A 144,179-nucleotide genomic window follows, 5' to 3' on the forward strand; every position below is an offset into this window, starting at 1 on the left:
GCTGCTCTAGAGGGCGCCCAAATGTTCCCTACGAGCTCGTACCCCATCAGTATAAGGGTTACGCCAGAGAAAGTGTCCGCCGGTCGTCTCCTCTCCAATAAAGCCACATTCGTCCTCGTGACTCCAATATTCCTGAACAACTTGTTCAGGATACCCCCATATGGCATGATCACTTGATGGCCAATCATCTTGGCCATCATCCAACGGATAATCAAACTCGGCAGGTCCAACTTCTTCAGAGCAAAGAGGCACCACATAATAAAGCAGTCTAAAAAGGAGATGTGCACTCTAGATCCCGCCTTGGGCAGGACATTGTATGTGATTAGATGGTGCACGACCTTAGCCTCTAAACTGAACTGTCTGTACTGGGGAGGATGGTTCTGGCTAGCAGTGCCAGGGTCAGACATGGTCAGGTTGGCGAATGTGGCTACGGTAAAGTCCTACTCAAGGATCCAGGAGTTACCCACATCAGGGCACTCAAATTCACCACGGCCAATGTCGAGGACGTCAGATATATATTGTGCATCAAAACGCACATCTGTCCTCAGAACACGAGAGAAATACCCGTTCTCATCATTTCCAAGGTTGGCATAGAACATCCTAATGAAGGTCGGGTAATGTCCCCCAGGCTGGTAGGAGATAAAGGATCTCCACCCCTGATACTCAAACATATCCAAAATATTCTGAAAATACTGGCTCATAAATACTAAGTCGAGTATCTTACCTAGTATAGCCTCCTTGGGAGGGAACTCCCATATGTACCGCATCTTGCACCTATCTGAGAGAAAGTACTCATCCTTTGCGTGAGCAAGATCATGGGCTTCAATGTGAGCCATGGCAATGAAGATTGTGAGGCTGGGATTGATGGAAATGCAAAGAGGGAATGGAAGGTCTCTCAAGAATCTGGCGCAAATGAGCTGAAAACAAGGAAAAACCATATATATATCGCAGCACGGTCGACCAGAACTTGATACGGTCGATCGACGCTTGAGATTTCCTAGGCACCGACACATTTCGGTCGACCGAGGCGAAAATGAACTAGAATGGCCGATCGACCATAGGGGTGTATTGTGCCATGTTTCGGTCAACCATGAAGAAACCGAAAATGTCGGTCGACCGGGGAGAATGTGCTTACTAGGGTTCAGTCGACCGATTGGTCAAAGTCAACATGTCCTGGTCAACTAGGGCACTTTATAACAACAGTGCTCGGTCGACCGAGCATAGTGGATTTTCCCAGTTTTTCTTGATTTTTGATCCAAAGTTCTCCCTAAAGTCCAGATTTGATATGTTATAGTATAGGCATGATTCTTAGGGATTCTTGGTGGAAAGATGTCGCTCAAATGAGGTGCGTATCGAGAATTGACTCATCGACCTATTTTAGGTACCGGGCACTACGGAGTATGAGGCTTTTCTTAACTTGTGCTCTATGGTGATTGGAGAGTATCCTGCAGAGATGATGGCATAGAGGAGCAAGGATGTGGACCAATGAACGAGTGAAAAACTCACCAAGTATGATCGTGGTTTTGGTGAAGACTCCTTATGAAGAGGATAGGTGAGTGCGTATACCAAGATTGTCACTATAAGCAACGACCATTTTTCAATCATATCGTCATCACAACCTCTTAAACTTAACCCTTGGAACTAAGGAAATATATCAAGGATGTATTTTCGAATTGAATTTGTCTTTCCTTAAGTCCTACGAGGTTTGCTTCACTGATTATCCATCTCATTTCCTTTTCTAGTCCTTTCACACTTCTTAGTAAGCAATTAAACCACGTATACCACATAGTTTTGCAAAATAAGCAGGTATAGAATATACGTGAAGGATTGTGCTTATTTATTCCATCTTTCTTTAGTGAGACTAGACTATTGGTTCTATGTAAGCAACCCGAACCCTTTTTGAAATGAGTTTTCTCTTTAGATCCGAAGGGTTTATTATGATTATTCATATCTTTCTTAGTCTCAAGAGCAATTTTTGAATAATCATCTGTTTCTTCATCCAAGCATGCAATATTCAATATCTTCTCAACCTTTTTCTTTTCAAGAATAGCATGAAAATTTTTTAGCCCCTTTAATTGTTTTGCTATTCTTTTGTTCTCATTCTTTAGACGTATTTCATGCTTGGAGATTTTAACTAGAAACTTGTGCATTTTCAATAAAGTCTTTTCTAGTTCTTCATGTGATAGCATGCTTTTAATATTCAAATCAGCACATGATTCACCAAGAGAATTATCATAGCAGTTTTCATACGAATCATTGCATGCATGCTCAATAGGGCTATCATGAAGTACAAGGGATGATTCATTCCATAATATACTGCAATATTCAATATATGAATCATCACAAACATCATTATCAAAACTATTATGATATTCAACAGTTGGTCCAGCATTTGATATGTCACAAAAATAAACATATGATTCATCACAAGATTTTTCATGGTAAACATCGCATGAACCATTTACAGCATTATCAGCAGATGATTCAGTGTATGACCCAACACAGTATTCATCATCAAATGGGCTAGAGTGAGAATCATATACCTCGTCGTTGATGTTTAGCTCATGAATTACCTCCTCTTGATCATTTAAGCTTGGAGCATCTGGAGGAGTTACCATCTCCGTTTCCTGGGATTTTCCGTATTGCTTTTCTAGTTCATCCTAGATTTCCTGTGCAGTCTGATATGCCACAAACTCAACAAAGAGATCAGAATCTAACGCAATATATAACATGTCTATGGCATTAGAATTAATCATATTAAAATCAGTCTCATTTATTTGTGCACATCTTCCTTTGGCAGTGACAAGCCAGACCTTCCAGTCCATAGATTTCAAGAATATGATCATTTTAATTTTCCACATGGTGTAGTCGACACCACAAAATACTGGAGGACTGGAAAGTGACTGTCCCTCACCAAATGGGGATACACCAATGTGAGCCATTGCGATCTTTTGCAAAAAAAAAATGTTTAAGTCAAGTGCAATGAGGCTCTGATACCAATTGTTAGAATTGGTGTATTCCTAAAAGGGGGGTGAATTGGAATTTAAAATTTATCGCTTAGGTTAAACCAGATAAATAGCAGTATGTACACAACCTAGGGTCAATCTATGCAATTTCCAAATGCGTAGATAAATATAATGAGGAAATTAAGACATACGCATCATTCACCCATAACATACATGTGTGGTAAATATAAAATACGGAAATATAAATGAACACACGAAATGTTATCGGGGTTCGTCCAACTGTGCCTACGTCCCCGCCTCAAGCTCGCAAGCTTAAGGATTCCACTAATAGCTCACTTAAGGGTGGAGCGACACCGTTTATAACCAGGTCAAATTAACACAGGGCTGACCTCAACCTTAACCAGGTCAATTAGTGGGGTTGACCTCAACCTACACGCCTTAACAGGACGACGCACCTAGCTTTCTTAACCGGGTCTAAGCCAATCCGGGACTATTCCAGGGCTAGTCTCCCTCTTCAGGCCCATGCCTGGAAATACAACAGTATTTTAAATACAATCAAATGGTACAATGAATAAGCTTTCAAGTAAAGCAGATGTGTACCCAAATACGCGCAATTACAAACACCACAGTATGATTCAATATGTAAGCTCAATGTGGTCAAAATGGTTCAACTCTCAAAGGTATTTTCTATCAGCGCAATGCGTACGTGAGAGTGACAAACGGACAATCTTTGTATCACTAGATATGTTCAATAAATAAGTTCACATAAAGATGTCATGTCTCCAGTATTTCAATCAGCAATATATCTCAAGCATGTGAGTATTTAAATGATGTATATGCTTGGTTTGTAGAAGGTGTGTAATCTTTGTATTCAGCTAATAATATATGAGTGAAAGAATATGGCAACTAAGATCACAATCGCACAAACAAATATCTCTTCAAAATATTTTGCAAGATAAAAGTACAATAGATATTTGGAAGTGTTTAAAAAAAATTTGCAAACAAAAACAAATACACTCTTCTCAAGATCTTGCAATGAAGGTGCAAGCTTGGAAGATCTCACAAAGTTTTCTTAGGAAAGGCTTATTAGCAAAAGCCCCCTAAGAATACTTAGGTTTGGCTCTCAAAAAAATCGTGTCAAACAAGTAGCATAAGGAGAGCAAACCTATTTTACCAAAACACTCAATTAACTTACAAAATATGTAGGCAATGATAGAAGGCAAGTATGAGTGGTTTGAGTAGGAAAATGAGTAGTATAGGGCTTTTATTTTTCAGAGAAATTTTCTCTAATCAAAGTGGCTAATCAATCTTAATTTTCTCAAATGAACTCATATATATAGGCAAGGGAGAAAATATGACCGTTGGGGACCTATTGGGTATTATTAGAAAAGTTTAATGATGTTTAAAGCATTTTAATCCTGTTTAAAAATATTAACTGCGGTAAAAAAATCAGGGCAACCCGAGAGGTCCGGTCAACCAGAAATGGTTCGGTCGACCAAGACTCAAATGGCTCGGTCGACCAGGGGACTTTTGAACTGAAAGGCTCGATCGACCGGGGAAGGAGATTTCCCAAACTTCTGAGGTTCGGTCGATAGGCCCTTTTTGAACTGCATGGTTCGGTCGACCAGACCACTAGGAATTCTCCCGAGGACCCTCCGGTCGACCAGGTAGATGGAGTACAAAAGTGGTCGGTCGACCAGGAGGTCAAAATGTTGACTCCTAGGTGGTTCGATCGACTAGGATCAAATGAACTACGGGGTCTCGGTCTACCAGGACCTTGGTCAACGGTTGACCAAGTTATGGTTCGGTCGACCAGGCCAAAATGAATTGATTTAGCCGGTCGACCGAAAGTGCACCAAGTGTGCATTTCGATCTCGTCTTGACACAATCAAGCCCCATTTAAGTGCCTAACAAATATATGTGAAAGTGTGAGTGTCCTAGGGGCACTTGGGTCCAAACTAGAGACACCAAAAAAGTTCGGTGTAGGTCGACCGTAGGGTACACCCTAAGGTCTTTCTAAGGTCCTTTCTTATTCATGGTTTGTTTGAGCTTAAGTAGTAAATCATACATGTGATGTGTGTGAACTTATTACAAACCAAGTACCTACTTACTATTACAGACCAATTAAATATATTACAATATGGAATAAAACTTTGGTCTTCGGGCTTTACTTGACTTTGTGCACATCTTTATTTTAACACCCTTAGTTCCTACACAAAACCTCAAACACTCATTAGATACAATTAGTATTTATCATAATCAAAACCGGGCGTGACCAATAAGGTCAACAGAGAGACGCAGTGTTCCCTGGCAGACCCAGGTTGGGGTGTTACATATGGCTTCTTCGAGGTCATTGTAGGTGGAGAAGAGATTGTGGAGGTTCTTGATGGTAGTATCCCATCCAAGGCCACGAATGAAGAGTTTGTGCTGGGTAGGGTCCCGATCAGCAATGGATCGGACAACGTCGAGTACGTCTAGGTGTTGGATGGCGGCATTTCAGACGATTTCAATTGAGCCAATGCATCGACCTTTAACTATTTAATGTAGTCATGATCAAGGATTGAAAGAGAAAATCTTTCAAGAAGTTCCCATAGACGGTGCCAATTATTGCAGATGAAAATTGAACGACCTTCACAATCCCTGATCACGACCACCTGAAAAGAGATAAATAAGCAAAGCTTGGAGGACCCGGGGTGTACTCCGGGGGATCTCTCCATGCCTAAGTCAAGGATTGGCTTGAGAGGTTTTTTATGTAACAGTAAAGTAGAGCTTAGAATGAGATATCTTAACCTCTTCTCCAAATCCCTATTTATAGTGACGGAAGTTTACCCAAGGGTGTAATGCCATTTATCGGCGAGTTATGGTGCAGGCGTGAATCGCTCCGGTTCTTACCTCGTTGGCGTGAATCACTTTATTTATTATAAGGCCGACGTCAATTGCTCTGGTTGGGGGGTTGATTTGGGTGGTAACTACCCTCATAATGTTGCACTCTGGTCTCCTCTACATAGGTGATATATTTGGGGTATATCAGGAGTGTAAGATGCTTTTCCTTGCTTCCAAAATATATGTCCACTTAAATGTTCTAATAAGTTTCATATAATAAAAAAAATAGAAAAATGTTAATATAATAAGGTTCTTATTTGGCAATGAATGAAAAATAAGTTAAACTAAATGACAATGTGTGTATACCATTGGCAAAAAAGTAATCCTTTGTGAGACAACAACTTGGTACATCAATAGGTATTTGATTATTTAATTGTTATTAGATTTTTGTTGTTTGATAGTTATTTTGAGCAAATTTGAATATCCTGAAACTTATAATTGTTAGGGCTATGATGATGAATGTCAAAAAAAAAAAACAAGCCTTCATTATGTCGCAACATTTTGGAGAAGGATTAGAAATGGCGATGGGTAATAATAATATTAGTTTGATGGAGTCACCACCAACTTGTTATTTACCTAAGTGCAGTTAGTTCACCTAATTACTACTTGTTGATTGGTCTTTATACTAATCCTAAAGCCAAGGAATCAGTGGTCTCAGTCTACATTTACTATAGTTGGGATCGGAGGTTCAGTTATGCGATGGGAAGGTACTAGCACCCCCTACACACCTGTTCTACGAACCGTACTTAATTAACTATGAATTATCACTAAATTGAATTTAATGGTCTATAATTAACTCCTTAATAAATAAAAATATTTAATTTTATAAAATAAAATATAAAATAAAGTACAATTTAGGAATATCTAACAAAATCTCCAAAAAAGGGGATCTAATTAGATAAACTCTCCTAAGAATTAATATAAGTGAGGTTTGAAACACCTCTTTACCCTTTGGTTTAATCATTGGGACACATGCATATTAAAATAGAATATGTATATATATATATATATATATAGAAACGCACACACACGCAAATAATAATTAAACAAATTCATCAAATTTGAGCAAAAAGAGTCTTTAAAACATTCCCAAGTTTTTCAAAATTTTTCCAAAAATATTTCAATATTTTTCTACAAATATTGAGAATTTTTTAAAGATTTTTTTTCCATTTTATTTATTTTTGCTATTTTTAATTTTCCATTTTTTGTTATCTAGGTCAAAATGGCTCAAATATTGTAATTTATTTTTTCTTGATTTTTATTTTTTTTCTTTGATTTTTTACTATTTTTTCCCAATTTTAAAAAATTTTAAATAAAATTTTAAATTAAAAAAATGAGTCGACAATTCAGGATGGGTCAAATCGATTTGGTCTGAACCAAGTCAACGAGTCAATGGATCGGTACCTAAGTCAAACTAGAATCTATGATTCTACTGCCAACTTTGTTGCCCTAATTTCAATTGAGGAACGAGTGGAGCATGGAATTTGGATTGGAAAATTCCATAATGTAGCAGTGGACCCAGCTCAAAAGGGGTTAAGAAAGAGAAGTGGAAGTTTAGATGGTGGACAGCCAAGGAAGCCAATGGAATATCAAGAGGAATAGGGGGTGCGACATGAGCCAAGAAAGCAATATGTCGTTAGTGCTATCACGCCCCTGGTAGCTTCTAGCACGCCTATAATGCCCCGAAAAGGCACACACACATAAATTACATAAAATTTGTAAATTATATCCACATCATTCAATACCACATGCCCTGATACCACATTTGTAAATTTTCAAGGACTTAGTGGGGTCCAAAATATCACCATCCATAATTTAATTAATAAACAACGGAAGCAAAGTATTTTTCTACAACCATAACTACTAGAGTACTAACCCATCCTGAAAAATATACAAGTCACGAAATAAACATATGTACACCCCAAAATATAAACATCCAACATAAACAAAATGGTATCCTGTCCATGTAAGGACTCGAACCCGAGTGGGTTTGTAACACCCCAACCCCGAGGGGCCGGGGATATTAACTTTTTACTACTAATTTACAGCGGAAGCAAAATAAACTCAATTGTTATTAAACCAGAGCACTAATTATCCATATTACAATTATTTATTTCAAAAGAAGAAAAATTTCACAAGCATAAATATCTAACATCATACTTAATATTTCTAAACAAATCTTTATTTTTCTATCCCCACCCGCATGCTTGCTAAGCCTGATTTCCAACATACTCTTCAGAGTTATCTGAAATAAAAATATGATTGGAGTGAGACGACGCTCAGTAAGTAAATAAGATTATTATTAGTGTGTGGCCAAAATGAGCTTTTTAAAAATTTCTTAAAACAATATTTAATATTATAACTTCAAAACTGTCTCTAAAATAAATATAAATTTAAAAATTTCTGCATAAAACTTTTACCATCAACTATAACAGTAAAATTTTATAATCATAAACTACAACTGTTAAATTATAATCAGAGCTCTTCGATGAGGAGCTTCTGTTACTCAGCGACGAAATGCAGAGGCTCGTCGATGAGGAGAAGCCAAGAGGTTTCGAGAAAATGGGAATCTCAAGCTTGTCGATGAGGTCACCGTCTCGTCAACAAATTATCTTCAGTACCTTGTTGATGAAGATGCCATCTTGTCAACGAGGGCGATCAAGTCAAAGGGCTATAAATATCCATTTTCATTACTTAACAGCTAAGATATGTCAAAATCTCTCTCTATCTCTCTAGGAACTTAAAACACACACACTCTTTCTCTCTCTTTCTCTCTCTAGATTTCTTCATCGTACGTTGCAAAAATCATTGATCCGATGTTACCACAAGGATCAAGGAAGAATTCTTTATAGGATCTACGGATCAGATCTTCATTTCGAGCATTTTGAGGTTTTGGCTCGAAATCGAGGCAAGGCTCGATTTTTAATTCTGATCTGGTAATTATGTAGGAAATAGGATTGTGAGTATCTTCTGAACTGTGCTTTATATGTTTTGGAAACTCGGTTCACTGTTTAGGGGCTGTAGAGTTCGGGATTGGTCGTTGGGGAAAGGTAAGGGGAATTATGTTTATGTCGATTATTTTTGAAATCGTACTCAGTGGAACTATGCTCCGCGGTCCTGTGTGCATTTTGGTTACTCATTTGGGGAAATCTAAGGGGTAAAATTATGGGTTTTTCATGTTACAGTTTTGGGGAAAAGGGGGTATTGGGTTGCATCCCTGGTTTTGTTGGAAAACCGTAAATATATTGTGATATATATTGTGTTATAGGGATGGTCGTACCTTGACTTGTTTAAACTATATATGTTTGGAAAATCATGATTTTAGATTACCAAATGGGTGTGGAATTGTTTGGTTATGTGAACATGCACGAATTGTGTTTTGATGAAATGAAATAGGAACAGGGTTTCGAATTGTTCCAGGTTTTGAAATTCGGCTTTTGCCAAAGTGTGCACAATACGACTAGATCGGCCGACTTTTTCCGAAGGGTGTGAAAACATCATATCTGCACCAGTTCAACATTGTGGGCTGATGCTATGCCAGGTTACCGGGGCATCAGCGTTTGCCGAAGGGTGTGAAATATCACCATGCTATCGACATTTACTGAAGGCTGTGAGATATCACCATATCGCTGGTTTTTGTTGAAGGGTCTGAAATACCACAAGACAATCTGGCTTCGAGCCGAAGGGTATGACACCACCAGATTGTATAGCTTGTTTTGTGTAAATGCTAGAACTGATTTAAACTGTTTTGACTGTGGAACTATGCATATTAGTATGTCATGATAACACTCATATACCACACATAACCTGATTTTTCCTTACTGAGAGGTGTCTCACCCCTGCTGTATGTACATATTTTACAGGTCCTTCGAGTAACCGGAACTAGCATCTTGGTGTGGGAGCGTAGTGGTCGGTGTACTGCGAGTGGTACTTGGGGTAAGTACTAGGACTGTACTGGGTTGTCTTTTGTGGTTTTGGCGGACACCCGGGAATTTGTTGTATATTATAGAACCTGGTTTCCTTTTGTATAGACTCTGGTATGGTGTGAAGTATATATAGAATGACTTTTTTTCTTCTGTGTATATGGTTTGTATATGGACGTGTATAGGGTGCCTGGGAACCCCACGGGGACAGGTTAGCTTACTAGTTCACCCTTGGGTCCCATTTTCGAGTTCGGGGCGTGACATTTCTAGTAGAGTGGCATGAAGAAGGAGATTGCCGAGTTTATGTAGCAGTGCCTGACGTGTTAGCGGGTTAAAGCTGAGCACTAGAGATCGGAGGGTCAGTTGCAACGATTTTATATCCCAGAGTGGAAGTGGGATCATATTTCGATGGATCTTGTGACGGGTTTATCGCCGGCGCAGCAAGGATAAAATGTTATTTGGGTTGTCGTTGATCGACTGACAAAGACCACTCACTTTATCCCTATCAAGGTCTACTACTCCATGGACAGACTGGCAGAATTATATATTCAGGAGATGTACGATCACATGGAGTGCCAGTGTCTATTGTATCAAATAGAGACCCACGTTTCATGTCACGGTTTTAGAGGAGCTTGCAGGAGGCTCTAAGGTGTCAGTTATCTTTCAGTACGACGTTTCATCCTCAGACGAACGGGTAGGCTGAGAGGACAATTCAGATATTAAAGGATATGCTTCAAGTATACGTGCGGGATTTTGGGGGTAGTTGGACCCAGTATATGCCACTGGTAGAGTTTGCATACAATAACAACTATCAGGCCAGCATTGGCATGGCACCTTATGAGGCGCTCTGGGAGATGTCGTTCTCCTCTTTACTGGGATGAAATTGGTGAGAGGCAAGTTTTGGGACTAGAAATTGTGCAGCAGGCGTACAATAAAGTCCGGCTTATTAGAGAAAAAATCAATGCAGCTTAGAGGCAACAAAAAAGCTACGCAGATAATTGCCATCGAGAATTGGAATTTGAAGTGGGTGACCATGTGTTTTTAAAAATAGCACCGCTGAAAGGAGTCATGACGTTTAGGAGGAAGGGTAAGTTGAGCCCTAGGTTTGTTGGCCTATTTGAGATACTTGAGAAGGTTGGGTTAGTTACCTATCAGCTTGCTTTACCACCAGTTTTGTTCAGAATACATGACATATATTATGTTTCTATGTTAATAAAGTACATCCCAGATCCCTCCCACGTGGTCGGTTATGCATAGTTAGAGTACAGAGATTCACTACCTTATGAAGAGATACCAGTGCAGATACTGGACAGGGAGGACCAAGAATTGCGCAGCAAGAAAATACAACTAGTAAAAGTCCTATGGAGAAATCATAAGTGTTGACCTTACGTGTTACACCCTGTTTTGATTATGACAAATACTCAAGTATTTAATGATTGCCAAGTTGATGTGTAGGTTTATCTTGGCAGTATCCTATGATAGCACTCGGAGACCCGGAGGAAAACGAAGACCTTGAAGACCCTTGATATAATTGATTTGTTGTAATTTATATTCGGGTCTGTAATATTTAAGTAGGAAATGTCTGTAATAGTATTTAGGGCATTCGGGTTGTAATAAGCTCACACACACATCACATGCATGATTTAATCTGTAAGCTCAAACCGAACCATAGAAAGACCTTAGGGTGAACCCTCGGTCGACCTTCGGTCGACCGACACCGGACTTTTTCGGTGATTTCAAATTAGACCCCAAGTGACCTTAGGACACACACATATGCACATATGTTTATTAGGCACTTGAAATAGACTTATTTGGGTCAATTTGGGACCGAATTGCACACTTTGTGCACCTTCGGTCGACCGACCATTTCAGTTCAAATTGGTCCGATCGACCGAAACCGGTCCGGGTCAACTATTTGACCCTGGCCCGGTCGACCGAGCCCTTATAGGTCATTTGACCTCGGTCAACCGAACCACCTGGGAGTCAACCGTTTGACCTCCCGGTCGACCGACCACTCTTGTACTCCAACTACCTGGTCGACCGAAGGGTCTTGGGAGAATTCCCAGCGGTCTGGTCGACCGAGCATTTCAGTTCAAAAGTCCCCCGGTCGACCGAACCTCGGAAGTTTGGGAAATTTCCCTTTCCGGTCGACCGAGCCATGTAGTTCAAAAAGTGTCCGGTCGACCGAACCTCAGAATATTGAAAAATTGCCCCTGCCCGGTCGACCGATCCCTTAGTTCAAAATGCCCCCGGTCAACCGAGCTATTTGAGCCCCGGTCGACCGAACCACTTTTGGTCGACCGGACCTCTCGGGTTGTTCCCATTTTTACCGTGGTTAGTATTTTTTTAAACAGGGTTAAAATGCATTAAACTCCATTAAACTTTTCTAATAATACCCTAGAGGTCCCCAACGGTCATATTTTCTCCCTTGCCTATATATATGTCTTCATTTGCAAAGATTAGAGGCATTAGCCACTTTGATTAGGGAAAATCCTTTGAAAAACCAAAACCCTATAATACTCATTTCCAAGCCCTATTCACTTATGCTTACCTTCTTCGATCTCTTAAACCCTCTGTAAGTCGATTGAGTGTGTTTATTTAGTAAGGTTTGCTCTCCCATTCATATTTGATTGTTGTATTATCTTTGAGAGCTAAACCCTAAGTATTCTTAGGGGACTTTATTAATAAGTCTATCCTAAGAATACTTTGATAGATCTTCTAAGATTTGCACCTCCATTGCAACATCTTAAGAAGATTGTATTTGTATTTTGGTTGCAAAACATTTTCAAATATCTACTGTGTTATTAATCTTGAAAATATTTGATGAGATATTTGCTTGTGTGATAAAATCTTTGTTGCAATACTCGTTAACTCATATATCTCTTGCTGAATACAAAGATTGAATATCCTTTTGCAAACCAAACTTATACGTTGCTAGAGCTTCATATACATATGTGTATTGAGAAAACTTGTTGATTGAAATATATGAAGTTTGGATGATATCTTTGTTTGAGCACTTAGATTGAATATCCTGTGATACAAAGATCATTTAGGTTTGCACTCTCACATACGCATTACACTGATAGTAAATCTATTTAAGAGTTGACATCTTAGACCACACTGAGCTTACAAATTATTTCATATTTGTGGTGTATATTATTGCGCGAATTTGGGTACATATCTGCTTTACTTGAAAGCATAATCACTGTACCATTTCATTGTAATACACTTTGGTTGTATTTCCAGGCACGGGCCTGAAGAGGGAGACTAGCCCTGGTTCCCGGATTGGCTTAGACCCGGTTAGGAAAGCTAGGTGCGTCGTCCTGTTAAGGCGTGTAGGTTGAGGTCAGCCCCGCTAATTGACCTGGTTAAGGTTGAGGTCAGCCCTGTGTTAATTTGACCTGGTTAAGGTTGAGGTCAGCCCTGTGTTAATTTGACCTGGTTAAGGTTGAGGTCAACCCTGTGTTAATTTGACCTGGTTGTAAACGGTGCCGCTCCACCCTTAAGTGAGCTATTAGTGGAATCCACTAGCTTGCGAGCTTGAGGCGGGGACGTAGGCGCGGTTGGCCGAACCCCGATAACATATCGTGTGTTCATTTATATTTTCGCACTTTATATTTACCGCACATGTATGTTATGGGTGAATGATGCGTATGACTTAAATTTCACATTATACTTATCTATGCATTTGGAAATTGAATAGGCATACCCTAGGTTGTGTATATACTGCTATTTATCCAGTTCAACCTAGGTGATAAATTTTAAAATTCCAATTCACCCCCCCTCTTGGGAATACACAAATTCTAACAATAAGGTGGAAGAAGCTTCTTGGGAGCTTGAGGAAGAGATACAACAGAAATACCTGCATCTGTTCAACGGGGAATAGCAGTAATCAGGAAGAGATATAAGTAAATATGTAATATTTCTATTTGTAAGTTAGTCAGTGCATGTAATGGTCTCTTTGATAGTAGATAGTATTTTGGTTGAGGGAGAATTTTATTTTATGTGTATTTGTTATCTCTTAGAACCCTGAATGTAACCACGGTATTTCTCCGCCATAAGTGAGGGTAAGTAATAAAATAAGTAGAGCTCATTTTCTTTAAAGGATGGTGAATCGCTCAAATAGTAAATTTCGAGGACAAAATTTTTATGAGAGGAGAATGCAAAGACCCAAAGAATTATAGAAATTAAATAATAAAAGAGGGAGAAAAATGAAATTTTAAAAGGGGTCACAGCTTCGCATTCGTCGATGAAGCAGCTTATTGGAATCGTCGACGAGGACACATGTCTAGTCGACGAGGAATTACCGAGAGGGTTATTTCAGGGCCTGAAATTCATTGATGAAGGTTATAAGTTTGTCGACGAACTCCCTTCTTGGCCTCGTCAACGAAGTGATGTGTCTCGTTGATGAAGCCAGGGGTATAAATAGCTCAAACTCGCGTTTTCAGCAAGAATCCTACATGCAACCCTTTTCTTTCTCTCTACATTCCGTCCTCCACCCCTTCTCTCTAGATTTTTGGGCCAGTTTTTTGCTAGTTCAATGATACAAAGCCACCACGCTACTCTTGGGAAGATTCTCTTTGCATCTACTAAAGTAGATCATTGGTTGGGCTAGCTTGGGCGTTATCCCAAAATTTGGGTAAGTTAGTTAATTTCAGTGTCATTGGGTATTTGGTGTTTCTGTACTAAGGAGAATATGTTAGGAAAGATAATACTGAAATTTTGTTGGGGAAATGTTACTTTCAGGGTATTGTGTTGGGAACACTGCAGGTGTAGGAATTGGGGATTTTTTGGGTTTCTCAGTAAGACGGGTGAGGGGATAAACTAAGTCAAAAATTTTTATGAAATTATTTATTCTTTTACAACATTAAATTTCAGGAAAATATGCATATTATAGAATTATGTTTGGGAAATACTTTTATGAACAGGGATATGATTTAAACGTGTTTGACAGAAATTATGATTTTTAGAGCAGATTTTACATTCAGAATGTTACCCATTTCTATGTGGGTGTCCGACTGAGCTACCGTGTCAGAAGGGTGAGTTGTTGAGTTAGGGTTAGATTTATTTTTGGGAAGTGGCCCTAGGTTAATTTTTGATCTTTTGATGGATGATATAAAGAGCCACAGTGATTGAGAGTGGCATATAAGGAGATGTTGCGGCACAGAGTCAGAGGAAAAGGCTTGCGCCTCCAGATTTTCAGGTAGGGTTCAGCCGGGGCCTGTGAAGGAGGTAGGGTAGGAGATGAGGTAAGAGATAGGGGATGGGAGGTTGAATGGTACAAGATAGACCGATGCCCCCTCCTTGTCCTAGATGCTACTGGAGACACCCGGGGGAGTGCCGAGTGTGGGAGATTGTCTATTGTCGGTTCTATCAGTCTGGACATATTTTGAGAAATTGTCAGGCCCCACCAGCGATAGCAGCTGTTCCTCAACCATATAGAGGAGGCTATAGAGCACCTCAAAGAGGATAGCAGATGAATACTGCTCTAACGTAAGTTTATGCACTGACGCTGGGAGATACTGAGGCGGCAAGAGACATGGTGATAGGTAGTAAAGTTATAATTTCAGTTAAAGTTATTGTTTTATGTGGTTTAGAAGCAATGTATTCATTTATTTAATGGGAATATATTCTACTGTGTAAGATGGAAACTTAATTGTTCAACATCAAAATATTTGTAGCCACACCAATAAGAACAATGGTAAAATGTAGAAGGGTGTTTAAGGATTGTCCAGCGGATATTCAGGGAAGGATATTGTCTGCTAGTCTTGTAGTGCTTTATAGGCACTAGTTTATTTTGATCTTGGCAATGGACTAGTCAGCTGTCCGTTAGGTCAATATTAACTATTATTAGAAAGAGGTAGTGTTCGGACCTCCAAGAAGACAATAGTATAGATTTGTGGGGCCATGTGTGCGCACCTCACCACAATTGTTATCCGCCATTTAGGCAAGGAGGTTGTTGTTAGAGGGTTGTCAAGGATTTGTCGCCTGTGTGAAGGAAGTATTAGAAGAGGAGTTGAGGGTTGAGGATATCCCGGTAGTGAGGGATTTTTATACTATATTTTCGAGGATTTGGCGAGACTGCCTCTTGAACGTGAGGTAGAATTTGCTATTGATCTGGTTCTGGGGACAGCGTTGTACAGAATGGCACCAGTAGAGCTGAAAGAATTGAAAGAATAGTTGAAGAAACTGTTGGATAAGGGGTTTCTCAAGCCCAGCATGTCATCCTAGGGAGCTCTAGTATTGTTTATGAGGAAGGAAGATGGGTCGATGAGAGTGTGCATCGACTACATATTTTCACATTTCCATAAGTCGGCCAAAATAGTGGGGACAGTGTAATCCTAAAATTAAGATGCCCATAATGATGTAAGATACTAAGTGGCCAACAATTTGACTTTTATGTTCTGTGGAAATTCTTTATTCCATGGGAAATGATGCTATCACCATAAGCTGAAAACAAACCTGAGAATAAGATGTCATGGACATCACATTGCCAAGTGACCTAAAGGATCCTGTGAATCAAATAACACCTAACAGAATCATCTTATCAACTTACTTAGAAGAAAAATCATAATGATACTCAGATCTTTAACAATCTTCTATCCAGAAGGAAAACCATGTATGCTAGGACCTAGAGTTTTATTTTTCGCTCTATCCGTGCGAATCCTACTTAGCAATAGGACACCAATTTAATCGCTTATGCAATGGCTCGGTTGGGATTTAACTTGTATACAACCTTATGTGAAATCTTCTGTAATTATCTGCATTTGATTATGGCTTTTGAAGTCATCTTCATAATTTAATCCTTCTACCATTAGCAACTTTTTAGTACAAATAAATGTCACCCTTTCCTTCCTAGTCCATTTCACATAAGATTTAGGCTGCCAGATAATGTTCAATCATTGATCATAGCTGACTAAACTACTTCATTAGTATTGTATTCTGTACCAAACCAAGGTATGTGTTTATTTCATATTTGTCCAGTCACTGGTGCAAGGTAATGGTTGACTTGAAGTCAGTATACCAGGACTTAGACTTGCCATAAGTGCAATCCCTATTTTTCATTAAGGATATTTTTCAACTAAATTTTAATATTCAACGTATGCCAACATAAGCTAGAAGTGGAATCTTAAAACTATTGGAAGCAAGAAAAATCTAGGAACCAATTTAGTAGGAAAATGATACCTTACCTTGATTTAAAAGTGTAAGTCTGTGTATTAGTTTGGCATTGAAAAGGAATTTGATGATTAGAATTCTAGGGAATGTTTAGAAGCTTATATAATTTTTACTTAAACAAATTACAAAGTAATGATGAGAGTTTTGAAGTGCCTTTTATACATTTAATCTGACAGGCAAATGATTACATATCCTGGTCTGAGATATCCCAGCAGGTTTGGTCCTTTATGAGTATGAGTCATCATTGCAAGTTCTCTATTTAAAATAAGACTAACCATTGGTGGTTATCTAGTTATCATACACCTAGTTGTCCATTTTCAAAAGAAAGTAGTACTCAAAAATCCAAATGGAATGATGATTTCCTTCCAACTAACAAGCTTTCATATTTGACATCTTGAGTGCTTATGGAAGGATAGAATTTAGGCACATGTCTGGGGTTGTAACAGAAATGAAAGAAATATACGAGTTAACGAATCCCAAACTTCTTTACCCATAGGTGATGAATTTTTAGATATTCTTTTCAGATGACTTATAGGGACTACCTTCAAGAGGAGATTGAATTTAATATTGATTTGGTCCTAGGAGCGGAGCCTATGTCAATTGCTTCCTATAGAATGACATCAACTGAACTAAGGCAACTTAAGGTGCAACTAGAAGATTTCCTTAACAAGAAATCTGTTCGACCTAGTATATCATTATAGGTTGCACTTGTGTTATTCACTAAGAGACATAATGGGGCCTTGAGGTTATGCATTAATCATTGGAAGTTATATCACGTTATAGTAGGAATTGGTATCGATTTCTAAGGATTGGGGGATTATTGGAATAATTGATAAATCCCAAAATTTTTGAAGATCGATTTGCAATTAAATTATCACTAATTAAGAATTGGAAATTATACATCCCAAAGATAGGATTGAGTACACAGTAAGATCACTATAAGTTTCTGGTATTACTAATTGAGGGTTATCAATGCACCTTACATTTTCATAGATATAATAAATCAAGTCATTCAACCATACTTGGATCAATGTATTGTAATTTTTATGGATGATTTTTGGGGTATTCAAAGACTCAAGAAGAGCATGAACAACATTTGTGATTAATTTTACAAACACTATGAGAGCATTAGTTATATGCTAAATAGGAAATGTGGGTTCTGGACAACTAATACGAAAATTTTGGGTCATATCTTAATCAAAGGATAGTTATCTATTGATTCTTCTAAGGTTATGTTAGTGTTAGATTTTTGAAAGACAAGATGTATACCCATCAATTTATGTTAGTTACCAATTCTAATAGGGTGGTTTACAAGATTAACTCAAAAACTTTTTAGGTTAACGATGGATTGTATTTGGGGTTGTATTCAACAAATTTCGAGGATGAAATTTTTGTAAGGAGAGGAGAATGTAATGACCCCAAAATTTGTATGCATAGAAATGTAAAAAAAAATAAAATAATAATAGTTAATTTAATTTAATTTAATTTAATATAATAATATAATAATATAATATTATAATAATATATATAGCTTAATCGTGAAGGATCCTAAGATCCTTCAAGCACGCAACAACAGAGAGAGGTTTCTCTCACTCCGTCTCACTCTCCGATTACCCCTCCTCACTCTCCTCAATTTCTTCTCCAATATTCGGCTAATCAAAAATCCAAAGATACTGTTGGGTTCCTACCTCTGTCACCGACATTTCTACTAGAGCGGATTTGTCATAAGAGCGACGTAGGCATATCTCCTGGGGTAAGTCCAATTCTCACTTTTACCTCAATTTCTCATAAATCTTAGGCCCAATTGATGATCAGACACCACTACGAGAATCTAGGGTTGATGCTCTACAAGTCTAGCGGAATAAATTTCTCGTGGGGTCGTCGTAGGCATAACCACAAAATTCGGCTAAGGGGGTTATTAAGGGGCTAATTATTATTTAATTATTGTAGATTTGGAAATGTTAAATATTAGGCATTTTGGGGTTGAATTAGGGTTATTGAATTCAGGGCTCGGATAAGCGCCGCAGGTGTAATTTCGGGACCCTGCGGGCATAGTTTAGGAAAACCAAGGTAATTTGATCATTTTGGAGTTTAATAATTTATTTAGGTTATTGGGAGCCTAAGAAATATTTTATGGAAATTATGTTGGAATTTTGTTGAATGTTATGGGGAAATGGAAATTGTAGATTTTGTGCTGGAAATGCCACGGGCTCAGGATTGAACTGTGTGGGCATCTCAGTAAGTCAGGTAAAGGGATAAACTAATTCAGTTTTTTTTCATAAAATTAATCATTATTTTATAGCATTTAATTTCACACAAATATGTATTGTTGACTCTACGAGTCTAATCCGATTTTGATAATGAGAAATCACTTGGTATTTGATATGTGCATTGAGTTTGTGAATAAAACTTATATTAAGCATGCACAGAAGGATAACGAGTCATGGAAGCCTTAAAGTAAAGCTTACATATCTTGGCAAGATCCATGGAACTCAAAGAATACGAGAATCAAGATTCAAGCGGCAAATTTGAAGCACATCTTGGGAATGGGTACTTAGACCTCATGTATTTACATTTTCGTATGATTTAATTTGAGGCTCAACATATACCTTAGAATGATTTTAGGACTCATGCATTTCATGAACATTATTAGGGGACATTCATGGACTTAGAAATAATGTCAAAACCCTGGAAATTGCTTTTATAAAAGAGTCAAGAAAGAAAGCAAAATAGATCTTTGAACCGAAAAGAAAATATGCAAAAATTGGGAACTTCAGATGACTGAACTTTAAGTTCAATTGACTAAAGAATTTCCTCAGATGTCTGAAGAATAAGCTCAGTCGTCTAAAATTTTATGGGTGAAAAACAGAAACTGGCAAAAGCACCTCAGATGACTGAACTTGACACTTCGGTTGTCTGAACTTGACACTTTAGTCGTCTGACCCTTGACCTCGGTCGTCTAACCCTGTGTCCAAACTATTTTTTCAAAGGATAAAATAACTTCAGTCGTCTGGGCTCTTGACCTCAGTTGTCTGAACTTGTGGGAAAACTTAAAAATTTAATTTTTATTAATAGAACTCGCGAGCTATCTCATTAATCCAACGGTTGAGATCAATTCTAAGGGTAAGACACTATATATACTGAATATCTAAACCCTAGTACGTTAGCTAAACACAAGAAGATCAACGTAAAGCGAAGAACACATCTTGTTGAAAAGAAAACTGAGATACTTGAGCTGATTGATGTATGTTTGTCTGCGCTCTAGTTTCTACACATCGTCTTTAGGCAAATCACCTCAGAAAATCTAAAGGGATCTCTATTATACATTTTGTGCTTCAACTTGGTTTGACGTTTGGTTATTACATTTAGTTTTGTTAGAGAATCTTATATCACCATCTATTTTGATAGTTTTAGAAAAGCTTGATATTGAGTTTTTGCATTCATATAAGGATCGTTTTTGACAAACTCAATACTTGAGAAAGTTTTGTATTTGACCATTGATTAAAGTTTCTTTATTCAAGTGTATTCTTAGTTTAAGGCTGATATTTTTGAATAGATATAAACTATTTGAATATACATATATCCTTAGAAGTGCATAACTATCTATATACATATTGAAGGATATTTTCTAAAAATCAAATATTAAGTTTGTTGATCTTTGGCATTATCATCTTAGAGATACATATATACATTAAGTCAATATTATCAAGATCACATTGAGTTTGAAATATTTAGAGAAATATTGTTTGTTTGAAAAAGTGTGTTTAGCATCTTTGCAATCTACAAAGTTATCTTTATATTCAAAGATCTAACCTAAGATCTCCAAAGCATTGTTTTTATACAAACATTTTTGGGAGAATTGATAAAAAGGGGTTTGTGTGTTAAAGCATATCATACATATACGATTATATCATTTCATACATTCTGAGCTTTAGATTTTATCATATGTTAGTGTATTAGAAAATTGAATTGTACTCACGAGCTTTTTTTTGGAAGCATTTTTTAGTGTTTTTACAGATTCTATTGTATTCATGGTTCGGTGTGTGAATCGGTGTTTGAGTAGAGAGTTGTATCTCTTGTAAGCAGTGGAGTAGGAGGGAGTTGTACCTCTTGTATGCAGTGGATTGTAAGGGAAGTTCTATCCCAATTTAAGGAGCAGGAATTTTAGTGAAATCCTTGAGTGGTTGCTCAAGGCGAGGACGTAGGCCGAGTTGGCTAAACCTCGTAAAAACCACGTTTGTCTTCTCTCTTCCCTTTACTCTTTACTTCCAGCACTACATTTAAATTGTTCATCTTGCATGTGTAGGTTAAATAACATTGCACACAATTAATTGGATAATAAGAACTCATTGCTAAATATACAAGTAGGGATTAAGTGGAAAATAGATTCAATGAATTTTAAAATACCCAATTCACCCCCCCCCCTCTTGGGATTACACTTAATTCAACAATGTATACTATATAATTATGTTTGGAAAATACCGCAATTAAATAGAGATATGATTTTAATGGGTTACCAGAGAATATGATTTTAGAACAGGTTTTATGTTTCGGATATTACCCATTTTTGTGTGGCATAATTATTATTTATCATGAAAATTATGTTAATGGAATATCACGTCTTCCCAGAATTATCATGTATTTTCAATTTTCAAGAAAATTATTAAATAGTACAGGAACCATGAATTTATGAATATTACGTAAAATATTGCAAGAAATTCATGTTTTGTATATTACGATATGCCGACACAGATATCGTGATTCATGTTGGTGCAGATGCCATTTTTATGTATGATATTATAGAATTCATGAAATATTATCATGTCAGATATTATTATAAAAAACATGAAACAGTTATGTTCAATATATGAAACATATTATATATTATCATAACCCGGATGGTATGGTATAGTTCAATTTTCAGGAGCACGGTATCATAGCTATATGTGCAGAATTATGATAGTGCTACCACACGACCAGTAGTGTGGGAGATGACAGTTGATGTGGCTTCAGTGTAGAGTGGTGATGTTCCCCTAGAAGTCCGAGACCAGGTGGGGTAGCCCCATCGTACTTACAGACTTATGTTTGATCTAGCATGGTCAGCCAGTCATTGCTAGGTCCCGCCTTCGGGCCACACAACCTAGTCATGTGGGGGTAAGACATGATATCAGCTAACTATCCATCCTGGGTATTATTTCAGTATAGTACATTTATATAAGATGTTTTCTATGTACAGTATGCAGTATGTTATATTATAAATTTACAAATCATGTTTTACTCAGTTTAGTACAGTTAGACTTTTCCAATTATATTTTATAAATTATTTATATGTATAACACGAAAATACTCATGTTGCCACACACTGATATTAGTTTATTTCCCTTACTAAGAGGTGTCTCACCCTAGCTATATAAACATTTCAGGAAATCCAGGTAGAGGAGCAATTAGAGCTCCACAATAGTAGAGTCTGACTGAGCTACCCTGTCAAAAGGGTGAGTTGTTGAGCTAAACTTGGATTTATTTTTGGGAAGTGACCCTAGGCTACTTTTAGTTTTTTGTGGATGATTGTATATATATAATAGTTTTAGTAGGACTCTGGTATTGTGGTTAGTTGTATGATATGTTTGTAAATTATGTTTCCTGCTGCTTAGGTATCAGAGTTGTATTTCAGGCATACCCCTGGTACCCATAGGTCCAGGTTGATTATATTTTAATAGCTGAACAGGATAACAGGATTATTATATTAAATGATATTATGAAAAAAAAAATTATTATTATGGTAAATAGGCAGGTTGTTACATTGTATATATATAAATAACAGTTTTAGTAGGACTCTGGTATTGTGGTTGGTTGTATGATATGTTTGTAAATTACGTTTCCTACTGCTTAGGTATCAAAGTTGTATTTTGGTATATCCTTGGTACCCATGGATCCAGGTTGATTATGTTTTAACAGCTGAACAGGATTGTTATATTAAATGATATTATAAATAAAAAAAAATGGCAAAATAGGCTGGTTGTTACACATATATTAATAGTGAATGTCTTACATTTTTCTCAATGTATCTACATGATATTCACACAAGGTTCACTCGTGATGAGCAAAATGCAGACTTTCATGGTAATGTTGAAGAAGAACCCATTAGCTCTGTATTTTGAGCAAATGTTTGGCCGTTGGGTGGACAGGTACATGATTTCATTGATATGGAGGGCCTAGCAAAGACACATTTTTATGTCCTTAATAATTGTGATGAAGTTGGTCCATATATCGAGTACGTAATTTCTTAATCCATACTTTACATTGTGTATATATATATTGTTAACTTTTGAGTCCTATCCCATTTTAATAATGACAAATCACATTGATAGTTATGGTGCGATCCCAAGAGGGGGTGAATTGGGTTTTAAAAATTTTAGGCAAATTAAACTTGCGCCGATTCACCACGTTATATCCCAATTAAAACATAATATGTGTATGTAAAATAATTTGAATAATGAATGCAAGCATACATGTGCAAAAATTTAAAGCGCGAAAATACAAACAAGATAAGGAGAGAGAGAGAGAGAGAGAGAGAGAGAGAGAGAGAGAGAGAGACACACACACACACACACACACACACACACACAAAACATTTTAATGAGGTTCGGTCAGTCCTGCCTACGTCCTCGCCTTGGGCAAACCCCCTAAGGATTTTACTAACCCTGCTCACTTAATCGGGTAGAGCAGAAACCGTTTACACTCCTTACTAGGTGGAACCCCCTTAACTCCCTTAACTCGGCGGAGCCAAGCGGTTACACACTACTTACCGGGTGGAGTCCCCCTAGCTCACTTAACTGGGCGGAGTCAAACCGTTACACACTCCTTACAGGGTGGAGCCTCCCTAGCTCACTTAACAAGGCAAAGCTAAACATCTCCAAGTGATGTACCCTCACTTGGCCACGGTTCACAACCCGAACCGAGAAGGGTTTGTTTTGAAAAATAAATTTTTCGTACAATTACAATGCTTCTCAAAAATTGATTTGTACAATATGAAGATCTTAATGCACTCTCATATGATTTAAACATGAAGCTTAGTAGAGTAATGTTTTTCTCTCAAAAATTATTTTTCAAGTAAAACATGAGAGTATGTATATTTCTCTCTCAAGAATATTTTGCAAATAAAGTAGGAGAGTATGGAAAATGATTTTTACTAATATTGACCTTCAAACATGAGTAGTCTTTCAAGCAAATATATATGAATAAATAAGTTGCTCAAGGCTCTCTTTGAATACCCAAAATAAATTCTCCAACAAATATATTTCAAGATAAGAGTAGGAGAACACTAGGATCTTATCTTAATATGATTGACCTTTTAAAAGTAAATGTTAAAAGGCTCGCAAGCAAAGTTTATGAGTGTAAATTAATGTTCTAACCTTTTTCAAGAAGCTTTTCAAGCAAGTATATATCAAGGAATATATGCTCAAAGCTATCTTGTATAACTCAAAATTTTCCCCAAAAATATTTTTCAAAATGAAGAGTAAGGGAGAAATTTGATCTTAGAAAATTACAATAAAAAGGCTCTCAAGCAATGTATATGGATGGAATATAAGCTCAAACCGTTTTCAAGAACCTCCTCAAAAATTTTCTCCAAAATATATTTTCACAAAGAAAGAGAGGAGAAATTTAATCTTTGAAAAAAAATAGTAAGAAGTCTTACAAGCAATTTATATGAATTGATATATGCTCAAAAATTTTCAAGAATAACCCAAAATAATTTCTCCAAAAATGTTTTCAAAAAGAAGTGAAGGAGAAATATTACCTTTGAAAAACTTCAAGAATAAAAAGGCTCTCAACCAAATATATGAGTGGATATGAGCTCAAGCCTTTTTAAGAAACCCAAAAAAAAATTCTCCAAAAAGGATCTTCAAGACGAGTAGGAGAAATGAGAATTTTAAGTTCAAAATGGATTTAAAATATGGGAGAGAATCAAATAATATTTAACTAAACTTTCCACATGATTCTCTAACATTTTTCAAGTGTTTTAGCTTATATTTATAGGCCAAAACACCAATATAGTCGTTACATGGCCATTTGAGAGGGGGGGGGGGGTTAAATATTATTATATTTTGAAAACTAGTCGTTTTTCAGCCGTTGGGGCACTTTCCTCAGAGGGCCAGTCGACTAGGGTCAAGCTTTGGTCGGCTGGGGCTTCAAATATGCGAGGTTCGATCGACTAGAGTGAAGATTCGATTGGTTGGACTCGGGTTTTTTGTGTAGACACCTTTTAGTGTTTTGACTATAACTTTTTATATACAACTCCAAATAGGACTTTCTTAGTATCAATAGAGAGCTAAGAAAAAATTTCACAGCTTTCATGTTAAACACTTTTGAGGATAAGAAGTTATGAATTGATAAAAACGTCCATCAATGAGACGGAAGTAACATGAAGGGAATTTTCTACTATGGACACCTTTCAGTATTTTGGGCATTACATTTTCTAAAAAACTCCAAATGAGGCGTTCTTGGTATCAAAAGAAAGCTAAAAGAAAATGCCATAATTTTTATTTTGAACATATTTTAAGATGAGAACTAATTATTTGATAAAATCACTCATTTCTACTGTCCGATTGACTAGGCTTTAACAGCCGGTCGACCAATGCCTTTAATTTGTAAAAATTAGTTTTTACCTTATTTTAACTTAAAAACCATTTTAAATCTTTTGGTATAAGTTTAACTTTGAATAAAAAGGTTTTTCATGAAATATTGTGGTTCCTAAGGTCAATCTAAGGTCAGGTAGAGCTTCAATTTAAATCATGCGATACGCATGCACATTCAACCCTAATTGCTATTACAATTTGAAAAATAAATAAATTTTTCATGCTTTGCTCCTTTACAATCCCATGGAATACGCTGGGGTATGCTCATTTAGGTGCTCTTATGGCTTCCATTATACATCTGTCACTTGTGCTCCCAGAAACATAAACATGTTCCAACACTCAATACACAAGTGATGTCGTAATCAAAACAGGGATCGAACTCAAAAAGTCAACAATCTCCTCATTTTTTATAATAAAAAAGACATGAGCAAAATTTGGTTTGCCTGACAAGGCTCCCCCTCACAATATGTATAAATTAAAAGATATTCAATATAAACAGGCATATGCAAACATAAAGACTTCAGTATTTGTGAAACTAAGCATTTAAGTTCAGTGGTTCATTGTGCAGACTATGTATTAAAGCTTTCTTTTAAAAATATCCAATAAAGAATATTTATCATTTTCCATTTTGAATAACAAAAGTACAGGGAGATATCAAATTTTGCTCATCAATCTTCTCCCCCTTTTGTCATCAGCAAAAGGGGCAAAAAAATCTTTTTAGTTAATAATCTACCCCTTTTGCTTTTGAATTTTGAAACTTTATGACAAAAAGAATTTAAGAAAAATATAAAAACACATCTCATGAAATTCTTTTAAGCACGCAAGCAAGACATGAGATTTATCTATTATAAGTTCATTTCTTGCATTAAAAATAATTTAAAAATAATTTCCCCTTATGATATTACTAAGAAATTCTGGGTATTGTGCTTGCTAAAAAAGAAACTTTAATATAAAGTTCAAGCAAGTTATGTTTTTCTGGTGAGCAATTAAGAACATAGCATAAATTAACCAGAAAAACCAACCATATAGATACTTAAAATATCAGAAAATTTTAAAACAAGGATCACATGGCAAAACCAAAGAACTTGTGGCTAAGCAGTATATTTTCATTCAAGAAAATAATTACACTTTAATGCACGGAAGCCATAGAAGATTTCTAATCTAAGCTATAATGTTGGTGAGCATAACAAGAAAGAAATTTATTTTTAGATGCTCCCCATATCAATTTGAATATGTGCTTAGATTCTATTAACTACTTATACTGATACTAATTGTAAAAATTCATTAAGAGTTTAAACAGTATAAGTACTGTTTTCATTCTTAAACAAATTTTACTGGATATATGTTAAACCATTTGTATTTCACCAGTAAAACTATTCGTAGAACACACATGCACTAGAAATCTAATATTAAGTCATGTGCAAGGTGTTCATATGCCCCAAGAACAATCCATATCAAATATTGATTCAATAAGCGTAGGATATGATGTTCATAATATTTAAAAAAAAAAAACTTCAAACTCATAAACAATAAAAATAAGAGTCCATGGGACATGTGATTTTAATCCTTTTCTTAAGGATGGGACTTATGCTCCCCTGTATATTTGCATGCTCGGATACTTGCAATTATTTCAAGGATGGTGTTCATTTACACGCACTCATCATATATTCATCCTTCAAAAGATTAAGCATTCAGCACGTAGCATGACATATTGCATTTCAAGTTAAAACACGATAGCCAATCAAGGCTATGCTCAAGATTATGCAATAAGTATTCAGTTGGGGCTTTAAAGGGGGATAACACAACTCAAAAGAGTCTTTGTGAAGTGAAAACTACCACAATGTCCTGCATTTACACCAGTTACATGGACTTGAATTTTATAACATGATTATTAATCATTTGGGTCCTACATGAAGTTTATAACCCAAGGATTAGGGACAAATGGAGTCCATGAACTAGATTTTCCTTGACTTAGAGAATGTGTATGATTTAGATTATTCTAGGAAAATTCAATGGATCTTCAAAGATTGTGCATGTTTTCAATTTAGTACATAGCATTTAAAATTCAATACACACAAGCCTATTCAAATACTTTGCATGCTTTATGATATTCATTAAGTTCAACCAGCATGCAACAGTCAAAGTGACAACTTAAAATTAAAACACGAATTTAAGCAAGGTCATTATACTAATACTACATAAGACTTATATAAGAATTTAGAATTTTAAAAAAATAAGTCTTATGGAGTCATGATTTTGGTTAACTAGTTAGCATGTATGACTGAAGATAATTATTTGATTTCAACATGCAGAGGCCTAGTCAACTACCAGCATGCATTTCAAAAAATTTGTATTATGCAGATAGCATTCAAATTAAGCATGCAGATCAAATAACAGATCATGCTAAAAGATATCCATTCATCATATAATATAAGAATTAAATAAAAATGGACATTTAGAATTCAGTTCAAATAGTGTGTGATCTATTAAAGCTCAAATAATAGCTTATGTTATAAATTATCCATCCATAATATAGACATTAACCAAAGATGGATATTAGCATTTAGCTCACACAAAATCATCCAATAAAAACAATAAGATATTTTTAAAAGTAAGCACAATTCAATTAATTGTTTATTGGATGAAATCTTTTCAAATATGCTGCTCCTCCTCAGTTATGCAGCCCAAGCATCAAGCCATTTTCACCTTTTTATGTTTCAAAACCTTAGTGAAGGCACTAGGTTTTCAATAATTTTACTTTGGCTTTAAATATTGGGCAAAACGGACCAATTCTACTTAGGCCATTCAACTGAGGTTGTTGGGGTTGACTAGAAGGCACACAAAATGCCTTGGCTTCTGGTCCGGTCTGCTGGGGGGAAACCGGCAAGGTTATCTGAGCATACAAAGAGCACCGGTCGACTGGGGCATTTGGACCGGACGACTGGGGCTGCATTTTACACTGTGCCCAGAGGGGGGCGGTCGACTTGACAGTAAGGTCTGGTCGACTGGGCTTCTCAAATTCTGAAATTTAAGCCCCTTTTCCACCCATTTTTGCATCTAACTCTTTTGTCAAAACATTTTATTTTCAATGAGCATAATTTGGCATTTTGTACTTAGATTATATTGATAAAAAATTTTAAATAATATTTCTTCAAATAATATGCCTTCAATTTAAATAACTATATTTTCATTAAGTGAAGGGCATAACTACGTTCTTCGAGCCAAGAGAATTAAAATTTTCAATAAGACACATGGCTTTTAATTCATAGACAATATTAACAAAAAAAAATTTAAACAATATTTTTCTAATTATGTACAATAGACAAACTGTGTTATACTTTAGAAATTCACATTTAAGCATAAGTAAAGCATATAGACTTATTTGACTAATAAAAACAACTTTGTCTATATGAGGGGGATATTATGCAATAGCCAATATTATTATATAATAATCAATCATAATGATATATATATATATATATATATATATATATATATATATATAAGCGAATAGATTGGATATTATCACTAAAACTTTCATATTGGCTAGCTTTTCTAATGTTCGTATTATAACAATAGTGTATTCTAAGGTTTGGAAGGTTAAGCACAGACTAAGCATTTAAGTATTACTACCCCTTATATGTTATATCCTAAAATCTTATAAGTATTAAAAAATATTTCTTTGAAATGCACCTCATAAGATAACATGATATTATTACAAATTACATCATGATTCATAAAAGATTCAACAAAAAAAAAAATATCACATGAATCATGGCATGAAATATTTAATTAAAGTAAAAAGAGAAAAGATATACCTTTTCAAATTACTCCTTAGTCGTTTAAGCTCAGAGTGGCGTTCTCCTCTCTCTCAATTTCTCTATACCTCTTATGGTTCCCAAATATTCCTTAGTACTACTACAAGACATAATTATTTTCAAAATTATTAGTAACTAAGGCACAATATGAAATTGTTGACACTCGAAATGATATGCATTGAATTCATGTCATGCTCATTTAAATCATTTTCAAGTATGGGAAACTTTGGATTTTAAAATCATTTTCATTGGGATAAAAATTATTTTGAAAAACACTTTCCAAATCCACCAATCGATTGATTTTACAAAAAAAAAAAATCATTTTCAATTTTAAAACGGTAAAATATATACAATAAAAACAGTGGAGGATTTGCAAAGCGATGACCCACTCAAAATAGGGATACACTGATATGGGCCCTTGCAATCTTTATGCAAATACGGTTAAACTAATTATAACTGGGCTTTGATACCAATTGATAGTTATGGTGTGATGCCAAGAGGGGGGTGAACTAGGTTTTAAAAACTTTAGGCTAATTAAACTTGCACTGATTCACCGCATTATATCCCAATTAAAACATAATGTGTGTATAAAATAATTTGAGTAATGAATGCAAATATACACGTGTGGAAATTTAAAGTGTGGAAATATAAACACTATACGGAGAGAGAGAGAGAGAGAGAGAGAGAGAGAGAGAGAGAGACACACACACACACACACACACACACACATAGAATTTTAACCAAGTTCGGCCAATCCTACCTACATCCTCGCCTTGGGCAACCCCCCCCCCCAAAGGATTTCACTAATCTTGCTTACTTAACCGAGTGGAGCAGAAACCGTTTACACTCCTTACATAGTGGAGCCCCCTAGCTCCCTTAACAGGGCAGAGTCAAGCCGTTACACACTCCTTATAGGGTGGAGTCCCCCTAGCTCACTTAATCGGGTAAAGCCAAACCGTTACACGCTTCTTACAGGGTGGAGCCTCCCTAACTCACTTAATCAGGCAAAGCCAAACCTCTTCAAGTGATGTACCCTCACTTGGCCACGATTCATAACCCAATCCAGGAAGAGTCTGTTTCGAAAAATAAATTTTTCGTACAATTATAATGCTTCTCAAAAGCTGATTTGTATAATATGAAAATCTAAATGCACTCTTATATGATTTAAACATGAAGCTCAGTAAAGTAATGTTTTTCTCTCAAAAATTATTTTTCAAATAAAACATGAAAGTATGTATATTTCTCTCTTAAGAATATTTTGCAAATGAAGTAGGAGAGTATGGAAAATGATTTTTACTGATATTGACCTTCAAACATGAGTAGCCTTTCAAGCAAAATATATGAATGAATAAGTTGCTCAAGGCTCTCTTTGAATACCCCAAATAAATTCTCCAACAAATATATTTCAAGATAAGAGTAAGAGAACACTAGGATCTTATCTTAATATGATTGACCTTTTAAAAATAAATGTGAAAAGGCTTGCAAACAAAGTATATGAGTGTAATTCAATGCTCTAGCCTTTCTTAGGAAATTTTTCAAGCAAGTATATATCAAGGAATATATGCTCAAAGCTATCTTGTATAACTCAAAAACTTCCCTAAAAATATTTTTCAAAATGAAGAGTAAGGGAAAATTTTGATCTTAGAAAATTACAATAAAAAGGCTCTCAAGCAATATATATGAATGGAATATAAGCTCAAGCCTTTTTCAAGAACCATCTTAAAAATTTTGTTAATCCTGTGGGTCATACCCTATTTTGATTATAACAAATACTCAGGTATTTAATGTCTCCCGATTTGATGTGCAGGTTTATCTTGGTAATATCATATGATGGAACTCGCAGACCCAGAGGAAAATGAAGACCCTAGTTGAATATTCATTATTGTAATATTAATTTTAATTCGGGTCTGTAATAATAAATAGGAAAAAGGTCTGTAATATTTAATGCATATCATGCATGTAGGAACTACGAAGCTCAAAGACCTTAGAACGACTCTAGGTCCCTACACAAAATCAAGACCATAGATGGGAGCTTAGGGAACACCCTTCGATCAACCTTCGATCGACCAACACCATATTTTTTCGGTGTCCTAAAGAAGACCTAGAATGACCCTATGACACTCATACACGCACATATATATATATATGGCCAAATGGAATGAGTGATTACATACGTGAAGAGAACCGAAATGCACTTAAGTTGCATGTTCGATCGAATGTACTGCTCAAGTAAAAATTCCCTCGGTCAACCAAACCGGTGTTGGGTCAACAGTTTGACCACGGCCCAGTCGACCAAACTCCCTCAAAGTCAACATATTGACCGTAAGGTCGATCGTGCCCAAATTGCATGCCAACACCCTGGTCGACCGAGTTCCCACGTGTGGAACTCAACGGCCTAGTCAACCAAACTACGTAGTTCAAATCTTCCCGATTGACCGAATCGCGCTAAAAAGGAAAATCGCCCTGGAACCTCTTTGCTCGGTCGACCGAACTGTTAGTTCTTTTCTTACTTGGTCAACCGAACTCAGCACAGCTCAGTCAACCGAGCTTCCTTCGGTCGATCGGTGCTCTCGGGTTGCCCCATTATTTTGACCGTGGTTAAAATGGTTTAGAACAATATTAATAATACCCTATATGTACTAACGGCTATAATATTTCCTATCTCTATATGTAGGCCCTCATTTTCAAAAATTAAGACAAGATTAGGGAGATTGATTAAGAAGAATTTTCTTTAAATTTTTGAGTTCCCTTTCTTCATACACATCCCATATACTCATCCTTTTATCATTCTCTTACCAAATCTTTTTGAGTGAGTATATCTTAAGAGATCCTACAAAGCTATAACTCTCATTACAGTTGTTGATATTTGATTTTCATATTGAGAGTTAAGCAAAGATTTTTCCACTAATTTAATTTGATAAATCTTTGTGTGGGAAAAATTTTATAGCTAAGTGAGTCTTTGCATTGTTATTGCAAGACTCATTTGGGCTTATATTTTTTAGTGCAAAAATATTTGACAAACTTATTTTTTGAATATCTCCTTGTGCTTGAATATTGAGAAAATATTGTTTTGAGATATTTAGAATACTCTTGGTAGACATTTTGAAACCCTAGACTTATGATTGAGATATATTGAAATATAGTTTCAAAGATAGTTATAGTATACACTCTTGTGCTTATTTGAGAACACACATTATAGTGAGTGTAGATTGCACACATTCACATCGCTAAGCTTATAGTTCTTATTGTGTTGATGTGCATTGTTTAGTGACTGTGCGTAGTGGTACAAATATGCTTGTTGGAGAAGCACTTAAATTGTACACAAAATTTATATTGTAAATCTGTTGTATTCCAGGCGTGGCTTGAGGGGGCGGTAATCCAGTCCAGTAAGGATTGTGTAAAGGTTGGGGTCAGCCTTGTGAATTTGACTTAGGGTCTTCTCCACCCCGCAAAGAGAATTTGTAAAGGTTTAGGTCAGCCCTGTGCTAATTGATCTGGTTATAATCGGTGCCGCTCCACCCATTAGGTGAACATTAGTAGAATCCTCGGGCTTGAGAGTTAAAGGTGGGGACGTAAGCACAATTGGCTGAAACCCGATAACATATCATGTGCGCATTTTATTCTTCCGTAATTTATTTATCGCACATGTATGTTATATTGTGAATGTTGCGCATGATTTAATTTCTAAACGTTATATTTATCTGCGCACTTGGAACTGCATAGACAAACCCTAGGTTGTGAATGTACTGCTGCTATTTATATCAAACCTAGGAAAAAAATTTTAAATTCCAATTCAATCCCCCCCCCCTTTCTTGGGAATACACCAAAGCTAACAAATTTTCTCCAAAAGATATTTTCGCAAAGAAAGAGAGGAGAAATTTAATCTTTGAAAAACAATAGTAAGAAGTCTTACAAGCAATATATATGAATTGATATATACTCAAAACTTTTCAAGAATAACCCAAACTAATTTCTCCAAAACTGTTTTCAAAAAGCAATGAAGGAGAAATATTACCTTTGAAAAACTTCAAGAATAAAAAGGCTCTCAAGCAAATACATGAGTGAATATGAGCACAAGCCTTTGTAAGAAACCCAAAAAAAAATTTCTCCAAAAAGAATCTTCAAGAAGAGTAGGAGAAATGAGAATTTGAAGCTCAAAATGGGTTTAAAATATGGGAGAGAAAAAAATAATATTTAAATAAGTTTTCCACATGATTCTCTAACATTTTTCAAGTGTTTTAGCTTGTATTTATAGGCCAAAAACTTAATATAGTCATTATATGGCCATTAGGGGGGTTAAACTATTATTATATTTCAAAAACTAGCCTTTTTTCGGCCGTTGGAACCCTTTTCCGAGAGGGCCGATCGACTGGGTCCAAACTCTAGTTAGCTAAGGCTTCAAATACGCAAGGTCTGGTCAACTGGAGTGAAGAGCCGATCGACTGGGCTCGGGTTTTCTATGAGAACACTTTTCAGTGTTTTGGCCATAACGTTTTCTACACAACTTCAAATTAGACGATCTTGGTATCAACAGAAATTTAAGAGAAAATCCCACAACTTACATGTTGAGCACTTTTTAGGATAAGAAGTTATGGATTGAGAAAAACGACCATAAATGAGACGAAAGAAACATGAAGGGAATTTTCTACTACAGACACCTTTCAGTATATTGGGCATTAATTTTTCTTGGTATGAAATAAAATCTAAGGGAAAATGCCAAAATTGTCATGTTGAACACATTTTAAGATGATAATGAATTGATTGAGAAAATTGCTCATTTCTACTATCCGGTCGACTAGGCTTTAACAGCCGGTCGACCGATCCCTTTGTAAAAATTAGTTTTTTCCTTCTTTTAACTTAAAAATCATTTTAAACCTTTTGGTATAAGTTTAATTTTGAATAAAATTCTTTTCATGAAAGATCGTGATTCCTAAGGTCAATCTAAGGTCAGGTAGGGCTTCAATTTAAATCATGTGATATGCATGCACATTCAACCCTAATTACTATTACAACTTGAAAAATAAATAAAATTTTGTTGACCCTATGGGTCATTCCCAGTTTTGATAATGACAAATACTCTGGTATTTAATGGTTGTCAAGTTTGTGTGTAGGTTCTTATTGGCAAGTTTATATAATGGCATGCGGAAACCTGAAGAGAAGTGAAAACCCGGCATATTTATTGTTGTATTTTTTATCATTGGGTTTGTAATAATTTCAATTTAAATGGGTCTGTAATAATCTTTGCATGTCATGCATGTAGGAAGTAAGCTCAGCAAATGATCATACACAAACCATTGAAAGACCTTAGGGATCACCATTTGACCGACCAAAGGCCGACCGACGCAGAATTTTTTCGGTGTCTTCAAAACGACATTAGTTGGACTTTAGGTACCTACACATAGTGCACTATGTCCCCAACATCACTTAACATATCAGGAGAATTAATTGAAGTAAAAATGAACATAAACGTCAAATCTGTGAGAGGTCGGCGACCAAACCCATGGCATTCAAAATGCCTCGAGCGACCGAACCATGGATAGGTCAACTTGTTGACTTTTGTTTGGCAGACCGAACCATATTATACACATCTTCCTCGATCAACCAAACCCCTGTCAGAGCACTTTTCACAAACCTGGGCGCCCGAACCTTAGCGTTCAAAATAGCCTCGGGCGACCAAACTTGTGAGTTCGGTCAACCGAATGTTGGATCGAGCACCCGAACTGTGGTGTTTTTGTGGAATCGCCTCGGTCAGCAAACCGAGCCCATTTTCTAGCACCCGAACCTCGAACAACTCCTTTTTTGCATTGTGTCTCTTCGGGCACTCAAACCTTGGGTCGGGCACCCGAAAACTCTCGAGTTGTTTATTTTTTTTTTTTTACCAAGGTTAAAGTGGTTGATTGGGGTTAATTTTCCTAAACACAATTAAAACATTTTGTAAAATTCCCTGCATGTCCCCCAACGGTTATTTTTCCCTCATTTCTATATATACCCAATCATTTGTCAAAATTAGTGGAGAATTAGCAAAAAGATTAGGGCAAAAATTCTCTAAAAATTCGTAACCTTATTTTGCCCATACTACCTCCAAATACTCACATATACTCCTCTCCTTGATCATCCATCTATTGTGAGTAATCCAAGGGTGACTATGGTAAATCCTAAGATTACTAAATACTCTCTTTTGTGCTTATTGTTTGTGCTTGATTTTTTAGAGTTAAGCAAGGGTGTTTCCCACCAATTTTAATTGATAAATTTTGTGTGGGAAAACTCATTGGCCTTAGGATCTTTGCATTTTCGTTGCAAGATTCTTTGTGCTACATTTTTGTGTGTGCAAAAACCCATTTTCCAAAGCTTATTTTTCAAACAAATTTTGTGCCTTTTACATCGAAGAAAATATTGTTAAGATTGTTTGAATATTCTGATTGGCATCTCTGAAACCCTAAGCTTGCATTGAGATATTTTATATTGTGTTTCAAAGAAAACCTTGTTTATACACTCTTGTGCATATTTGAGATTATCCATAATACTGAGTGTTGATTGCACATAGTCACATCACTAAGCTTACATTTCCTATATTGTTGATGTGTGTTGATTGATTGTCATTTGTTACATATCTGCTTGATTAGGAAGCACAATCACTATACCCAGTTTGGGTTGTACTGTATTGGTTGTATTCCAGACGTGGGCCTAAAGAGGGAGACTAGTCTGTTGAATAGTCCCAGATTGGCTTAGACCCAATTAGGAAAGCTAGGTGTACCATCTTGGTAAGGTGTAGGTTGAGGTCAGCCCCGCTAATTGACCTGGTTGTAACCGGTGCCTCTCCACCCATTAAGTGAGCATTAGTGGAATCCTTGGGCTTACAAGCTAGAGACCGGGACGTAGGCACAGTTGGCTGAACTCTGATAACATATCGTGTGTGCACTTTACTTTTCTGTAATTTATTTTCTACACGTGTATGTTATTTTATGAATGTCGCGCATGATTTAATTTCCGCACATTATCTGTGCATTTGGGTTTATGTGTATATAGATAGACCCTAGGTTGTGAAATACTTCTGTTGGATTAGCTAAACCTATAATAAATTTTAAATACCCAATTCACCCCCCCTCCCTCTTGGGAATACACCAAAGCTAACAATTTTTTATGCTTTACTCCTTTGCAATCCCATAGAATACATCGGATTATCCTCATTTAGGTGCTCTTACGGCTTTCATTATACATGTAACGACCTGCTAAATTAACTGATTTTTTTTTTATAATAATAATTATTGTGAAATTCCATTTCTCTTATACCTTCCTATATAAAATTAGTCATCCACCTAAGCAACAAGAAGCTAAAATCACACAACCACCACCATATATAAATATGTACAATACCAGAGAGTTACAACGTTCCCAAACTATACATATATGACTGTTTCCCAAAATACCCTCAACTGGGCTAGGGCTATATAGAAATACTCCCAAAAATACTCACTCTACTGACAGGGAAGTACTAAAGCCCCACTACCTGCGAGCCTGATCTGCTCGCCTGGCTGGATCACCTGAAAAATATTAATTTAATGGGATGAGATGACGCTCAGTAAGACGAAATATGTTATTACTCGTGTGTAGAAAATGAGTTACACTACTATGAAAATGTGTTTCTATATAATTATGTATAACTGAATCTGTAAATGCAGTACAAGTAATATAAACCACCACCTTCTTCCATGTTGCTTAACATATCTGTATTTTAGGTTTCTATACATAATACTTTTAATATCTATAAGTATATTCCCTGTTTCTGTAAAACTGTACATACATAATAATAACTGAAAACTTCCCTGGATGGATAATTGTATGTCGTGATTTAACCCCCCATGACAGGGTTGTGTGGCCCGTAGGCAGGATCTATCACTGGTTGGCCTACCAGGATAAACCACTATACTCCGTCAATTCAATCGGCCCTCCTCAACCCATATCTGATGGGGAGCCTGTCCACCCGTGGGCACGATCAACTTATCTACCACGTATTATCTAAATAGGTGGTTACACTTTATGCTGTATATAGTAAAGGTACCGTGCTCTGTAAATTTTATCTTTAATGGTCCATCAGGGTCTGATACTATAAAATACATCTATATATACAACTATTTGTGTTTCCATGATTCTATAATAATTGTATTAACCATGACGTTGTAGTAAACTGTATCTGTATCAATTGTGTTTCTAAGATTAACTGTAAACATGTATGTCATGGTATTGTAAAACTGTATAATCATGGTATTCTGAAAATGTTATAAAACATATTCACTGTCTGTATATTCTATATAACATAACTCTGAAAAAAACTGTAAAACATGTTTCTGTACTATATCTATATTTCCAAACCACATAGTAATTTAAAACATATTAAACATACTTGATAAACTGTATAAATTTTTGCTGTGAATAATAATCTAGTAATATCGCATAATTTATACTGAAAACATACTAGAATTGTCTAGCATAGCATATTTCCTTTACCTGATTCCTGCTAAAATCCCCTACTGTGACGGAGCTTACACCTGCAGGACTCTCCACTCAACACCTTGAAAACCATATATCCCATAACAAAATATTACTATTTCTACGTCTATAGTATTTCCTACAACTGCTGGAAAGTCAAATTTCAACAAAAATGTCTTACCCTAAATTTGGGATGAAATCCAACTTCGTCCCACCGACGAACCGCTCCGGCAGACTTAGGGAGAACTTCCCCAAGAGCGTCATGGCGGCCTTAGATCGTCGATCTGGCTGTCGACGGGGCCGAAATGGAAGAAAGAAGGAGGAGGAACTGTAGGAGAGAAGAGAGAGTGTGTCGGTGAATTTTCTGCGTAAAAACCTTCATTTAACACTATTTATATTGCGAGCTTCGTCGACGAGCCACGTCACCTCGTTGACGAAGCCAAGAAGAAGGTTCGTCGATGAACACCATCATCTCGTCAATGAAATTTAGAACTTGAACACAATCTCTCGGTATCTTCTCGTCGACGAAACTTGTCTTCGTCGATGAGGCCCTCTTGTACCCTTATTGATGAATCCCCTATGTTTGTCGACGAGGACCTGATAAATTTTCTTTGGTCATTGCATTCCAAAGTGCAATGTCGTCGACAAACGAAGTTGGCTGCCTCCTTTTGTTACTGTTTCCATTTCCCTCCCTCTTTATTATTTAAATATCATTATTATTCGGTTCATTACAATACATCTATCACTTGTGCTTTCGAAAACATAAACATGTTCCAACACTCAATACACAAGTGAGATGTTGTGGTTTGTCATAATCAAAATGGGTATCAGACTCAAAAAGTCAACACACAACATCTCAATTTGTGCGCTAAAGTTTATGAACAAGTTTATCTTTCAAAAAGCACAAATTATGAATGTAGAATGGAAGCCATGAAGCAATTAATCAAACTCATACCCTGGCGTATTCCATGGAAATCGAAGAGTCAAAGCTTGAAGACTTATGTTGTTTTTCAGTTGGAATAGCAATTAGGTTTTCAATTGTGCATGCATGATCACTTGATTTAAATTGAAGCTTATCACCTGACCTTAGATTGACCTTAGGACCAGATTTACATGAAAAACCTTTTTATTTAAAATGTCTAAAATTACACAAAAGGTTTTGAAATGGTTTTGAAATCAAAACAATGGCCTAAAATCATTTGGACAAGTTTAAATCCCCATTAGACTTGATGTAATTCATATACACTTGTCCTAGCATGGGGTTAGCTCATTTAAAGCGCATTGGCATGGAAAAACAGAGCAATCGTCAACTAATGCATTGCACTCATCGACTAGTGTTAGTAGCCTTATCGAGTTTCTGCCTAGGTCAATCGTCGACCAATGGCAATGACTCATTGACGACTGGGCATGACTCTTCGACGAATGGTTTTTGGCTCATTGACAAAAAACTCCAGTAGATTTATAAGTTTTTCAGCCCGGTGACTCATCAACAAAACAGGGTGACTCGTCAACGTCTGGAATCCACTCATCGATGATTCATATCAGGAACAGAACTCCAACAGGTGAAAACTACTAGTTTTTCAAAATAAAATATCATATCTACCCCCAACGGCCATATAACAGTTAGTTTTGGGTTCAACATATAAATACAAACTTAAACAACTTACAAATGGTCAGAAAAACATATTGGGAGCATACTTGCAATATCTTTGATTCTTGTTCTTATTTCAAACTCTTTTTGAGCATCAAATCTTATTTCTCCTACTCCTCATTTTGAAATCTCTTTGGAGAAAATCTTTTGAGATTTTACAAGCAAGGCTTGAGCATATATTCATTTTCATATATTTTGCTTGAAAGTCTTCTTGCATTCAAAAGATCAATCTTGAAGAAATATTTTTCTCCTACTCTTCTTTTGAAAACATTTTTGGAGAAAATATTTTGAGTTACACAAGCAAGGTTTGAGCATATATTAACACTCAAATATATTGCTCGAAAGCCTTCTTGTTCTTGAGGTAGTATTGAAAGCTTTGAGTAAAATTACTTTCATATTTATTTCATCAAAGCATTTCTACTCTCGGTATTTCAAAGATCATTTTTGAGAAAATCGTTTCCATCACAAACTCTAATGAGCTTTAAATTGCAAATCATTTGAGAGTGCATATTGATTATTTTCATTGTACAAATCATCTTTTGTAGAAGCATTTCTTTGTAGGAAAATTATTTTTCAAATCATTTGCCTTTGCGATTCGGGTTGTGAACCATGGCTAAGTGAGGGGATATCACTTGGAGAGGTAGCTCCGTCTAGAAGGAGTGCCGAGTGAAGGGATATTGCTCAGAGAGGTGACTCCATCTATAAAGAGTGGATCGAGCGTGGGGTATTGCTTGGAGAGATTGGTTCGCCTATAAGAACTGTTGTAAGTGGTTTGCCCCGCCCGGTTAAAGGAGTAGTATAATGGAATCCTTGAGTGGTTTGTTCAAGGCGAGGACGTAAGCGGGTATAACCAAACCTCGTTAAAAATCTCGATCTCATTCTTTCTCTTCCCTTATCTCATTTAATTTTCAGAACTTGTATGTTTTTGTTTATATTGTTGTGATTGATTTTCATACACGCTTTATTTTGATTAGGATATTATAGTTTGTGAATCGGTTAAATTACCAGTATCAATTTTAGTAGGACATGGTATCAAAATGAACCTTTTGTGTTAACAACGCAAGCAGAACAAGTGTTCTACCCTAAGGACACGAAGGGTGAATGGCATATGGCACAAAAAAATTTAGCCCAGAAGTTTGTATGATATTACAAAAGTCCCAGATCGGGAGAAGAATGTCATCGAGGATGCTTTCCAATAAGTTGAGTCATCTATCAGTACAATAACTCAATATGATTCGAATGTGGCATTGCACGGTGACAATTATGTTGCTAAGGAAGGAGATGATCTCATACCATTGAATAAGGTTGGTGTCATGGCAAAACATGTGAGGACTGCTGACATGGGAATTGATGATGTACATGTTGACTTTATTAACAATGATGAAGCTAATATCAAGGATGAAACAATGGTGGATTACTGTACTGAGGACAGAGAGAAACAATGAGGCAGAGTGTGCTTTGCGATAATTGTGATCGCACCCTACTCTCTTATAATTTCTTTCACTTCCCTTTGATTTAAGCATGATTTAAGCAATTTTTTTGTAAGTCTATGTGTATAAAATTATACGCTTAGAAGCGAAGTTAGTAGATTTAGTTGATTTTAAGATGATGGAATATTTTGAATGACCAAAGGATTAAAAAAAATTAAATTAAATTAGCAACTTAGAGGGACGACTGCCCATTCCAGGCCCCAACCTCCACATGTTAATTTCTATACTCCAATTCATAATCATTAAATTTATTTATATGATAACTTTAATTGAATAAAATTAATAAATATAAGTTCTTAATTGTATGAATTAAAAATATAAAAATAAAATAAATTTCAACTAATGGTATATTGATTTTCTTTTATTATTTCACTCGAAATAAAAAATAGATAAAACCCAAAAAAATATGAATGATAAATAATTGGAGTGTGTTGTATCACTAATAATTCAACATTAACATTAATATAGTTCAAGAAAAAATTAAGGATACATAGAGTGCAAAAAAGGTCCTAAAATTCAATATAAAGTAAATTATAAGGGTCTAAACTGAGAATCATAATGACATAGAGAATATTAAGTAAAACAGACAAATAAAAAGAATTAAAAAGTAGAATTAAGGGATGATTTCAAAGTTGCCCAAGAAAGCATCAGAAAAATTAAATAATAATAGTAGTAATATTAATATATAATGTTAAATATATGATACCGATAAGATTGTCGTGATAATGTCACCCTTAGAGGAATATGTTGCGGAAGTATTCTTTTTTCTAAATTAGATAAAAATAGCAAAGACACGAATAAATAATTAAAAATCCAAAATTTAATTCTTATGCTTTGCGCAATAATGTTTAAAAGATTCATACTATTTTTTTTATTAAAAAAAAGTAATAATAATTAAAACAATGACAAAAAATGAGAAATAATAAATTTAAAACAAACTAATGATTAAAATGATACAGAAAATGGAGAATAGAGGAATATGTAGAATTAGATAAATGAACAAAATAAAGTTGGAGGTTAAAATAACATAAAAAATGAAATGATAAAATGATAATGTAAGTTCGTAAAAAAAGGTTTTTCTGTATGGTACAATTTATTAAAAAATGATAGAGATACGAAAATATTTAAAATTCTAAAGATTCCACGAAAAATAATTTATTAGTCTAATGAAATACTTAAAAAAAATTTATTTGCACTTATATTGACTAATACTTTGATTTTATCTTTCATTCACTTTTATTTTGAAATATTAATGGAGTCATTTTCATGTTTTATAAGGAGGATGGATCACAAGGGGCACTCAATAACAAAACGGGAGGAGGAAGAGATGAAGGGGAGGGTTTGTGGGAGGGGAGGATTTGAGTTGCATGTTTCTAGAAATACTCCCGCCTTACAAGAAGTTGAACTTTAGATATGTTTGGTTTATGGAATGGAATGTGATAGGAAATGAATGCAATAAAAACTTGAATGGAGAGTGTTACAAAATCAAGCGAGGAATTCAATTCCATTCCTCTCGGTTTTCTATACCTATATACCAAACTTGTCTTTAATGCTTTATTTATCTTATAAAAGTTTTTTACAAATTCTGTTATTTCCTATTAATTAATTTTTATTGTTTTGCCTTTTTTTAATTTTTATTTTTTTTCATTTTAGCATCTTTCACACAATTTTGGAAGTATCTCTAATGATTTCTACAAATGTTTCCGACTGCATACATGCGAATCACCATTATTTTGTATCAAATATATACATCATTACAAATATATATATATATATATATATATATATATATAATATTTGCTTATATATAGTAAACAAAAATTTCAAGTCTATATTTGCTAACACAAATTATAATTTTCTTATGAATTTTGTTTAAATTAATATGGGCCGCAGCATTAGTTTAAATATGTGATATGTTGTGATATATCAGTTCTCATAAGTCATATGCGTGCATTTCTACATGCATTCTCTATTTGTTAAAAAATTCTTTACTAGTTTGATAGAGAAATTATTCTCTTTTTTTATTACAAAATAAATAAATGAGGGACACAAACAAAAGCATAAAGAAAAATGAATATTGACATTCTGAAATTGGATGAAGCTATGGGGAATACCCAATCCAGCATGTTTTTCAGTCCAACTTCATGAAGCTGGAAATTGGGGTTGTAGCAGTCGATTCAAAGAGAGACAAAAGGGCATTCATTGAATGATCTTCATAACAAATTGTGAACAGTTGACAGAAACTGTGCTAAGAAAAAAATATTATAAATTACATGATGTAATTGAAGGTCCAAGTATGCTTTCATTCTCAGAAGTTATAAACAAACATTCTTAACATGGGAATCAGTAGAACCATCACATGATGGGTGTTAAACTAAGCTAGCAGCAGTGTTAAGGGGAGATTAAAAGGTTACAAAGAAAAAAAGATAAACAGTACAAATCCATGTAGCATGCTACATGTATATCCATCCAAGACATCATTTGGAAGAGAAGTGGGGACACAAGGTTATGAAGCACAGAGATCCGGAAACTCTTCAAAATGTGATAAGCTCGCAAGTGGCTTGAATAACTGAAACCAGTTGATGATGCCGATGATGGTGGTAGTGGCCTAGTGAGAGTGGAGGCCTATTGGTTCTTCAGGGAATCTTCTACCCGTCCACATAAAATTAAACGGATGTCATTTGACTGGATAAAAAATGGGCAGTGCTAAGGGCATTTTCTCTGAATATAAGCAGCCCCATGCTCTTCGTACCTGACATTTAGACATGCATTAATGAAACTAATTGCAATAAGTTTTACAAGAAACTTCTTCCATTTTCATGTTTGAGTATAAAAACATGACATTTTATTTTCCTCGAGTCTCGGTGATGGGGGTCAGTTTTCTTTCCCCATTTTTTTTTTTTTTTTTTTTTTTTTTTTGGTAAGTGTAGAACAAACACCTAGCACAGAAAGGGGGACTTCTTACTCAGCCTTGGAGAACCACATTTGCTGGAATGAGCCAAGAGACGCCAATATACTTCCTCCTATCCAAACACTGTAAAAAGACTTGTTAGGAGCAGGAAAATATTGGGAGGAAAGGTTGTGAACTGCTGTTCACACACGCAAACAAGTTTCAAATAACTGAAAGGCACTCTTCAACTAAAGTACACGACAGTTAAAAGAACAACCCCAACAAAAAGAGCAAGATTTGCCTTGCTAAATTATAAGTTGAACTATATATAATGCAACCTATTGATTATGTTGATCAGAAATGGAAATTGACCAAATAACCCTTTGCTCAGAACATTATCCATCCTACGCAGGCTAGAAGCCAAGCAATTTCTGACACCTCAACCCTCCTCCATTCTGGTTAAGGGTTCGTACGTTGAGTCCAATATAGAAGCATTATCTAGAATACATGAGGGAGCGAGTATGGTGATGCAAAGACGAAGGACAATTTTTCAAACAAAGGACAATTTTTCAATGTCGTGCAGTCCCATGAGGAAAACCATCAATGCCACAACCCTGAGACATAATTATTCTCACCAAAAAAAAAAACAGTTAAATGGGAAAAATAAGAACAGTGAATGCAGCAAAACTACATATCAGAGATATTGCATGTTCACACGTGCATGTGTGTGACAGATAGGGAGAGGGTTCAACAGTAAAACAGAACATATGCCACCTGAATCTTCTTTCTGTTGAATTGCCACTTGCCAAAACTTTAACTCTAGCAGCTTGAGGTGACTCCTACACATTGTGGATAAAAAAAACTTCAGGATATATTTAAGTTCATAAAAAAGGAGGCAAAAAAGGATTTTTTTTCCTCTAATAGCAGAAATTCTGTTTCCTAATTGAGCACACAATCAAATGCCCAACCAAAAGAGTTCAATCTCAAACTGTTCTGACCATATTTAATATTTTTACAAAATAAAATTATGTAACATGAGTATTAATTGGAATAAAATTCAATAAAATGTTCATCTTCCAGGCATTCCTCCATTCCAATCACCCAGGCTAACAAATAGATAGATAGAGGGAGTGAGATCAATGAGATTGAATTAAGAGAGAGCTAAGGATCATCATAGATCATTTCATATGGTTTTTTTTTTTTTTTTGGGTTGGGGGAGGTTGGGATTGTAGGAGCTAGGAGATTTGTGGCTGTGGAAAACAAGTTGTTTGCTTGGGTTAGGGAGAGAACGGGTGCTTGTGGGTGGGGGGTGGGGGGGTGGGGGATGCAGTTAGAATTTCAGCAAATGGAAAAAAAAAAAAAAAACTTTAGAGTCTTGATTTATCTGGATGCTGAAGAGCTTACGGCTGCTTCAGATACAGGGGAACTTTAGTGGTCCAGGGAGGATGAATCATGGTTGGGAAAGCTTCAAAAAGGGGATAGAAATCCAATTCTTGCTGAAGAGAGAAATGCGAAGGCATCCTTGAACTCATGGAGGTCATGATTTGCAATAAAGGCCATTACACAGCATAACGACTGTTATATAATGGAAAATAAAGGAGTGGTGCCATTACAGAAGACAATGGTCCTGCAACAGGGCAAGGGGTTAAATTTCACTGGTGAAGCGCATTATGCTGCTGCAATGGTCCAATACGGCTGCTACAGTCCTGTAATGGGCCATCAAAGTGGTGCTTTTTGATAGAAAAAGAAATTATTAAGAGACAAAAGGGCAAGGGGTCCTCGAACTAGAAGTAAAAGAAAATTAAAAAAATGAAAAGAAAAACCTAAACCAACTAATCTAGGAAGCCCCTTTGCAAACCTTCCCCATGTTGAACACTTCAAATTAGTTAATTCTCTTAGAAGCAGACAACCATTGAGAAGCAATATCCTTTAAACTAACCTCCTTGGGAAAAAAAGAGGGGGGTAAACAAAATACAATTCCTAATTAAGAGCCAAAGCCTGCTTCTGCCATTTCCAGTAACTCCGTCTTCAAATATGGTAACCCCTTCCAACTCAGCTGAAGGAATCTCTGAAAATGGATGCACATTCAACATCAACCAAAAAGTCTCAATTCGCCACCGTTCAATAATAAACTGCTGTCACGCCCAAAATCACTGGCAAACTCATTCTCCTCTCCTGACTCATCACCCATTTCCTTTTGCCCAAAGAAAATTCACCATTGATTTTTCTCTGTAGAACTTTTCCTAGATTCCATTGGCTTGTCCACGAGAGAGTAATTCCAGGTAAATGATCAGAATCCCCGACTACTTTAGCCTTATTTGAGTTCCGGCATTGCCAGACCCTACAAAGTCAGTCAAGATACCTACGCTAAAATGAGACTTCTGACAATTCCAAGCCTTGTCCTCCACATCTCAGTTTTCAAGATCTCTCCCTGAAGATGCCACCCGAACAGACATGTAAAGGCTTCTTGTTTCCGTTAAAATTCAGTTTCCATTGCATCCCAGCTGATATTCACTGCTGGCGGCAGCATGCATCTCCATCTGTTTTAAATAAAAAACAGACCTCTGATTGTTAGGCACCTTATACTCATCTTCTACTGGCTCTTCCTGCAGAGAAACCAGACCGTCACCATTGCCATAGGGGATTCCCCACTTCTTCCTCATTGAAGTTAATATTGTGCGCCTCTATCTCACTATCACCAGAGCTCCGCATGATCCTCCCAGCCCTAATGTCTGCTTGGACTAAATTGCAGTCATGGGGATAAAATTTGGGCCAACCATTAGGTGGAGCAGCTAAGCAGCCTGAGCTGTCCATCTTGGCCCATTACAAGATCAGTAAAACTTTGTTACTGTACACCAGATTTGGGCAATACAGAACACCTAAGAAAACCACTAGCCCAGGTCAAAAAGAAGATTAACAGTAGCCCTTCTCCACTCCAAATGTAGGTTTAGGCCCCAGAGCCCAGAATCTTCACCTTCCTGGCCTATATGCATAGAAAGCCCTAGCTGATGAGCACCAACTGGATCCTAGTTTTTTCTCCATGCCAGAACACCACCCTCATTAATATGACGTCCACCTTTACCATTACTCTTCAGACTCTTTCAACAGATCAATCCATCTCCCACCATTGCAAACCTGATTCTTACCAATACCAAGGGAATCTGAAGCATTGACACTTACCACACCCTCAAGAACATCATTGAAGTTCCTGCATTTTCCATATTGCATCCAACAGGATGACCCCCATAGCGCTTCCTCCTTGGGCAAATGCCCACTTCAAGAAATCATGCCCTTTAGTTTTGGGAAGCTCTCAACCCATGAAGAAAAATGCCAAATTTCTTAACTTCTGGCAACTTTCTGTAGTCCATCGCCACCAAGAAGAATCAGACATCCAAATTTCCACTGAAGCCAAGATCCTAATCCATCTACACGCAACCTGTCCTTTCTGCACTAAAAGCACATACCCAGCTTCCTGCACATAACTTTTTCTCTTCTAACTTCCTTCCATTGAATGGATTTGTAAGGATAAACTTTCCTCGTATCTTAAACGATCAATGAGCAAAGGCAGAGAGGACAAATACTGGGTTGATGTTATAGATAACTTAAAACACTACAACTCTTGATCATTATGCATCTCCCCTAATTCCATGCACCCATTACCAAGGTTAGGTAACTGCCAGCAACATATAAAATGCAGAACTTGGCTGATTTTCTCTGCAATTTTATGCTTTGAACCCTCTTCTATGCCCCACCAACTTATACTCACTTTCAGCTTCAAAGCTTATAAGATGATGGTACTAATGGATGTCAATGGGTCAATTTGGACACTCAAAAGCTAGAATCAAGGCAATGAATCCTATTGTCTAAACGAGAAAAAATGCAAGGCAACCTAAAATTATTAGTAAAATCTAGAATGATTTTAAGAAGCAAACCAGAAAATGTAATACCTCTGATGCACTCAATACCCTAATATTTTCACACAAAGCTGGTCTCAAGCCTGGGTAAAGGAGTGTTGCGTTAAGCAGCTGACAGCTAATGTAAAACTTGTCAAATCACTATGACATGAATCCTTACCAATTATTCACCGAGGCGTCTCCTACAAGTGATGCATTGCACTTATGCCACCCGAGTGTAGTGAAAAGTGGACGAGGGTGGGCTAAGTTGTCGCCCCAAAGCAACACAGAGTGTCGGCACCCAGGTATGTTGTCAAACATGTGAAGCTTCCCGCATCATTCTGCATGTGGGTGGGTTAAAAGTTAGTTTAGGAGACTAAGATTAAATTAACAACTTGGAATATAAGGGCACTCATGGGTAAAAGCATGGAGATAGTGGACAATGATTAGAAGAAAATCTAATCTATCTTCAAGAATCTTAGTGGGTAGAGAGAGAGCTAGAAAATTTGAAAAAACAAGATTCAAACTTTGGTGCACTATAAAAGAAAAACTTTAAGAATGGGGTAGGAATCATTATAGACAAAGACTTAAAAGATATTGTTGTAGATGCCAACAGAGTAAGGAATAAAATCATAATAATTAAAAAGATCTTAGGTCAAGAGATAATAAATGTCATTAGTACTTATGCTCCTTAATTAGGCTTCGTAGAAAACCTCCAAAGACAATTTTGGGAAGATATGGAGAGTATTATACAAGGGATAACAAGGGTTGAGAAAATATTTATAAGAGCTAATTTGAATGGACACATTGGAAAAGATAACAGAAGTTATGAGAGGATATATGGAGGACACAGATATGGGGATAAAAATGAGGCTAGAGATATGATCTTAGACTTTGCCATGTCATCTGATTTTGTTACAATGCATACTTGCTTAGGAAGAGAGAAGAACAAATAATAACCTTCTAGATTGGACAAAATAAAAGTCAAATAGATTTTTTCTTAACTAGGAGGATAGATCGTTACTTATGTAAGGATTGGAAAGTTATCTCAAATAAAAGCTTAACTACACAACATAGAGTTTTAGTGTTAGATATATGCATTAAAAAATGAAATAAAAATGATAATATGAACCAATGCAAGAGAACTAGGTGGTGGAAGCTAAAGGGAGAAAATATGATAAAATTTAAAGATAAAAGGACCAAAGATGGTGATTGGACAATAGAGGCTAGTGTAAACACAAACACTCTTTGAAGTAAGATAGCTAGCTCAAGTAATAAGATAGCCAAAGAAATTTCAGGTGAATCGAGAGACAGATTATTGGATAGCAAAAAAAGTTGGTAGTGGGATCAAGATGCCCAAAAAATTGTAAAGACAAAAAGGATTTGGTGTAGAACATGGAAAAAATGTAAAAACATGGAAAATTATGAAAAGTACAAAAGAGATGAAAAAAGATGCAAGAAAAGTCATTAGTGAAGCTAAACATAGATCACTTAATAATTTATATGTCAGATTAGATACAAAAAAAGGCAAAAGAGACGCATTTAAACTTTCCAAAGCTAAAGAAAGAAAGAGCGAGGACTTAGATAATGTAAAATGTACAAGAAGTGAGGATGATATTGTCTTGGTTAAGGAAGAAGACAAAAGAAAGGTGGCAAAATTACTTAAGCTATTTAATGAAAACCAAGTAGAAGACTTAAATTTAGAACTGACAAATGAGGAAAAGGCTAAAAATATGAGATTTATTAGCAAAATTAGAGTTAATGAAGTTAAGTTTGCATTAAAAAAAAATAGAAAGAAAACAAAAAAAAAAAGTTAATCTCAAAAAAATAAAATAAAATCCTAGAGTCGATCTAGAAAGACCATACACCCAAGACACCCACCATTGATCCCAACCTTTCATTTCTAACAAAACAGAGAGTAGAGAGAAAAAAACCAACTAGATTATCCAATCCAGAGATAGAACGAGTGTCCTACAATACAATAATCCCACTCGCCCAACCTCGAGAAGGTACAAAAAGTACAATCCTTACAACAACCTTCCCAAATCACTTTAACAACCTCCTAAAAATCAATACCTGCCTTAGTCTCCTCAACCAAAACAATATCATGGGAATTTCTAAGCAAAACCTCCCTCACCACATTCCTCTTCCTGAAGTCCCCTAGACTTAACAATCTTCATAATCTAAACGTTTACCACGTTTTCCTACACCTTTTTCCCACCTTTGTAATTAATGGAAGAAGCCAAATCCTTAACTCTTTCTAAAAATTCTTCTTTTCCACTCATAAATTGTTGGGCTCAAACCTAACCTCACCTCACCTCCAACATGACTGACTAATTTCAATCCCAAGTCATCTAGGAGCTTGTTTGGGTCTCTACAGTCTCCCTCACTACCTCCAAGACCAAAAATAGAAGCACTCCCCTCTACAGATTCCTCCCTGTGGCATAAAGCATCAAAAGAAGATAAGGACTTGACAAGAAGTGGAAGAATACCTTTTCAAGCAACAGATGAGTTTGGATCGGCCAAAGGAACGATTGCCTCTACATCATTACCCCTTCCATTATTAGAAGGAAAATCAACAAAGTCAACCATGTCAATAATAGGCTCGGGAACAGCGGACAAAGACCCATTATCAATCAATTCTTTTGTCTGATCTGAGTTGTGCTTAAACGTATCTACATCCCTTTGCCAAATGACGGAGAATAGTTGAACACACTCTTTCCCAAACTGTTGTATGTCTCTGAGTTATTAATGCTCCAACTCAACAATTCCTCTTCTTTGTTCACATAAAGTCCCTTTGTAAATTCTGCCAATAGATCCACTCCTTCCAATTCTAAGTCAGCTCCCAACTGATCAACTAACAATCCCTTCTCAAAGCTGCAGAAGTTAGTCAAATCATCTTCCAAATTTGAACTCTCCTCATCACTCCATTATCCCCACCACTGTATGCTCCCCCAAAATCAAGCAGTAAAGGCAAAAAACATTGTGAATCATGCAATCCTCTCCCTTACTACAAGATGGAATATCTCCCAAAGGGGTGTAAGTACCCCTCTAATACAAAGACATAAGTGGTTGAACGTCCTTCCCATCCCTCTTCGACAAATCCTCTAAATTATACCTACCAATCCCTTTTGCTAAGACACCTATCCCTTCCCCTGAACTCGATGCAATATCATCGACCACTGTCCTCTTTTCCCTTGGTATAATATCCTCTTGAAGCTTCTCATTGTAACAGTTCCCCCTTGAACTGCCTTCAGCCTTTTGTGATGCAAACTCATTCACAACATCCATATGTCCCTCCCTTTCCTTTCCAAATGTGTTATCGTTGCCCTCTGGGCTCTATATAATCAATTTCATCATCTTAAGTACAAGAAATAATGGGTCAGCCTCTTGAATTGGGCTAGACCCACTTAACCCCTTCCCTTTAACAACCCATTTCATGTTTACTTTGGCCAGCCCACTAAATAAAAGCCCATTCCCCCTCTCTTGAGCCCAAATGTATATTTAGAAACAAACTCAAAAAGCTGACCTTGAATAAGGAAAGAATCTTTTGCCCCTATAAAGTGGCAAACACTCTTTCTGTAGATACTCCTCCTAGTCAATGCAAACCTAATGACAACTGCAAAAGAATGATTCTCTAATAGCCTCGAGACACAATTTGCTTCATCAATTGCTTCTCAAATCAAGTAAGGTTTAACAATCCACACTCTGTGCATCTTAGTCAAAGGTTTGCCGTACCTTCTTTGTGTTCCTTCAAAAGCTACAATAGGACTTCAAAGAAACTCATCCATTCTTTGTTCTTCTTTCCCTTTGGAATGCAAATGACCTACCTTCCTCCACCTTCGAATCCCTTCTCTAGACATAGGGACTTTCCTTTCCCATTAAGTCACAACTTGATGGAGACCTAGTCTCCTCCATTTCTAAAAAATAAGCCCCCTTGCCTCCTCGCTTCCGCTTCACAATCCCATTTGCATATCACCCCAAAATATTTAATGAACCACACAAACTCCTCTATTTCCAATAAAATACGAGAACAGGACCTTCCCGCAAACATGAAAATTCTAAAATATGATGCGTTTGATTCAATTCACAATGAAGATTTTATGCTCCACCCTAGTTGTCAAATGAACTCCCATTTCCAACTCCTCCCACCACAAAAGATTACCCGTCCTACCTTAACAAAACTCTATTTATCAGTATCAAATGATGAGAATCACTGAAAATCATCACAAAGAATTTCAGTTGTTAGAACTAAATGAAAACAACTCTCCAATGAGACATCATAGATGACTACACTTGCCAGAGAAGATTAATGGCCTTTTGTCACTTTTCTCCATTCCCTTTTACCACTATAAGAGAAGTTTTGGCTGTGCAATTTTATGCCACTCCTTTCAAAGAACAATTTTACTACTTAGCAACTGGTAATAAAAATGTGTTTTCACACATAAAAATCTTAACCTAGACTATATCTACTACAAAAATAGAAGAGAAGATGAGAGAAGGATTTGTTGTAACCATGATCTTAAATTTCCATGAAACTTTTGAAATTTCTACTTCCCATGACCATCGTAATCGAAATGGCAATTGATTATTGTCTCAAAAAATTTCCTTCGAAATGTCAACAAATCATTTAAATTTTATTAAAATCTTGAAATTTTGGTGGAACTTGTTGAAATTTTAACTATATAATGAAATTTCCTTGGAATTCAAACGTGAGATTTAGATGCAAAGTGAAATTTCTTTCTTAATTTATCTTAATTTTTTTTATTGAAGCAAAAGATTATTACAAGGGTTTTTGAAATTATATGAAAAATTAAACTTAGATATCAGCAACATTTTATTTAATCATTCGTGCCTAAATTATCTTTATTTGCATAATAAATAATATTTAATTGATTTACGAATTTCATTTATATTAACTAAACAAGTTTAATACAACATTATATTACGAATATGTTTAATACACTATTATATAACAACTACTGCACCTCATACACAACACAGATGTATTTAATTTATAATATATAGTCCTAAAACTTAAAAGTATTATGTCTATTAACCATTTCTAAAGTTTCAAAAAATATACCATGCTTTAGTACTAAATTGCATTGAATTTTTCAGATTGAAATTGAAATCGATATTAAATTTGAAATTTCCATAAAAATTTTTGTGCTTTTAAAACTACGAAAGTTTAGTCAAAATTGAAATTTAAGACCTTGGTTGTAACTTGAGAACCTATTGCAATGTTAGGTCTCCCACTCTATGTATAAATATAATTCATGTACATTAAAAGGACAATAGTACCCTAACTACCGTACGATAACTAACAATACACATGGTAACATGTAAAGAGTCCCCCCTAAAGCTAGTGTGTATATATCAGGTGCTCCTAACTTGTCACAAATAAATTTAACTTGAGCACCACCAAAGACTTAGTAAACAAATCAAATAGTTGATATTTAGACTTCACATGAGTGGTGAGCTTCTACACAAGTTTTTTCTAGATAGATAAGCTTCAATGTTTTTTTTACTCTAATGGCAAAACTGGGTTGGAAGCAATATGTGCTGCAGCTCAAACATGAAAACTCCATAGGCCACAAATGTAGAAAACAAAGATCTTCAAACATCTTCTTTAACCAAAACAATTCATAAATTATATGGTTTACGGCTCTACATTCAGGCTCTACACTTTATCTATCGTGCATCTCTAGATACCAAACTCAATCACCACATCACTAAATTTAACAAACTATGCTCCAGGGAACTACTTCAGACCATACAAAGTGTTTGTTAGGTATGTAACAATCCTAACTTTCCCCAAGCAAGAAACATGGAAAGTTTCTTCACATAAACTTCCCCTAGAAGATCGCCATTTAGAAAGCATTCTCCACATCCAACTAGGGCCAATGACCTATAATAGCTATGAATAGTCATCGACTCCCAGAAAATGGTAGAAAAATGGGGCTTAGTATGGGATATACAGTGCATTGCAAACATATGAGCATTACACTTCAACCAGGTTATTCTATTCCACCTCTAAGAAAGTAAAAGAAAAGTCAAAATAATAGCATCGTGATACGTTTATACTGAACTTCTACTTTAACTCGTGCAATGGAGCCATAAATAGTCTAGCGAAATCCAATCCATGATATAGTTTGATCAAGAGACATCATAACCGTTAGGCATTTGAAGAGGGGGGGGGGGGTGTTGGGGGACTACAAGACAAGTGGACATGAGCTTGGGTAGTGGGGAGAACTGCCTAAATAGTCTAAATAATATGCCTGATTATACCCTTTAACTGCTAGTCTCACTTTCAAGGGTAGCACAACCATCCAGATTTAATATCACAACAAAGACCCACACACACCCAAATCATAGAGGATGTGGCACAAGCTTCCAAGTATCATTCATCTGCAAGGAGGTTCGAAGGCATGAGAACCATTTTCATTCACCTTTATGAACAGCAATAGGAAGGTCATTGGAAACAGTAGAAAAGGGGCTGAAGGCACAACACCAGAATCTGAAGGGTCTCACCTAAAGTCGCTGCTATGCATACACCTGCAAATTAGGACAATCCAGATGACAAGGACTCGAGGGAAATGACGGCTCATGAAGACATACTAGGCAAAGACACAGTCCTAATCAGGAAAGAGGAGGTAGTGGAAAGAAATTATCAAGGTCTCCAGAGTAGACTGAAAGCAACTTACATCAGAAGATATAAAGAAATGAAGGACAGTGGTCTTGATACCCTTTCTGAGTACAAGAATACCCCAAAAAAAAGGCACAAAAGGTAGTAAATAACTCTAAACATTCTTTCATTACATAGAGCCAAGTCATCATTCAACAGTCATCAGAAAAAGAAACAAAATGATGCTTTCTCAACGGACATGACTCACTCTAAGATAGATGCAGAACTTGCTTAAATTTTTCCTAGGAGGGATGACTGGAGCAATGGAAAATTTAAAGCGGTGGTGCAGGATGCAGCAGCACAGGCAATACAAGGAGGAAGCAACTCAAAATAGCAAAATACACCAGCTACATGTCCTCCACCAATTGCCTTTATCATCTTCAAATCTAGAATAACAACAAAATTGAGAAAGAAGGGATTGAATAATTCAATGGTTTTGCATTTTTGCTGACAGACATAAGATTAAGAGTGTAGGAATATTTAGTACAGATGTCCTATTCCCCAACTACAGTGGACCTATTTGCAATGATACCATGAAGTCAGTCATAAGAATAAGGACAAACCCAACACACTCCAAACAAACACAACATTTTTGTTCCATAAGCACCAAGCTACAGGGAAGTGCAGAAATAACTGAGCATGAACTTCATTACTAGCATAACGGATAATGCACAACACAATTTTCAGAATGCATTCATGACATACAAAAATAATTCAAAAATACGCCCAATCATCAAATCCATCAATAGAATCGACACTATTAAAATCTGAAGCCTCCAAGTTTAGAACCTCTATTCAAATGATTATATTTAAATTATAATTTCAGCCATCAAGCAGCTTAAAGAAGTGTGAGGAACGATGGTAGATGTGCACGTTCCTCTTTGGTAGGAGAATCTGGCCTCTTACCCTAGACTGCAACTTCAATTGCTAGCCTACTCAAAGTACTAGTAAGGATCTTTAAAGCATTTTCCGTTATTTGTATCCAACCAACAATAATTCCACATTTGAGACAACTCAATATTGATCACCATGTCACAAGATTTTTTTTGGCAGCTCTCTTTTTGTACTGACCAGACTTAGATGGTATATTAAGGAGAAGTAATCCGGATGCATTTTGGGAAAGGGATGCTGGAACTATTGGAGTTCGCAGGAAACTGAAAAAAGAAGATTGGTACTTTTTTTCTTTTTTCAAAAATAAGGCTCAATGGTAAAGAGAGGAAATAGTAACAAGGCTTTATGCGTACTTGAACCTGGAATAAGAAGAAATAGCAGGCTCTTGTGGGAGATCATGCAGTTGAAAGCAAAGAAACAGCAGGATTTCAATTGAATTTTGGGCGACACCAAAATGGCACAGCATCAAAGAGGGAAAAAAGGAGAGAGAAGAGCAAGAAGAAGATGCAGGCGGAATAAACACATGTAACTTCTCAAATTTCCAATCCACCAAACTTTTTGACATAGCTGCAACACTGATGGACAAAACTAAATACATGAAAACTACCAACAAAAAACTCTAAAGAATTACATTTCCAAACCTCACATGCATAAAATTCTAGCCAATACTTAAACTTAAAACATATGCGCTTCTCCTTTGACCCTATTCCTTGAAATCAGCCTCCAAATGGATCAAGAAGATCCATCCTATAACCGCCTTCCCATCCTACATCACTATGACCCTGCAAATCTTTTCATGCACTTGGGTTGCACATGATTGGTGCTCTTAGTAAACATTTTTTTCTCTTAACTTAAAACAGAAAAATAAAATTAAGATGAAAATTTAATTGCATCATTGACTATTGCACATGATCACAAAATTTAAAAAAAAAAATAGAAAAACAAAAACAAAACAGAAATAATTAGAAATCATAACTAATTTTCCACGTGTTCATAGAAAAAGGAGGAAAAATGAATCAGCAAACATTTAAAAGAAAAGAATCAGTAGATTGAGCTTTATAAAAACTAGACCTCCAGCAAATCTTTCTCCAGACGTTCTTTCAACTGTTGCATTGATGCTGTACCACCAGCAAGCTGTATATAGGAGACAACGGCAAAACATAAAATGGATCAAATCAAAATAATAATACTTGCACAATGAGTTATGAGAATAGAGAATTACTTCATTAGGACAAATATCTAAAATTAACAAAATCATGCACATAATGCTCGTTTTTGCCCAATGGAAGTACAGACCTTCTTAAAGTCAACACATTAACCAAAGAAATTGTGCAACAGTTCTCCATTACAACTGGTGCTGTTGTTGCATAGAATTTAAGACACAAAGCATGTGTAGCAATCAGACAGTAAGATTCCAAACATAGAAATTGACATGTACATAAGCAAATGAAACAGATTGAGGGATACAGATGTTTAATTTGCAGGCACTCCTACTTCTAAACAAAAAATGAATTAGATTCCACCACAATGGGAACAAGAATGAATGCATGATAATGCATAGCAAAATGTTTCAGCAGATTAAGTAAACGCCACCCAATTCTCCTAGTTCCCAGCTTTCAAAAGAAAAAAGGTGGCCTCTACTTGCAGCACAACATCAGAAGTCCTCAATTATGCCTGAAACTCCAACCCAACCACATATTTTCTTGCCTCCTCATAGTTAAAAAAGATTTCCCTATATCTACACTGTTGTCATGCCTTGTACCACTTGCTTTTTGTTTTAGCTAACTTTTCGATGTCCTCACCACCAACTCTCTTCACCAATCTCTTCCTTTCAGTTCAACTAGAACACTTCTATTATATTTCTACTGCAACCAGCCATTTTATTCCACAAAGTGTTTGCCTCTTTGTTATCTGCTACTACTCAATGCTTTTGAAAGCTTTTGTTTTATTGGTAAGATTTGAACCTTGGATCTCCCTTACCACACTCCAAACCTTTGCTTCCTGAGCCAGGTCTCAGGGACAAACTATTCCATGGCTTCTTTTATCATTTTACCTTTAAAGTTTGAAAAATTTTTGAAGTTCCACCACCATTCTTGTATGCATCTTCAGAACCAAACTCTCTTGGACACAAGGTTATTCACAGTGAATTTTGTCTTTCACAAAATAGGTACAGTGCTTTTGCAGGAATTAATAGGACTTACTCCAATCCTAGGACAATTTGTGTCACAAATTCATTGGTTTTTCTTTCCTAACACCCATTATATTTTGGGTGATAGGGAAAGAATCCGTTTCTAGTACAATTAGATTGGGAATATGCCCTTGGCTATTGGTTTCCCTCACTTGTGACCTTTCTCATTTCCCAAGACGGGGGGACTTTTGTGAGATTTTACTTTGGGGGGAACCCAATGAGAGAAATTAATGAGCTTGCTTTGATTATCATGCTGGACTAGCTTCTTGTCCAGGTGGGGGGTGGTATACATGTTTGTAATCTTGATCCCTCCGGGGATTTCTCGTGCAAATCTTCATTCTCTCACTTGATCCATGATCCTAAAGTCAGATCCTTTGGCCTCTATTCTCTAGTCTGGAAAGCTAAAGTTCCTTCAGAGATAAGGCCTTTTCCTGGACTGCTTCTTGAGAGAATCAATGCTAATGATCAACTTCAGAAGCAAATACCCAACAAAGAAAGTCCTTATATTTTTCATCTCTACTACAGGAATGGGAAACCTGCTCTCACCTTTTTTTTTTGTTTCTACTTGTCCCTTCACCTGGGAACTTTTGAATACTTTATTTGGGATATTTAGAGAAAATTGGATTTGCCCAGCTTCTTTGGATCGCTATTGTACTACTGTCTTTGGAGATTTTGGTAAGAGAAAGTAGAGGAAAGTTTTATGTAGGTGTACTGTTCTGGCTGTTATTTAGTGCATCTGGAGGAAAGAAATGCCAGGATTTTTATAGGGGTTGCAACTTCCGGTAAGATGTTTTGGAGCAGAATGATTTTCTAGGCATCTCTTTGGTGTTTGGTTATGGATTCTCCAGCATGTTTCTTTGGAAGACGTGCGACAGAATTGGATGGCTTATCTTGAATTGATGTCTTTATACCTTCTGTATTTACCTCTAGTTTAGTTTCTTTCCCATTGTAAAGGTAGGATATCTCGTCTTCCCTGTTTTTTCTATTTTATTTCATCCTTTTCTGCAATCACAATCTTCATCACACATAAGAGGGATCCACATCCCATATGAAATGTCCTTCAATCTTGTCTGTATAGACTGGAAATCCATCAGCTTTAACATGGCTTATGGGAATTTTGTCTTCAAATGTGACAGGACGAATCATAAGCGACTGGAATATAGGAGGAGTGCTGGACGAAGGAGCCTCTGGCGGTTTAAACACCATCTTTACTTTTCCATCAGAACATCTTTTAAATTTAGCTTCTGAAAGATGGATAGGTTCCTTTTGCTGATGAAGTTGTTCATAGCTAGTAATCCATTCTAGAAAATATATATATATATATAAAACCAGAATCCGACATTCCCAGTTAAACTTTCTCCAAGGGTGATGCGATCCTTACAGACAATCAATCTGCTATCACAGCTAAGAAAATCTTTTATATATATAATGAGTTCATAAGATTCTACCAACTAGAAAAATAATAATTGAATCTCAAAAAAAGGGAACTGAAGTACCTAGCATTTCAAGGGTTAGAATCTATTGCCAAAAAATAATAAGCTATAAGCCTAAAGACAACTTAAATAATATTACCTTTTTTCATGATGTTATTAGTTGCATGCGTAAAGTTTTAAGGATTAGAAGCTGTATTAGATCAACACTAAAAGTAACATAAAATTAATCCCTGTGGTGTGTAGCACTATCGGTGGGAAGAAAGAAAATAAAATTAAAGAGAACCATAGAAAGAAAAATTAAGATTTAAGAGTGTGAAAGGAAGGACTAAGGTTACATTCAGTTTGTGGATTGCCTATTCCAGGGAATACGTTAGTTACAATAAACTAGTAATAGGCTTAGAATTGTCTTTATAAATTTATATAGTTTCCATATAATTTTTAACTCCAATTCACTCCAATCCATTCCATTCCGGTAACAAACACAGGCTTATAGTTTGTTATATAAAAAAATACATTGGTACCACAAAGCAAAAACATTGTGGAACTTGTAATAGTATTAAAAAATTATAAATAGTTATTATGATGAAAGAAATATATTTATAAATAGTAATGTCATAATCAAAATTCACACACACACACACATGGTTGTTAAAATTGTGACCCAGTCCAATTTCACCCCAGTGATCCAACTCGTAAGAAAAATTGGACACCATTAGAATCATTCAGAAATCATTAGAATCATAGAATCAGAATCACAAGTAGAGTCGTACCGATCCTATATTGCTGTCTGGATCGGGTTTTTTCCCTTTTTGGGATTTCAAGATAAGGCACAATATGTCTTTGCTATCCCAAAGGGCCCAAAGTGTTTACGTTTAGCCCAAAATCTTCAAATCTATGGCAAAATAGCTCCCAGCGCCTGACTTCTGTTTGACAACCAGAGAGCCCTTGGGACTTGGGTGTTTGATCAGCATTCAGCAGCAAACCAGCAACCTTTCGATAAGTCCTCTACTCCTGTTCAAACAGTTCTCTACACTTGGAAGCAGCCCTTCAGTGTTTGATCAGTCCTCTACTCCTGCTCGATCAGCAGCAACTCTATGGTGCTGGAGCAGCTTGACTGCTCAATAGCTCTTTGGTGTTCGACTCCCCTCCTCAGTCCTCACTTATCACACCTTAGCCCCCTTCAACCAGGTATGCTTAGAACATATATTCTTCTTGAATCTTGAAAAGCTTCAAGGAATAATCATTCAGCAGTGAGCTACAGCTACTGAGCTCTCTTTTTCTCCTTCTTCCTCTTCTTTTATTGCCATTCTTTTTTTTTTCTTCAAGAAAGAATCAACAATATCCTCAAGTTATTTAAGCATTTAACTTCATTGAAATTTCTGTTTTTGATTGATCATTGCTCTGGTTATTTTTTTTGTAAACTTGACAACTTCTTGTTCTAAGACTTGTGCTGCAGCTGTGCTTACTGCCTACTGCTTACTACCTAAGCTGTGTAAGCACCTACCACTACCATGTCAAAAGAATAAACACAGCTGGTAATAGATCTGATGTTGGATGGGAACATGGTATTGAAGTGGATAATAATCCATAGAAGGTGAAATGTTAGTATTGTGGAGTTACTTGATCTGGTGGTATCTAAAGGCTAAAACACCATCTTGCTAAACTAGGAAAAATGTTGAACCTTGCAGCAAAGTTCCAGAGGATGTGAGGAGAAAATTCCTTGACACTTAGCAAGCCCAATCGCAAGAATCTCGAAGGAGCAAAAAAAAAAATCTACTAATAGCTTAGATGATGAATCTTGTGAAGAGATACAACTAGTAACAAAAGGGGGTAAATTGGATGGTTTTTTCTCCAAATCAAGAAATCAAGCAACATTGAATCAAATTTTCAGGAAAGGAAACTGGGATAAAGTTTATTAGCAAATCACTACATTTTTCTACACTAGTGCCATTTCATTTAATTGTGTGAACACTCCAGAAATCATGGTAATGCTTGACATGGTTGGGAAATATGGTTCTAGACTTAAACCACCTTCTTATCATAAAATTAGGGTGAAATTTCTCAAAAATGAAGTAATGAGGGTTACAAATTGATTGAAGAGTATAAGTTAGATTGAAGAGTACGGGTTGCACAACTTGCACTATTACGTGATGGATGGACTGATACGAGAAGAGGTTCCATTTGTAACTTTTTGGTGATTAGCCCTAAGGGAATGGTCTTCTTGTCATCAATTAACACTTCTGAAATTCCATGAACTGCAGAAAAGGTTTTTGAAATGTTAGATGAGGTTGTAGAAAAGGTTGGAAAAAAAATGTTGTCCAAATAGTGACGGATAATGCTTCAAACTACAAATTAGCTGGTGAGATGCTGATGGAGAAAAGAAAAAAAAAATATTGTTTTGACACCTTGTGCAGCACATTGCATTGTCTTGATATTGGAAGACTTTGAGAAGAAGCTTCAAGTACATCGGTGACTATTGCATAGGGTAGAAGGGTTATGACATATATATACTCTAGGACCAGTTCATTACTTGGTTGAAGGAGTTTACTAAAGGAAGGATCTCATTAGACTAGCTGTGACACGCTTTGCCACTGCATACTTGATTTTATCTTGCCTTAGCGAGCATAACAGAGCCTTAATTTCAATTTTTTTCCCTCAAAAAAAGTGGACCTCTAGTCGGTTCGCAGCCTCGCAAAAAGGGAAGAAGTTTCAAAGAATTGCATCGGACACTAGAGATTTTTGGCCATATGTCACTTCTTGTCTATGGGATGCATTACCACAAATCAAGGTATTGAGGATGGTAGATTCGAATGCAACGCCGGCAATGGGGTTTATTTATGAGCAAATGGATAATGCAAAAGAAAAAATACAATTGAAAACAATGTTCAAGAGAGGTAACTCTTAAGTATCTATTGGTTTGTTTTCAAATTGCTTTTAACAGTTAATATACAACTGGACTACTTTTAAAATGATAAGTATTTTAATCGTTCTTGTTTTAACTTTCGTTGTAGTTATCAACAAATTTGGGACATGGGAGCTTCAACTCCATAGGCCATTACATGTTGCAGCCTACTTTTTGAATACCCACTATCATTATATTACAAATTTTAAGGTAGATTCTGAGGTTAATATTGGCTAGTACAAATGCATGCAAAGAATTGTGCATAATCCTGAAGAAAGAGTCAAAATAGATAAGCAACTTGATAAATTTAGGATTGCTGCTGGACTCTTTGGCATTGAAATGACAAGAAATAGAAAATCTCTGGCTGATTGGTGGGGATCGTATGGTGATGAGTGTCCTAAGTTTAAAAGGCTTGCAATCCGAATATTAAGCTTGACATGCAGACTATGCAGTTCATCTAGATACAAGAGAAACTGGAGTACATTTGAGATGCAGACTATGCAGTTCATCTAGATACAAGAGAAACTGGAGTACATTTGAGATGGTAATAAAGAATGAAAGACTAACTCTCTAAGTCTCTTTGCATTAAAATTTATATAGTATTTAAGATTATGAAACTTTAGAACAATAGACTTGTAACTTAGTAGTATTATGTATTTGTATAGGTGCATACAAAGAGATGAAAGCGTTTACACCAGAATAGGATGAATGATTTGGTTATTGTTATGTACAATTTGAAGCTAAAAAAAAAAAAAGCAAGCTAGGAGGGAGGCTGATGATGATCCTAAAGCTACCAATATGCATTTTGATGATATCCCATCTAATGATGAATGGATGTAACAAAAAGAGGAAGCCCTACTCTCTCACCCAATAGAAGAGTAGAATCTTATGATTCTTGATTTGATTCTACAATCCGATCCTGTAGACCCTCCAACGATCCTATGTAGGCTCCCAGTTCTGACAACCTTGTGTGTGTGTGTGTGTGAATATATGTATAAATTTGGTTTTTGGTTTTTCAATTTGATTTTGGTTAAAAATTGAAACCAAAACTAAAACAGAAAATTTTCATTTTTAAAAAACGCAACCAAAACCAAAAACTGAAAAACCAAACCCAAACTTATTTCAGTCCTGTTTCAGATCGGTTTTTGGTTTCTCAGTAATCTTTGTACACCCCTAATTTCATTCCAACCATGTTCACCCACTGGTCCAACTTAATTGACCTAACTCAAGCTTTAGAGGCTCGATGGTCAAGCTAGTTTTTAACATATTAACTATTTTAATATTTATTTTAAGATGGAAGAATGCACAAAGAGGATGATGAGAAATCCTCAAACAACAAAAGAAAAGAATAAAAATTAAAAGAAGCTAATAAAAAAAGAAAAAAATAGCATTAAGCAAACAAAAAGGGCAGCCCGGTGCACAAAGCACCCGCATATGCGGGGTCTGGGGAAGGGGCGGACCACAATGGGTCTATAGTACGCAGACCTTGCATTTTTGCAAGAGGCTGTTTCCAAGCCTCGAACCCACGACCTCCAGGTCACACGGCGACAACCTTACTCTTTATTAAAAAAAAAAAAAAAACCATAAGATCTATAAAATAAAAAATAAAAAAAGCTAAAAAAAGACACTGACAACAGAGATAGCCGTCCTGCCAAAACACCCTGTAGAGAACACCAACATGGAAGCAAAAACAAAAAATCTAGTCTCAAATCAAGTTTACTAATTCTCAAGTAATATCTTATGGAGAACGTCTGACGTAAAGAGAATGAAGATGGCTTTTATGATGGTAATTTCGCTCTATGTAGACAGTCACTGAAAATTTTTACCACCTCATCATCATCATCATCTTCTTCTTCTTCTTCTTCTTCTTCTTCTTCTTTTTTATACTTCAAACCACTGTTCGCAGCATTTCCACCAAAATCAACTTTAAACATTTTCTTAGCCTTTTGGCCTCTTATTACGCACTGCAGACCATCAAAGCTTGCTGTCCAGAATTCCCCACTGTCCAATTCCTGCAACCATACACTCTTTAATTTACCCCCTCACCAACCCCATCCATCCCCAAAACATACCAAACTTCAATCCACCACAACTCATGCTATGCCATCGGAAAAGAGGATCCATAAATACAATGAGTAGGAGAAAAAAAACTTATAACTAAACAACACATATCAAACAAAAAATTTAGAATGAGCTTACCAATATACTACTAAACAGATCTCTACGGATGTCCACGTCACATTTATTAATGCTCTCTATAACCTGCAGATGCTCAGAATTATTAAAGTATAGAGAATAAAAATACACAACAAAAGTGCATTAGCATGCAACTAAATGCGTGTAATCAAAGAGAACTGAATTCACCATTTGTGGCAGACCACGAACAGATGAAGCAGCTTCTGCGGAACTTTCCATACCAGGAATTTTCTGAGATTTAGACCATGCATACACAGGTCAAATTTACCAAAAGAACACAGTAACTAAATAAGAAAGCAAAATTCTGCAGTTTATAAAAGTTAAGCAGTCATCTTTATAATACATACTAGGTGCACAATTTTAAAATATCATGTGAAATTTCTCTCAACAAATTTAAAACTCAAGATGAAATCTCTCCCCCAAGGCAGAAAGGACAGATAATCAAACACCAAAAGGTACAGCAAACAAAGCTGTAAAGAGGCACAAAGTCAAGAAACCTCAGCCTCGACGATGTATTGAATTTCCCAAAGTAAATGGAGATGTTTTCACCAACACCTGTAAAAGGCTTAGTTGACAGAAGAGTCCATAAAGAGAAACACAATACAACCATCTTTACGCAGAATAAGAACAGAAAGGAAGAGAGGAGGACAGAGAATGTACAGGTGGATAAACTGCCAATCCTCACAGGGTATACCAAGCCCGCTGGCACACAGAACTCAATTATTCATAATTCATCTCCCTGCCTATAACTCTAATAGAGGTGCTCATATATAGACACACCTTGAACAATGAAATAGGGAATTAAATCACAAGCCAAATAGGAAGGCTAATCAAATCCAAACTCAATTCCCAAGAAAACCCAAATAGGAAATTAAAATTAATAAAATCATAATAAAAGCCTAATTTAATTCCCAAGAAAAAAAAATTATAATAAAATTTAGCTTTTAACCTAAGCTTGCATTTATCTATATTATGTAATAAAATTTTCAGCATTAGAATGAACATGGTCTGCTCCAGAACTTCCCATTGCATTAACAGAAAACTAGATGTACAAAGTTAAGCAATACTACCATTCTATAAAGAAAATAAAGAATAAAGAACAAGAAGTGGAAAAAGGCTTCCTGCCACATTGGGGATCTCGGCACGACATTATTTATGCAGTCTTACCTCCAAGTTTAGGTGCAGCACCCTTACCATCAGGTCAAGTTGGGAAGCTTGCTCTCAAATTATAAAGAAATCCAACTTCCTAGGTCAACCATTACAATGTAACAGTGAAGGCTTAAACATGCCAAGACTATAAGAAAGAATGAGATTGGCCCAATCAATAAAAAACAATGGAGTAAAGTTCACTCATGAACAAGGAAAAGGACCCTCCCAAGAAGTTTGCGATTGGAATTTCATATGTTGGGGTCAGGTGAATGCAACATATAATGACAATGAAGAAAGTACAAATACACGAGAAACACAATATGGTGAACCATACAAAGTTCATGTCTTAAAACTAAATATCCATAAATATTTGCAAAGATTATAAAAATTTAGAGCCACCAACCTTAACCAAAGATGGATTGAATAGAACATCTGGAATCTTGAATCTATCAGCTCCAATTTCTATTGTCCTGTGTTTTTAAAAATGAGGAGATATTCAGGGCTAAGTGCATATAAATACAATTAATATCCCTGCAGGGGTTGGGGGATAGTTGGTTGTTGGCATTAGGTAGATACAGATTAATAAAAGCAGGCTGTTCAAAATGATATCATAAAGTCATTAAGCCACAATGACACAGAAAAGGTAACTGCATATAAAGCTAGAGAACACAAGGACAGAGATAATGCAGATACCCAATAAAGACACAAAAAATAGCTAAGAAATGCAGCACAAACTTACTGCCCGTCAGGAAGCTCATATGGTGTCATTGGAATGTTTGAATATCCACTCTCTGTAAATATAGAGGCTATATCAGAATGTTTTTAAACAGTCAATTTGTTAGAGCCTAAAGAAAAAAAAACGGAATTAATAAAGCAGTTAATAAACACAAGGGTGCAACTGATAACATGAGATAAACACTAATACAAAATTAAGATTGCACAAAACCACAATAGTTTTGATGAGAAGAGAATAACATGGAAAAGGATGATCCAATAGATAAAATTTAATTAAATAAATAAAATAAATTACTAAAAAAAACCTAGAGATACATAAATGAAGAATATAGCACTTCAAATAAACAAGGTAAAAAAACACAGTATAGCAATGTCAATAGCCACATCAGTTGATTTAATGTTAACCTGAAATCAGCAATCATAACCATTAAATAAAATAACAAATGTTCCATCAAAATCAAGAGTCTTTTAAGGTAGAAATGGAAGAATAAATTAAAATCTAAAAAATGTCATATACACATGCTTGTCAGATTATTTTGCATCATAATGTTTTAAAGCTTTTGAAAGTAGGAATGTAAAAAAAAAAAATTTGTTGAAAATTTAGAAAATATCAGGACGCTACACATAAATAACTATCATATCAACAACATCCTCCATTCCAGCTTTAAAAAGTAGATATAATAGGAGTCCTCCTAATTTAAAATATAGATGTATAGGGAAAAAATTGAGACTAGGTGGAAGTTCAGAAGGATCAGGACAAGATTCTTTGGGCATTGTTGAAATGTAAAAATTTCAGCCTAAAGAAATTGAAAAGAAAAATTGTTACACACTGCACATGCACACAAGACATTAACAAATTAGTACTAAATGAGATTTCAAATTTGAAAGACACAGCTTCAAAAGAAGTGAATAATAACAAATGAAGTGAACAAACCATCAAATGGGGCATCTGGGGCTCGACACACGCATTCCTTGATATCACTGACAATTACCCTCTGTTGCAAGAGAAAGTTAAGTTCCAAAAAATGGACGAAACATGTGAATAACTACTACGAGATTTTGTGGTCAATCATAAACCTGAGAGTAGAGTTTGTAACTTTCCGTAGTATTGGGAAAATCAACATCCACTGTCTGTCAGATTTCAAAAAATGACAAAGGTTATAAAGGAAAGAGATAATTGAACAAAAGCAATGTACAAATCACACTGACGTCATAAAATATTGCATTGTGCTTCAGGGGGTGAAATATATGTATCATGGTTTAAGTCAAAGAGAGGAGATAAACTTGCCAAAAATATAAATTGTACGTATGCTTTCTTCTCAAGATGACATGGGGGAAAAAAATAGGTGGGGTGTTGGAATTATCTTTAGGTATTTGTCGGTCTCAATTGTCCATGTAAAGCATATGGGGTAAAAACAAGGTGTTCTCTTTGACATACAGCATAATTTTCCCAATCAGACCCCAGCATGTCTTATGCAACAGAAGGTTAATTTGGGTTCCAATGCCATTAAATATAAGGGATAGGCTTTTGATATGTATTGACGAAGAAGAATAAAGAGAACTACAACCTAGGAGAGAACAAACAAAGCCACAAAAGAGGGACGAACAGCCTAAAATGAAATAAAAAAGAAAACCAAGGACAAAGATAACATAATCTAATTAAGAAAACCCATTTTTAAACATCCGCCATCCTAATTCACCGAACATTGCAAGTTTGCTAATTCCTGCTAGCATTTCTTCACCTTCCTTGTGTCACCATCCAGATGAATATCGTTTCCTCCAGGACCTGACATCCACAACCCCAACTCATCCAAAGCTTGTTAGGCTTCTACATCCTTTCCAACAATTTCCTCCACACGAATAGGCAAAATCCCAGCTGGACATTGCTGCTCTTCACCCAATCCATCTTCCTCAAAAAAATACTCAGAAATGGTGGCATTTATGATAGATCCCCAAATACATCAGATGACTCAGACACATAACCATACTGTTCCCAAAATCCATCCAATAACAAACCATCATCACATGCAAACTCATCTGCAACATCACTCTCATCCTTTGAGATATCTCCCCAACTTTTTTTCCCTTACCGTTTTCAGCTGAATCCTTCTATTGACTGTTAAAAATAATAGGCTATTAATCATAAAGAAAGTATATTCAACACACTGATGCAGACTATAATTTTAGCATTGACATTTCCATCAAAATCTTCAACAGTTTGATATATATTTCAAAAATTTTCTAGACATTTTCATTAAGATCAATATCTCCCTTGATATATCCATATATTTTAAACATCAATAGTATGGACAATGTTGATCTTTAATTTTTCTTTAACATGAACGGGCATCTAGCTAAAAAAAATTCAGGAAATTAGCAATCCAAGGTTTTCTAATTAAAACAGTAGGCTAGTCAATTATGAAACCGAATGTGTTTAAATCCATCAAATAATTTTCTTTTATTTTTAAGCTTCTCAAAGCAATTAAACAAATACAAGTCAATTGGCAATGACTAGCAATTTCTAGCGGCTGTACCTGTAATAAAAATTCAAATAAATTTTAACTCCATTATCAAAAATTGACACATGTCAATGTGAATTTCCTTATCATAAGATAATAAGTGCCCTTTCAATAAAATCTATCTTAGGGGGGGGGGGGGGGGAACACATGCAAATGCATGTGCACACTACTAGTAATGTATCAATTATGTCAGCGAAGAATTCAAGAATGATTATAGAAATCATATAAAGGTCATACAAGCATGTGAGGCAAATATTTATATTCATAAAAACCCAAAAAAAAAAAGTCACAAAATATGCCAGTTAAAGTACCACGATATGTCTCCTTTATTCTACAGTAAATAATTCATCCATGAGTTACAAAATATTCCAAATTTAATACAATAAACAAAAGAATGCAAAAGTACCCAGATGCTTTTCTTTCAGAAAACATAACTTAGCTCTTCATTTCATCCAACTTTTATGGACTATGCTACCACGAGGCATGACATGGTCTCTCCCCTCTCCCTTTTCAAAGCCCCTTGTTTCTTACTCATTCTTTTCAACCAAGACTATTGTTCGCCATAAGAAAGGTGGTTCTCTAAGGTCTGTCTAGATCAAAGGAAAATCCTTTAATCAGCAATTTGAGAAGGGTGAAAAGGGTTGTTTTGTTTCTTTGTTGAGAAACCCAGGACGAAATCACTGGGTTAAGATTTCAATGCAGCATGCAAACAAGAACTACTTTAGTTTCCTAATTTTTATTGCATTTTTGTCTCTTTAATTTAGGGTATTTTTATTAGGGTCATATCTTCAAGATCTATTATTATTTAGGAAGCAAGATTCTAGGATATTATCATTTAGGAAACTAGTATTTTGGCTTAACTTGGTTTCTTAATCAGTTTCTTATCTTCCAAGCATTTAAGCCAATAAAAGGCTGCATGGAATTAGTTTTTAGGGAGATTAGAATTGGGGATTGAAGTTGTTGGACATTGATCCTGCATCAAGTGGTGTCAGAGCAGATCCAACAAGCTGATAAGTGTTTTTTTGATATTGTTCACAATCACAACTCAAAATCGCCACGGCTGTCAGTATTTGGCAGGGTTGTTCACCTAAACTCATAGGGTTTGTAATTTAACCTAAATCACTTTGTGCCACTGCCACCACTCAATCCATCTTTCATAACAGCAGAGATCCTTTTGTTGAATTAAACCCTTGCTGCGACCTATCCAACCTTGCTGAATGAAATACCTTCATCTTCTTCGTCGACTATCGAAGGTCAAGCACGGTCGCAAGACCGTGGTCCCTCCATCGGCCCTTCACTGATATGATCCTATTTCAATCTGCAGCCAGCATATTACATAGTTGTTCCTCAAGTATGTCACAATTTAGGTTCTTGATCCTTTGGCTTATTAAAATGCAAGGTCAAATTCTTTCTAATTGAGGAAGAATGATGCAGCATGCAAACAAGAACGATATTCCCAACTTTTATTTAAGGTATTTCTATTAAATCGTGTCCTCAAGATTCTAGTTATCTTATTATTTAGAAAGCAAGACTTTATAGTGTTATCATTCAGGAAACTAGTATTTTGATCTAATTAGGTTCTCAAGTAGTTTCTTTATCTGCAAAGCATTGTAAGCCTATAAAAGGCACCTAGATATTAGGTTTTAGGGAGATTGGAATTGGGAACTTAAGTTGTAGGGCATTGGTCCTGCATCAGGTTTCTTTGGCAGCATTGAGTTGGTTCACAGATGGCTTGTCTTCAGTGTTTGGGTGGTGGGGGAGGTTTTCTAGTAAAACAAGATTTGGAAGGGTTATTATTGGACGGTAATAGGTTGATGAGGAAGGATAAGTTCTTGGATAGGCCGATAGGGTTGGCGGAATCTGAAGAGGTTTTCTATCTTCATCTGAGAAGGTGATTGTGATGATGATTGATGAAGCTTTGGAAGAGATCTTGAACTGTTGGTGGAGGATAAGTTCCTCATGTGGTTAATGGAACTGACGCTACAATGGCGAGAATCTCATTCATGGAAGGAAGATGTGTTGCCAGAGAATGATATTCTCTGTGCAAAGTGCAGCGAGAATTTGCAATGGGATATAATCAGAAATGATGAGAAGCAATCAGATTGATTAGTTGCAGAGAAACGCAACAGGCATACGGCAGAGGTGGCTAGTGTTCACAAGAGGCAATTCAGCACTTGATGATGGGGTGGTTTGGGCCCAGAGATATCACTATTGTGTTAGAACAGTTAGGAGGTTATGAGGCCCACGGTCAGTAGTTAAAAGTGAAAGTAAATTTAAGGCAGAGATTAATCCATCTGAGCCAAAAACAGTTAAGAGTTAAATGGGCCTTCAAATCAGGCCCAAACATCTAACCACTTAATCAAGCTACACAGCCAAGAAAATCTTCGGGACAGAGGGAGGAGCAGCTCTCACTGTATCACAAAAAAGAGTAAACAATAAAGTGGGACTCAAAGGACAGGTTCCAGCTAAATTCTCATCGCAGAGCAAGGAAAACAACAGGCTGGGCCTTCAACGACAGGCTTTGGCCAAGGACAGGAGGGGTTCAGGATGACGGCTCAATCAGGATGCTGCCAATAGTGCAGTTGATTTTTGGGGGGAGGGGGGAGGGGGAATTTTCACAAAGAATCACAAAGGGTGTGTGGATAATGTTAAAAAGAAATTTGATGATGAGGGGGCCAAAGTCTATAGATAAGGGAAGGAATTCCAATGAGGGTGGTGGAGGACTGGGTAAAAGCAGCAGTGTAAGAAGGACATCACTCAATCCTGTAGCTAAGGTTAATGGGAAGGACTTAGAAGCTCAAACTTGATGGATAATATGGGTTTGTGGCCATCTGATCCTGGAGGTGACGAAAAGATCATTTCAAAGTGGGTAAAAGGAAGTAGAAAAAGGGTCAGCAGGAATTAGAAAATTTGAAATGCTCAGTGTAATACGATCGAAGAGTTTAAAGAGCGGTTTCTTATATGAAAATTCATAGCTAGAGCTTTTCATTGTTTTTCCTTTTTGTTTTGCTCTCTTCTTTCTTGATGACTGCTTGCCCTCTTTTAGGTAGTATCCCTTTTTCCTCTCCTAATATGTCTTCTTTTATTATCCAAAAAAGGGCAAAATCACTTAAACATAGGAAAGCTGCAACTGTGAAGACATAAAATTGTGAAACAATACCTGGAACTCTCCTGGCCGATTTTCCTTTCTTTTGAATGAATATCTGGGTTTTATCTGCGAAAACCAAACAAGAAAAATATTTCACAAAGCTTATTCACCTACTTAACAAAAGCACTCAGAGTGGCAGTAAACTAAATAACCACTGCTGTCCATAAATTTTATTTAATCTAGCAACTTACTATGATGCCTTTGCTTTCCAAGCTTTTCATCATGCATTCAGTCAGAAATTCTCCCCCAATAGGAGATGTTGCCACAGCCTATCGCCATAAAAAACAATAACATATTAGGGAAAACAATGATGACCATCAAGATAAGCCAATCCTCAACACTTCTGACATGTTAGACAGGACATCAACTGAAACCAAAAAAAAATTTAATTCCAGTGAAGCTTCTCATAGGTTAAAAATATTTTAGAAATGTCTAGAAGAAAAATATTAATTTCAGCAGCCAATCTATTTACTCTTAATTCATAACTTGGATGCAAGATAAATAAAAATATAATAATATGTCATAAATCCATGAAGGTGCCTAAGAAAAGGTGCCTTTTTTTTTCAAATAAATGCTCATGAATATTAAAAGTTCTCAAATGCGATATTAAACTGCATTGCTAGAACGAAAAGTGCACCACAGTTTCATGTATTCAACACCATAGGAGAAGAAAAATGATCTGACTATATCCCGAGCCCAAAAATTGAAAACAATTACAGACAGTTTGATATGCATATAGAAATACTGAATAAATCTATAGTTCACCTGTCATTCAGAAATAGAAGGAAGACAACAAACTGAATGCTTTAACATCAAATCAGTTCATTGTAATATTTAAAGAAGCTTATGTTGGACAATGGCTGACAAGAATCTCTGACAACTATCAAGCTCTTGCACTACAACTTTAATTAGAAAAAAAAATTTGAATATTTGACCAGCCAACGGATACCTTTTGAAGAACATAACCATCTTGCACTGGTGCAACAGTAGTTGATCCACCCCCACTGAATGAATTTACAGTCAGAAACATACAGTAAATAACTATGATATTAGCAACAATTCCAAGAATTTACAGAAAATTTAATAATTAAAAATACATAGAGGTATGATAAAGACTCTAGTAACAGTTGGAAACTATACGAAGCAATGATCTATAATACACTGTACCAGGTTCAAAGGTACAATCGATAATGTAAAAACACGATGAGATCTTATGATTTTTCAAGTTAATCAGAAAAAAATAGACATTGGCAAAATGTGTTCCAAAAGAGATTGAATGCAACTAAAAGTAGCATTCTACTAAACTGAAAAAGGTATAACCATAGTGCTAAATATTGATAAATATCTAACAAATTAGAGTATTAGACTGATGGATCACCATCCACCAACCCAAGACATAAATACACAGACAACACGGAACTTGTTAAATCTTTAAAGCAATCTCTAAGACCTATAGTTCCATAAATCCTTTAACTTTTTAAAAATATGCAAAAGACACCAAGGTCTTTCCAATGTTGAAGAACTTGCTAGGGGTGACTGGCTGAGAAACCCTCTCTAATCCACTGAGACACTCAAAAATACCTTGAGAATTCAAGTGAATAAATAAAAAGACAAAGCAGGAAGCACTTCCACGTAAGGGTGTAAGAAAATTATCAAAAACTGAACCATAGACGAACAATTTTTCATTTTGTTTTTGATTTTCTCATTTTGGTTTTTTCATTTATTAAAAATCTGTTTTCAGTTCCAGTTTTAAAAGAAAACCAAACCAAACAAACTAAGAAAAACAAAAATATTAAATTGTACAAATTTATTTATTTTTCTCAATTTTGATAAATGCAATCTTCTTTAATTTTATTTTTTTTTTACCATTAACTCAGAAGTCATTTTCACTTATGATTATTATTTATAGTGGTGGCAATTACAACACATACCCATTAACCCACCCATAGCCATCATAAATAAAAGGGTTAAGGTACACCCGTGTAATTATATGGGTATAAATGGGTGACCCATTTAGACCCAAATATTAAATGGGTAAAATAGGCATACCCACTTAACCCATCAATCCATTTGAATTTTCAAACTAATCATAATAGTGATATATTAAATGCAACCTATTTAAACCATAAAACACAATTATGAATGTATGTAAATGGTTTGGTTCAACTATTCAAAACAATTAATATGCATGCATGCATGTAAATAACTACGTAGTTGGTTCGATTTAAATGTGTCCATAATAGTATAGATATGTAATAATAGATTGGTTACAACTATCATTTGAAATTGAACTACATAATTACATAATAAATATTATAATTCAGACATCTATATACATACTTTTATAATTATGGACAACTTGCTCAAATATGTACGTACTTACATAATTATGAGTGTATGCAATAGGTTCAATTTGGTTATGAGTAATTAAGTAATTGGTCGGTTAAGATATGTCCATAATTATATAGATATGTAACTATATTATTAACTACAATTACCATTTGAAATTAAACTATATAATTCAATGAAATCAATATTCTAATTCAAAATCCATACATAATTTTGTAATTATGGACACCTCAGTTTAAATATGTACACAATTATGAATGTAAGCAATTTTGTAATTATGCAATTATGAACGTAAGCAATGGTTGGATTCAGTTATGCAAACCAATTAATATGCATGCATTTATGTATGTTATTACGTAATTGGTTGATTAAGATATGCTCACAATTATATAGATTCCTATGTAGTTATAGTATTGGCTACCTACCTTTTGAAATTAAACTATATATTGAGTTACGAATTCAATACTATAATTCAGAAATCTATATGCATCATTTTGTAATCATGGACACCTGGGATCAAATATATATGTACGTAATTATGCAATTATAAGTGTACACGATTAGTTGGGATCAGTATCCAAACCAATTAGTATGCATGCATGCATGTACGTAATTACGCAATTGGTTGGTTAAGATATGTCCGTAATTTTTTTTTAATCAGCAAAGAGAAAATTATATTAGCAAAGTATCAAGGGGATGCTAACCCGTGGTACAAAATATCAACCACTCTGTAGAGTGTTGCAAACATCCAAGATTACATAACGATCATTAACAATTTTCCCACTACAGCTAGAGACAACAGCAATCCATTGATCTTTGCAAGTCTAAATCGAAGAAGTTCAATATTTGAAGGTTCTCTTATTTCTTTCTTTCCAAGCACACCAGAAGATGGCGAGAGGGATGAGGTTCAAAGCCTTTCACTTCTCCTTGGTGGCTCTGATGCCTTTCCAAGCCCAAATCTCCCCTTCAACTTTGTCATAACCCACCGCTGTCCAATAAGGGAAGAGCAAAATTCGACAAGTTTCTTGTCTAGGGGCAGTGCAAGTGGTTTGACTGATTCTGCATCAACCGTACAAAGAAAACACCTATTTGTGACCATAAGCCCTCTTTTCTGTAGATTATCAAGGATTAAAATATTTCCATGTACGGACTCCCAAACAAAAAGGCAACCTTTGAAGGGGTTGTTGTCCTCCAAATGTGAATCCAAGGGGAGTTGCTGCAATTTTTTCCCAAAAATAAGAGCTTCTTGGAGAAAGATTTATTAGTGAAAAAACCATTTTTGTCCAAAGCCCATTTTGATTCATTGGGGATGTCATGGCAACGGGATTTATAAAGAAATTTGGAGAGTCAGAGAGTGCATGAAGTTCCCAATCTGCCACATTCCTAGTAAAAGGAGTATAACCAAAAATTCTCTGATCATTGATTTGGAGATGATGTCTGTAAGGGCATTTTTGTCACAAGCCAAGTTGTAGATGGAAGGAAAGGCAACTCTAAGATTACTATTCTCACGCCACACATCATGCCAAAAGTAAACATTGGCCCCATTCCCCACTTGAAATGTCACAAATTGGAAAAAAAAAAAAAACCATCCCATCCTTTCCTGAAAAATTTCCAAAATCCCACTTTATAGGGACCCATTCTATTGTGAGTTGTCCAATACTTGAAATGCCACAAATTGGAAAAAAAAAAAAAAAAAAAACATCACATCCTTTCCTGATGAATTTCCAAACTCCCACTCTATAGGGACCCATTCTATTGTGAGTTGTCCAATCATTGTACTCAAGCCCATAATTAGAAATAATAATATCCCACCAAAAGTGATTTTTCTCCTTCATTAACCTCCATAACCACTTCCCAAGGGGGGCTTTATCGGAAGTGAGAAAAGATTTCAACCCCAAACTTCCAAAACAAATGGGTTGTTTGGCCATTCTCCATCTAACAAGGTGATATTTAAACTTCTCCCCATAAGCTTCCCCAAATAAATCTTCTTTGAATTCCCTCCAATTTCCTAGCGACTGAGGCCGGTAAAGGAAGGAGAGACATGAAATAAGTTCGAAGATTTGTCTAAGTGCTCCTAATGAGGGTGAGTTTGCCTCCTTTTGTTAAGAAATTTCTTTTTCACCCTACCAATCCCCTTTCAAACTATTCAATAATAAGGTTTTAGACTCCTTCGAATTTGAATTTGGCTCCGAGGGGAAGACTGACGTAATTAATGGGAAACGTTCCCATCTTGCAACCCAGAAGACCAGCAAGGAAGGTGCTCCTAGTGTTCTCTCCAATCGAAATAAGCTCACTTTACCAAGGTTCACTTTTAACCCTAAGATAGCCAACCCTAACAAAATGCATTAGCCGTTGGGGATATGGAAGGGGTCATCTTCACGATAGTATCATCTATGAAAAGAAGATGAGGAACTTCTATAAGCCTTCCATTTCTGCCCACCTTGAGACTTCTAAAGACCCCTCCTTCAGTAGCTTTCATCAGCATGAGGCCAAGCACCTCCATAACCAAATTAAACAAAAAAGGAGGTAAAGGATCTCCTTATCTCAAGCCTCTCAAGGAGAGAAAGAAATCAAAAGGGCAGCAAATTATAAGAACTGAGAAGCTTAGGGTTTTCATGCATTGAGCAATCTAACTACACCATAGCTCCCAAAGCACATTTTCCTTAAGAGACAAACTAGGAAGCTCCAGTGGGCATTATCAAATGCATCTATCTTCCAACCACAAAAGCATGCTAATATTGACCAATGACTTTCGGTATAGCTTTTTTGAACCTCTTAGCTACTACTTTGGCAATGATTTTAGAAATATTTCCCACCAACCTAATAGGGTAGAAATCCATTATGTTAGCAACCCCAACTTTCTTCAAAACAAGAGTGACAAAAACGAGATTGATGCAACTGATGAATTTTCCACATCTATGAAACTCCTCAAACACGTTTAACATCCGTGCTTAAGGAGGCTTCAATTAGCCTAAAAGAAAGCCAAGGACAAACCATCCGATCCAAAAGCTTTATCCCCATTGCAATTTTTAACAGCATGGACGACTTCTACTTCTTCAAAGGGTCTCTCAAGCCACCCTACAGTTAAAGAACTGAGAGATCTAAAATTGATGCCATCCACTATAGGTCTCCAAATCTCGATTTCATTAGAGATCTTTATAAAAATCACGAGTACCTCTCCTAAAATCTTCTTCCCTAGCTAAGGTGATTTCTCCAATTTCAATGTTGGAAAAGGTGTTACTTCTACGATGAGCGTTTACTGCCCAATGAAAGAATTCTATATTTCAATCCCCCTCCTTGAGCCATAAAGCTTTGGATTTCTGCCTCTACAATATCTCTTCAGGATTAATAACCTCATTCAATTCCTTCTTAAGCATAGCTCTTTTGGCTCTCCAGTCATCATCAAGACCCTAGATTATTTCCTACTCATCAAGCTCTTTGATGCCATTAAGGACAACAATCTTCTTCGCTTGGACATTCCCAAAGGTGTTTCTTTTCCATATCTTTTGCTTTTCTTTTAACAAGCACAAAACTAGCCTTCCCTGTGACCAGAATAGATCCACCAAGTTCTCACTAACTTATCAAAACCATCATGTTTTAACCACATATTCCAAAAGCGAAAGGGGGTTACCTCCCATCTAACTCCCCTATGGCAAGGGAGGCGAGGAAATGATTAGAGATGGGCCTAAGAAGTAGACTCTGAATCACATGAGGAAAATGAAGTTCTAGCTCATCCAAAATTAGGAACCTATTGATCCTTGAAAAGGAGGCTCCCTAGAATTGGACCAAGTGAAGTTGCCGCCAATGAGAGGGAAATCAATACGGGCATCGACTCTGATAAAGTCAAGAAAATCTCTCATGCTACTGGTCTCAAGGCTGCCCCCACTTCTTTCATGCCGATACATAATCATATTAAAATCGCCTCCAATAATCCAAGAAGCATCCCATCTACTCTTGATCTCGAATAGCTCATTCCAAAAAAGATTCTTGAGGGGGTCCTTTCACCTAGGTCATAAACCACTATGAAAATCCACTGAAAGTTATCATTTGTGCTTTTGAGCAAACAAGAGACTAAGAAGTAGTTGATGGAGTGGTCCAACAATTCCACAACACTAGGCTTCCACGAGACTAGTATAACCCCTGAGTTGCCTACTACTCCAAGGGATAGCCAATCACAAGTGTCTCGACCACAGAGGTCATTGATCAAGAGCTAGCTACACCATCTCCACCTTAGTTTCGTGCAAGCACGCCACATCACCCCTCCAATCTTTAAGAAAGGACTTAACTACACTCCTTTTGGATTTGTCATTTGCAACCACACCACATCACCTTTCCAATTTTAAGAAAGGACTTAATTACACTCCTCTTGGATTTGTCATTAAAACCCCTTGCATTCTAGGAAATGAGTTTCCTTAACATGATTTTGTAGGGAATTAACACGAAATTCCCGAATCCTGTGAGAAAACAAAATAGAGAAAACACAACCACCCCAAAGAAAAAACAATCACACGTACAAGACAGTATTTACGTGGTTCAGTAATTTTGCCTACGTCCATGGAGTTGCAGGGATTTCACTATAATCAGGAAGAAAATATAGAGAGCGCGTCGTACAATATTTTCTCTCACTCTCTCTTTCTCTAACCATGACGGCCACACTTAACCCTAATCACCATAATAGTGAATTAATATCCTGCGCACAGCAATAGGCTACAAAATAGACCCAAAATCGGAACAAGTCTTCGCTCCATGGACTAAGTCTTAGGATTAAAATCTCTCATTAAAAACCACACAACATTAATTCGGGTCGGATCATCATCCAAATCAACACAACTAGGCTCCACAAAGCCCAACAGATTTAACACAAGGACTTCTGACTACTGCATGTCTCTGCCATTTCTAAGCATCCTCTTGTTTTTCCATAGTTCATTGTGCATTCATTCCAAGCGATCTAAATTCCCATTGGTATCCAACTTTCTAATGCCATCCAAAGGGTTTTTTCTCATTACTTCCCATCTCCTCTCCTCTTTGTTTCAATATCCTCAAACAATTGCAAGGTTGTGTCCTCAAACCCTTCAAAGGACACACCTATGGTTTTGCTCACCATTTCAACTTCCAACAAACCCAAACAGATACCTAATTCTTGAAGTGAACGTGGTCTAAGTCCGAGTCATTCAAAGTATCAAAAATGGGTTTATCAATCAAATTCTCAAAATCAGAATAGTTGGAATCGACACACATTGTCATAGCCAATGTTTGCGGCTGGAACAAGGGCTGGTCTTCCATTATCATTTAGAGAATTAGGGGTTCTTACTCCAAAATAGTCTCCTCGAGTTGCAGCTTCCTATGAGGGGAGGTATTGTAGGGACAGCCTTCCCAAAGTGGACTAACTTTTTGGCAACTTCAAATGGACCATCATGTAGCTTAAAGGGAGAAAAAAGTTGGGATTGGACTTTGAGTAGTCCAGTGAGATTGCAAGGCTGAAAGAGATCCTCGTATCTATAGCCCCAAGACCTAAGTTAAGGCCCACTTTGACATCCTCAAACGGGATGACGGCTTTGAGCTTGCCTTTATCCTGCTAATAAAAATCCAAAGAGTCGTCTGCGGCACTACTCTTCTCCCCCACAACACACACAAAGGATCACATGAGATTACTCATCTTCCCCACCACTTGTGAGTTGAGTGTCAAGCCACCACTCAAAATAGACTCAAAGGCTTGCCACAATGAAGGCAAGGGCACAAGGGAGCTGATCTAATGAGGATTGGGTTCAAATCCACTAGGAAGGCCATACGCTTCTTCTCCACCTGTTGAACCACCAAAGATTTTGAGCCTTTCTCTGTGGGAGGAAAAATGCGTCGGCCCAGCTCGGCTACCAAAGAGGAGATCCTTGTTCAGCCTTTGGATTCAAACCCCTCTAGAAATGCAAGGGTTCTCCAACCACCACTGTTGGCATAGTAGTCAAAGGCGCAAGGCACACCAAGGCGCATAAGGTAATTGGAGCCGAGGTGCGAGGCGCAAGGCACGAGGCGAAGGTGCACGCCTCACGAAGTTGAGACACAATTATTAAAATTGTGTACAATGTCTAGTTGGTGGGTAATTGATATAAAAACACATCAATGGTTATATTAGAATTTAAAATGCCAAAATATTCAATAGTAATTATGACAACCAAGTACCAAGTGAAACAAACATTGTTCAACATAGGTAATTACGCATGTAAGATTTCAAGCTTCAAATTAGAAATGAAATAGAATTGCCAAGCTGAAGGCCCAAAAGCATCTTCAATATCAAAAGAAAGGAATACAAGAAAACAACAAGTAAATTCAGTAAAAAAAATTGTTATATATTTATATATTTCATAAAAATGTAAAGTATGTACCCTACATTTCCAAACAAATTACAAAATAGCAGCAAAATGCAGTAAAAAATGTTATGTATTAATTATAAAGTATAAACTGCATTAAACTACATAATTAATTTCACATTACATAATATTAACTTAGAGGCTTAATGCAAGTTTATATTCTAAGAAGTAGCTGGCAGGAGGCAACAGGAGTGAAGAACTGAAAGAAGAAGAAGAAGAAGTGACCACTCACGAAGGCTCAAAGGCTGGTAGACAAGCTTGCGAAGGGCCCTTGGTCGTTTGAACGATTGAAGACGAGCCACGAGGGCTTGTGCTGGTTCGAAATGTCGAAAACGAACTCTAGTTCGAAGGCTGGAAGAGAAGCTTTTGCTGCTTCGAAGGCTGGAAGACGAGCTCGCGAAGGGCTCTTGGTGGTTCAAAGGCTCAAAGACGAGCTCAGGAAGGCTCTTGCTGGTTTGAAATGTCAAAGACAAACTCACGCTGCTAGTTTGAAGGCTCACAGATGAACTCGCGAAGGTTCCTGCTAGTTCGGAATGTAGAAGACAAACACTCAAAGGGTAGTGGGGCTTCAAAGGGTCAAAGAAGAAGGGTTTCGTGTTGGCTCCTGATGATTCGAGTCAAATTAGGGCTAAGGCTGCTTCTACTCTGGCTATTTATTTATTTAACAAGTTCAAAAAGTTCAAGGCGCGACTCAAGTCGCTTGGCGCCCCTCTGCGCCTCATCGCACCTCCCGACGACTCTTGCAGGTACCTTCGCCTCACCTGAGATGAGGCGCTGGACTCCTCGCCTCTCTACACCTCGCGCCTAGGGCGCGCTTTTAACTACTATGAATGTTGGTCTCTATAAGGGCAAGGTAGTTCCCAAACTTGTTCGAGTTCAGCTTCAAAGTGAAGGTTCTATCCTTGTTCCTTCTTTGATGAAATCAAGAATGCCTAGGGTATGGATTTTTTCGAAACCCAAAATTCTTCCCAAGATTCAAGGAACCATCTGAATTCTACCATCTCTAGAAATATGGAGATCCTTCTTCCCCTACATTATTCAGTGGTTCTCAGACTAGGTCGAAGGACTTCCTTTTGACCACCATAGTGCACTTCCCATCCCTTGACATCACGTTAGGGCAGACAGCCAACAAACAGAACCAAGCCTATGAGAGAATGAAAGGTCCACATGAGAAAAAGGCTTTCCAGCGAACAGCCAAAGGCCAGCTTTGAACATAAGGAGCTTCCAGTCACCAAAAAACAGTGTGTGCAAACTAGAGAAGCTTGAGAAGCCGGAGAAAGCTTACTAACCAAAGGAACAAAGAGAAGCTTGCAAACCAATCACACAATCAACCAATGGAAAGCAAGCAAGCACCAAAAAATAGAGAGAAAGGTCAAGGAAATAGTTGTGAGGAAGGCCCAGTGTGAGACAAACGGCAACGAAGAGGACTGCTCAAACTAGGGCTTGCGGCAAGAGGAAAAGAAGAGGACTACTCAAGTGAGAGGGGGACTTGAGAAGGGAGTTGAGATCAAATGGGTTAGGTCAAGGAAATAGTCGGAGAGGAAGGCCCAGTGCGTGATAAACAACAACTAAGAGGGCTGCTCGAACTAGGGCTTGCGGCCAAAAAACAAGAAGAAGACTGCTCGAGCGAGAGGCGAGCCGAGGTCGAATGGGTTCTCTAGTTTAGGACGAAACAAAAGAAAAGAACCTCCATTATTATCTACGAAGGGAAGCACCAAGAGTAGTCAACAAGGGGCTCCAACTTCAAGCAGCATTTTATGCTACATATAGATCAATACTCTAAAGCACAGAATGTTAGGATATGTCCGTAATTATATAGATACTTAATTATAGAATTTGCTACAACTACCATTTTAAATTAAACAATATAATTAATTATGTAATTAAAACTATAATTTGTAAATCTATACATAATTTTGTAATTATGGACACCTTAGGTACAAATATGTACATTATTATTCAATTATGAGTATATACAATTTGTCGGGTTCAATTATACAAATCAATTAATATGCATGCATGCATGTACGAAAATAAGTAATTGATTGGTTAAGATATGTCCTTCAGTATATATAGATATGAAATTATAGTATTGGCTAACTACAAACTATTATTTGAAACTAAATTATATAATTAATTACATAATACTATAATTTGGAAATCTATACATAATTCTATGATTATGGACATCTCGGTTCAAATATGTACACAATTATGCAATTATGAGTGTACGCAATTGATTCAATTTGGTTATGCTAACCAATTAATATGCATGCATGCATTTACATAACTACATAACAACAACAACAAAACCAAGCCTTAGTCCCCCTAGGTGAGGTCGGCTATATGAATCATTATCCGCCAATTTATGCAATCATGGACCATTTCTTTTGATAGATTCAAGGATATTAAATCCTTACTATCTCCTCCAAAGTTATTTTAGGTCTACCCCTACCCCTTCTACTACCCCCAACAGTAACTAAGTCACTCTTCCTCACAGGTGCACTATGTGGTCTACGTTGCAAGTGTCCATACCATCTGAGTACATAATTACGTACATAATTACATAACTACATCAATTACATAATTACGTACATATTTATCATTCAAGCAATACATCAAATAACCTTCATTGATTGCAGGAAAATGTGAAAATAATAATGTTTGAAGATAGTTTTAAGTTTAACCTAGTATTCAACAATTGATTTCACATGCTTTAAAATTAAATGGGTAAATGGGCTGACCCATGTCTAAATGGGTAAGGATCAAATATGAGTCAAAACATTTTATATAAATGGGTCATAAATGAGTAAATGGATCACAAATGACTCCACCTATTTTGACCTACCCATCTTGTGACCCGTACCCACCCATTTAACATGTCTATCTAGGAGAAAAGGGGGGCAAAAAAATGAGAAGCCCTTTCCCATCCCACCTTCCCAAAACATTCCCTCTTGAAAAATGGCTCACGCCCATCCGTCAGTTTACAGTTGTGCTCTTTGCACTCATATTAAAGCTCATTCGTGGGCCTCAGGTTTTTCAGGCTGTATTTTTTAAGCTATTTGTAAGATTTTGATTTGAAGTATAAAGAAAAGTGTCCAACGGTTAAAAATTAAGAACCAATTAGAAACCAAAGCAGTAAACAAACACTTTTTTCCCCCAGAACCCCCCAGTTCTGGTTTGGGATCAGTTTTCAATTTTAAAACTTATCAACTCATCTTGGTCGATGCGCAAAGTGTCTTGTTTAGCACAAAAAGAGCCTACTTAAATCAATTACTGCATTGTTGAAGCACAGCTACTGTTGGTACATCTACCCACAAATGGCCCCCACAATTGGAACTTGCCACATGCATCCAGATTTGTGCTTGTTTGTTTCTGTTGCCAAAATATATGTTGGGCAAAGCAAATTCATGTTCAGATATTATTATTAATGATTTTACTGATAATCCTATCTTCGACCTTTTCAAGAAACTGATAACACGTCAAACACTACACATAAAAAGGTGACAGGTCAAGAGCTAAAATGAATTTTACCAATGGCTTTGATCTAGGAGCAATGTAACACCACCATAATTTGGAATTTGAATTTCCCCAGAAATTTTGTACTTCAAAATGATGAAAATTAACTGATTTAAGAAGCATGGAAAAATGGACGCAGGTAATGCAAAGTTTTTTAAAGGCTAAAGTCAACCATAACATAAAATTTTTTACCTATCAACAACCAAGGAGGTAGCACGTCCTGATGCAAATGATGTGAGGACCTAGCAAAAATAAACATATGATTTACCTAAAGGAAATTGTAGATTGTAATGATCTTAACAATAGAGAAAAAACAAAGACAGCAAACAAATAAAAATACAAATTCTTCATGTTCTATTGAAAATAAATTTACTGCAGGCCTAAACTACAACACAGGATGAAGTTCGAGCATACAGCATTTTTGGCCAAAAATAGTGCAGGAACTTTGTATTTTTCGAACATAAGCTCTGCTGTCCTGTCAAATACATAATTAAGTCAAAAACTATCACTAAACATAAAATTGACATGACATAATCTAAAATAAAAATTTATAAAATTATATTTATCATTCCCTCCCCCCAAACAAAAAGAAAAAGAAAGAGAAAAAAAGTTGATATTCGGCCTTGTTGAGCTGACATAAGATGTTTATATTTTGTTAGATTACCACTTCACCTAAAAGCTTAAGCTATTAGGTTGTGGGCCAATAATGTATATCAAGCTTTAACACTCCCCCGAACATGCAGCCTGACAGTATGTGGAGAGATAAACAAACAATAAGTAACAACCATGATAGGAACACAATAATTTTTTAAAACACCACATAATAAGCTCGGGCAACAAGATTAGAACCCAGGACCTCCTGGGTAACCAGCTCTGGTACCATGTTAGACACCACTTTACCTAAAATCCTAAACTATTAGGCTGTGGACCAACAATGTATATTAAGCTTTAACAATATTTAATAAGAGCAGATGATGATAGAACAGTACATAGATGCAAGCAATGACAAAAGAGTAGAGGCAAGCAATGAACCATACACTGCAAGATAACAGAACAGACTGTTCATTGGTTTTTAAGACAAGTAAACCTTAATAATGAATTAGACTTATCATTCGAACTTCTAAAATCATGATAAAAGACTAAACATCAAAGCATGCAAGAAATCAAGTAAAAAAAAATCTTCTGCTAAAACATTAAAATATGACCATTAGCGACTTCCCATTATCGGGTAGTTGTTTGCAATATATAGCTCACCTGCTAGGAAAATTAGCATATTTTTTACAAGGTGAGTGATCAACTGACAAACACATAACAAAGGAGAAATATATTTAGTAAAGGAACTCAATACACTCTAAATAACAGACTAATTTCAGAAACTTCTTGTGAAAGAGAAATTTTTTTCTTTAGAAGAAAAAAAAAATTTATTGCTACAGTATTTAAAAGAAAAAAAAAAGATGTTACAATACCTAGGTTTCATTTTCAAAAACAACAATATGAAAACTCCTTAACCAAGACATGATACTCTCTTGCTCTCTCTGTATCTCTCTGTGATACACTCATATATCAAATAAACAAAACTAACAGAAGGATACTAGTTTCAAATCACCTTTCTCTCTGCTGTTGAGCATTGGAAGAAGGCTCTGCAAGTAGCATTGGATGCTCTTTGGGATCAACCAGCAAGCATTCCCTAAAAAGGTAAAATTGTCATAAATAAACAGGCAACGAAATTCAAAGAAAATAGAAAAACAGAAGAATATATCTGGACTGCACACACACCCATCACTGAGTCTACAAATACTCCGACTCCCATGAACATGTTTGATGTATGATGAGAAGCGAGTATTTGGATGGATCATTTCAACCTGATTTGGAGGCGTATTTGGAAGAATAAGGTCAATTGTTTATTAGGTCTAAAACCCAAATGGGCTTAGTTAGTAGTTTAGTTATGTGCGTTTAGTATTAATTAGTATAGGATTATGTGTATTTGGGGGTTGTTTGTAACCATTGTGTAATGTAGGGATTTGTTAGAAATTCATATTGTTTTAGGGATATATGTGTAATTTCATGCTGCCCCCGCATCATTTTTCTCCCCTCACTCTCCTTCTCCATTAATCACTCTTCTTCTCTGTTAGTCTCTCTTATCATCATCTCTGCTCTGAAATTTCAGTATTGTATTAAAAAAAAAAAACACCAAAAAGCAGTTTCTGAACAAATTCCAAAATGCCAGTTGTGCCCCAAATTTCCAAACACCACTTTCCATCACCCGTCACCCCAAAAATCATTGCTGGAAAGTCGCCACCAGTGACTCACGCGCCAGCAACGCACGTGAGAATACTTGGCAGAACCTTCTGCAACTTCTAGATCGTGAGAAATTGGTAACAGCCACAAGAAATTGGTGTTTTCTCCAAAGAATTTAATTTGCAGCATGATACTTTGGGTTACAGACTTCATAATGTGCAAGTGCAATAAATTGTTGTGGGAAGCAAGAAATTTCTGCTGCCAGCATTGGAAGCCAGGTTTCATTGCTGCATTTGTGAGTTCTCTGAGTGAATTTGTTTCATTTCTTCGTGATACTCAAGATAAAAGGTGGCTTGAAGATTGTTCTTAAATAATTGATATTGTAGTTTGTAATCCGGTTCTGAATTCCGAACCTGTATTCTTCTTTCCCTTGTCCCTCTGAAGGCACCCATAGCTCCTGTTCCCTACTAGACAGGCCTCTTTCTATCCAGACCACTTTCACCCTCCTAGAATGACTCCCCAATTTTCCCTTAGTACCTGAACCCTGGTCGCCTCATTCATTATGGCAGTAAAGATGGGAGGCTTTGCAACATTCAAAATTTAAAGGAAGGTAGTGTCTTTAGTTATTTTGGCCTCCCCAACATATCATATCATGGAATTTGCAGGGAAATATGTTTCCTTTGTTGAGATGGAGAAAGAGGAGCTTGTATGGGCTACAAAGCCGAAAGGGATGACCTTTAAGCTAGCAAAGGGAGTGGAGGAGGTCATAGGAGACTTATTTTCAGTAACGCAGGCAACAGAGTTAGGGTTCGTTTAGAACCACTTATGCAGAAATGTTTTTCAAAAAAAGCGCTGAACTGGAAAAGTAATGAAAGTTATAAGTTCTGTTGGTTTGTGTTTACAATAAGTGATATTTGGATGCTTTCTTTTATTATAGGGTACTATATGATTATTTTTAAACATATTTTCAATTACAAATATTTATATTTTTAAATTAACAATTACATTAATAATTATTTTAATTATTTATGATTAAAATTTAAATATTTCTATTAAAATATAACATAAGATTATTATTTTTAATTAACAATAATCTTGTTATTAAGGTTTATTTATAATATATTACTATCATATTAAATTATCATAAAAATAATATTATTAAGTAAATTCATATTTAATTTATTTCATGTCGATTTAAATTAATAAATAGTTCTTGTTCAATCCAAAATTGAATTATAATAACTAATATACCATAATACACGGTAAAATAACATATTGTTATTTTTAAATATATTTTAAATAAAAATAATAAATTTTTATAACTAAATTTAAATGATAATAATATTAATTCTCTATTTAAAATTTAAATTTTTTCTTTTAATAATATAATATTCTTAATTATTAATTAACAAATATCTTATTATTAATGTATATTTATAACATATGATTATTACATTAAGATTAAGTTATGTTAAAAATAGTATTAGCAACTAAATTAAAATGTTTTAATTTATTTAATGTTAATTTAAATTCATAGATGGTTTTTTTTATTCATTCCAGAATTTAATTATTTTATTAATAATTGATAAGCTATAATGCATAGTAAAATAATATATGGTTATTTTTTAATTAACAATTTAATTAATAATTATGTTAACTGTTATTTTAAATAAATATTTAAATATTTTTATTAATTAAAAATAATATAATATTAATTTTTTATTGACAATAATCTTGTTCTTAATTTATATTTATAACATATGATTATCATATTAATTTATATTAAAATAATATTATTAATTAAATTTGTATTTTTAATTTTTAATCAAATCAATAGATAGTTTTTCTTCTTCATTCCATAATTGAATTATGTTCCATCAATAATTAATATATTATAATACATAATAAAATAGTATACGATTATCTTCTAACGTATTTTTAAAATTATAAAATAGCCACTAAATTTTCTTATATTGACAAAATTGACCCCTCCTATGAATGGTGTCACTTATAAGTGGCCAAAAAACTATCTTAGATTGCTTCTCAAAATTCACTTAAAAACTTCTCAAAAAAGTGATTTTGGAAAAACACTTTTTGCAATAAGTGTTTGTTGTAGTACAAGCTAAACGCCACTTTTTTTTTTGAAAATGTGCTTATTTTAAGTGATAAGTGCTATAAGTACTTTTTTTACGCACTCCAAAAATCGGGGGCTTAGCCTTCTAATTTGGAAAATGCCATAGGTAGATATATCTGTTTGAGGAAGGAGAATAAAGGAAAAATCAATGCAGTGCGAGTTCCCCAAAGAATCCAGAAAAGTGGGCAGTAGCCTTCTTTGAAGATTTGCTGGAACTCTTTCTGCCCACGAACGAACCAAGCAAAATTAACCCTGGCAGCTGGAGATGCACCAACTGTGGCTCAATGAATGTTAGGTCAGAGGTAAGTGCAGAAAGAAGCAGCATTTTCCAGAGAATTATGCCAAATATCTCCTTTGCCGACGTAACCAAGGAGTTTCAACGATTGGGAATGAATCAGGAATGCAAATCATTCAAAGCCTCAGGAATTGGGGAGGCTCATTCGTTACAGGAACTCCAAATTCATACAAGAAGGTGGCAGGAAAGCCTGACCCATTTTAGATAATAAGGGGGTCCTCCTTCCTCCTTTATCAGATAACTGGCCCAAGTCCAACACAATCAATAAGCTCCTTGACCCAATCTGCAACGCCTCATTATCTCCAAGAGAACACTAGCCACCTCTACCACCTTTGCAACCCCAGCCAAGACCCTAGCTGCTTTGAGAGTAGGAAGCCACATCTACAAATTAGAACTTGTGGCTTCTGAAGCAGATTCCCTCAATTGCATCACACCACCACATTGAGAGCAGATTTGTCAATGACAATATGACTCCAAGGCAAATCGCTACTTTTACATTCTTCAACATTATTTACTACTGCCACAATCTGACTCCATAATCATTGGTCTCACTGCAGACCTTCAACTATGGCACCAGTCCTGTGATGGAGATCCCTAGCCACCTCACTGAACTCATTTCAAAACTTCACCATCCAACATGTTTAGATTCAACCAAGACAAAAACCAAATACCTCCTCCATTTCCACCACAACCCTATCTCGAAAAACTTCCCCACCTTTGTTATATGAACCAATAACCAAAACCAAAAGTCACCCAATGAAATAGTACGAAATCCTCTTCCCAACCACCCAAGAATTGGCAACACCATTTCGCAGCATCTCAAGGAAACCTCATCCACCTGTTGCAATTCTGATTGTGTTCAAGCACAAACAACTACAGCTTCTTTCCCACTTCATCCAAACTCAGATCGAAGGTCTTTCCTTCAATCTGAATCAATCACTTGTGTAAATCTACTAACATTTTCTAACAATTCCATGGCACAATGCTACATGAAAGAACGTAGAAGATTTTGCACAAGAGAAGAAGACCATACTCTATACCTACGAGAAGAAGATTTTCACAAAAGAAATTTAGCATTTAATGATTCATTAACAGCCATAAGCCTATTTCACCAGTCGATGATTGTGATTGGGATACTAATGGGAGTCCAGTTTTTTTTAGAGATACTATTTCACCAATCAAGCCGCAGGTATCTAACAATTCATACCTAAAGATTTTCCCACTGAAGCGTATAACTTGTACAAATCTTTCCATTTTTCAATTCAAGGTGTGCCAAAAAAGGGGACCAAGGGATGGCAATTGGTTACAATGAATTGCAATTGGGTTCAGCAGGGTACACTCGCTGTGGCAGAAGTAAGCTGCATGTCGGTGGCAGTAAATGCAAACGGCAGCAGCAGGCTGTCCTGCTCTGGTACCACCTGATTTAGCACTAAATATCCTGAGACCCAAGGGATACAACCCTAAATTTATAATCAATTCAATTCCCAAAAAATGATCACTCAATTACAAGAGAATATTTAAATAGGGCAACTTTCTTGAGAATAAACAATACTGCTTCTGCTAGGAAAATATTCCAACCCTAACACGCTTTCGTGAAATAAAATTAAAAGAAAAAATATCAATAAAACAAAAGAAAGTGTAGCCAATGAGTGCATGCTTCTCAACCCAGGTCAGGCTTGAGCAATGCCTATAAACCACAATGCATCATAGAGCCTCCATTTTTTCAAATTGCATTTCAAGGAAAATGTGGCTGGCCATCATTCCGGTCAACCTTCACCATCTCCATGTAGCAAGAATCCACTTTAAAATATCCCCTCCAGACAATCCATATTTCATATTCCCCACTTAGATCAATCATATTCTTTTACAGCCGGTTCTATCTTAAACCCATAATTCACCTAAAACACCAATCATCCTACACTTCAACTAAGAGCCACCTAAAAACTTCCCACTCCATACTCTGTATAACACCTACCTACGGCTATAGGCAAGCCTTTTCTTCAAGTGTTGTCCTACATAAAATTTCTTCAAATGTCGAATAATATGTGGTGGTTTGTGTGTATGTGTGTGCGTGGGGGGTGGGGGCCGGGGGGGAATTGTAACCTTATAACAAATGTAAGCATTTACTGAGAAACATTATTTTTAGACATATCACTATGCCAGATGAAACCAAGAAAACTGAAATTCTAGAATGCAATAATGCTTCTGAAGCCATCCAATTAATCTCAGCCATCCAAAAATGAAACCCCCACCCAAGGTATATGCTACAACAAAAGACAGGAAAAGTTCTAAGAGGAGCAAAAATTAAGGAGAAAACTGCAGAATTTTCTACTCTTTTTTTTTATGGGTAAGCAAAAAGCTTGCAGCAAGAAGAAAGCTGCAATATCCCAACATGATCCATTGCTCAAGGAAACAATGTAAAGTAAAATTTATAAAAACTCCTTGCCTCAATAAAAATTCAAGCTTCCTGCTCCCCAGTATCCCACCATTTAGGCCAAAATTGCTGCCAAATCTTTTACAGAAATTATAATTTTTTAAAAAAAATATTAACAAAAATTATTTTGGTTCTTTCATATTCTGAGGGTTTCTTATGCCCCTTTTTATACTTTCTCATGTATTAATAAAATTTCTTCTTCTGCCTCAATAGAAATTTTATACTTTTTATACTATCGATCACAATAGGTGTACATCACGGTTCTACTTTGAGTCCTTATCTTTTTACTTTACTGATTGATGAACTTACTAGGAATATCCAAAATGAGATCTCTTGGTGTATGTTGTTTGCAGATGATATTGTGTTGATTGATGGTAGTAGGAGCAAAAGGAATCTAAGTTAGAACTTTGCAGTTTGGAGAACTGCATCAGAGTCTAAAAATTTAAGAATAAGTAGGAATAAAACAGAATATATGAAATGTAATTTTAGTAATGTAAGTAGTAGTAGAGAGAAGATTAAACTTGATAATCAATATATCAATAGATCTAATAATTTTCAATATCTTGGATCTATATGCAAGCGAAAGGGAAAATTGAAAAAATGTAATCCATAGAATTAAAACAGGCTTGGTAAATGGAGAAGTGCATTAGACGTGTTATGTGATCGTAGAATATCCTTAAATTTAAAAGGAAAATTTTATAAGACAGATATAAGGCCGGTTATACTTTATGGTTCAGAATGTTGGGCAACTAAGAAACAACGTGTACAAAAAGTAAAATTTGGTGAAATGCGAATGTTAAGGTGGATGAGTAGTATAATATAAAATGATAAATTAAGAAATGAGCATATATATGCAATAATTTAGGCATAGCACTATTCAAAGACAAGATAAGGGAGGGGCAGCTTAAATGGTTTGGACATTTAAAATGCAGGCATAGCAGAGCATCGGGGAGGAGGAGTGAGTCAGTTATTGTTTCTGACATAAAGAGGGGTAGGGGTAGGCTTAAAATAACTTGGAATGAGGATTTAATAGCCCTTAATCTAATAGAGGAAAATGCTCTTGATCGGGTGAATTAGCGGACAAGGATTCATGCAGTCGACCCCACCTAATGGGAGTTAAGTCTTGTTGTGTTGTTGTTGTTGTTGTTTCTATTTAAAAAAAAAAAAAAAGGGGGCATAGTTTTTTTCCTTTGGGGTTCAAGGTGGGAACCAAATCAGAAGTACAAAAAGGATATAAATTCAGTAACTGCTAAATTACCTGAAAGCATGGTCCCATATGCTGTCAACAATATCCCAATCAGCAATAACTCCATCCTTTATAGGTGACACCACCTAATGAAAAAATAGAATAATGATCAAAACCCCAAACATGCAACAACAGATATATCCCAACATGCCAACAATAACATAAGATGATGGACAAACTCACCTCCATATGATCCCGCCGAAAACCTAGGGCTTGAGATCCTACATATAATTTTCGTTTTCCCTTTGCTTTGTCTGAATCAAAAGTCTTGACAATGTTCTTAGAGTCTGGAGTAGGTCCAGAATTATTTTCAGGATTTGCAGGGTCATCAACTTCCATTTGATCAATAGACCCAAGCACCTTAACATCACAGTTAAACACCAAAATTACAACCAAAAAAAAAAAAAAACACTACGCATGCTGAATTTCACAATAAAAATAAAAATACAGAGTAACTTGATATCTACAAGATATGACCTACGCTTGTTGTACTTGAACACCAAATGAAGTGGACCAACAAAAAGTTGGTGAATCACAAATTCAAATGCAATAAACTGAAACAAGGGGGAAAGATTCTATTTTTATGCTATACAACTGCAGAGAATATGCAGATACTGCAGAAAATCAATCTGGTTTTAAGCAGCCAAAACAGCCACAGGAATAATAAGTGGCTGCTTATTCTAGAAGAATAATTAAGACACAGTGCACTACACTTGTAGTGAAGTGGCAGACTGCATGCATCAATTAGGGTTATTTGTTTATAATAGACTCTACACAGAGGCAATTTAAAGAGTAGTTGATGTTTTGTGCCTCAGGGCGGCATCCTCTTGATGCCCTGCTAATAAAAGTTTGTATTTACTGATAATAAAAATAATAAATAAATAAATAAATCAGAGGCAAACTTCTTGGTTCAAAATGCCAGGAACTGACCTTGTGTGGAAGAGACTTTTAATGGATATGAATTATATCTGACCAAAGAAGACATCTCTCACAAGTGCTAAATGATTCAGTAGGGACCCCAATCAAAGGATTTTTTGGGCATTTTCAACCACCCCCCCCCCCCCCCCCCCGAAAAAAATGAAAAGAAACAAAAAACTATTTTAGACACACCTCTCAAATTCTATTTTCTCATAATTCACAGTTCCTCTTCTGAAAAAATTGGGATTTTTTTTCGGAGATTGGATGCAGTTATTAATTCATGATCTGACATGTACAGAATGAAAACTTCATTCTCAATTCGACAAGAATTTTATGAAAGCATTTCCATCTGCTACAATGCTCAATACCACAGAAGAAAGCCATCATCTTCAATTTTCCTCCTACCATCACTACTAAGAGGCAATTTTGACAAAAATACCAATGCAAGATCCATTTGTTTTCTTTCATATGGCAATATTTTCAATTTGACCTGCCAGGGCAATATGACTAATGCAGTGATTTGAGGTTGGTGAAGTGAGAGCTGCATCGGTAAGATGATTGGCTTTCTATGATAATCAGATTTTTTTGTATTGGAGATGCATCTGCCACTGCAGAGAGTCCAGAGAGAAGTCCAGTTAGAGAAGATGATGGCCCAATACCAGAGAAGGTTATCAGGTAAGTCAATGAAGAAGAAAAAACCAATGCCAGGGAAGGTGATCAAGAAAGTCAATGAAAAAGAAAAAGAAGAAATGAAAATAAAAGACCGAAATATTCATCCTCTCTCTTTCTCTTTGTCTCTCTCTCTCTCTCTCGGGAGGTGATCAAGATTGTCAATGAAAAAGAAAAAGAAGAAATGAAAATAGAAGACCGAAATATTCATCCTCTCTCTTTCTCTCTCTCTCTCTCTCTCTCTCTCTCGGGAGGTGATCAAGATTGTCAATGAAAAAGAAAAAGAAGAAATGAAAATAGAAGACCGAAATATTCATCCTCTCTCTCTCTCTCTCTCTCTCGCGTCTATGACAAGAAACCTAACATGCCTCAATTCCATGCAAATCCAGTACAATTTTGAAACCGCAACTAATTCCAATTCTTACTAGGAGTCAGAATGCCTTCCTGTGAAACTGGTATCAATAAATATAGCCTGTTTCCACACATGAATTTGCATCTCATTTCCAACCCTAAATCTCTATCTTTTATTTAATCATTTTTTTTTTTTTTTTTCAAGTTTTATCAAGTTTATGTTGCAAATATAAATTTAAATTTTTTTAATCATACTAGTTGGCTTGCATTTTGCATTGGATTTTTTGGAAAAAAAAAAATTGAAAATTTGTTCTTGGTTTGTATCAATTTCTGTTTACCGAAATAAATAATTAAACAATTTTATACAGAGAAATAAATGATTAATTGTTGACATTTTTAAATAACTGTGTTCCAAATAGCTCTGGGTGAAAATGGAAAATTTACAAATATTCAGATGTATAAGGAATCCAGTCAATAAATGATTGTAATTCTTTCAGCATTCAGACTTTGATAAAATGCTTTTACTGGTTCACAAAATTCAAAACTAAATTCAATATTGAGAACTTAAAATCTTCCCTAATAAAGCACTGCATATCTATTAGCTTCACTCTCTCTCGCCTCACCCACCACACAGATGTGCAGATGCAAAAGTGTGTGCACACACACTCACACGTGCATAAATCTACATCACATGTAACACAATGGTACAATCCACAAGCAAGACTTCTTCACTGTCCAGTGTCTACAGGTGTTTGACAAGTCAACCTCCAAAACCATGATATAGACACCCAGCCATATTAAAATATGCGAGCAAATTACCAATTCAAATTTACAATATATTATAAAAATGTCGGTGAGTCCCACATGAATTAAAAGAGGAGATGTGTATACTAGTACATCTAGATGGATATGTCCACCAAAAGGAATACCTTTGGGGTTGGACCTCAACTCACATATACCTAGTCAAGTACAAGACATTTTCTGGTTTTTCTTCCATTATACAGGATGATTCCTCAGTTTTCAACTTTGGCCCACTCAAAAATCTAATAGAGATTCCAAGAATAAGAAGAAAAGAATCTTTGGCTGCTCGGACATGCACATTGCATCCTTCCACAGTGAAAATTTTTTCACAGCAAGCCAATTGTGCATCATTTCTTCAGTAAAAGAGTTTGCATGAACCCATTGAGGTGAAAGCAACAAGACCCCTTGTTTTAAAGCGTCCTCCTAAAAAGCATGCATCTTAAACTCACCAACCTCCAACCCTGAAAAAGCAAGGTGCAAAAAGAGGAACTGGAAAAAAATCCCCATTAGATTAGAAGCCCAAGCATACCATTGAATGCAGATCACCGCCTCCATGACTTGAAGAATAAATTTCTTACGATTACCAACTGATAAAGTCATTCCCAAAAGCAAATTGAAACTCCTAGTTATGGTTAAAACTTACAATCCTTTCATACATATATATATTCCATAATTTTCAAATGCAACACACAAGTGTGCATCCACAAAAAATTCACTGTTCCAAGGACAGACTGTATGACATTTCAGAAATTAAAGACTAGCTTTTTTTTTCCCTGCATCGGTACAAAATTGTAGCTAAAATGCATTAGTATTTATAAGTAACCATCAATATAAAAGATTGAGGCCAGGAGAATTGATGTCACAAAAGGATTAACACGAGTCCATAAACCTGTGCAGAGATATAATGGAGGAAAAATAGTATCTACAATATGCAGAATTCAATTCCATAAAAGAAACCAGGCAAAGGAGCACATAGCAACTCTTGAATAGAAATGGCTTAAAGAAGCAACCAACCGATGGGAAGACGGCCTTAGGAGCATCTTCGCCTGCATAACCAGCCTTGCAGGTGTGCGAGCCCAGGTCAATAACTATTGCAGACACTTCATCTGCAAGACAAAAAGAAGACCAGAACAAAACAAAATTAACTAGAAAGAGATCGTTAGATTGAGCTCAGGGAAGCATAGAAGCTCCGGGTAACATAAATTGTTAAAATATGTTACATTAAAATTCTTTATTTTTCAATAATTCATGGAATACTATCGTGAATTTATGCAATGAAAGTCCAAGCCCGCAAAAAATCATGACTTGTCGCACGCTACATTTGAACATGCAGATGCAACTTCATAGAAAGCAAATAGACTCAAAAGTACGGGAAACGGTATAATAGAGTGTCGTCACAACAACAACAAACTAAATATAAATACAATAGATGATTGCGCAGGGATACTCACCACCGCCATACATGATTGCAGGTTCGAGAACAGCCTTCTTCTTCAGCTACGTCTCCATCCCCGGGGTTTAGGGTTTAGAATTTTGTTGGGTCGGGAGTAACGTCGACAACGGGCGACGGGTAGGCTTCGTTATGGCTGATATTTGGAGAGACGACAGCCCGACCCGATACTATTGAAATTTCCGGTTTTGATACGGGCTCAAATCCTTGCACCAATTTGACTCGCTAGTTGCCACTAAAAGCTCGTGCGCGGCACTGGAGTTTTGACTATTTTATTTGTTTAAATTGTAAATATAATTTATTTTAAATATGATTAACTAATATTTAAATAAATAATTAAAAAAATATTAACCCTATCAAAAACTTTATAAGCATTATATTTAAATCTAACTTATGTGATACTCTTTTGATCCCATATAATTATGGACGGATCTATATTTAATTAAGTGCCCACACAATTTACAAAAAAATCCATTTAATATATAAAATAAAGTTACTTTAACTATTGTTTTTAGAGTTACACCCACTCAATTTAAGATATACGTATAAATATATAAGATTTCTTGGGTCAATTCAGTTTGAGTTTGACAATAGTCGTTTTTTCACCCAATAAAATAGACACAAAACTAAACATATAAAAAGTTTGTCAAAAAACACAACAAGACGAGAGGCAACATAGAGCAGTCGATTGGCTACTTTTAGGCATTCGATCAGCCTCTTTCCCTCCTTTTTATTGTTTGGCGCTACCAACAAGCGGTCAATCATATCATGCATGCAATTAACTAGTTCAGTGAAATTCTGAATTTGTTTATTGTTTGTTTGTAATTGGTTGAGAGATCTAGGCATGTCACGTGTCCTAAAGTTGTTAAATGTTAGACAACAACATTGGCAGTAGGTGGTTATTAGTTTGAATTCAAATTTTCAAAATTTAGATTCAAAAAGCCCTTGCCCTCCATCCCATTAGAGGTCTATAAATATGTTTCTTTAAAGAAATATAAGGTCACATCTAAGTGGAGGTAAGTAGGAAAAGATTTATAGTGTCTTCGTGCGCTTTCTTAGGGATAAATAAGGGATTTATTGAAATTTTGAAGGGGGAAACTCATTTCTCTTGTTCTTCATTATTGGTGTATTTGGGGAATGAATCAAAATAAGGGTATCCTCCATTAAATCATAGAAGTGCATGTTTCAATAAGGTTATGTCTAACCCTTTATTCTATTATTTTTCAAAGATTTATGTAAGTTTTGTATGAAAAAGTATGTTGGTATGTTTTGAAATGTACAAAAAGTTTGATCTTACATGATTCCTCCAATTACTTACATAAATCATGCTTGCTAGGAATGCTAGAACATGTTTTTTACTTTGATTGCAAGAAAAAAAAATTCAAAATTGTATATTTTATCAAATTTTAAATTCAGACAGTCAATCAGCTTACAAGCGCAATCAATTGTCCTTTCAATAGTTTCAAAAAACAATCATTAGGCTACTAAATGGTCGACTGCCCCTTCAGATGGTTGACCGCAAGATCTCAAGAGTATATATTTTTGCATTTTTCATGATTTTTTTTCGATATTTAAGTATTTTTGAGTCTATACACTCATTAAGTGTATTTGATCAAGCTTGGATGCTATTTCACTAAGGGTTTCGTGATTTTTCCATAAAAAAATTTAAAAATAAAAAATAAAAAAACCAAGTTTTCATGAAAAAAATGAATTCATATGAATTTTTAAAAAAGTTTTAAAGTTTTGCAAGATTTTAAACAAAACTTTATGATCATACATCCATGATGTGGCTTTTAAATATTTTTCAAAACTTTTCAAACCAAATTTTAAGGCGGATTTGTGGTTCTCCCACAAAAAATTCATACTTTTCAAGTTTAAACAAGAAACATTTTTCAAAGCACACCCATGTAGTGGCTTGGGGATGGAAAATTGAGATTTTCTAAAAGCTTAATTTGATTTTAATCTTTATTTTACATAGTTTTCTAATAAAGAACAAATGTTTTTTCATGTTTTCAAGTGTTTTTCTAAAATCATTAAAAAAAAACAACAACAAACAAACATCTTGGTAAAGTACATGTGACTTAACTCCTCTAATGGATGATATATATAACTCATCTACTCTATAGATTCAACCACAACTTTAAAACTAAGTCTTTCCTCCTTCCTTTTTTCTCTTTTTTCCTTGTCTATATACGCTATTTGAGGATCTTGATAAGGTACAAAGTAGTAGAGTTTTTATAGGACAAATGGCCTAAAGTTTGGTTTTCAAAAATTAAATAAACAATAAATCTGCAAGAGGCGATCAACCGCCCTATGTAGGTAGTCAACCGAAAGATTCTGCAAATTATTTTCACTAATTTTTACTTTTTTTCTCAAAATTTAAATTTCAAAATGAGACACACACACATACTTACATAAGGTAGGTGTGACAATCATTATTAGAATGCGCGTTTCAGGGTGTTAGATCTTTTAAATTTCATTTTAAGAAGATTTAAAAATCTATCTTCCCTAATAAAAAAAGTGCTCTCAAATTGGATCTCTTGCAAAAAAATATTTTGCTTTATTTTTTCTTTTTAAAAGCTAAAATGAAGTGGCATTCCATTTATAAACAAAAAGAATAAATAAAGGAACCAATGGATTGAAGTTGGTGCACCCTAAATTGTTATTTTTGTTATATTGATTTTCATATTTTTATGGTTGTACTCCTTATCAATAATAATAACTTATAATTGAGGATTTTAGAGCTTCCTCAAGGTGTCCGCATGACATTGTTTTATTTTTGTTATTTGTTATTATAGTTAAATTCTCTAATGTAACACTACTTTATTTTTTACTATTTTTTTTTTGTTTGTATGTATGTTTACTCTCCAGCAACTTTTTGCTTATTCACCTCTCAAAAATGACATTTATTTCACCATACTTACTAACACCAAATCACCAAATATTTAAAACCAAGAAAGCATCACATCAAATTTGAGATACATATTTATAAGATAGTCAGCAATGCTAGTAGCAAAATTACTAAAATTATATTATCATCACATTGTCAGCTAATAGCGTATACAAAATTAAATTAATTTATTTAAGATATTTTTAAACAAAATATGCAATTAATCTATGTATCTACACATGCATTTATTGAATGTTTCTCTTTTAAAAGAACCTACCAAATAACTCCAACATGTATGAAAAATGTTTGCAATAAATACATATTTTGAATTATAAGGAGCATTATAATAAATATATTATTTATTATTTATTTATTACTCAAAAAAGTATTGATTGATTCTCTTAATTTAATTTAATTTTTTAAATTTAAAATTACAATAAATTAAGATTGGGTTTGGAGGCCATAAAGAGGCCTTCATTTTTTTTTGGATTACATAGGAACTCTAACCACCAACAAACCCTTCGGACCTGTCGGTGCGGCACCAAACTTACGGATCAGCGTCCTCTCCCTAGGTCTCGCTGATCAGGTAAAATCCGGAATGCGGACACGGCTTCCATGCATCAGTTGGACGTTCGGCCAACCCGACCCCCGGGACACATCTCTATTACCATCCGCAGTCCCCGCTAGCTCATAGAAAACTCTTACCATCCACGGTCCCCACTGGCTCATAAAGCGAACTCTCACCATCCACGGTCTCCACTGGCTTACAGAGTAAATTCTCACCATCCACAGGTATTGCTGGCTCTGTGAGTGTATCTACATGGAATTGAACCCCCGATGCTCCTTCTTATGTGCTGATGTCTTTCCACCGTACCATGCCCGTGAGGGCAAGAGACCTTCATTTTACTTCATATATAACTAGTAAATAATTTGTCACATGTGTCGCATATGATTGCATGTAAATATCGTGTAAAATAATTTTATAATTTTTAGTAAATTATATATTTAAAATAAATGAATAATATATTGTCATAATTTTGTTTATAAATATTAAATCATGATATTAAAAGTTATTTATGAAAATTAATATTTTATTTCAAATTATAAAATATAAATGTCTGCATGGATACTAATGCTATATAAATATATGGACTTAAAAAGTCTTAAAAATATAAAAAATTAATTAGCAAAATTTTTTAATTGTTTTCTATTTTATAAAAATCTCAATATATGATTTCTTTCTATGAAAATACTAGTAAGTTTATTGCAATTTTTAAATTATTATTTACTACCTAAAATATTAATTATTGTTACTTTTTGTTTATTTCACAATTAGTTAATTAGTTTTTAAATAAAATTTATTATTTATTATTTAAAGGGGAGTTATAGGTTTACAGTTCCATTTCTAAGTTTCATCTTTTAGAATTTACATTATATAATTATCTAAATGATGTTGGACTCTTCAAATTAATTTTAGAAGATATCGGAGGAATTTACCTATTTAATTTTGGGATGTACAATTTTTACATGCAAATTTATCTAATGTTATGAAATTTAGTTTTTTTTTTTTTTCTAGAAAAACCTGTCTTTCTTCGAAAAGATAATAATAGTCTTTGTCTACAAAATTATTTACACTATTTGAACTTTTAAGTTCAAATGTTAGGTTTTAGGCACTTTAAATGCAGTTTATCTAATTTTGAATGAATTAAATCACCTTTTATACATACTATAGAAATTTAATCCTTTTTAAGAATATTTGATTTTACTTTCAAAAGATAAGAATATTTTTATTTTTTCACTATCCATACTTCTATATATGGTATAGAAATTTATTTCTTTTAGAAGTTTTGGTCTTCCAACAGAAGTTAAGGATATTTTTGTCCATAAAATGATTTACACTATTCATACTATTGTATAGTATAGATTCTAGTCAACTTTTTATTTTAAGATTTTTTATGTTAGTCCTTTGCGTATGCTAGCAAGAAGGCGTGACAAAGGGGCGTTGAATGGGAATGTAATGTCAAAATCCATGCCTAAAAAATTGAGACAAAAATTAGAACAAGTACTTAATTTTGGCATTTGATAAAAAATGTACAATCTCGTTGTATTCTTACAACAAAGTAAGAGTATCCTTCGGTATCCTCAAAAGTAGATCTATTGACTCAAGAGCTCTTGGATTGTGTCTCCAAACAAAGTAATGATGAATCTTTTGATTGATCAATTTGATGGTCTACTGGAGATGGACTTGTTTGATCTTCAGTCTATTTTTAACAAGATTTACCAATTGGTAGGCGCAAGGAGTATGTTTCCCAATGAGCAATGTTGGATCTTCAGAACGATTAATTTGACGATTTGCGAAAGGTAGATTTATTTGATCTCTAATCTATTTGACCAAATTTGCCAATTCGAGGCTCAAGTAGCCTGTTCCTAAATGAAGCAATGGTGGATCTTTTGAATAATTAATTTGATGATTTGCAGATGATTGATGCATTTGATCTTTAATATATTTGACAAGATATGTTGATTTGAATGCTTGAGGTGTGTGTTCTTTTTTTTTTTTTTTTAATCAGTAAATGGTAATTTATATTGATCAAAATGGATATGAATATTATACATTGGGCATACCCAGGTAGAGAGAAGACAAGCTCCCAATCAAGATATAGATCAAAACCTTGAGGTGTGTGTTCTTGAATAGGGCAATGGTGGATCTCCCAAATGACGAAGTTGTGATTCACCTGAAGATGGATCCATATCCAGTCATTGTGAGCGTGAGCTCGATCATGACCAGTGGATCTCCTAAAGAAAAATTGATGACACAAGATTGATAAAAGAACTTGAGCTTTCTTCTGTCACTAAGATTGTCAAAGGAGAAAAGTTTGATTATTGATTTTTTGCTTATTCTTTTCTCCAAGCTAGGCCCTTTGGAAATGTCACATACAACAATAATAACAAAACCAAGCCTTAGTCCCACTAAGCGAGATCGGTTATATGAATCCTTTTTCGTCAATTTATGCAATCATGGACCATTTCTTTTTGATAAATTCAATGATATTAAATTCTTACTCACTATCTCCTCCCAAATTATTTTAGGTCTATCCCTACCCCTTCTACTGCTCCCCACAGTAACTAAGTCACTCTTCCTCACAGGTGCACTATGTGGCCTACATTGCAAGTTTCCATACCATCTGAGCCGTCCCTCCCTTATCTTATATTTTCTAGGAGTTATACCTAACTTATCACGAATATATTCATTCCTTAATTTATCTTTCAATGTTATATCATTCATTCATTTAAGTATTCTCATCTCAACAACTTTTACTTTTTGGATATTATGTTTCTTTGTCGCCTAACATTCCGATCATATAACATAGTTGGTCTTATAGTTGTCCTATAAAACTTGCCTTTCAATTTTAAAGGTATTCTATGATCACAGAGCACACTTGAAGCACTTCTCGATTTTACCCAACTTGCTTTAATTCTATGCATTACATCATCTTCAATTTCTCTTTCAGTTTGCACAATAGATCCAAGGTGTCGAAATCTACAAGTTCTATTTATTTCTTTATCATCAAGTTTAACTTTGTCTCCAATATTCCTCCTATCATTACTAAAATTATATTTTATATATTCGGTCTTATTTCTACTTATCCTAAAGTCTCTATATTCCAAAGTTTCTCTTCATAATTCTAACTCAGTCCCTAGTTTCCTCAATTAATACAATATCATCTGCAAACAACATACACCATGGAACCTTCTTTTGAATACTCTTAGTCAATTGGTCCATCACTAAAGCAAAAAGATAAGGACTCAAAGCAGATCCTTGATGTACACCTATGGTGATTGAAAATTCTCTAGTTTCTCCATTAATAGTCCTTACACTAGTCAGTACTCCATTGTACATATCCTTAAAGACATTGGTATACCTACTAAATACACTCTTTTTTTCTAAAACCCATCATAGAACTTTCTTAAGTATCCTATCGTACGCTTTCTTAAGGTCAATAAATATCATATCACATAAAGTATTTAAAAAGTGTTTATAAGAGAAACTAGAGTTATGTGAAATTGTAGAAGGTTTCATGTCGTGACATATGTCATATGTATATGAGACTTGTAGAATGGGCTTGTAGACACCCTAATTTTTACAAGGTCTTCCTGAAAAGATCTGGTGTAGTAGGATTGACTTTAAGTCTAATTGGAATCCTAGTTGTTTCAATTTTGAATCCTTTTCAAAATTAGAATCCCCATTTTGAAATCCAGTAATCTTAAGATAGTCTTGCAATTTCAAGTCAAGTCCTAGTATTCTAGGAAAAGCTATAGTTTTAAATTGAGTTTTCATAAGATTTATTTATTTACAAAATTAATCTCCTTAGTCGAGGATCCCAGATTTCAAAATTCGTCCTTGTTGTCCTTTTGGAACAAAAATAATAAGTCCTAAACATTTTAAGTTTAGTCTTGATATTTTAGGAAATTTTCTTTCTTTAAAACTAATTTCTTCTAAAATTCTCAATTAGAGTTCTTTTTTTTAATCTAAAATTTAATTTTTCTAAACCTTGAATTTCAAAATTAAACACTATTTTACTAAAGGCCAAACTTTAATGTTTAATTTGTGAAATTGGTTCTTTCAAACTATTTAATTATATTTTTTGAGTGGATCCTTTAAATTTTAAAACTGGGGTTTTGTTTTGATGTTAAAATCATGTGTATCAACCTGGGGGGTTTTCTTGAGTCAAATTTAGTCAACCAATGTCAGGTCAAAATTAAAAAATAGTGTGTGAAGTCATTAGGATGGGCATGTGCCCCTAGTGAGGTTCATACACAAGCAGACAGAAAATAAACAATAAAAGTTACATATGAAAATGTGAAAAGTGCAAAATAAAAAATGTACAAGGAAAGGTTGCAGTACAAATGAAATAGTACATCAGTACAGGGAGAAATATAGAAATTGCACAAAATGAAAAAATGAAAGCCCTCCACTCCCAGGATGACAACTGGCCAAAACCGAAGGCATCTTCCAAAATCATGCGCACAAAGGAAGCAACAAGAGAGAGGTGGTTAGTTGGAAATTCAAAAATAATAAGAAATGAAAATAAAATGACAAGGTCACATATGCAAAGAATAAAGTGGTTAAGGAAATATTCCCTTGCCAACTCAAGGGAATTCTATTAGGATAGAGGATTTTGGTGCCAAGAAAGTCACCCCGGCTCCCTATAAATAGGGAGGCTCACCAAGTGCACCGCACCCCTCGGAGAGCTAATAGAGCCTTGTAGAAATTGGGAGAGGAGAGAATTAAAGTTAAAGGAACTCTGCGGAATTAAAGAGGGGGAAGGACAACCAGAGAGCATTATAGAGAAATTATGTAGTAATTGAGAGTTTAGAGAGAAAATTAGAGAAAGACAGAAGTGGAAAGGCATCCCTGTGATGCCTCGTAGTCTAGGACTCGAGGTCAACCTAGAACCTTCGAATGAAGGATTGGGAACTAGATAGCGAATTCAAACCCTCCTGCTGGAAAAGAAAACCGGAGGAGGAAAGAGAGGGGTAACGATATGAAAACTCTGCTTCTTGAATTGATTTGTATGGTTATTGTGAAGCAGGTGTGTGAATGCAGATGTTCCCCATTTCTCAGGTCCAAGCGTGAACCTGAGATTGATCTAACCCAAACCGAACCCTCACCAAGCCTGAACCCGAACCTAAACTCAAGTTCGGATCCTTTGAACCCAAGATAAGCCCACCTATAATTGGAGTCAAACCCGAGCCCAATATTTGTAGACCCGAGACCCATTCCTTTCTTAAATGAATTCAAAGCCCATGTTGAAAACAAGCTCCTAGCCCATCAATCCTCAAGCCTATTCCTAAATTCAACCAACCCATTTGTAAAACCAACCTAGCCCAACTCTGTTTTTAGCACCAAGCCCAACCAACTTTAAAAAAAAAAATAAAGCCCAAACATTTTTTTTTTATAAATAAAACCAGCCCACTTTGAAAAACTGCAGCCCATTTACAAGCCCACATGTCCACCAGACCTGGAAAAGATTAGCCATTAAATAATAAGAGAGAGGAAAATAGGTGGAAGGAAAAGGAATTTCAAAAAGGGAATTTAGCTGGATTCATTGATGAACCCACTAGTCTCGTCGACGAACTCCCTATTAGGCTCGTCGAGCACCACGTGTCTTGTCGATGAAGAAATACCGAGAAGAGTTATAGCAGAGCCTGAAGTTCGTCGACAAGGATTACGAGTTTGTCGATGAACTCCTTTCTTGGACTCGTTGACGAGGTGACGTGTCTCGTCAACGAATCTGCACTTTAAAAATATGTCAAACTTGGGTTTTCAGCGAAGAAATGGCATGCAAAACTCTCTCTCTCTAAAAATTCGTCTTCCCCTCCTTCTCTCTATGTTTTTGGCTTCGTTCTTCGTGGGTTCGATGATCGGAAGCCGTCGCATTACTCTTGGAAAGATTCTACTCAAGTTTGATGGAGTAGATTGTTGATTAGGGCAACTTGGGCACCATCCCAAAATCAGGGCATGTCACTCTCCGAACCCGCAGATGGGCCCCAGAGTGTGATTTTGTAACCTAACTTGGCTCTGTATCATTTAAAACATACATGATACTACACTGAATGAGGGTTCGTCCTCGTGGGGTACATGTACCCCATACACATTCACATACACATCACATACGCAGCGGAAATGTTCTTTCTAATACATACAACGTACCATACCAGAGTCTATACATAACCAAAGTCTACGCTCCAATATACAGTACATACCCCAGGTGTCTACAAAACCCAACAATGACAACCCGGTTACAAAATCAGTACTTACACATGTACTATATGAGGCAAACCAATAACCACGCTCCCGAACGCTAGGACGCTAGTTTAGACTACTCGAAGGACCTGAAATACATTTGTATAATCGAGGTGAGACACCTCTCAATAAGGAAGGAACATGTTATATCGGTGAGTGGCACATAAGTGTTATTTCAACATAAAACATAACACAATACAGTTCCAGTATTTTCACAACGTAGTTTCAGTATACATCTCACCAAACATATGGTAAGTGTCGTCACACTCTTCGCCCTAAGTCAAGCCGCATTACACGGAGCACCCAATAACCTGGCATTAGCTGAAGCCCCACAGCGATATCGTTGCTAAAACGGTGTCAAAACACCTATCAGTGACCAATCAGTATACAGGTGGTATTTCACACCCTCGGATATAAAGCCGGACACTCTTGGCCACGATATTTAGTCGAGACGTGGCATTTGCCCATGGTATTTAGCCGAGACATGGCAATTTCACAAAACTTGGAACATTTTGGAACTCATGTTTTTATACTTCTCAGTTTACGGTAATTAGCCGTCACGGATGTTTCACAAAACCTATAACATTTTACATACAACAGTTCATTCCACACTTATTTGGGTATACAACAAATCATATCGTTTTCAATTTGAGAATTTAGTTTAATACAAATACAGGTACGGTCATCTCAATACCTCAGTTTATACAAACATATGTTTTCAAATAGAAACAGAGATGAAACTCGAACCCCCAATTTTCCCAGAACTGTAACCTAAAAATTCCGTATTTTCACCCGATAGATTTTCCCAAATAAGTAGCCAAAACATACGTAGAATCGTAAACTATAGTTTTACCAATTCAGATTTCAAAAATAACTAATATAAACATAATCCCCTTACCTTTTCCCAAATACGAAAATCTGAATTCTACGGTTCTAAAACTACGAACCGAGTTCCCAAAACCTAAACTTCAAAGAACTATACTTTACTATAATTTTCACTACTACATATATACTGAAACGTAAACAAAATCGGACCTTTACCTCGATTTTGGGTCAAAACTCGAAAATCTGATCCACTATCCTTGAAGAGATTCTCCTCTTGATCCATGTAGCAACGTCAGATTGTTGATTCAAGTAACGAACGATCCGAAATCTTAGAGAGAGAGAGAGAGTGTTCGAGTTTTAGAGAGAGAGAGAGAGGGAGAGAGAGAATTTTGGTTTCTTAACTCTTAAGAAAAGCCACAAGATATTTATAACCAAATTGACCCGACTAGCCTTATTGACAAGATAGTGTCCTCATCAACGAGACGCAGAAGGAAGTTCGTCGACGTCAAGGTGGACTTGTTGACGAGCTTGAGATTTCAGAATTTACCAAAATCCCTCGATATCTCCTCATCGACGAGCTACTGAATCTCATCGCCGAGCTATACAAGAGACTTTGTTGACGAGAAAAGAAGCCTCATCGATGAGCCCTGCTGATTTTTACCCTTTTAATTTTCCTCTATTTTCTTATTTATTTAATACACCTATCTCGGGTCGTGTTCTTATAACCTCCCCTCCTTACAAAATTTCGTCCTCGAAATTTGTAATTTCTCATTTACCAACTCAGCAATATAGCCAAATGTATACCCGACTCTAGAAAGAGCCAACGACCACCCACATAGCAGCCCTGTCCCAAATACATTTATACCCTTGCTTATGGTGGAGGAATACTATGGTTACATACATACCATCTCAGGAGCTCACAATATTACAAAACTCTCCCAGAGACTAACCACACACCATTACTACGATAACAAAATATTACATACATACCCATACTGATTTTGCTACCAAAACTACTACTTAGAACAAATATGGATATTTCCAGCATATTTCCGTCTCTAACTCCCAAGAAGCTTCCTCAACTACGTGATTCCGCCACAGTGTCTTCACTAACAGTATCTCCTTGGTATGCAGCTTCTGAACTTTCTGGTCTAGAATTTGAACGAGTATCTCCTCATATGCCAAAGCATCCCCAATCTTTAAGGATTTGTAACTAATCACATGTGATGGATCCGACATGTACCTTCTTAACATTGATACGTGGAACACATCGTGAATCCGAGAGAAAGTTGGGGGTAGTGCAATCCTATAGGCTACCGGACCCCCTTGTTCAAGTACCTCGAATGGTCCAATATACCTTGGGCTCAGCTTGCCCTTCTTTCTTAATCTCATCACCCCTTTCATCGGAGTGATTCTCAAAAATATCTTACCCCCTACCTCGAATTTCAACTCACAACGATGCATATCCACGTAAATCTTCAGTCGACTCTGAGCTAATTCAATTCTATCCCTTATCAACCTGATCTTCTCAAAAGCCTGTTGTATGAGTTCGGGACCAAATATCTGCCATTCACCGACCTTATCCTAGTATATAGGAGACCTACATCTCTGACCATATAATGCTTCGAATGGTGCCATACCAATACTAGCTTGGAAGCTATTGTTATAGGCGAACTCCATTAACAGTAGAAATTGAATCCAACTATCGCTGAAATCTAACACGCAAGCATGTAACATATCCTCCAAGATCTGTATCTTCCTTTTTGACTGTCCATCAGTCTAGGGGTGGAATGTTGTACTAAAAGTAAACTTCATCCCCTATGCCTCGTGTAAGCTCTTTAAGAATCGAGAAGTGAACCTCAAGTCTCAATTTGAAACAATGGACACCGGTACCCCGTGCATTCTAACTATCTCCAGCACGTACAAATTTGCTAGCCTACTCAAGGAGTAACTAACCTTCATTGGTACAAAGTGAGCAGTTTTAGTCAACCTATCCATGATTACCCAAACTCTGTTCTGCCTGTGTAGTGCTAGTGGTAACCCGGTGACAAAGTCCATGGAGATGTGCTCCAATTTTCGCTATGGGATGCTCAATGGCTGCAATGGTCCTGCTGGCCTATGATGTTCAACCTTTACTTACTGACATGATAGGCATTGCTCCACAAATCGAGCAATCTCCTTTTTCATACCACTCCACCAGAATGATTTGTGTAAATCCCAATACATCTTCGTGTTGCTTAGATGTACCGTATACATGAAACGATGCGCCTATTCCAGAATCGTCCTCTTTATCCCCTCATTATTTGGAACAAACGGTCTGTTTCCAAACCTCAATACACCTTCCTCGGAGATGTTAAAATCTGTAGTCAGCCCCTGCTGCACCTTCTCTACAACCTCGACTAACTCCGCATCATTAGCCTGCGCGACTTTAATCCTCTTTAATACTGTTGGCTAGATCACCAAGCTAGCAATGAAAGCCTGATGATTACAATCCACCAACTCCATGCCAAGACTCTCCAGTTCTCGTCTGATATGATGCTGACCTACTACTACAGATATTGACACGTGCTCTAACTTCCAACTCAACGCATCAGCTCTTTCCCCGGTTGATAGCTAATGGTGCAATTGTAGTCCTTGATAAGTTCCAGCCACCTTCTCTGCCTCATGTTCAACTCCTTCTGTGTGAAAAAGTATTTGAAACTCTTGTGGTTTGTAAAGATCTCACACTGCTCACCATATAAGTAGTGACTCCAGATCTTCAACGCACATACTACTGCCGCCAACTCCAGATCATGCGTGGGGTAGTTCTTCTCATACTCCTTAAGTTGTTAAGAAGCATAAGCAATTACTTTCCCTTGTTGCATCAGCACACATCCCAAACCCTTTAGTGATAATCAATGCACATTCTCATTAACCCGTCATTCTTCTTCATGAACAACATTGGAGCTCCCCAGGGAGAAACACTAGGTCAGATAAAACCCTTATCCAGTAGTTCCTACAACTGCTCCTTCAACTCTTTAAGTTCAACTGGAGCCATCTAGTATGGAGCTTTAAAAATCGGTGCCTTGCCTGACAACAATTCAATAGCAAACTTTCCCTCACGATCAGGAGGTAAACCGGGTAAGTCTTTCAGGAATACATCCGAAAATTAGTTAACCACTTGGATATCTACAAGTTTCAGATCATCCCGTGGTGGTTTTTTCACACAAGCTAGGTACCTCTAACAACCATCCAAGAGTAACTGTATCACCTGCATAGCCGATAGAACCTATGGCGTCGAATGCCCACACGATCCTACGAACTCATATTCCTGCTCCCTAGGAGGTCTGAACACTACCACTTTCCTACGACAGTCAATCACTGCAAAACTAGAAGATAATCAATCCATCCCCAATATCACATCAAACCTGTACATGTCGTATACTACCAGATTCATTGGTAGGGATCTTCCCTAAATTACCACTGGGTAGTTTTCTAACATCTTCCTACAGATTAACACACTCCCAGATGGTGTAGCCACAGATAATCCCTTATTCATCATTTGGATTTTAGCCCTACACATTTTCACAAAATTCACAGATATAAAGAAGTGGGTTGCTCCTGAATCGAATAAAACAATAGCTTTATTTAAAAGAAATAACATGGTACCTGTCACCACGTTGCCAGCATGTTCTGCATCAGTTGGAGTAAGTGAGTACACTCTTGCCTGAGCTGGGTTTCTCGGAGGCACCTGGTTCTACCCCGATTCTAGCTTGGTATAGGCGTACCGCTCATTTGCGCAGGAATGTTTTGGGATATGTGGCCTGATTTTCCATAGTTGTAGCAGTTACCCAGAAATGGTCAGCATTCACCATCATGCCATTTACGACACTTGGTGCATTGTGCGGAAAATGAATCCTCCTGAGGACCCTGTTGTTTGGTATTCTGGCGATAACCCGAACCATAGTTCTTCTTCTTCTATTGTCCCTGTTGAGGACCAGTCTGAGAACCAAAAGATACTAGCCTCTTCTTCTATTCTTGTACCACCTCATCCCCCTGGAGGTCAGCCTCAACTATGGTGGCTTTATCCGCCAAAATAGAGAACTCTTGAATTTGCAACATTCCCACAAGCTTGCGGATGTCCTTCCTCAGCCCCTTCTCAAACCTCTGAGTCTTCTCATACTCGTTTAAGATCAAACATGATGCTAAACGAGGTAGCTCAATATATCTGGCAGCATATCTCTGCACCGTTAGGGTTCCCTGAGTCAAGCTTGAGAACTCATCTGCCTTCGCATCATGAACGAAAGCCGGAAAGTATCTCTCGAAGAACACTTCCTTAAAGAGGCCCCATGTCATCCTAGATGAATCAGTCCTCTACTCCTCAAGCAGACTCACAGCCACCCACTACCTCTCAGCTTCTCCTGCCAGCTGAAACGTAGCATAGAGAACCTTCTGCTCATCGGTGCAATGCAGAACTTTCAATATCTTTTCTCTGTCTTTTGCATCCAATTCTTCGCTACATACGGGTTGGACCCTCCAGTAAACGTCGGAGGATGCATGTGGGTGAACTTCTCAATGATGCAACCTATAGCTGTAGGTGGATGCTCTGGTCCCCTAACACTTTGCCCGATCTCTCGCATGATATGCCTGGTCAAATACGTAGGCACGGAAGGTGACCCTTCACTCGCAGTCCCCTCTGAACTACTATCCCAGTTGCTATCCTTAGGCTCCTTGCTGAAAATAGTATAGGAATAGATTAGCATTCCTACATCATAGCACAGTTAACACAATCATTACAAAATAATCATGTTAAACTCTAGACTCTAAGGCCTAGGTCTACCCTACCGCACAAACATGAAACTATCAATGGTTTACCATGATTTTACTGAAATCGTCATTTCAGGAAAAACGCAGAATACTGTCAATGAATCTTTGTCTAGCTACAAGACAACCCTTGACCTACTCTACCCATTTCCTACATCTTATACTCTCGTATGTTCACAAAATCACGCCTAACCAAGTCTACAAGACCTAAAACTTAGTTAGCTCTGATACAAAGCTGTCACACCCCGAACCTACAGATGGGCCCTAGGGGGTGATTTGGTAACCTAACCTGGCTCTATATCATTTAAAACATACATGATACTACATTGAATGAGGGACCATCCCCATGGGGCACACGCACCTTATACACATACATACACATCACATACGCAGCGAAAATGTTCTTTCTAATACATACAATGTACCATACCAGAGTCTATACATAACCAGAGTCTACGATCCAATATATAGTACATACCTTGGGTGTCTAAAAAACCCAACAACGACAACCTAGTTATAAATTCAGTACTTACACAAGTACTATACGAGGCAAACCAATAACCACGCTCTCGAACGCTAGGGCGCTAGTTTTGGCTACTTGAAGGACCTCAAACACATTTGTATAATCAGGGTGCGACACCTCTCAGTAAGGAAGAAACAGGTTATATCAGTGTGTGGCACATAAGTGTTATTTCGATATAAAACATAACACAATACAGTTCCAATATTCATCTCACCAAAGATACAGTAAGTGTCGTCACACTCTTCGGCCTAAGCCGAGCCGCATTACACGGAGCACCCGATAACCTGGCATTAGCTGAAGCCCCACAGCGATATTGTAACGTCCCTCAATTTATAAACATAAAATATCACATAATAAATGAATGATCAACCCGAACCCGTTGGTATCGGGGATACCTGTCATACACAGCGGAAAACCTAACAGCAGTAAACATAAAAATCCATACATCCATCCATAAAACATAGTACCAGAGCTTTCTATTAATATCAATATACTGTTAATATGTACAATCTCCAAAAAAGTCAAAATAACACTAGGACTATGCAACAAAAATCTCCTAGTCCTAACTCAGGGCTTACCCTTCTAGTAGAGAAGCACCAATCACTCAACGGCGGCCCTGACCCGCTGGTCCCTCTGGGTTTCCTGAAAAATATATTAATGTTGGGAGTGAGACACTTCTCAGTAAAGAAAAGTAAACTAAATACAGCTGTGTGGCAACATGAATATTTAAAGTGCTTATACATATACGGTACATTTCATAACTCTGGAAATAATCATAATATCATGCTAGATAATCATGTATTTTTATATTCATTAATAAATCATAACATACATAACATTTGTTATAACTCGTAATACTAAAAATATACCCAGGATGAATAGCTAGCTAATGTCATGTATTACCCCCATGATGGGTTGTGCAGCCCGACAATGGCTGGCCGACCACTACCGAATCAAATATGTTTGTAAGTACGATGGGCCCGCCATACCCTGATCCGGACTGCCAGGTGGACGTCCACACTCTACTGAAAGCCATATCGACTATCCATCTCCCATCCCCTCATGGGATGGTTAGCACTAATACGACCTCATGCCAAATTTGATCTACCCATAGCCACGGTACCGAGCTCCTGGTCTGAACTAAACTAACATCCTGGTTGTGATAACATATAATACATGATCATACACAACATCATTACGGCCTTGTTCCGAAAACATAGATACGGCCTCGCGCCGAAATCATACGTATGGCCTCGTGCCAAAATCATAGTAAATATGGCCTTGCGCCAATAATATCAATACGGCCTCGTGTCGATAGCATAAATACATGGCCTCGTGCCAAAATCATATAAATACGGCCTCGTACTGATAACATAAATATGGCCTCGTGCCAAATACATTTCAGGTATTTACATTTGAAAATAACTCATTTATCATATATTCGTAAACTCAAAAGAACATAACCCATCTTTCCAAAATACCTGAAAATGTGTTTTACTCGTAAAAGCATTCATATCTTATCTCATTTCACATAAAATAATATTCATGCCACACATGCTCTATTAAAAGTCATACTTCATATTTTAAAATCATGATTTTCTGACATCTCATACATACATATACTTTTTAAGCATCATAACAGTATTTTCCCAATCGTACATTTCATTCATAATAAATGAATATATCATATGTTTTTCTGAAAATAAATCTACTCATAATCAATAATAGTTTGCATGGAAAAGAACTGCTTTAGTTTACTCCCTTACCTGACTACTTAAAAAGCCCCTCAAATTACCTAGCTTGACCCCCGTAGGATTTCCTACTCAATATCCTGAAACTCAAAACTCCCAGTATTAATCATCAGTATTTTCATGCGTACGTCAATTTCTATAACTACTATGAAGTCTAATTTGGCTTAAAAAGCCTTACCTCAACTCTGGGATGATTTCCAACTTCGTTTTCCCAACGATCCACTCCGGCAAACTTGTAGGGAACTTCGCCAGGAGCGTCGTGGTAGCTTCAGATCTTCGATCCGGCGTAAAACCAGCCCAAAATCGAAGAGAGAGAGTAAGAGGGCCGAAGAGGAGAGAGAGAGGCTTCTTAAAAATGATATTTTCCCCGGATTTTCATACTTATAAAACAGAGAGATTCGTCGACGAGTCCTTCACAAATTTCGTCGATGAGACCTTGTATTCATTGACGAAATTCAGGTTGCCACATAACCCCTCTCAATATTCTCTCATCGATGAAGCCCTGTGTTCATTGACGAAATTCTTAAAGACTTCGTCGACGAAACCCTGTGTTCATCAACGAAATCCTGCTGAACCCCTATTTTGGCCCTTCCAAAATTCAATGTCGTCAATGAACGCGAAGTGTTCGTCAACGAATTCGACGGCTTCCTTCTATTTCTGTTCTCCATTTCCCTATCTTTATTATTTAAATACCATTCTAAATTCGGGTGGTTACAGATATCGTTGCTAAAACGGTGTCAAAACACCTACCAACCGATATATAGGTGGTATTTCACACACTTAGATATAGAGCCGAACGCTCTTGCCCACGGTATTTAGCCGAGATGTGGCATTTCCCCACGGTATTTAACCGAGACATGGAAATTTCACAAAACCTGGAACATTTTGGAACTCATGTTCCTATACTTCTCAGTTTATGGTAATTAGCCATCACGGATGTTTCACAAAACCTGGAACATTTTACAAACAACAGTTCATTCTAGGGGTGAGCAAACGGTCGGTTCGGCCAAATTCGGTTAATTAACCAAATTAACCGAAAATTTCGGTTAAAGAATAGTGTTAACCGAACCGACCGAACCATTGGGCCTCACCGAACCGAACCCGACTGAATTTATTTTCGGGTAATTCGGTTAACCTAATTTAACCGAGAAATATGAGGGAAGGGGGAATTGGGAAGGTAAATCCGAACAAGGGAAGGGGGAAGTCAGGAAGGAGTCGGGGGAGATGATTGAGCTCGGGTGAGCTTGACGCCGATGACGATGAGGAGTCGGGGGTGGTTCTTGGTGACGATGGCTGGCCAGTGGCGACGGCGACGGCGATGGCATCACGTGAAGATGGTGGTGCCGTGGTGCGGAAGTGAGCTCAGGTGAGCGAGAGAGAGGCAGTGACTCAGTGAGGGCTTCTGACTTCTCACTTCAGAGAGCAGTTACTGCGTTGCACTGTTGGTGATGAACTGATGATGGCCGGCGACGGCGACGGCGATGGACACATATGAAGGCATCGCGTGAAGATGGTGCCTGGTGGTGCAGAGGAGCTCGGGTGAGCGAGAGAAAGGCGACGACGATGGCTTCTGACTTCAGAGAGCAGTGACTGTGTTGGTGATGATGGTCGGCGACGGCGACGGCGATGGCGACGGCGACGACGACGGCGAAAGGCAGTGAGGGACTTACATGTTCTGACTTCTGTGAGACTGATCGCAGTGAGAGTGTGAGACTGAGAGTATGAGAGGGATTCGGGAATGAGTGAAAATTGTGAAATCAGATTTTAATTTATTAATTTATATTTAAAATTTAATTAATTCGTAAATCGGTTAATCAGTTAACCGAATTAATATTCTCCATTAACCGAACCGAAACCCGATTAACCGAAATATTGGAAAACATAACCGAACCGACCGAACCGAATTTTTTAACCGAACCGAACCGACCAATTTCGGTCGGTTAATTCGGTTAATTCGGTTTTCCCCGAATTATGCTCACCCCTAGTTTATTCCACACTTATTTGGGTATACAACAAATCATATCGTTTTCAGTTTGAGAATATAGTTTAATACAAATACAGGTACGGTCATCTTGATACCTCAGTTTATACAAACATGCATTTTCAAACAGAAACGGAGATGATACCCAAACCCCCAATTTTCCCAGAACTCTAACCCAAAAATCCCTTTTTTTCACCCAATAGATTTTCCTAAATAAGTAGCCAAAACATACGTAGAATTGTAAACTACAGTTTTACTGATTCATATTCCAAAAATAACTAATATAAATAGAATCCCCTTACCTTTCCCTGAATACCAAAACCTAAACTCTATGACTCCAAAACTACGAACCGAGTTCCCAAAACCTAAATATCAAAGAACTATACTTCACTATAATTCTCACTACTACATATATACTAAAACAAAAATGAAATCGGACCCTTACCTCGATTTTGGGTCAACCTGAAAATCCTAAAAATGAAGATCCGATTCGCTATCCTCGAAGAGATTCTCCTCCTGATCGACATAGCAACATCGGATCGTTGATTCGAGTAACGAACGATCGAAACAATGTCCTCGTCAATGAGCCGCAGAAGGAAGTTCATTGACGTCAAGGTGGACTTGTTGACAAGCTTGAGATTTCAGAATTTCCCAAAATCCCTCAGTTCTCCTCGTCGACAAGCAACCGAATCTCATCACCGAGCTATACAAGAGACTTTGTCGACAAGAAAAGAAGTCTCATCGACGAGCCCTGCTGATTTTTTCCTTTTTAATTTTCCTTCTCTTTTCTTATTTATTTAATACACCTATCTCGGGTCGGGTTCTTACAAGGTAAGTAGATTATTTAGGTATTTTTAATACTAGCAAGTTTATTTGAGTCCAGATTTTGTATTATATGAAAATAAACTAGAGTTTTGTGGAGTAAAATTAGGGTGTTATGTTTTGAGGGTTAGGGTATTTTTGAGACCCAGCAGGCATGGGTTGAGGATTCCTGCGGGTGTCTTATCAAGATCCTAGGTAAATTACATATTAATTATAGTTTAGTAAATTATGAGTTTGCAGATTCAGGAAATTTGAATGTGATGATTTTCTGGGGAATTCAATGATTTATTGAAGAATTGGTATATATGAATTTTTTTAGGATTTTGAGGATAGAACGCCGAGGGTGCGAGAGTGGAGTTAGAGGCAAGCTTCCCAGTTAGTTAGGTAAAGGAAATATGCTATGCTAGAAATTTCAGAATGTTTATAGAAATTATGTGTTTTCTAGATTATTACTCAGTTTGCAAATTATTAGTATATCAGAAAATACAGTTTTTCAGAGTATGAGGTATTTATTTGTTTTGTTGTGTAACATGAGATTTTAACAGATCAGTACATAAATTATACAGTTTCCAGATTATTATGATTTATAGTATCTATACAGAAATATGTTTATGAGACCTTATCAGATCAGTACATAAATGATACAATTTTCAGTTTGGTATGATTTATATTATTATGTAGAGATATGTTTTATCATATTTTACAAGAGGATGAATTACAGTGTTTGTACACACAGATATTTTACAGCACATGCAGATTACCATGATTTCCAAAATACTAAAGTCATAACACTATGATATTACAATTTATACAACACAGATAATACAACATTCTTAGATTAGTTTTTGGTGTTATGGTTATTTTCCATAACACTATGGTATTATAGTTTATATAGTATAGATATTATAGAATTTTCATATTAGCTTTTGGTGTTATAGTTATTTTGGAATCATGATGAAACAACAAGATAATTATGTATGTCTGTACTATATAGTATCAGTCCCTGATGAATTAGTTCGGTAAATATTCAGTTATCAGAGCACGGTACCGTTGGTATTACAGATCAGAGTGCAACCGCACATCTTAGATAGAGTGTGGAAGGTTTCCATCTATCGTGCCTGGAGGGATTGCTGGCTCCCCATAAGACTGGGTTGAGGTGGCTGGTTTGACGAGGTAGATACCAGTACCGTGCCTAGGAGAGGTTGCAGATTGGCAGGCTAAGGATTGGTAGAGTTATATTTGACTTACTTGGTAGGCCAACCAGAGTTAAGTCCCGCCTATGGGCCGCACAACCCTATCATAAGGGGTTAAATCATGACGTACAATTTTTTAGGGTAGCATTATTATTAGAGTGATTTATATGCATACAGTTTTACAGAACAACAACGAATATATCATATTACTAGAAGTATGAATAAATAGAAAACTCTGATGCTACAGTTGTATTTTAAAGCATATAGGTGTGAGTTGTACAATGTATTGTTTTTATCAGCTAAACTTAGTTTCAGATATTTATCAGTGTAATACTTATGTAAGCTCAGTTGCCACACACTAGTGCTAACATATTTCCTCTTACTGAACGTTGTTTCATCCTAGTGATTTAATATTTTCAAGTGAACCAGTTAGGCAAGTGGATCAAGCTTGCAAATAGAGAAGATGATTACACTACCCTGTTTATAGGGTAAGTGTATTCAGGCGATTGTATTTTTGAGTGGATTATGGTATTGTTTATATGTATATATGACTTGGTAAGAGTTACTGAATTATGGTATTGTTTATATGGATGAACAATTTTATGTTTTTTTGCTGCATAGGTGTGTAATATAATTAGGTTTTCCTCAATGCTCGCTTGTGGCTTGAGATATTATAGCAGATTATACAAGAGTATCATAATGTTATATTTTGCAGTTTATTTTATAAAAAAAATAGTATAGATTTTCGGGTCGTTACAGTTTGGTATCAGAGTCTATGTTGTTAGGTTCTACAGACTCTAGAGTACAACGGAAAACGATACCAGAATATAGGGATTGAATTTTGATAAGAGTGAAATAGGATATCAGTGAGTTGATGTTGCGGAATTAGGATGAGAATTTAGGATTCTGTTTTGCAGTCTGGAGGTAGAACTTTGGGGTGGTTTCTATGATTTTCCTAGGGTGATGATTTTAGGAAAACCATAGTAAACTATCGTCGATTTCTATTTCCATACAGTAGGACTAGACCTTAAATTTGTGATATGAAGTGTGGGGTATTTTAGATAGAATAGTATTATAAGGTTTGGATCCTCAGGATAATTTGATGTTATTATAGGATGGATCTAGGAGGTTGTAGCGCCCATGCTAGTGGCGATGATGGAGTAGGGTCTTCTGGTGCAGGATAGGGGACTCAGATGCTGTCTTATGTAGCGTAGCTTAGTAGGTTATAGCTGAGATTGCTCGGAGGTCCAGGGAGCAAGAAGGTCCATCTACAGCTTAGGGATGCACGATAAAGAAGTTCACGAAAATGAACCCTCCAGTATTTTCAGGAGCAGCTGATCCTACAGTTGCTGAGAACTGGATGTAGGAGATAAAAAAAATACTAACGGTGCTCCATTGCACCAATGAGCAGAGGGTTCTTTATGCCACATATAAGTTGGCAGGAGAGGCCGAGATATGGTGGTCGGCTATGAAATTACTAGAGGAGCAGAGACCTATTCTAGTACCGATGACCTAGGCCCGGCTCAAAGGTATATTCTTTGATAAATACTACCTTGCCACGATCAGAGAGGCTAAAGTATAGGAGTTTCTGAGTTTGACCTAGGGATTAATGACAGTTCAGCAGTACGTGGCAAAATTTATCGAGCTATCACGATTCGCTCCATATATAGTGCTAGATGAAGCTAAGAAAGCCAGAATGTTCAAGAGAGGCTTGAGGTGAGACATATATAAGCAAGTGGCAATACTAAAGATGTAGGATTTCTATGAGCTGGTTGACAGAGTTACGGTAGTAGAAGAGAGTGAGCAGACAGACGTGGGAGTACCGAGCTAGAGGAAGAGGCCCACGCCTCTGAGTTTTTAGATGGGTTCCAGCTGAGGCCCATGGAGAGGAGACCAATATGGAGGAGGTTAGAGGTAGATCATGGGGCACGACAGTGTTCAGGGTGGGCAGATTATTCCTATCTGCCCTAGATGTGGCCGGAGGCATCTCGGTGACTGTAGGATGGGAGAGAACATCTACTATCGGTGTGGGAGATTCGGCCATATGGCGCGGTCATGTCGAGGATCGTTGATTCACACACCTACTCAAAAATCACTTCGATGTGGGTATCAGAAGCCTCATGTAGGCCAACAGAGGAACGCAGCACAGACGAGGGTTTATACTTTGACTTTGGGAGACGCCAAGGCTGCTTGAGACGTTGTTACAGGTATATTTACTGCTTTACCATATAAAGTTGCTATTTTATTTGACACAGGTGCCACCCATTTTTTTGTATCATCGGGGTATGTTAAAGTAGCTGGGGTGGAAACACAGTTTTTAGATGTTGAGTTGTCTGTAGTCATGCCGACTGGATCTACTAAGAGGTGTAAGAAGGTACTTAGGGATGTTCCAGTGGCCATTCAGGGGAAAGTGTTACCGACTGATCTCGTGATACTAGATATGCAGGGATTTGATGTAATATTAGGTATGGATTAACTGGTAGCTAATCACGCCCGCATAGATTGCTATAAGAAAGAAGTAATTTTCAGACTCCTAGGTGACTAAGAATATAGATTTGTGGGTTCACGTGTGTGTGTCTCGCCACAACTTGTGTCAGCTATTTAAGTAAGGAGACTGATTCAGGGTGGATGCCAGGGATATGTAGCTTACATTAAAAAGCTGCCAAAGGAAGAACTAAAACAGGCTGATATTCTAGTGGTCAGAGAATTTCCAAATATTTTTCTAGAGAAATTACCTGGCTTACCACCAAACCAAGAGATTGAATATATCGTGGATCTACTACCAAGGTTGGCTCTGGTGTCTAAAGTACCATACCATATGGCTCCAACCGAATTAAAGGAATTGAAAGATTAGTTGCAAGAATTGTTGGATAAAGGGTTTATCAGACCTAGCGTGTCGCCTTGGGGAGCACCATTTTTGTTCGTGAAAAAGAAAGATGGGACCATGAGGATGTGTATAGATTATAGGGAAATAAACAAATAGACAGTCAAGAATAAATATCCTCTTCTCAGGATTGATGACTTATTTGATCAGCTCTAAGGGACCTAAGTCTACTCTAAAATTAACCTTCCGTCAAGTTATCACCAGGTGAGAGTTAAGGTAGAGGACGTATCAAAGACAACATTCTGAACCAGATACGGGCACTATGAGTTCCTGGTAATGTCGTTAGGGTTGACTAATGCACCGGTAGTATTTATGGATTTAATGAATCAGGTGTTCCATCAATACCTGAACCAGTTTGTTGTGGTTTTTATAAATGATACAATGGTCTACTCGAGGAGTTTTGAGGAGTACGAGCATCATTTGAGGCTGGTGTTGCAGGTATTAGGAGAAAAGAAGCTTTACGCGAAGTTAAATAAATGTGAATTCTGATTGAGGCAAGTTACTTTCCTTGGGCATGTAATCTCTGGGGATGGTATATGTAGAGACCCGAAAAATTAAAATAATTAGGAAAAAATAATAAATAAAATTACTTAATTAATTAAAATTATTAATCAATTAATTAGTTAAACATTATTAAATTGATGTATTAAATAAATAAAAAGAAATAGTATGAAAGAAATAAAAAAAATTAAAAAAAATATTAATAAAAAATTAAAAATTTAAAAAAATTAACTTGATTAAATAATTAATATTATTAAATAAATAATATAATAGAATAATAATATAATATTATATGATTATATAGGATAAGTATAAGGAAGGAATCTTGGATTGCAGGAAAGCAGAGGCATTGTGCAGCGTCCACCGTCTCTTTGTCCCCTCTCTCCCACTCTTCTCCATCTCGTCTCCAATATTCGGCCGATCGAAAATCGGGAAATACCGTTGGGCTCTGCTCGTCGCCACTAACATTTCTAATGGAGCGGATCTGTTGTGGGAGCGACGTAAACATATCTCCTAGGGTAAAGCCAAATCTCAAACTTACCTCAATTTTTCTTAAACAATAAGCCCAATTAACGAACAGAAATTATTAGGAGATTCGTGGGAAGATTTTCTACAATCTAGTAGAGCGAGTTTTTGAATTAGAGCTCCGGGGTACCAATCCTAAATCGGGGGTAAGTTTAATAATTTAGGCTTTATTAGGCTATTTAGGATATTATAAATTTAGGAAAATTTTAGGGAAAATTACTCTAGGGATTGTGATGAGTAATGTAGTGAAGTTTGAATTTCAAGGTTTTAGGGATTTTGAACACCATGGGGCGTAGGCCAGGGTGTTAGCGGGTTTTTTTCAAGAAATCAGGTAAGGGGAAAAATATATATTAAACCAAAATTTTTATGAATTTAATGGAAAATAAATTGTGTTATACATACGTGTATATATTTCGGTATGAGTTCAAAATGCCAACCATTTAGATTATGCTTTTTGAGCCTAGGACTGTTTTATTAGATACGTACATGCGAAAATGAACTGATGAAAGATGAAAATATTTTTAGGATAATTATGTAAGAAATGAAAGGTATTTTCAGTATATAAACATCAAATGTTGGTTGACTTATTTTACAGGCAATGTATGAATTTTATTGCTAAATTGTGTGACATAAGTAAATGTAGGTTCAGTGCAAATATATGTTAAATGTATGAGATGCAAATTAAGTATGTAATATATTGAGAATGAAATATGATATGAATTGTGCCGCTTGTGTGTTTTAATGCAACTATGTAAACAACTGAAAAATGGTGGATAAAACAACTGAAAGATGCTAGGTAAATGTATGACAATTGAAAAATGTTGGGTAAAACAGCTGAAAGATGCTGGGTAAATGTATGACAGTTGAAAAATGCTGGGTAAAACAGCAGAAAGATGTTAGGTAACTGTATGACAGTTGAAAAATGCTGGGTAAAACAGCTGAAATATGCTGGGTACAAAATGAAATGAAATGAAAATGGAAATGAATGAAATGAAAATGAAATGTGAAATATGAACAATGTAAAATGGGAAAGAGTCACGTAAAGTGAAATGAAATGAAAAGTAAAAGATGAAAGCATGAACAGTTGAGAGATGCAGAATAATGGCAAACAAAATAATGTATTATGGTATTAGCAGTATTTATGCTAGTAGAACATGTTACGTTTGGGCGAGGCAAACTCTTCGCCCAAGGGCTTGCTGAGTAAGGCAAGTGCTTTGGTTGTATCAGGTGTAGCAGTAGGCTGCATAACGTGCTAGGGCAAAGGGAAACTACTTGTATGGGCGGGTAGATTTCCATATTCTTGGAAGCCTTCGCCAGTAAACTTTTGTATGAACTGTGTGAGTACGAGATTAATCTATTACTTGAGCGCTTACTGAGTAAGATAAGCGCCTTGGTATGCTTCTGCTGTGACCTTTGGGTTGCCTAATGTATTAGAGTAGAGGGGTGCTACTTGTATGGGCGGGTAATCACCCCTATCTTTAGGTAATCTTGTGGGTAAAATACCTTGCATGTGTTTAAATAGGATCAGAAAATGATTTCAGAAATTATGTCTCAAATGTTAAATATTATGTTATTATATAAGTTCATGTTGGCCACACACTGTTTTAGTATATTATTTCTTCCCTTACTGAGATGTGTCTCACCCGAATATGAACTAATTTTTTTTCAGGACCTCCATGAGATCGAGCTTAGAGAGCTCGAACTGTGATAGCACTTTTGAGAAAAATGGTATAATTTTGATAATATTTTGGGATGTAGATTTTTTATGTTTTAAGTCTTCTGAGTAATGGATGGTTGTGAAACATACTGGTATTTGGGGATTACGTTTTGGAGATATCTATATATGTGAATACAGGTGGATGTATGATTTATGTTAGAATGTAGATAGATTTAGAAAATTCTGGTATTATATTTGTTGAAAGATTGTAGTTATGTTTTTCACTGCATAAATGATATTAGAATGTGGATTATCAGGTAAATGAATGGATTAGTAGCACTCCGGTCCCACTTAGGGGGTCGGGGCATTACAATATATCAGTTGACCCAAGTAAGATAGAAATAGTGGTGAGTTGGGTAAGGCCAGAAAATGTCTAGGAGGTCAGAAGTTTTTTGGGTCTGGTAGGCTATTACCAACACTTTGTGGATGGTTTTTCCAGATTGTCAGGTCTGTTATCACGACTAACGAGGAAAATGTGAGGTTTAAATGGACCGATGATTGTGAGTAGAGCTTCCAGGAATTAAAGCGGCGGTTGGTCTCTGCACCGACACTGTCTATTCCATTAGAGGAAGATGAATTTGTAATATACAGTGATGCATATTTGAAGGGGTTCAGATGTGTGTTAATGCAGCATGAAAGAGTCATTGCCTACGTATCTAGACAGCTTAAAGAGTATGAAAAGAATTACCTTGTGCACAACCTAGAGTTAGCAGTAGTGGGGTATGCTCTGAAGATTTGAATGCATTATCTTTATGGTGGGAAATGCAAGATTTTCACCGATCATAAAAGTTTAAAGTATTTCTTCACCCAGAAAGATTTGAATATGTAGCAGAGAAGATGGTTGGAGCTTATCAAGGACTATGATTGCACTATCAGCTACCACCCAGAGAAGCAAATGTGGTGGCTGATGCACTGAGCAGGAAAACAGTAGGAGCAGCGGTGTCAGCAGTGGAGATTCAGCGCCCTATGCAGATGGATTTGCAGAGGTTAGGTGTGGAGCTGATAGAAGGTGATCACCAGACATTTATTGCCAACCTGGTGTTACAACCTACATTGCAAGAAATAATTAAAGCTACCTAGAGAACTGATCCAGAACTAGCAGAGTTGATAGAAAAAGTGTAAGACGAGCAGGAGGAAGAGTTTAGTATATCAGAGGATGGAGCCCCGTGGTTTCGTACCAGATTATACATTCCTACAGATGCTTAGATCAGGAGAGTTATCTTGGAGGAGGCTCACAGATCCCTATACATTGTGCAACCAGGTAGTACTAAAATGTATCGGGATCTACAGGAATCTTTCTAGTGGAGCGGCATAAAGAAGGAGATTGCTAGATTCGTAAAGCAGTGCTTGACGTGCCAGCAAATAAAGGCTAAGCTCTAGAGACCCGCAGGGCAGTTGCAGCCACTTTACATCCCTGAGTGGAAATGGGATCATGTCTCTATAGACTTTGTAACAGGGCTACCACCAGTGTGGCAGGGACAAAATGCTATTTGGGTGGTCATAGATCGATTAACGAAGACCACTCACTTCATCCCTATCAAAGTCAACTATTTTATGGATAGGCTAGCAAAGTTGTATATTTAAGAGATAGTTCACTCCTATGGTGTGCTGATATCCATTTTCTCAGACCGCGACCCCCGATTTACGTCACGATTTTGGAAGAGTTTTCAGGAGGCTATGAGGTCACAGTTAGCATTCAGCACAACTTTTCATCCTCAAACTGATGGGTAGATAGAGAAGACGATTCAAATACTTGAGGATATGTTACGAGCTTGTGTGTTGGATTTTGGGAGTAGCTGGACCTAATATATGCCGCTGGTTGAGTTTGCATATAATAACAGCTATCAGACCAGCATTGACATGACACCTTTCGAGGCGTTGTATGGTAGGAGGTGTCGTTCTCCACTATACTACGATGAAGTGGTGAGAGGCGAGTTTTGGGACTAGAATTGGTGTAGTAGGTGTATGATAAAGTCCTACTAATTAAAGACAGAATCAGTGCAGCTTAGAGTCGGTAGAAAAACTACGCAGATACTCACCATCTGGAGTTAGAATATGACATGGGAGATCAAGTATTTCTGAAGGCAGCTCCACTGAGAGGAGTTATGAGATTTGGGAAGAAGGGTAAGCTGAGCCCTAGGTACATTGACCCATTCGAGATACTTGAGAGGGTGGGATCAGTTGCCTACAGGCTAGCTCTGCCACCAGCCCTATTTAGAATACACAATGCATTTCATGTTTCTATGTTGAGGAAATATGATCAACTATGTAGATATAGAGCTTAGAGATTCATTGGCATATGAGGAAGCACCAGTGCAGATCCTAGACAGAAAGGAACATGAACTACGTACCAAGAAAATTCAATTAGTGAAAGTCCTGTGGAGGAATCATACCATAGAGGAAGCCTTGTGGGAACTTAAGGAGGAGATTATATGGAAATACCCACACCTGTTTAGCGGGATACAGTAATAGTCAGTGTTGTTCAGGTAATGATAATTCTATTTTATTCAGTACAAAGTGATGAATGTATAGTTGTATTTTAAATTATAGGGTAGGTAGTGTAGAGTCCCGAAGAATTATAGTAATTAAATGATAAAAGAAAGAAGAGAAAAGGAATTTAAAAAGAGATTTCCGCAAGGTCTCATCGACGGGTGAAGAAGTGCTCGTCGACGAGCAGGGCTCTGGGCTCGTTGACAGGGACGTTTGTCGCAGATAGAGCTTTGCGACGATAGAATCCGACCAAGCTACCCTATCAGAAGGGTGAGTTGTTGAGTTAGGGTTAGATTTATTTTTGAGAAGTGACCCTAGGTTGCCTTTTTGTCTTTTGGTGGATGATTGTATATATAACTGATTTAGTAGGACTCTGGTATTGTGGTTGATTAGATGACATGTTTGTAATTTACGTTTCCTATGGCTTAGGTATTAGAGTTATATGACAGGTTCATCCTTGGTACCCACGGGTCCAGGTTGATCATGGTTACATAAATTTTGTAGATGCTAGAATTACTATGAGTATTTATTATGGAAAAATAAATTATATATGAAATATATAATACATTGTAAATTAGGCAAGTTGTTACAGGTAGTGTTTTGAATTTGGGAGAATTTTCTTTTATGAGTATTTTTGTAATCTCCTAGAACCCTGAATGTAACCATGGTATTCCTCTGCCATAAGTGAGGGTAAGTAATAAAATAAGATGCCCATTTTGTTTCCAAAAGATGGTGTTCAATACAGATAGCAAATTTTGAGGACGAAATTTAATAAGGAGGGGAGAATGTGGAGACTCGAAAAATATTAGCCATTAAATAATAAGAGAGAGGAAAATAGGTGGAAGGAAAAGGAACTCATTGGTCTCGTTGACGAGGGTTACGAGTTTGTCGACGAACTCCTTTCTTGAACTCGTCGATAAGGTGACGTGTCTCATCCACGAATCCACACTTTATAAATATGCCAAACTCGGGTTTTCAGCGAGGAAATGGTATGCAGAACTCTCTCTCTCTCTCTCTACAAATTTGTCTTCCCCTTCTTCTCTCTACTTTTTTAGCTTCGTTCTTCTCCGGTTCGAGGATCGGAAGCTGCCACGTTACTCTTGGGAAGATTCTCTTCAAGTTTGCTAGAGTAGATTGTTGATTAGGGCAACTTGGTTACCATCCCAAAATCAAGGTAAGTAGATTATTTAGGTATTCTTAGTATTAGCAGGTTTATTTGAGTCCATATTTTGTATTATATAATAATAAACTTGAGTTTTGTGCAGTAGAATTAGGGTGTTATGTTTTTAGGGTTAGGGTGTTTTTGAGACCCAGCTGGCATAGGTTGAGGATTCCAGCAGGTGTCTTATCAGGATCCTAGGTAAATTACAGATAAATTATATTTTAGGAAATTACGAGTCTGCAGATTTAGGAAATATGAATGTGATGATTTTTTGGGGAATTCAGTGATTTATTGAGGAATTGGTATATATGTATTATTTTAGGATTTTGAGGATAGAACGCCGAGGGTGTGAGAGTGGAGTTGAAGGCAAGCTTCCCAGTCAATTAGGTAAGGGAAATATGCTATGCTAGAAACTTCAGAATGTTTATAGAAATTATGTGTTTTCCAGATTATTATTCAGTTTACAAATTATTAGTATATCAAAAAATATAGTTTTTCAGAGTATGAGGTATTTATTTGTTTTGTTGTGTGGCATGAGATTTTAACAGATCAGTACATAAATTATACAGTTTCCAGATTATTATGATTTATAGTATCTATACAGAAATATGTTTATGAGACCTTATAAGATCAATACAAAAATGATACAGTTTTCAGATTGGTATGATTTATATTATTATGTAGAGATATGTTTTATCAGATTTTACAAGAGTATGAATTACAGTGTTTGTACATATAGATATTTTGCAGCATATGCAGATTACCATGATTTCCAAAATACTTAAGCCATAACACTATGATATTACAGTTTATACAACACAGATAATACAATATTCTTAGATCAGTTTTCGGTGTTATGGTTATTTTCCATAACACTATGGTATTATTGTTTATACAGTATAGATATTACAGTATTTTCAGATTAGCTTTTGGTCTTATGGTTATTTTGGAATCATGATGAAACAATAAGATAATTATGTATGTTTGTATTATATAGTATCAGTCCCTGATGAATTAGTTCGGCAAATATCTAGTTATCAGAGCACGGTACCGTTGGTATTACAGATTAGAGTGCAACCGCACATCTTAGATAAAGTGTGGAAGGTTTCTGTCTACCATGCTTGGAGGGATTGCAGGCTCCCCAGAAGGTTGGGTTGAGGTTGCTGGTTTAACGAGGTAGATACCAGTACCGTGCCTAGGAGAGGTTGCAGATTGGACGGGCTAAGGATTGGTAGAGTTATAGTTAACTTACCTAGTAGGCCAACCAGAGTTAAGTCCCACCTACGGGTCGCACAACCCTGTCGTGAGGGGTTAAATCATGACATACAGTTTTCCAGGGTAGTATTATTATTATAGTGATCTATATGTATACAGTTTTATAGAATAGTGGCGGATATATTATATTACTAGAAGTATGAATAAATAGAAAACTCTGATGCTACAGTTGTATTTCAAAGCATATAGGTGTGAGTTGTACAATGTATTGTTTTTATTAGTTAAACTTAGTTTTAGATATTTATCAATATAATACTTATGTACGTTCAATTGCCACACACTAGTAATAGTATATTTTCTCTTACTAAATATTGTCTCATCCTAGTGATTTAATATTTTCAGGTGAACCAGTTAGGCGAGCGGATTAGGCTCGTAGATAGAGAAGGCGACTATACTACCCTGTTTGTAGGGTAAGTGTATTCTGGAGATTGTATTTTTGAGTGGATTATACTGGGGTGATGTGTAAATATGGTTTGGGAAGAGTTACTGAATTATGGTATTGTTTAAATGGATGAACAGTTTTATGTTTTTCGGCTGCATAGGTGTGTAATATAATCAGGTTTTCCTCAATGCTCACTTGTGGCCTGAGATGTTATAGTAGATGTGTAATATAATCAGGTTTTCCTCAATGCTCGCTTGTGGCCTAAGATGTTATAGCAAATTATACAGGAGTATCATAATGTTATATTTTGTAGTTTATTTTATAAAAAAAATCGTATAGATTTTTAGGTCGTTACAACCAAACTCAGCCTACTTAGACTTACCCAAAGTTCCATAACCCACCGGGTTGACTTGCTTGAGTCAACCCTAATGTCACTTATTGGGTGAAGACGAACTCGTCTTCCACTTCCTATCTGAAACCTTAGACCTTCAACCTTAACACCAATCCCCTTTAACAGGAAACCCTAAGACTACCATAGCTTAATCAACCAAATTCAAATCATCACCCAATCAGAAATACAGCACCCAAAGGCACACACTCACTTTCACACATTAGATTTCAAAAAGAAAAGTAACAAAAAATTTGAAAGGGGAGAGGGGTACACAGAGACTTAGCTTTGAACCTCATGAGATCTTCCCCTAAGTATTTCATTGAGCTTTGCTTCCCCAAACAACCTTAGGTGCTCAAATGGTTACCACTGAGAGAGCGAACGTTGCTAGTACACCACCTTTCGTTGAAAAATGGGAACCAGATATTAGGACAGAGGTGGACGGTTGAAAGCTCAGTGTTTCTCCATGATCGAGATAGCATGAGGTCTTTGAGAATCGGGTCCGAACTTGAGTGTTCGAGATCCCAAAGTAGTAGGGCGAGAGAAGTAAAATTTCAGGAAGGGGTAGGTCCTCGCTCGAGAGTTTCAGAGAGCTTGAGATATGAGAATTATGGAAAAGAATAGAAATGTTTAGGGTTTTGGATAGATTTCAAAGAGGACCGAAGAAGCGCAAAGGGTTTGAGAAAGGGTAGCTTGAGAGGGCGAGGAGTGAGGATGAGTTAGAATAGGAGGCTTTGGGCTTCGGATGGTGCGAGAGAAAGGAAAAGAGAGAGGCAGGGAACAGGAAGTAGTGTAGAAATCAGTGAGCAACTCTCTTAGCTTGAGTGGGTGACATCGTTCTCCGTCTTCATCCCCGCTGTGTCACCGACAAAACCTTATCCGCGATAGACCCAAAAGAATCCTTGTCTCTAGGCTCTGCTACCAACACTTGGAAACTCATGGATGGCCTCGACAACCTCGATTTAGGTTCAGAGCAGATTGAACCCTTGAAGAACCCACTTCTAAACTCAAGACATGTAGCAAAAGAAGAAGGAGAAGAAGAAGATGACCGCCTCCAGCGTAGTCGTGGATTGGCTCATCAAGAAGGCCAAGTTCACCATTGACGAGTTCGCCAAGTTCCCTGCTTGGAACACGACTGTTGCCAGAGAAGCTGCTGCCAATACCTAGCAAGAGTCCCAACATAACCATGACTAGAGAGAAAATTAGAGTTGGCTTCGTGATTCCATTGCTGAGGTTTTGAGCAGACCAGTTCGGGTTTGAGCTCGCAAAACTGTAAGGAGAGAAAAAAGAAAGGGAGAGATGCAAGAGAGAAAGGGAAAAATGAGCAAAAGTGAAAAAAAAAAGTTTTTATATGTTTGACCACAGGACCATGGGAATTGCGACAAGTGGTGCACTAATGCTCCACACATTCAGAAGGTCGTGTGGCTTTTCTTTGGCCATTAGATCACGGACGTATGAGATCGAACCATCTCAACAACTCCCCACTGTGTCCATCTACTCATGACGCGCCACGTGGCGCATGGTCTTGACCAAGACCTTAAACTGGTTGACCTATATTGGACCGGTTCTCCTTCGAATCGGTTTGGGTCCAATGAACCAGTACAAAACCGGTTCAGTCTTTATTCTTTTCTTATATTTAAATATTTAAATAAATCCCCAAAAATCCATGAATATCATAAAAAAATTCATAAAAAACACATAAAAATTCAAAAAAAATTCTCAAAGAATTTCAGAAAAAAATCTTAAAGCTTTGAAAGTGATTTGCACTTGGAAATTTTGAAAAAAAATATAATAAAGTCCAAAAATCCCCAAAGTGTTTTTGAAGTTAAAAGATGTTTTTGCATTCTTAAATTGCATAAAAATTTCAGAATATTTTCCAAAAATATGTTTTGGATTTCAAATTGTTTTTTGTAATAAAAGTTCAACAAAGATCCTAAAAAAAAATTAAAAGAAAATCCTAGAAAAATTCACAAAAATATTTTGAAGATTCAAAAATTACTTTAAAAATCTCAAGAAAACATAAAAATCAAAGAAAATTACAAAAATCCACAAAAATGCTTTTGCACAATTTGAAAAATCACAAAAATCAAAATTTTTTTTTTCAAGTTTGATTTTGATTGATTTTAATTCCCTTTTTGTTATTTAACTTCGAAAAAATATTGAAAAAATCATAAAGTTTTCAGAAAAATTACAAAAACTTCATAAACATGTTTTTGCACTTGAAAAAAATCACAAAATTTCAAAAAAGCCTTAGATAAATCATAAAAATATTTTTGAGGTCCCGAATGAGTCCCAAAACCTCATGAAATAGTATTTTCATACTTAAGAAAATTCTACGAGATTTCAAAATATCAGGAATGTACTTTGTACCCTATTTTCTCGATTTTCCAATCTCAATGATTTCAAAGGGAGGCATGAACTCTTCGGAGTGCAATATGCCCCGACTTTGAGAGAAAGTGGGAGCTCGCGATGAAGGACGAGATGAAGTCCCTCACCTCCAACAGAACGTGGGAACTAGCTGAGTTGCCCAAAGGCAAGAAGGCCCTTTAGAACAAGTGGGTGCATAGAATCAAAGAGGAGCATGATGGTTCCAATAGATATAAGGCTTGGTTGGTAGTTAAAGGCTTCGAGCAGAAGGAAGGAATTAACTACTCCGACATTTTTGCACCACTTGTGAAGTTGACAACTATCAGATTTGTTCTGAGTATTGTTGCCTCAGAGGGTTTACATCTTGAGCAGTTAGATGTGAAGACGGCGTTTCTTCACGGTGATCTTGATGGGGAAATCTACATGCATCAACCAGAAGGATTCTCAGAGAAAGGTAAAGAGAATCTAGTTTGCAGGTTGAAGAAGAGCTTGTACGGTCTCAAACAAGCTCCCAGACAATGGTACCAGAAATTTGACGGCTTTATGCATAGGAATAATTTTCTAAAGTGTAACGCCGACCACTATTGCTACTTCAAGAGGTATCAGTATAGCTATATCATTCTGTTGTTATATGTGGATGACATGTTGATCGCAAGATTAGATATAGAAGAGATCAGGAAATTGAAGCAGCAATTGTTAATGGAGTTTGACATGAAGGACTTAGGCTCAGCGAAGTAGATACTTGGGATGCGGATCTCCAGAGATAAGCGATAGGGAACATTACAATTATCTCAGTCAGAGTACATTAGCCGTGTTCTGCAAAGGTTTAACATGAACAACGCCAAAATAGTAAATACACCTTTGGCAGGACACTTTTGCCTTTCCAAGGATCAGGTTCCCTAGACAGATGAAGAGAAGGACTTCATGGCTAAGGAACCTTACGCCTCAGCCATTGGAAGTCTCATGTACGCCATGGTTTGTACCAGACTGGACATTGGACAAGCAGTGGGAGTAGTCAGTAGATTCATGTCTAATCCAAGGAGGACTCATTGGGAAGCAGTGAAGTGGATCTTCAGGTACCTCAGAGGCACTATTGATAAGTGCTTATGTTTCGGCAAAGGAGACTTGAAAGTCAAAGAGTATGTAGATGCCGATTTTGCTGGTGAAATTGATCACTGTAGGAGCACCATTGGATACGTGTTCACTGTTGGCACAACAGCTGTTAGTAGGATGTCGCAGATACAAAAGATTGTTGCTCTATCGACTACAGAAGCTGAGTACGTAGCAGTGACAGAAGCCACCAAAGAGATGATTTGGCTTCAAGGTTTGTTGACAGAGATTGGGTTAAAGCAAGAGAGGAATATTTTGTACAACGACAGTCAGAGTGCGATATATCTGGCAAAGAACTCTACATTTCATTTCAGAACCAAACATATTGGATTGCGTTATCACTTCATCAGATCTCTATTAGAGGATGGAGTATTGACACTTGAAAAGATTCAAGGTAGCATAAATTCAGCTGACATGTTGACGAAGGTGGTGACTATAGAGAAGCTGAAGTTGTGTTTAACTTCAGTTGGTCTTCATGCTTGAAGACAGACGTGAGCACATCATTTGCCTATACATTGGTTGAGATGCTGTCTCCGTCTCCAAGTGGGAGATTGTTGAGGCGTGGAGTCGCTAACAGCCGCACTAGTCCAACCGGTACCTTTTGACATTAATGACCGGTGGCCACCAACTTCTGTAGACAATGTTGAAATCTGCAGCCACCTTCTTTGATTTTTTCCCTTCCCTGTGTATATATATATATATATATATATATATATATATATATATGAGGGTGGTGCTGTATATGATATAGTAGTAATGAGCTGTGAGTTGTGTAAACTGCGTGAAGAGAGTTGTGTTGTGTGCAGAGAGCAGAGAGCAGAGAGTTGTGGTGAGAGAGAGAGAGAGAGAGAGACAGAGAGAGTTGAGCAGTGTGGCTCCTCTTGTATTTTTTTCTCCAAATATAGTGCAGTGGTGTGTGCTCCGTGGATGTAGGTCAATTTGACTGAACCATGTAAATCCGGTGTTCCAATGTGGATATGTTTGATTTCTCTTCGTGTGTGATTGTTGCTTATAGATCTAACCCCCTAACAAGATTTCAAACAACCCTTTTTTATTTAATGAAGCACTCCATGACTTGGTTATGAAATATAGAGAGAGGGAAAGAAATTGATGTGGGAATTAATGGAGGAGCCTACAGATTGTTGTTTGGTGGAGAGTGCGCACGAGAAAGGCAAGCCTTTCCTGCATGCATGCTGCATGTGTCCAAGTGAGGAAGAGAAAGAGAATATAAATATATATATATATATATATATGTATGTATGTATGTATGGCTAGATAAATATAGAGTTTTTTTATGTGGCCGCATAGCAAAAAGAAACTTGCGTGTCATGAATGTGTTGGAGAGAGGGAGAAGGAGATTAACAAGTGCGTGAGACCATATGTTTTATGGCAAAGCGGAGGAAATAATGTTGAGAATCAAAATGGATCCAAAGCAAATCCATTATTTTGTCATGCTTTCCCATTTAACCATTTTAATTTTGCATGTTTGCCACTTTGAGTAAATTAATTATATACATATCCACTTTTGCATCATTTAGCTTAGCATGCATGCTTCTCACTTTGATTACATTTTGCATACCCACTTCAATTATTCACATGCCAATTTGATTAGATTTCAGTAAATATAATATATATATATATATATATATATATATATATAATTTGAAAATTTTCATTTATCGAAACTTGAATTTGGAAATTAATTTATTGGAACTTAAATTTGGGCATTTTTATAGAGGTAGTTCCAGTACTTCAAAAATCTTATGTTAGGCTCTAACATATTCATGTACTTGATTCAATATTGGTATCACCAATAACTAATCTTCGCCATTGGGTGTAATTATTGTCATTTTCTTTTGGTGCTATTTTTATGCACTTACGCACTTGAAATATGTCATCTTTTATGCTAGCACACATTTTTTAAATCACAATATGTTCTGAGTAATTGAACATGGTATTGTCAATATCAACCTTGCATTGATATAACACACTTGAATGACATCTAAATTTTAAGTTTGTATGACTTGAATGCAATTTTTCACATATGGATGTGCACCTTGACTCGATCTCTTTTAATATGGGTTGACCAACCTAAGTCTTTATAGCATGGGTTAATCACCTTTGGTCTCTTTTAATATGGGTTGACCCCCTGATGTCTCTTGTAGCATGGGTTGACCACCTCAGGTTTTATTTAGGGGCTGACCACCCCAAGTAGTTATGGTAAAACGGATAAAAATCAGAATCTGAATTGAATCTAACCCACTTAAACTGACTCATAATTGATCATCACATTAAATGAGTCAAACATGATTTAAACTTTTTTTTATCTGTTCCTAATTGAGTCATTGGTGGATTTCATATTTTATCCAATGGGTATCTACCTATCCATTAACATTAGCTAATGTCTAAATTCATATATAATTCCTTATGCCCATGCTTATTAGGCACCAATCTAATGAACATAAGCCCAATTGGCCAAGGCCTAGTCCCGACCAATATGCGCGTTTGGGTCTACCCCATGCCCACATTCAAACTAAGTTTAAATACTCAATTCTCATGATCAAAACAAAAGTCATAAATTCATGATCAGAAAAATAAAAAAAATAAATAAATTTTGTGATTTGTTATTAAACGTTTAACAATTTATCAAATTATAATTTTAAAAATAACTTTAATTACTATGTTATGAAATAAACTATTCATCAAATGGTAAAAAATTATACTAGGGATGAGAATGACAGATATCCACCATTCACCATGAACTATTCTATTCGAACCACAAATAATTCACCACTTAATTGAGTCATATATGAATTGTAAGTTTTTCACTCAATAATTTGCCCAATCTGCCATGGATTTTTTGGCAAGACACTTGTTTACTAGGATATATCAACAATATCATGTGCATTTCTTCATAACAAAATATATTTTGTCAATTTTTATTTGATTTATTGAGATTTTTCTCTATGAATCACCCATGTTTTGTTGGATTTTTTTGTTTTTTTAATGTAGAGATATAGGTTTTATATGTCGTAGTCTGTGAAGTAGAGCATTATTGGTCAATATCAAGGAGTGCGTGTAGCGATGACTCATTTTGAAGAGTATCCTTATTTTATTAAGTGCATAATTTAGGATAAAGGTTCAAAGAAAATTTTTTTGTTAATACGTGATAGCGTGCATGAGGTTGATGAAAAACAAGATGAAGACTGAGATTTAGATGCTGAATGTCTCTATCACTTAGACAAGTGGACAATAAAAGATAATGATGAGGTAATTTCCTTGAAGTCCAAGAACACCAATAAGGGAATCATTAAAATTGTCAATGAGTTCCAAGGGAGCCACCATGAAGAAAAGGCAAGTACGCATTTGCTAGCCACTTTGGGGTTAGTGAATTATCTCACATGAGACATGTTGGGATGGATTTGAATCTTTTGGAAATTTTATTCCTTATGCTGGCTTTTGGGAATGGGCATAACTTATTTTGGGAAGAAACAAAGAGACTCTCTCTCACTCAACTACTTGAGTTTATGGTGCTATAATGGTTTCATAATTTGTATATGATCGATGCCCCCACATGGTTCGAGTTCTTTGCGAATCATGGTACCTTGGAACCAATTCCTTCCACACCTCTCATAATGAAATCTTTACCTCTTTCTTGGATTTAAAGGCAAATGGAGGACTTTACATTATAGGTAAATTTTATGATGAGGTGACCCCTAGTTGTGAAAAAATCATAAGTCTAATTGAGTATTTTGACCCTATCCTCCTCTTTAGTGGCAAAAATTTCATTTATGAATATCATATTGTGAGATCAAAAAGGAATCATCACAGATCATCTCATTGCCACAGAGTTACCATTTGATGTTAGATTGAATTTCAGTTCCATGGTGATTTTAGATGTGATGTGTCACGCCCTGAACCCAATAATTGGACCCGAGGGTGAAAAGTAACCTAACCTATCCCTGTATCATACAAGATCAAGATATAGTACAATGAATGAGGGTCCGACCCCGTGGGGTTCCCAGACGCCCCATACATATCCACATACACAATAGGTACACAACACAAAATAAGTCTTTCTATACATAAACTGTACCATACCAGAGTCTACGAGGAGTCAACTCCACAAAAATACAACACAAACTCGGGTGTTAGCCAAAACCACCTACAGACCACCCAGTACAGTTCTAGTACTTACCCAAGTACTTCTTGCAGTACATCGACCACTACGCTCCCAACAACAGGACGCTAGTTCCGGCTACCCGAAGGGCCTAAAAAATATGTACCTACAGCAGGGGTGAGACACCTCCCAGTAAGGCAGATACAGGTTATATCGGTGTGTGACATTTGAGTGTTATCATGACAGCAAAACATACACAATTAAATGCAACTCCAGTATTTTCACAAACCGGTTTCAGTACAGTGCATACATGCACACACACACATGATCAACCTGGTGTTGTCACACCCTTCGACCCATAGTCTGCCGGTGATATCCGGCGTCGGCCCGTAGCCGGCCTGCGATACACGGCGTCCCCGGCACATGGCGAACCCCAGGCTCCCATGGCATCGTATTGGTACAAAATGGTGGATCCACACCCTTCGGTGATCAGTCGGTAAGGCTCACGCTCTCGGATATAGAACCGAACACTCTTACCAAACATAGCCTAGCGATTTCATACGTCCAAAGATATAGAGTCGAACACTCTTTCAATACCTTAAACAACTCGAAACCCAATTCCTATTGCATTTCAATAAAACACAACCATGCATGCTCATATAATTAAACAAACCACACCTATTTGGAAATTCGAAAATTATGTTTTCCAAACATATACAGTTTAATATAAAGTCAAGGCACAATCATCCCTATTACACAGTACAAATCACTATATACATATGATTTTTAACAAAACTAGGGATGCAACCCAATACCCCCTTTTTCCCAAACTGTAACATGAAAAGCCCATAATTTTACCCGTCAGATTCCCCCAAATGAGTAACCAAAATGCACGTAGGACCGTGAACCATAGTTCTACTGAGTCCGATTTCAAAAATAACCAACATAAACTGAATCCCCTTACCTTTCCCCAAATGACAAATCCCGAACTCCAAGGCCCCTAAACAGCGAACTGAGTTCCAAAACCTACATACCACAATACAAAATATGCTCACAAACCTATTCTCTACACAACTACTAGATCAGATTTGAAAACTGAGTCTTACCTTAATTTCGAGCCAAAACTAAAAGATACCCAAATCAACGATCCGATCTGTAGAACTTGTAGAGAATCCTTCCCTGATCCTTGTAGTAACGTCGAATCTACGATTCCCGCTACATACGACGAAGAAATCTACAGAGATAGATAGTAGGTTGAGTTTTCTTAGCTGAGAAGTAATGAAAATATCTATTTATAACTGAATTTGAGTTTTCTTAACTGAAAAGTAATGAAAATATCTATTTATAACCCTTTGACCTGACCACTCCTCGTCGACGAGACTCTGCACTTCGCCGAGAACTACAAAGACTTCGTCGATGAACTTTGACTTTGTCAACAAAGCTTGCTTAATTACCAATTTACCCCTCTTTTAATTAATTAATTTTCCTATATCACAGTTTGGGTTTTTACAACCTCCCCTCCTTACAAAAATTTTGTCCTTGAAATTTGCTATCTCTTATTCATAAACTCATCCATGAAATCAATTATACACTTGACTTTAGGAAGAAAACCGGCGACTACTATATATACATACCCTCACTTATGGCGGAGGAATACCGTGGTTACAAACATAAATCGTTTCAAGAGTTCACAAATACACACTCCTCAAGACCAACCACCTATTCCAATACAAAGTAGGGTAATGTACATAACTCAGAACAACTGTGGACACTTCCGGCGTATTTCTGCTTCCAATTCTCAAGAAGCTTCCTCTATCTCATGATTCCGCCATAATACCTTCACCAAAGATATGTCCTTAGTACATAACTTCTGAACTTTATGGTCCAGAATCTGAATATGTATCTCCTCATTCGCTAAAGTATCCCAAATCTTAATATCCTCGTAGCTAATAACATGTGAAGGATCCAATACGTACCTCCTCAACATGGATACGTGAAACGCATCGTGGACCCTTAAGAGTGCTGGGGGTAGTGTAATCCTTTAGGCTACTGGACCCACTCGCTCAAGAATCTCAAATGGTCCGATGTACCTTGGGCTTAGCTTGCCCTTCTTCCCAAATCTCATCACCCCTTTTATCGGAGTGATCCTTAAAAATACCTTACCCTCCACCTTGAACTCCAACTCATGGTGGCGAACATCTGCATAGCTCTTCTGCCGACTATAAGCTGATTTAATCCTTTCCTGGATCAAACCTACCTTCTCAGATGCCTGCTGCACAAGTTCATGTCCTAACACCTGACATTCACCAACCTTACTCCAATACAGAGGAGTTCGACACCTTCGACCATACAGAGCCTCGAACGGTGCCATCCCGATACTAGCTTGGAAGCTGTTGTTATAAGCGAACTCTACTAGTGACATAAATTGTATCCAGCTACCACCGAAATCTAACACACAAGCTCGCAACATATCTTCTAAGATTTGTATCGTTCTCTCTGACTGTCAATTAGTCTGGGGGTGGAACGTTGTACTAAAAGTAAGCGTCGTCCTCAATGTTTCCTGCAAGCTCGTCCAAAATCGAGAAGTAAATCTCAGGTCTCGATTTGATACAATGGACACTGGTATCCCGTGCATTTTAACTATCTTATGCACATACATGTCTGCTAGCCTACTCAAATGGCAGCTAATCTTCATTGGTAAGAAGTGAGCAGATTTTGTCAAACTATCCATAATCACCCAGATAGCATTCTGCCCGTGAAGTGCTGGCGGTAGTTTGGTCACAAAGTCCATGGAAATATGCTCCCATTTCCACTCCGGAATAGCTAAGAGCTGTAATGGCCTTACTGGCCTCTGATGTTCAGCTTTCACCTGCTAACATGTCAGACACTGCTCCACAAACTGGGCAATCTGCCTCTTCATACCACTCCACTAGAAGGTCTCGCACAAGTCTCGATACATCTTTGTACTACTCGGATATATCGAATAAAAAGAACGATGTGCTTATTCCAGAATCATCCTTCTGATCTCATCATTGTTTGGAACACATAATCTGGTCCCAAACCTCAACACACCTTCCTCAAAGATGTTGAACCCTGAAGCCAATCCCTGTTGTACCTTTTTCATAACCTCTGTCAACTTCGCATCACTAGCCTACGCGACTTTTATATACTCAAACAAAGTTGGCTGGACCACCAAACTAGCAAGAAAAGCTTAATGATCACCACGCACTAACTTTATACCCGAGCTCTTCAGATCCTGTCTAATGTGATGCTGAGCTACAACTGCAGATACTGCCACGTGATCCGACTTTCGACTCAACGCATCGGTTACCACATTAACTTTTCCCGAGTGATAACTGATGGTGCAATCGTAGTCCTTAATCAACTCAAGCCACCGTCTCTGCCTCATATTCAACTCCTTTTGTGTGAAAAAGCACTTGAGGCTATTGTGATTAATGAAAATCTCGCATTGCACACCATACAAATAGTGTCACCAAATCTTCAATGCATATATAACAGCAGCCAACTCCAGATCATGCGTAGGGTAATTCTTCTCATAATCCTTTAGTTGCCGAGAAGCATAAGCTATCACCTTACCTTGCTAGATAAGCATGCAACCAAAACCTTTCAGAGACGCGTCGCTATAAATCACAAAACTACCATCCCTCGAAGGAATGGTCAACACTGGAGTAGTAACCAGCCGATGCTTCAATTCCTGAAAACACTACTCGCAATCACTAGTTCCTGGTCAATCGAGTCAGAGGCCTAGATAACTTAGAAAACCTTTCCATGAACCGATGATAATAACCCGCTAGTCCCAGAAAACTCCGAACCTCTTGCACACTCTTCGACCTCACCTAGTCGACCACAATTTAGATCTTGCTAAGATCAACTGATATACCATCACCAGTTACTACATGGCCTAAGAATGCCACCTGATTCAACCAGAATTCATACTATTTTAGTTTAGCATACAACTTCTTCTCTCGCAGAATCTGTAATACTAACCTCAGATGGTTCTCAAGCTCTCCTGTACTCCTCGAGTATACTAGAATATCATCAATAAACACCACTACGAATCGTTCCAAGTACTCATGGAAAACCTTGTTCATCAGATCCATAAATATAGCCGGAGCAGTCATCAACCCAAAAGACATGACTAAGAACTCGTAGTGGTCATATCTAGTTTAGAAAACAGTTTTCGTCACATCCTCAGATCGACCCCTCACCTGATGATATCCTGACCACAGGTCAATTTTCAAAAAGACCTGAATCCCCTGCAGTTGGTCGAAGAGATCATCAATATGAGGCAACAGGTAGCGATTCTTCATAGTCACCTTATTGATCTCACGGTAATAAATGCACATACGCATCGACTCGTCCTTCTTCTTCACAAATAGTATTGGAGCTCCCTAGGACGAAACACTAGGTCAAATGAAACCTTTGTCCAGTAATTCCTATAACTGCTCCTTCAACTCCCGAAGTTCTACTGGAGCCATCTGGTACGAAGCTTTAGAGATCAGTGTCTTACCAGGCAGCAACTTTATTGTGAACTCCACCTCACGATCTGGAGGTAAACCAGGTAAATCATCTGGAAACACATTCGGGAACTCGCTGACTACTCAAATATCCTCGAGCCTCAACTCATCCCGCGGTGGTTCCCTCACACAAGCCAAGTACCCCTGACATCTGTCTAAAAGTAATCTCTTCGCCTGCAATGTTGATAGAATCTGTGGCGTCGAACGCACACACGATCCCACAAACTCATACTCCTGCTCTCCAGGAGGTTTGAACACTACCACCTTCCTACGACAGTCGATCACAGCATATCTGGAGAATAACCAATCCATTCCCAATATAACATCAACCTCTGACATGTCGTATACTACAAGGTTTGCTGGTAGCAGCTTCCCCTAGATTACTACTGCGCAGTCTTCCAACATTTTCCTACAGAATGATATACTCCCAGATGGTGTGACTATAGACAATTCCTCTTCTATGACTTGGGTCTCCACCCTACACAGTTTCACAAAATTATAGCTCTATTTAAAAGCAACATCATAGTACTTGTCACCACATTCCCTGTATGCTCAGCATCCGCTAGAGTGAGTGAGTACACCCTCACTGGAGCTGTATTCGTCTAGTGGGTTTCTCAAGATACCTGATTACTCCCCCTATTCTGACTCGAAGAAGGCGTACCCCTCTTCGGTGCGTGACAATCTTGAGTCATTTGACCCGACTGATCACAGTTGTAGCAGTTACCCCCAAATGGCTAGCACTCACCGCTATGCCATCTTTGACACCTGGTACAACGATCACCCACTCTCATCTGAGAACCCTAATGCTCAGTATTCTGTTGCTAACCCGAGCCCCTGTTCCTCTTCTTCCACAATCCCTGACGAGATCCAGACTATAAACCAAAAGGTACTGGCCTCTTCTTCGGCTCTTGATCCACTTTGTCCTCTCGGATACCAGTCTCAATCATAGTGACTTTATCCACCAAAACCGAGAACTCACGGATCTGAAGCATACCTACTAATATGTGGATGTCCTTCCTCAGGCCCTTCTCGAACCACAGAGTCTTCTCGTACTCATTCGAGATCAAATACGGCGCAAACTGGGATAACTCTATATACCGAGCAGCATACCCCTGCACCGTCATACTCCCTTGGGTCAACGTAGAAAACTCATTCGCTTTAGCGTCACGTACAGAAGCCAGGAAGTATCTGTTAAAGAACACTTCCTTGAAATGGCTCTGAGAAATCTCCACAGAACCAGCCCTCTGCTTCTCTAGTAGACTCACGGCAGTCTACCATCGCCCTGCCTCCCTAGATAACTAGAAAGCAGCATAAAGAACTCTCTGTATGTCTGCGCAGTGTAGGACTTCCAAGATCCTTTCAATCTTCTCGACTTAGTCCTCTGCTATCATCGGGTCACGTACCCCTAAGAACATCGGAGGATGCATACATGTGAACCTCTCAATGGTGCATCCCACAGACGTAGGAGAACGTTCACGTTTCTTGACACTCCGCCTGATCTCCCACAGGACCTGTCTCGTCAGTCCTCGAGGCACAGTAGGAGACTCATCACTCGCCGTCTCCCCGGAGCCACTTCCCAGGTCATTATCCTTGGACTCCATTCTGAAAACACAATAGAGTTCTATCAAGACTCCTACAACATGTACAGTTAACACAATTATCTAACCCTAATCATGTTAACTATCACCTGTTAGGTCTAGGTCTGTCCTATCACACTAACACGAAAGTCATCAATGGTTTGCCGTGATTTTACTGAAATCGTCATTCCAGGAAAAACACAGAACACCGTTGACGAGTCTTGGTTTAGCAACAAAACATCCCTCAACCAACTCTACCCACATCCAACCTCCTATGCTCTGGTATGTACACACAGCTATGCCTAACCAAGTCTGCAAAACCTAGCAACTTGGTTAGCTCTGATACCAAGTTGTCACGCCCCAAACCCAGTAATTGGACCCGAGGGTGAAAAGTAACCTAACCTGTCCATGTATAATACAAGATCAAGATACAGTACAATGACTGAGGGCCCAACCCCGTGGGGTTTTCAGGAACCCTATACATATCCACATACACAACAAGTACACAGCGGAAAATAAGTCTTTCTATACACAAACTGTACCATAATAGAGTCTATACAAGGAGTCAACTCCATAAAAATACAACACAAACTCGGGTGTGAGCCAAAACCACCGACAGACCAACGAGTACAGTCCTAGTACTTCTCGCAATACACTGATCACTACGCTCCCAACAATAGGACGCTAGTTCCGGTTACCCGAAGGACCTGAAAAATATGTACGTACAGCAGGGGTGAGACACCTCTCAGTAAGGCAGATACATATTATATCGGTGTGTGACATTTGAGTGTTATCATGATAGCAAAACATACACAGTTAAATGCAATTCCAGTATTTTCACAAAATGGTTCTAGTACAGTGCATACATGCACACACACACACACACACACACATGATCAACCTGGTGTCGTCACACCCTTCGACCCGTAGCCGGCCAGCGATATTCGGTGTCGGCCTGTAGCCGGCCCTTGATACACGGCGTCCCCGACACATGGTGAACCCCAAGCTCCCATGGCATTGTACTGGTACAAACTGGTGGATCCACACCCTTCAGTGATCAGCCGGTAAGGCTCACGCCCTCAGATATAAAGCTGGGCACTCTTACCAAACATGGCCTAG

General features: G+C 36.7%; 1 protein-coding gene across 2 annotated transcripts; it reads right to left on the minus strand.

Annotated features, from left to right (window-relative positions):
• Positions 1–43,279: 43,279 nt before the first annotated feature.
• LOC131158503 (actin-related protein 4) lies at positions 43,280–96,637 on the minus strand. Of its 2 annotated transcripts, XM_058113374.1 has the most exons (20): positions 96,430–96,637; positions 95,993–96,084; positions 92,423–92,599; positions 92,252–92,325; positions 85,499–85,579; positions 84,307–84,367; positions 84,085–84,134; positions 72,612–72,666; positions 71,854–71,931; positions 71,675–71,728; positions 67,073–67,126; positions 66,930–66,990; positions 66,000–66,051; positions 65,664–65,730; positions 64,280–64,342; positions 64,115–64,177; positions 56,464–56,526; positions 44,695–44,759; positions 43,996–44,064; positions 43,280–43,782 (listed from the first exon to the last, which is right to left on the minus strand). In XM_058113374.1, exons 1-20 carry the CDS (start codon positions 96,440–96,442, stop codon positions 43,737–43,739), a joined length of 1,338 nt encoding a protein of 445 aa, XP_057969357.1. In that variant the 5' UTR covers positions 96,443–96,637; the 3' UTR covers positions 43,280–43,736. The 2 variants fall into 2 exon arrangements, 1 of the variants encoding a protein (XP_057969357.1); XR_009137490.1 differs by lacking the exons at positions 43,280–43,782; positions 43,996–44,064; positions 44,695–44,759; ... (6 more) ...; positions 67,073–67,126; positions 71,675–71,728 and having other exon boundaries at positions 84,307–84,362; positions 96,430–96,620.
• Positions 96,638–144,179: the final 47,542 nt, after the last annotated feature.

This window comes from Malania oleifera, chromosome 1 (assembly GCF_029873635.1).
Source record: "Malania oleifera isolate guangnan ecotype guangnan chromosome 1, ASM2987363v1, whole genome shotgun sequence".
NCBI classification, from domain to species: Eukaryota; Viridiplantae; Streptophyta; class Magnoliopsida; order Santalales; family Ximeniaceae; genus Malania; species Malania oleifera.

Excerpts from the sequence above, each read along its gene's own strand:
- LOC131158503 (XM_058113374.1), bottom strand. Across the intron at positions 85,580-92,251 it reads ATATGGGACCATGCTTTCAG|GGAATGCTTGCTGGTTGATC; the intron begins GTAATTTAGCAG and ends TTACCTTTTTAG. Across the intron at positions 64,178-64,279 it reads TTCGTGGTCTGCCACAAATG|GTTATAGAGAGCATTAATAA; the intron begins GTGAATTCAGTT and ends GAGCATCTGCAG.